At 43.0% G+C, this 133476-nt stretch overlaps 1 protein-coding gene across 17 annotated transcripts; it reads right to left on the reverse strand.

Moving 5' to 3' along the window:
* Positions 1–21478: 21478 nt before the first annotated feature.
* CTBP1 (C-terminal binding protein 1) lies at positions 21479–94631 on the reverse strand. 17 transcript variants are annotated; one of them, XM_084844996.1, is made up of 12 exons: positions 94514–94631; positions 58559–58648; positions 56590–56712; positions 56238–56361; positions 49888–50042; positions 38989–39133; positions 34827–35033; positions 33940–34154; positions 31506–31636; positions 30042–30169; positions 27580–27697; positions 21479–26506 (listed from the first exon to the last, which is right to left on the reverse strand). In XM_084844996.1, exons 4-12 carry the CDS (start codon positions 56242–56244, stop codon positions 26323–26325), a joined length of 1290 nt encoding a protein of 429 aa, XP_084701122.1. In that variant the 5' UTR covers positions 56245–56361; positions 56590–56712; positions 58559–58648; positions 94514–94631; the 3' UTR covers positions 21479–26322. The 17 variants fall into 17 exon arrangements, with proteins under 17 accessions (XP_084701122.1, XP_084701114.1, XP_084701117.1 ...); XM_084844988.1 differs by having other exon boundaries at positions 21479–26509; XM_084844991.1 differs by having other exon boundaries at positions 56145–56361.
* Between the last annotated feature and the right edge of the window lie 38845 nt (positions 94632–133476).

Consider the following 133476-nt stretch of genomic DNA (forward strand, 5'->3'; position numbering starts at 1 on the left):
AAAAGCTCTGTGTGAAGAAGCCCCAGGATTCCAAAGGGGAAGAAAAAATAAAAGCCCTCAGACCACCTGACATGAACTGTAAGTGTGCTAGGCCTCCCCCGTACCTGAACGCCTGTGCCACTCCCATATTGGATCCCCCACCCCCACAGTGACTCCCTCAGATGTGGTGAACTTCAGCCAGTCTGGACGTTTAGCCCAGCCCTACATGACAGTGCTTTTAGGATTTAACACTCCTCAGAGGACTTGATTTCCAGACCCATTACCATCCTGGTTGCCATCATCTGGACACACTCTGGTTAGAATCATAGAATAGTAAGGTTGGAAGGGGCCTACAAGGCCATCGAGTGCAGCCCCCTGCTCAATGCAGGAATCCAAGTCGGAGCACCCCCAACAGATGGCTGTCCGGCCTCATCTTCAATGTCTCCAGTGTGGAAGAGCCCACCACCTCCCTAGGTAATGGGTTCCATTGTCGCATTGCTCTAACAGGACGTTTTTCCTGATGTTCAGCCAGAATCTGGCTTCCTGTAACTTGAGCCCATTATTCCTTGTCCTGCGCTCTGGGATGATGGAGAAGAGATCCTGGCCTTCCTCTCTGTGACCACCTTTCAAGTACTTGAAGAACGCTGTCATATCTCCCTTCAGTCTTCTCTTCTCAAGGCTAAACATGCCCAGTTCTTTCCGTCTCTCCTCATAGGGCTTTGTTTCCAGTCCCCCGATCATCTTCGTTGCCCTCCTCTGACCCTTTAGTTGTCTACAGCCTTCTTAAAATGTGGGGCCCAGAACTCCAGGTCAGCCGGTCCAACACAGAATGGAGAGGAATGATGACTTCTTCTCATCTGAACACAGTGCTTCCGTTAATGCAGCCTAAGATTGCATTGGCTTTTTTAACGGGGGGGGGGGGGGTTGGCAGAGAGACTGGGTCAGCATTTTGAAGCTTCATCCAGTGCAACTTCTCCACCCCACCCCGTGTGGCCTACCTGCCTGCCGCCTCCTGCCTAGCATACACACACGCACGCACACTTGCCCCATCCCACCTCTTTCTTGCAGCAGGCCAGGAAAAGAAGGGAAAAAGCCTAGCCTGATCTCTTTTTTTCTGGTCTAATGTGTCATGCCTGTTCAGGCCATTATCTGGGTTCTTTCTGAGGCTGTGGTGTTTGAGTTTTTGAGGCTGTTGTGGGGATCAGATTCCTAGCTTTGGAACTATACTATTCTCTGGCAAGTCCTGAAGAAACACACCCAGAGAAGCTCCACAGTCTTGGCTGAAAGAACGGAAGACATCCCTTCCCCCTGCTCTTTACCCTTCTTTTCCTTTCTTCTGGACTAGTTAGGGTGAGTGAGGAGGCGAGCACCGCAAGCAACAGCATTTGTATTTTTTGATAAGCAGAGTCAGATTGATGAACATGAGACTGAGCCTGGAGAAGAAATACTTTAACCTGAAGTTTACTTAAAGAACATAACTTATCACAAGCATGGCTTTTACTTGTTACAGAGAGAGAGAGAGAGAGAGAAATGAGGGAGTTCTCCTAGCCCCATCACTCAGGGAAGGAGAAAAAGGAATGACTAGGCAAACGAAGGAACATACCAAAACAAAAAGGCGGGGTGGGGGGAGACCAGTTACTCTTTGGTTACTAGGCAATGCCTAATATCTCCTCCTACCACTGGTGGGTGACTATTAACCCCTGTCCCCCAGAGTTATCCCAGAAGGCTTAAAGTGCAAAGTCTGGTTAACCCTTGCATGTATGTGCATCTCCTCCTCAAAACTCCTCCCTCTAGGGTTATTCTTCTGTTGTCATTCTTCCAACATTTTTAACATTCAGTGGAACATATCACAAGGCTAAAAGATATGACGCCGGAAGATGAGCCCCTCAGGTCGGAAGGTGTCCAATATGCTACTGGGGAAGAGCAGAGGGTATTTCCAAGTAGCGCCAGAAAGAGTGAAGCGGCTGGGCCAAAGCCGAAAGGACACTCAGCTGTGGATGTGTCTGGTGGTGAAAAGAAAATCCGATGCTGTAAAGAACAATATTGTTTAGGAACCTGGAATGTCAGATCAATGAATCAAGGTAAGCTGGAGGTGGTCAAACATGAGATGGCAAGATTGAACATCGACATCTTGGGAATCAGTGAACTAAAATGGACAGGCATGGGCGAATTTAATTCAGGTGACCATCATATCTACTATTGTGGGCAAGAATCCCTTAGAAGAAATGGAGTAGCACTCATAGTCAACAAAAGGGTGGGAAAAGCAGTATTGGGGTACAATCTTAAAAATGATAGAATGATCTCAGTACGAATCCAAGGCAAACCATTCAACATCACAGTAATTCAAGTCTATGCCCCAACCACTGATGCCGAAGAAGCTGAGGTTGATCGGTTCTATGAAGACCTACAACACCTTCTAGAACTAACACCAAAAAAAGATGTCCTCTTCATCATAGGGGATTGGAATGCTAAAGTAGGAAGTCAAGAAATCACCGGGATAACAGGCAAGCATGGCCTTGGTGTACAAAATGAAGCAGGACAAAAGCTAATAGAGTTTTGCCAAGAGAACATGCTGATCATAGCAAACACTCTTTTCCAACAGCACAAGAGGCAACTCTACACATGGACATCACCAGATGGTCAATATCGAAATCAGATTGATTATGTCCTTTGCGGCCAAAGATGGAGAAGCTCCATACAGTCAGTAAAAACAAGACCTGGAGCTGACTGTGGCTCAGATCATGAGCTGCTTCTTGCAAAATTTCGGCTTAAATTGAAGAACGTCGGGAAAACCACTAAACCGTTCAGGTATGACCTAAATCATATCCCTGATGAATATACAGTGGAGGTGAGGAATAGATTTCAGGGATTAGACCTGATAGACAGAGTGCCTGAGGAACTATGGATGGAGGTCCGTAACATTGTTCAGGAGGCAGCAACGAAATCCATCCCAAAGAAAAAGAAATGCAAGAAAGCCAAGTGGCTGTCTGATGAGGCTTTACAAGTAGCTCACGAAAGAAGGGAAGCGAAAAGCAAGGGAGAAAGGGGAAGATATACCCAACTGAATGCAGAGTTCCAGAGAATAGCAAGGAGAGACAAGAAGGCCTTCTTAAATGAACAATGCAAGGAAATCGAGGAAAACAACAGAATGGGAAAGACTAGAGATCTCTTCAAGAAAATTGGAGATCTCAAGGGAACGTTTTGTGCCAAGACGGGCATGATAAAGGACAAAGAAGGCAGGGACCTAACAGAAGCAGATGAGATTAAGAAGAGGTGGCAAGAATACACAGAAGAACTATACAGGAAAGATCTGAATGTCCCTGATAGCCATGATAGTGCGGTCACTGAACTTGAGCCGGACATCCTCGAGAGTGAAGTCAAGTGGGCCTTAGGAAGCATTACTAACAACAAAGCTAGCGGAGATGACAGTATTCCAGCCGAGCTATTTAAAATCCTAAAAGATGATGCTGTTAAAGTGCTGCATTCAATATGCCAACAAATCTGGAACACTCAACAGTGGCCACAAGACTGGAAAAGGTCAGTTTACATTCCAATTCCAAAGAAGGGCAACGCCAAAGAGTGTTCAAACTACCGCACAATTGCGCTCATTTCACATGCCAGCAAGGTGATGCTCAAAATCCTACAAGCTAGGCTTCAGCAGTATGCGAACCGAGAACTACCGGAAGTACAAGCTGGGTTTCGAAGAGGCAGAGGAACTAGAGATCAAATCGCCAACATTCGCTGCATCATGGAGAAAGCAAGAGAATTCCAGAAAAACGTCTATTTCTGCTTCATTGACTACGCTAAAGCCTTTGATTGTGTGGATCACAACAAACTGTGGCAAATTCTTAAAGTGATGGGAGTACCAGACCACCTTACCTGTCTCCTGAGAAACCTGTACGAGGGTCAAGAAGCAACAGTCAGAACCAGACATGGAACAACTGATTGGTTCAAAATTGGGAAAGGAGTACGACAAGGCTGCATATTGTCACCCTGCTTATTTAACTTATATGCAGAGTACATCATGAGAAATGCCGGGTTGGATGAATCAGAGGTCGGAATTAAGATTGCTGGGAGAATTATCAACAACCTCCAATATGCAGACGATACCACCCTAATGGCAGAAAGCGAAGAGGATCTCAAGAGCCTCTTGTTGAGGGTGAAAGAGGAGAGTGCAAAAGGTGGTTTGAAACTCAACATTAAAAAAGCTTAGCTCATGGCATCTAGCCCCATCACTTCCTGGCATATAGAAGGGGAAGAAATGGAAGCAGTGACAGATTTTACTTTCTTGGGCTCCAAGATCACCGCAGACGGTGACTGTAGCCATGAAATTAAAAGACGCTTGCTCCTTGGGAGGAAAGCTATGGCCAACCTAGACAGCATAGTAAGAAGCAGAGACATCACCTTGCCGACAAAGGTTTGTCTAATCAAAGCTATGGTTTTCCCAGTAGTAATGTATGGCTGTGAGAGCTAGACTATAAGGAAGGCTGAGCGCCGAAGAATTGATGCTTTCGAACTGTGGTGCTGGAGAAGACTCTTACGAGTCCCCTGGACTGCAAGGAGGTCAAATCAGTCCATCCTAAAGGAAATCAACCCTGAGTGCTCATTGGAAGGACAGATAATGAAGCTGAAGCTCCAATATTTTGGCCACCTAATGCGAAGAGAAAACTCCCTGGAAAAGACCCTGATGCTGGGAAAGACTGAAGGCAAAAGGTGAAGGGGACGGCAGAGGATGAGATGGCTAAATAGCATCACGGATGCAATGAATATGAACTTGAGCACGCTCCGGGAGAGAGCGCAGGACAGGAAGGCCTGGCGTGCTATGGTCCATGGGGTCACGAAGAGTCGGACACAACTGAACGACTGAACAACAACATTGCCTCTTTGTTTGCAGGGAACAAAACATGGCTAAACTGTTCAGGGTTTTATGCTTGTTTAACTGCCAAGTTAAACTTGGCTTCCCCTGGGAATTATAGTTCGGTGAGTTTTCTGTTAGAGATCCTTAGCACCCTTGCCCTCCAACAGCAGCAGCTCTCTAGGAAAGGAGAAACCATTGTTAAAAGCCAGTTGAAGTCTGTAGTGTAAGTCCAGCTTTCAGAAGGTAGCCATGTCAGTCTGTTGCAAGAAAAGCATACAAGAGTCTAGTAAAAGACTAACACCTTTTTTTATAGGGGTGTTCAAACAAATCCCTCCACGCATTACAGAGCTCTGTAGAGATCTGGGCCTGCTGGCTGGAGATCTCCATACATGGTGTGTGCCTTTTTCACAAGTACTCTGTAATATATGCATACTCATGTAAATGTTTTGTGTTTGGGGTTGTAGGATTTTATCCAGGTCAGTTAGGGTTAATTGAATGTTGGTGTGTGTGATAAGTGGGCGGGGCTTGTGAGTGAGGAGAATTCTAAGGGGTTTAAAATGGATAACGATTAGATAGGGTTTAGGATTCAGCTAATAAACATCTAGTGATAGAAGATTTGGTAGTGGTTTTAGAAGGGGGTAGGGAGATAGGGTAGGACTAAGAATAAGATAATGAATGAATAACCTTTATATACCTTCTTGTATATAATAACATTTTATTTGTTTTATTATTTATATAAATGCCACATGGCAGCTTGGTTTGTTACTATGACCAAATAACAAAATCTGTTTTCCTGTTACTACACCTACATTAGTTGAAGGAAACCAGTTAAACGAATGAGTGTCTCCTTGACATGAGGCTGAAGCTTTGGGATTCAGTATGGACCACTGGCCAAAGCTGAAGCTGATGTCCTGGGAGTTTCAAGCATATGGAAACTGGGGAAAGAATAACCCAGAGATAGGAATGTTGCATACTCTTAGGTCAGGGATGGGGAATCTCGGCCCGAATCCCATTTCGGAGAAGCTCTCGAGGCCTGCATTCCAGTGGTGGGCAGCGCCAGAGGCAAAAGGGGCCAAAATACCAGCATATTGTAGCGTAAACCTCTTACTGCCAGCAACTAAGCCTTAGGAGAGGCAGTTCAGTCTTTTAGAACAAAGGGAGAGGGGACCATCCAAAACCATCAAATGACTGGTGGTCGGGAGAAAGAGAGTGTGCCCATGACTGGGCATACTCAGGAGGTCCTGAAGTTCCCCACCCTGCCTCAGGCCCTAAGACAGAGATGGTCTTGCTGCTGTGGGCTATTATAGTCTTTCAATTTTTTGGCCCTAATCCTGTTCTTCTGTGGTGTCTGCTTTCTCGTTGCTGCTTCTGCTTCTCATTGTTTCTCCTTATGCCCACACAAAACATTTCTGGGTTGCTTTTTTAAAAAAGGGAGAGAATCCTTTCTCCCTGAATAGTCATGATGACACTCAAGAGAGGGAAGCACATGATTCAGATAGACTAGCTAATTTTTATTGCCTGAAAAGCATTATTTTATTATTTATTCATGCAGTCACACATTCAACTTGTGAGTGGCCCTGTAGCTGAAGCTCTCAGGGCAACGTATATACATACAGAATAAAATACAATAAAATCAATAAAATCCAGTTAAATACAATGAAAAAATGAACAGCAGACAGAGACATTACTTTAAATCCATATTTAGAAGCTACACCTTTTTTCATTTTTACTCTAGAGTAGGCGCAGGGCCTCTGATCTGGATCTTCAACCCCCCCCCATTCTAGGGTCCTAAACTGGACCCCTAGAGTAGGCACAGTCTCTTGTGCCTACTCTAGAGTAAAAATTGGAGGGGAGGGAGGATTTAAAGGATTTAGGGCGCAATACTATGGCCACGAGACAATGGCTAGATGGCCATAGGTTTTTTTGGTTTATGGGAACCGACCTCAGAGCCAGCACTCCGAGTTTGGTTCCCAGAAAACTGCCTCCCTGTCCCCACCACCTTGTAAGAGGTGCAGTTTGTCCCCAGCTCCGCACTTGTAAGAGCAGCATGGAGCGGGGGAAAGGAGGGCATTCCTGGGGGTGGGGAGGGGACAGCAGAAGCTCTGTCCAGTCTCCCTCCCCCGCTCCGACGCACCCCAGCTAGACAGCCAAAATTGGCCATCTAGCCACTAATGCAGGGTGGCTGGAACATAGAGGAGAAGATCCCCTCCGCACTGTGCCCACTCCACATTGGATAGTCAGTCACCTCCGAGTTCAGAGGCGGTCAACTACCCCCATTGGATTGCGCCCTCCAAGTAATGTCTGGTTTGGTCCTGAAACTCAGTATGTGGTAGGGATGTATGAAAGTTCCGCCACAGATTTCGGGGAAGCCGAATGCCAGTGCATTCGGCCCTCCGAAATCGGTCGTGGAACGGCCTGCCACCCCCCCCGCAACCCCCCCGGGATGGGACTTACCTGGGGTGGATCTTCCTGGTGGCAGCGGCTCCGGCGGGGGCTCCGGCGGCGGTTCGGCGGCGGTGGCTGCAGCGGCCGGTCTTCTGACCGGCTGCTACCGCTGCCATTTCCAGGTTTTTTAAAAAAAACACGTGATAGGCTACGTGAAGATTTACATAGCCTATCACGGCTAGATTTTAAAAAAGACACCATGATAGGCTACGTAAATCTTTACGTAGCCTATCATGGCTGACTTAAAAAAAACCCAAAAAAAACGCACGTACGCAAGTGGCGGCGCCCATGGGCGCCGCCATTTGCGTTCCTTATTTTGGCACGTCTCAGTCTACGTAAATATTTACGTAGACTAAGACGGCGAAAATAAGGGGAACGCAAATAGCGTAGACGCTACGCTATTTGCGTTCCCCTTATTTTCGCCGTCTTAGTCTACGTAAATGTTTACGTAGACTAAGACGTGCCAAAATAAGGAACGCAAATGGCGGCGCCCATGGGCGCCGCCATTTGCATACGCACGTTTGTTTGTTTTTAATCAGGCGTGATAGGCTATGTAAACATTTACGTAGCCTATCACGGCTGACTGCAGGATGCAAACGGCGGCAGCTATGGCCGCCGCCATTTGTGTCCCTGATAGCTAGTGGCTGGATGTCCGGCTGCTGGTGGAGCTGGCTGGCGGAGCTGGCCGGCGGCTCCGCAGAATTGCTGCGGAGCACAGCCGGCCGGCCAGGATTCCGGGGGGGGGGGAACGGAGCACCTCCCTCCCCGGCGAGGATTCCAGGGGGAGGGACGGAATGCCTCCCCCCGCACCGTCAGCATAATCCCTGAAAGGCAAGTGATTTTCATACACGGGGACATAGTAAGTATGCGGGGACACAGAGCATGATGATCTCAGAGCAGGAGTAGGAATGGGTAGGACTCTTGTCTTCATCCATTTGCTTTTAACTGTAGTTTATACCAATTTGGTTGGCACTAAAGTGAGACTCACTGGCCAGTAGTTTTCAAGTATATAGGAGCCATTATAAAGCTACTTTTGAAGACTGACATTAGCTCCCTTTTCTATAGAGGCAAATGTTATAAATAAGTTACACTTATGCATTTTATTGCTACTGTCATATAAACACAAAGCAAGATGTTACCCCAAGGTAACCCCCTGTTTTTTCTTTAGTGGAAGGGGCCTCTAAGTAGTTTAATATGGTACATGCTGTTCCAGTTACTCTGGAAGCAACATCATCATCATTTATATCCTGCCTTTTTCACAATACTGGGACTTAAGGCGGCTTTACAACATTAAAAATTTATAGAGTTAAAACATATAAACAGAAATATACAAAAGTTAAAAATATAATTAAATTATCAATAATATTAAAATTGTATAAAATATCAAAGTTTAAAAAACAACAACATAAACAATAGTACGAATCCTTCATATTCTCACAGGTCCAGGCTATCTACTGCTGCAACAAAAAAGTTTTTGCCTGCCTGCGGAAACATACCAAGGGGGATGCCACTCTCACTTCCCTGGGAAGGGAGTTCTAGAGCCTTGGGGCAGCCACCGAGAAGGCCCTCTCCTGCATTCCCACCAGGCGAGCCTGTGATGGTGGCAGGACTGCGAGAAGGGCCTCCCCTGAAGATCTCAGGGCACAAGCAGGCTCATAGGGGATGACACTAATGGTGTCATCTTGTCTTCTATAAGAATTTATAGAGGCGTGTGCAAATTGCCTCTGTTATCATTTGATTTGGCTGTGGCACCCAAGGCATGTGGCATATGAAATCACAACAGCTGTGCAATAACTAGTATCCACATTATGGCCAGGAGAATAAACTAATGTTATGGGCACACAATGTGCTCTTAGCCTTGCCAGACCTGGATGCTTCTCTTCCCAAAATGTTTGAAGCCATAGGAACTTAATGGGAGAAAGGGCGAAGCATTATGGATGGGATGGATTATTGAAAGTAAAAGCAGGAGAGAGTGAGGAGCTGCTCAGACACTGCAGCACAGCATGGGTGAGGAGAGCCTCTTCCCCCGCCCCCCGCCCACCTCAGACAAAAGCTTTCAAAAGCAGCCTATCTGGGAGGTGGGGTATTTGCCCCATGCCTGCTGTGGGTGATGGAACAACCCCTGAGACATTGATTAATTAATGCCATTATGTTTGAGAAAACACTGTTTTCAGCTCATTCATTCATTTCTATACCCAATAGCCAAAGCTCTCTGGGTGGTTCACAAAAATTAAAACCACAAAGTGCAGCATAAAACAAAATAAACTATAAAAGCTTAAAACCACAATATAACAGTACAAGCAGAATAAAACTTAACAGCAATGCAGAGATTTAAAATACAGATTTAAAACACCAGAGCTAAAAGATTAAGAAGCTAAAAAGCTAAAATACTAAAATAAAATATAAATAAAATATATATTGCCCATGCATATGTCATAGCACAAAATGTTGCAAGCTCAGGAAATGTGACCTAGTGTAAATCCCACATGCAATTAGTGGCATGCCAGTTGCTTGAAAACTGAACTGCAAGGAGGCTGTACCATGTGATAAGCCCATTCACGTGAAAGTGCTCTGGCAATTTTTGCCATGCCATCACAACTCCTGCACCCACCTCCCTTTCTCATGGTGTGGTGAAAATCAGCCGGCTTCATGGCTAATTACAAGAGCCATTGTAATTATGCTAACAGCTCACCATGTGCAACAGTCTACACGTGGTTACATTTTCAGGTGGCCAACTATCTTGCCATTTATTGCATGTGTGAGTCGAACTTTGGTTGTTTTTTCCCAAGAAAAATCCCCCGCCCAGTAATTTTGATTTTTTTTTCTGCATAGACGTTTAGAATTAATTTGCCTTGCTTCACCAGGTGGCTTTCAAATACTATCCCATGTAAGAACATAAACAAGGACTGCCACATGACGTTCCTTCCTAATACCAAATGTTCTTCTGCAGTATTTTCTCCAGGGTGGGATCTACATGGCAACGGAATCAGAAGCACTTCTTGTTTATATCTGGATTTTCTTGAAGTTGCTTTGGTCCATCAGCGGCATATGGAGCAAGAAAAGCAAAGTATAGAGCACCTAAAAACTCGCTTTTCCGGTCACACAGGACTTGAAACTTCAGGGTTGGGTGGGCAGAGTCAGGGAGGAGGGCTGAACATCATCAAGGCCAGAGATGCCGCTCAGTGAATGGGAGAGGCTTGTTTCCTGCCCCTGTCCAGGCTCCCCCGGCTACTGTGCTCCTATGAATGGGAAATGAAGCTCCGTACTGTGATTGCCGATAGCAGCTACTTTGGGGGCTGGGAAGAGCGTTTTAATGATTTTAAGAATGAAACAGGCAGGCTAGTTACTCTTGGCAACAACTGCACAGTTCTGGAGGCTAGAAAGAGTGCTGTAGTGATCTTTATGAATGACACGGGCAGGGAAATTACTCTCGGCAACAATGGTACAATTCTGGAGGCTAGAAAGAGCACTGTAGCAATTTTTATGAATGAGACAGGTAAGCTAGTTACTCTCACTGGCAAAAGCAGCAACTGTGCAGGCTAGATATTAATGGGGGTAAATGGGGGAGAGGGGAAGGGGCAGCCCCACCCCTTGACGACATCACTGCCAGGTCACAGCGACATGCCCAGGATTTAATGTGGAGGGACAGGGCGCGCTGCAGCAGAACTGCCTGGGAGATGCTTTAAGTGAAAAATACAGAGTAAAAGAACTTTCCAAAAATGCGGCTTTTCAAGAGGGACGCTGCTGGTTGGCTGCGCAATGGCAACAATGTCATGTGTCACAAAGGACCTCATACTGTTCTCCCTCTGCACTAAATTGCTCATGCAGATTGACTCCGGGTTTATACTGAAATGGTGGAATGTGCTCCATTTCCAAAAAGGGGATCCACTCCTTTAAGTGAGTACTTCAGGAAGAGTACCCTTCTTAAAAAAGATTCTAATACTTCTTTGTGGCTTCAACAAATCTATAAGATATTTCAGCATTAGGCTTTCCTGGGAAGTTGTTGAAGCATCTTTCAGTTACATGTTCTTAAGGAGGGTGTTGCACCAAAGGATTAGGGACATCACATGATCTAGTAGGCACTTCATAGTAGACAGTGACATACTTGTCTTCATCTTCCACACTGAAGACTGACACACTAAATCTTATTTCATTATCTAGTCAATACTAGAACTGAAGAACTGCTATAGGTGCAGTGGACGATGCACCCAAGAGCTTATGCATGCCGCTCCCATTTTTTCAAAGGTCTTTTCTTTGTCGTATCACATGTCATGATCACAAACTGCATTTGAAGTGCCAGAGTTTCATGTGATTTCTCATGAAGCAGAAATTATGTTCAAGAAAAGCAATGCCAAATCCTTCTTTGGACAAAGAGATAGGTCCACCATCTATTAAACCAGCTTCCGTAGACTATAGCATAGTCAGGTGATTTTAGAGACTGGACTTAATGGTTTTATGGAGTCCCCCCACCTTAGATGGGAAATGTGTATTAGTTCACTCACTTCAAAATGTGCTAAGCCAGTCCTGCTGTGTTTGGGGACCCTCTGGCTCATTTTGCTTAGTAAGGCCCTGGAGTTCTGCCCCCAAATCCTGCCCTGAAAGCAACACTGCATACAGCTGTGCCTTTGACAGCAAGCTATTCAGTCTGGAAATAATGAGCATGCATGGCACAGGGAGATGCACAGGCTTCATCTAACTCAGGGGTAGACAGCCTTCAGGCTTGTGGAATCTACTTTATTTTTTGTTAGAATGTTGAGGTCAACCAACCACGGCCAAACACAAAATGGTGACTGGTGGTGGGCAGAGTCATTATCTACCACATTCCATGAACCACACATTGGGATATATACACATCTGCATCTGAGTTACCATAGATCAGGGATTCTAACACATCACTCTAAATCTGGCTAGCAGAGCTGAACAAAGACCTGGTCAAAAGTAATCAATTAGTATTCCTATTTTACAGATGAGGAACACTGGGGCTGAAAGAGAAGCAATTAGTACAAGGCCCGCCATGGTAGAGGGTAGTTGTTGGTTATGGTTGTTGTTGTTTTATCCCCTTGCTCTTGTCAAAGTCAGAAATGCTTGGGGATCTACTGGAAATCACCCAGAGATCTACCAGTAGATCCTAATCTACCTTCTGCATGCCCCAATCTAATTCTCTCCTCCACCCACCCCGTTTTACACACATTCATTATAATGTCAGCAGAGAGCCCTTGCACATAAAACTTTATGGAGGCAGGTTTGGGGCAGAAGCTGTTGCAACAATGTATCCCCCCCCCCCCCCACACACACACACACTTTTCTCCTCATGCATGTTCATTATGATGCTGAAGCTGGTTATGAGTTCCCAGTTCTTTATTTGCATGAAATTTCAAAACAGACCTCAGTCAGTAAACTGAATAAGGATCTAAAGTTTATTTGGTCCTGCACCCTTGTCTAAGCTTAGGACTACCCCCATGTCATATATCTCCATGATCAGGATACTGTCCCCTTGAAGATAAACAATAATTCTCTCCAATCACAACTTCAGTTTTTGCACAATGCACATTAATCTGTGATCTCCCCAGAAAACAATTTCTAATAAGGAGCAGAGGCTGGGAACCCAACAAAAGCTTTAGGACACTGCAACTTATAGAACCATACATCCAGGAGAGGGTCCTCTATTGGCTGGCACTGAGTACTGTTCAGCCTAAAGCTTTATATACGTACAAGGCACTGACAAGCCTTTTGTACCATGCCAAACATAGCCAAAAGATAAGAAATGAATAAGGAACTGGAGCTACGAATCCCACAGTAAGATATGGGCCACCCACACAAACAGGAGCCATCCTCTGCATGGCAGCACTGAATCCCATCTGGTCCTATCAGACAGGAGGAACCTCTCCAGTTGCAGCCCCAAGCAAGTGTTTGGGAAACTGTTTTATGTTATATCTGACATATTTTGTCCTTTGAAATCACTAGGACATGATATCCTAGGATATCTGTCAGGTATGTTTGCTTAGGATCTCTTATTAGGGACCCAGGGAAAATGCAGTGTGAGACAAGCCAAAAAGGTGGAAGGAGACCTTGATAGTGCAGTCCCATACATGTCTCCTTAGATGTAAGTTTGTGTTTGTAGTAGGGCTTGCTCCCACCTAAGTGGGTTTAGGATTGCAGCTTATCAGTCAGGTCACCCACAGGTCAGCAGCCATGCATATGTCTTATGTTGTCTCCACAATATAGATGTATATATATTTCTTATATATAAAGAAAAAGAAACCAGAGATGTGTTTAAACAGTGGTGCAAGGGTTATCATGAAAATTCATAATATGACAACTCAGCACTCAATAAGGTTTGTGAGGGAAGCCTGCAATAAAAGATGCATCAGAGAAAGGATTTGAGTGCCCCAGTCAAAGAGCGATGAAGATAACTGTTTCTAGTAGTTGAGGTTTCTAAACCAAACGTTTGTGAATGCCCATCCTCACCTGAACCTTAAATTATGGTCTGGATCTGTGCAGCTCTGTCGCTTTCCATTTCCTTTGATTTCCTGACATATTTCAAGCCATATTTCCTCAGTGGAATGATTCAGACACAAAGATAAAACCTACCCTCTGAGCATGTAAAGAGTGTTCATGTCACAACAGAGGAGTACAGCCACAGCATAGTGTACTGATGCTGAGTTTCTAGTTGGAGAAACACAGGCGGGAACTCTGGCTCCTAACAGGCTTGAGGAGAGGGAAGGGGCTGCGCAGGATTGCTTGGATACAACTGTGACTCTCTGCAGGTGGCCACACAACAAATGCAAGAGGATAAGGCTGGGTTATCTAGGAAAGCCAGTATCGCTGCTGTCACAACACAAACTCAAACAATGAGCTCTGGGATTGTTGTTGTTGTTGTTATTAACATTTCTATACCACCCAATAGCCGGAGCTTTCGGGGTGGTTTACAAATTCTTTCACCCTTGCCGCAGTAGAGTTTTGATATCTAATGGTGTCATTCCACAAACTCCAATAGTGCTAGTGGAGCTCTGCGAAACCTTTCAGTTGTGCAAATGGTTGTGCCTTGTACTAGCAAAGCACACGCTAGCTAGCCGAGTACATAGTCCACTACCAAAAGTCGTTGCAAGCAGTTGTGCAAGCGGAACTTTAGTTGGATTCTCCCCTTGTGCACAGTTTGGAACCTAGTTGCTGCTAGCGCAATATCATTGGACTAGCATAATGATAGTTGGATACTTCCCTTGGTTTAAAACCCTGCAACTAATCTGAAAAACAAAAGCACCTAGTGAGGTAAAAACCCACAAAGTCAGAGTTTCTAATCCTGTGAACTATTCACAAACCTTTAGAATGTCAAGGGACACCATAAAACACTCATTCCAACCTCTATTTAATTAACATAGTTGTTTTATATTATTTACATCTCACCTTTACATTAACATACTCAAGGCAAATTTTTAAAAAATGTAATTATAGCAAATCAACACAAATACTTTAATATAAAAATCATAATAGTTTGAGGGGAACATTGATAGCCAGTGGGAACAGTTGACCATGCCCACCTCCTGTTGTCATCTGATGTTAAGGGTATGCATGAGGGGAAGCAGAATCACACCATTTAGCCAAACCAAACCCGCCTTCTGGCCATGCGTTCAATGTTAGTGGAAAAGGCCTTAACACATAAAGACGTCCATGTGTAGCGGATCTTCCATGCAAGTGAAAACATTGGCCAACTAGAGTTCCTATACACATGAAGGAATGCATGTGCATATATCTACATGTGTACATCTGAATGCTCATAAGGGCCCTTCACGCTAACCAAACATGCAGCCACCAAGGGGTGTGGCCAGTGGGAACATTGAGATTTGGGGACATGGCAAGCAGGTGTGAATGCCTCTTCCAATAGCTAAATGATCTATTTTATGTTATTACTGCAAATGCAAATCTTGTTTGTAGTTGTTCTCAGCTTTATCATACAGTAGTAATTTGCTCTATTGCTTAGTGAGTATAAATCCAACGTTCTCAACTATGACAATGAGATGTGTCATTTTTCTGTGTTGCTTTTGTGATGACGTTTGATTCAATCAAATAAACAAACAAAAATGTAAAAAAAACTGTAATACAGAATGTAGGTATCTGTTTCTCTTACTACATCACATTGTGGCACAATATTAAGGGAAGGTTTCACGTCAGAGGAATTATGGAGACATGACATTCAGGGACAGCTAAAGATGCTCATCTAAAGGGAAAGAATGAATTACTCAGCTCCCAGCCTTAACATGGCCAAGTAAAATGCATAAAGAACCAACTTAGGCCTGTGGCAAGTAGAACCGAACAGGGGGAGCAAGGAGTAAGGACTAGGTCTGCAGAAGGTGAGGAGATCAATTTTAATTTAAAATGCTCATTTCCCCCCTTTCTATTGCCATTTAACTGTTAATTTTTCAGTAAAGCTACAAATTGAACAGTCAGTCTACTATGAGTATTAACCATTTTAGGCAAGCTTTACCCTGTGTAATATTGTCTTCATCAGTGGTATAGCTAGACTGTTTTTCTAATCATGTACTAAGAGGGAGACATTGTAAGGCTCTGAACAATGAAAGGCCAACTGGCACTTATATCTTCTTGAGTAAGTTTCCAGAGCAAGATTCATCTTACAATTATTTCTTTAGTCAAGGCTGATTGCCCCAGAGGCCCCAGAGTGTGCTCTCCAGATGCAAATGACATTGAGAGCACTACCGAGGAGGTTTCACCTCTAAGTGCACTTTTTCATGCCATGAAAAACACAGAGGAAAGCCAAAGTGGATATTTTTCAAAATACTTGAAACAGGAAAATGATTCTATTCCAAGGAGAAAGAAACCCACTGAAATAGTTTCCAAGCCATAGCAGCAAACCTTGGTTAGCAATCCAACCTGCAGGATAGGTGCTTTTCTCCAGGAAATATAACATATTAGACATATATATAATAACATATTAAAATTACACAGTTAAAATTAGGAACAGAAATAACAGAATGCAAAAATACAATTTCTCAATTTTTTCTACTAAAGTCAGTCAGTTGAACTGCTATACACACAAGTAATGTACTATAAATACTGGTTAGTTTTCATTATAGATAAAGATATATATTCAGTGAGAGTGGTGCTAAATAATCAAGGCAATTGTAGCCCTTCTGTAATATGGTTTAACTCTAACTGGAGGGGGGACAGGACCCTCAGGACTGACATGCTGGTTTAAAGGTTCTGCATTTCAGAATTAAATTCATGGAAAACATTAATACTTCACAATGTATTTTATTTGTTTACAAACCTTACTTATTGCCTTTCTGTTCAAGGCTTTTCGCCTTGAACAGATGAAAACACGTAACAAATCTCTGAGTTGCAGGAACGCTTGGATGACTGAATTCTTGTATATACATCAGCCCAGTTTTCAACTTGCTGAACTGAGATTTTGCTTGTGATCTTGATCAGTTAGCCATTTCTTACAAAACATGGGGGAACAACACTTTTGAGCCTATTCAATTGACCCCACAGTGGATTTTGATACCACTGGCCAAAATTATAGGTGATCTGACTGAAGAATCTATCCGATGCTTGTAGAAGTGACATTGAGGTTTGTTTGTAACATGTGGCACTCAGGGTGGCATAAATGAAAGTATCCACAAGTTTCTGACAGAGACATCCCAGGTTCAGGGGCTTTTCTGTGGCATTCAGTAGGATTATATATTTTCTTCCTGAACTGTTTAGCTTAAAAAGCAGCTGTGCCAGTATTTTAAGGTGGAACTATCCCACTGTTGCTTCTATTAAGGAAAAGCATGGGGTGGGTTGGAGCAGAGAAGCAGAGGGAGGGCATGCTCAAGCTTCCCTTTCCCTGCCACTTCTCAGCTAGAACTAGGGATGGCAGAGAATTCCGCCACGGATCTCGGTGAGGCCAAATGCCAGTGCATTCAGCCCCCCGAACTCCGTGGCGGAACGGCCTGCCCCCCCTGCGGATCCCCCCCGGGACGAGACTTACCTGGGGTGGATCTTCCAGGTGGCAGCGGTGGCAGCTGGTCTTCCAACTGGCTGCTGCCGCCATTTGCAGTCTTGTAAAAAAAAACAACAACAACGTGATAGGCTACGTAAAGATGTACGTAGCCTATCATGGCTGGGTTTAAAAAAAAAACACCACATACGCAAATGGCGGCGGCTACAGCCACCACCATTTGCATTCCTTATTTTTGGCCATCTTAGCCTACGTAAATATTTACGTAGACTATGACGGCGAAAATAAAGAGGAACGCAAATAGCATAGCGGGCACTATTTGCGTCCCTTTTTGATTTGCCGTTTTAGCCTATGTAAATATTTACGTAGGCTAAAATGGCAAATCAAAAAGGGACGCAAATAGCGCCCACTACGCTATTTGCGTTCCCTTTTATTTTCGCCGTCATAGTCTACGTAAATATTTACGTAGACTAAGATGGCCAAAAAGAAGGAACGCAAATGGCGGCGGCCGTAGCCACCGCCATTTGTGTACGCAGTTATTTCCCCCCCCCCAAGCCCTCCGTGGCTGGAAATCTGGCTTCAGATGGCTCTGGCCTGGGCTGGGCCTGGCCAGCTGCTCCGCGGAGCTGCTGCAGAGCACAGCCAGCCGTGGAGGATTCCGGGGGGGAGGAACGGATCGCCACCCCCCCCGTCGAGGATTCCGGGGGGAGGGATGGAACGCCTCCCCCCTATCAACATAATCCGCAGAAAGGTAAGTGACTTTCGTACATCCGTAGCTGGAACTCTGCCTTCCTAAGTTGCTTTTCTCTAACAGAAACGGCCATCAGTGTTTTGTCGCAACATCTGTCCATAACACAATAGTTCCTCCATCAGAAAGATGCAGTCTCTTGTTGCTGCTACACTGTATTTTGAAGTGTGTGTATCTCTGTGTAACTCGCATTTCATTCTTCACAATTACCATGTTTGTTTGGTGGTGGTGGTGGTGGTGGTTGAGCACAGCACTCTTCAGTTATTTGGGTTTTCATAAATGAATGGAGAAATTAAACAGAAATTCCACTGGTTACTTGGAACAGTTCCCGATTCTGGTGGGAAAGTATGATATTTCAAAGAATGTGCCAAGAGGAACTTCCCTGCCTTTGAAAAGAGTGTATAAAAGAAAATCTAGGCAATGGGAGCAGTCCACAACCATTCAGATCAATGGGACATTTGCCACTGAATTTAAACAGGATGTGGCTTGCACTCGATATAATCAATTATAACTAAAGTTTATTCCAGCATTTCTGTATAGTGTGGCAGGTTTACACATTAATTTGACTATTACTGTTATTTTTACATCCCGTTCCCCCCATCAAATATTTATTCTTTCCAGGTGAATGGCTTCAATGGCCAGTGGCTTCCAAACACTGAAAAACCCAGAAAATATTGATTTGAAATACTATTAACTGGATTTATATAAAGTGTGAAATAGGTTTTAGGTCAGTGGTTTGCAACCTTGAATCCTCAGATATTGGACTACAACTCCTATCATCCCTGACCATTGGCCATAGTGGCTGAGGATAATGGGAATAGTAATTGACAATTATGGAACTCATTAGCAACTGGAGTATACTAGGCTCTATCTTTGCAGTCCTTCAGAAGAACCCTAAAGATGCATTTATTTTCAGTAGCCTTCTCCTAAGGTTTTTATGGGGCTGCTTGAAGGAATTGTTTTAGTTCATAACTGATCTTCATCTTTGTACTGGATGGGTCTTTTAGTACATACTGTTAATTAGATTTTAATGGAATATTATGAATGTTTTATGAATTTTGTGAGTTGTCTTGAGGGGGCTCTTTTTTCCTTAAATAAACTAAAATGCATATCTGGGATCCAAGATTGGGAACTACTGTTAAGTATTCCAGGTTATACAACATTTCACTTTTGCAGCCGGCTGAATAAAGTCATTTTGTCTTGCTATATATTCACTGGACCTCTTGGTAAGCAAATGCACTCTGCAAAATTGGTCCATGCAGTTTAACCAGGCGCATTTAGCGTTGCCATATAACAAAAGAAGCCATTTCACAAATTCTTCTAGGTAGTTCTGTACGTGGATATGAGCCTGCTGGGAGAAAAGCTTGTGTGAACCAAGTTTTACATGCCAGGAGTCATTCCTGCGATCAAGACTGTGTCTTTTCCAGCAGCTGGAATCAAGGAGGCAACTGCGATTGTGCAGAGAGATTTGGCAACATGAACTGGCTCAATAGTTAAGTGTTCGCCAACAAGAAAGTTTCCACCATATCAATTTTCATAAGGGAAAAAAAATCCATACATTCAATTTTTTTAAAGATCTGTATTCAGTTGGTGCAGTTCATATTTCAATTTCAATTACCCATTGAGCATTTGCTTTGGCATCCATGCACAAGTGTATGCCATAAGTGGGCATTAGTACACCTGTAGATTTGCCATCATTCATCAGGCCCAAGACATTTTGCTACCTGTAGTGGACCTCAAATAGCACCTGCCTCCCTCCAGCTCAGGCCAATACTTTAGAACAAAAATGAAGAAGCAGATTTATCCCAGAGCCTGGTTTGCTGTCAGTGGGTGGGACTTTTCCCCAAAGCCCCTCTCCTCCCCAAGGTCCCACCACCTGACATAATCCGTCCCTAATCTCTGTGCAGAGAGGGGCATGGAGTGGTTACTTTTGGCCTCTCTCTGCACAGAGAAAGGAGACAGCAGCTGGCTTGGCTCGCCTCTTGCCATCCCAAAAGTACTGCTGTACCAGACGTCAATTCCTGCCTTTCCCTATCCCAGTCTCCCATGGCGCCACCTGAAGGACTTCGCCCTGTTGCACAGTGTGATCAGTAATGCTTTTCCATTAATTTACAGATTGCTTTAAGTTCTGCTTTTACTAATGATTAATATGTTTTGGGGCCGCAGTGGCTTAGTGGTTAAGACGCTGAACTGCAGACCGGAAGGTCGGCAGGACAGCAGTTCGAGACCCGAGTACTGTGTGACGGAGTGAGCTCCCATCTTCAGTCCCAGCTCCTGCCAACCTAGCAGTTCGAAAGCAAGAAATTGCAAGTAGATAAATAGGTACCGCTTCGGCGGGAAAGGTAACAGCGTTCCGTGCACCTCGGTGTTCAGTCATGCCGGCCACATGACCACGGAAGCGTCTTCGGACAGCGCTGGCTCTTCGGCTTAGAAATGGAGATGAGCACCACACCCTAGAGTCGGACATGACTGGTTGGGGACACCTTTACCTTTTTTAAAATATGTTTTGTCCATTTAAATAAAATCCAGATGGAACTCAGGGAAAACAGGGGAAAGAGACGGACTCCAGGGCAGCTGAGCTGGAGTGCTGTTACGGTTGTGCTCCTGTTAGGCCTCTGCTTCACCTGCTGGAGTGGTTCTGGACAAATAAGGGTTGACTTGTTCATCTCTCCCTGGACTGGAGTGTAACAAGAGCAGGCCCACCCTGGTGTTCTTGCCCCGTACCCTTCGTATACTACCTATGCCAAGAATAGGTCTTCTTTAACGCAGTTCCATCAGGATTGCTGTGCTTACTATCACAAGTCTTACATAGTACTTTTTGATTGAACAGTGGTTACCATACTGAACTATTTATTACAGCAATGAAAACTATGGAAGGTCTGCTCCTTAATAACTGTTATGTTAAATGTGAAAGAAGCAAAATGTTTCAAGACTGAAAGATGAGAGTGAGAAAAAATAACACAAATGGACAGATACTGTGTCTGTTTCGAATAACGTGACAAGAGTGTTTCTGTAAGTCTACAGTTAGGCCAGACACTAGAAAGTATGTTGCAAGGCTGCCCTGCAGTTCTGGATAAAGCGGAAACATCCATGTGGTTTCCAGGACAAAATCAGGACAAAAGAAAAGCTTGTGAATGTTATGCCTGGTGGCTGATGGTTTGTAACAATAATTCTGCTACTTTGCCCTAATAATTTTGCTATTTTGTCTCAGCATCTAAACATGTAAAATGTTGATCATTAATAAGTGATTCTAATCAGATTGGTGCTGCACCCCCAGATCATATGGTTTTGTAATACAAATCTCAGCACTGATATAATGCATGAATACAGTATTTTTTTGCCACCTAGTGGTAGTTTCAGATAATCACTTTACCAGTCTACCTTTGTGCCTCTGAACAGAAATATAAAAAATATGTGGTACCTTCCAGCAAAAGTTAAGGATTTAAAAAAAAACACACACACATTTATTTCAGTAAGAAACCTGCCACACTATACAGAATACTGGAATAAACTTTGGTTGTAACTGATTACACCGAGTTGTTTCCCTTGCATCTAATTTGAGATGCTCCTCAAGACATGAACCCGTCCCTTTGTACTTTTTAAAGTGCCATGCACACTGATGGACCACCAACACCCTGATGCTGCTTAAGACATCAGTTCCTGCTGTCTCGTTGGCTAGCCCAGCCGGTGGGCATGTGCTTCTTTCACTCTGTGCCCCAGGCCATCTTGCAGCCTTCCAGTTCCTCAGCTTAGACTGGCACATTCCTGGATACAAATCAAATCAAATCAAATCAAAAAAGTCTAATTGGGGAAAACCTCACGTCTCTAATATTAAGTTGTTGATACAATTTATGAATCAGGCCCAGAAACTCCTATAAACAGACTGAAATAAAACCATGATTTTTTTTTAACATGATGAATACATTTCATGCTCCTCTGAAACAATATTAATGACTTCAGATCCTTAACATATACTTGAATAAAATATTTATGTACTTGCATATGGCCAAATATGACTCCTACCAATAACTCATTGCCTTGAGCAGGACATATTACTGTACGTAATGCTTTTGACTTTGGTATGCGAGAAGTCATGCCACAGTGGTGATGATGCAACAGTTCAAACTCCCATTTCAGATTGTCTTTTGCTTTCGGTTTATTATGCTTCTGACAATCTGAAAATGCTTTTTAGCACCCTTCCTTGGCTTTATTTCATCATGATGGAAGCACTAGATGGGAAGAGGCACATAATTTGGGTGGCTGCTATGATCAGCACTTTTACCCTGTGTAACATGAGAATCCAACCACAGAGGAGCAGTGTTTCAGCAGCCACTACACCAGATGTAACACATATGATGGATAATAGCTTGAGATTACTAACAAATTCTCAGGAGCCATTTGATCCTATGAAATGAAACAGACAAGCCATTAAAATGTAGAAAGGAGCAAACCTCAGAGCCTGTACATGCCCCAAAGTTGTCTTGAGAAGTGTGTGGGTATTGTCTACTTGGGGCCCTCCCCTCTGTCAGGTGCCCCATCTGCATCTTTTCCTCAGCTGTCGCCTTTCCATTTTCCCTTCAGTCCTTGTGGCTATGCTAGTGACGTGACTACTAAATGGTGGAAGTATACAGAAACATTGCCTTGGGATAGGTGACTCCTTACTGTAGACCCTACAGGCTGTGAGTAAACTCCATGTATAGGAGTTTGGAGCCTGATATGAAAAATTAAATTGAATTTAGGCAATTTAGGTTTTTTTTTTAAAGCTTCATCTTTATTATAATAATTTATAGCTTTTGAATTCAAGTATTTCCAAACTGAAATTAGATGTTACATCTGTACATTTCAGAAGATAGTGCACTTCGCCCATCAGTGTAAAGTAAGGCTTCCTATGTAAGTTAGAAGAGGGAGGTGCACTTATCCCAACCTTATGTAGGCTGATTTAGGGTTAGCCCAGTGTAAAATAGCCACATTGGATATTTTGTGACACAGGAAGGTGATCTCTACAAACTGGCACCAGTTTCATCAGTGTTTTATTTATTTATGTATTCAACTTATTTTTATTTAAAATTATTTTAGGCTGCCATTAAGGGAAAAACCATATAAGGTAAATATTGGGGCCCATTACAGGTCCAAAATACCCCAGCAGTGGTTCATAACACTGGCAGTTTGGGAGAAGCAAACCATTTTGTAAGATTTCCAAGAAGCCAAGCCTCCTGTTCCCTATATGTTAATATATCGGCATGGTCTCTTGGACAATTTTATTTGCCTCAGACCATGGAATATGTGTGTCTGTTACCCCAAGCTTGGCACGATTACTTGGTTGTGTTTCCAGTGTTTACATTGTCTCAACTCTTTCCTCCTAGGTTTGATAAATAAGGCAGCCTTTGCCCCCTTTCTTTGGTGTGAAGTATGTTCTTTGCTAGATATGCAAATAGATCTAAAATATGTGGGCAGGAGGAGGGCGGGTTGGCAGCAGCATAATGGCTGCTGCTGTCACAAAGGCCCTGAGGGCTCCCCCAAATGTGAAAACAATGTTCTTTCCCTAGGAAAAGAGGCATTTGTGAGGCTCCAGCAGATGAAAGATTGCAGCAAACAGTGTATAATACTTCCTAGCTTTCAGATATCACACCTCCCACCCACACTGGCAAACCAGTTCAGGAAGTGGTAATCAGACAGACTCTCAGATATGTGGAGCATAATTGAAGTTCATTCACAGATGTGGCCCACAGAAACCTGAAGAACAGTTTCACAAGTCTAAATTTAAATGATTAAAAGGAGAATTCCATGCTATGGATAATAAGGAAAGGGACCAAAAATAAAGACTGCCAATATTGTTCGCTACCTAATACAAGTCAGTGGTGCAGCCACACTTGGAATGCTGTAGCCACACTTGGAATACTGTGTACAGTTTTGGTTGCCAAGTCTCGGAAAGGATACTGGAGGGCTGGAACAGGTAAAGGGTGACCAAAATGATTGGGGGGGGGGGGGAAGCAACTCCCCTATGAGGAAAGGCTACAGTGACTGGGGCTTTTTAATTCAGAAAAAAGGCAACAGATTTATAAAATTATGCATGGTGTGGAGAAACCAAGAGGGAAATGTTTTTCTCCTCATATAACACTAAAACTCCTCATCATCCAATGAAGTTGAACGGTGGGTGATTTACAACAGACAAAGGGAACACGTACGTAATTGATGGCATTCATTACCACAAGTTGTGATGTTGGCTACCAGGCTAGCTTGGGTGCCTTTAAAAGGTGGGTAGACAAATTCATGGAGGAAAAATCTTTTAGTATCTGCTAGTCATTATGGCTATATGCAGCCTCTAAGTTTCAGAGGCAATATGCCCTTTAGTACCAGCTGCTGGGGAGTCATAAAAGGCGAGGACTATTACCCTCATATCCTCTTTGTGGGCTTTCTGTTAGGCTACTGTGGGAAACAGAATGCTGAACTAGGTGGAACCTTGATCTGATCCAGCAGGGCTCTTCTCATATTATCATACACTTAAAACAGCTAAAATTTTCAAAAGCAGAAGAAGTTAGTCCAGTTCCAGTCTAAGGGAAGGAACATATATAAAAGGATTGTCTGAGATCCAAATAATTTGGCCGAGGGATGGCAAGCGGTTATGAAAAGGAGTGTCAGAATTACAGAATACAAACAATTGAGGAGGCCATGATTTACTCTCAAGATGGGAAGGTAATAAAAGTCTAAGAATAAGAAGAGAGAAAAATGATGGTTTATAGGCATCAAAAGAATATTTTCCAAACACACACAACAGAAGATTGTGATGTAAACTGCAGACCAAGTCTTTAATCAGGATTATATTTCACCATCATTTGCTTTACTGGCCAAATGAGGCAAGGAAGGGGACAGGAAGGAGATTTTAGATTTTAAAGAAGCATCCACCCTAATCTTTTAAAATGCAGATGTTATACTATTGTCAGTATATCTAAGAAACAGAAGGTTCAATTTTAGAACCAATGAAATCAGCGCAACAGTCCCCACTGGTGCCAGTAAGTTAAGACTGTGTTCCATCTTTATTCCATCTATTCTTAATCAAACTAGTTTTGTAATATTTGCAGAAAGATGTTTATTACCATCTTTCATTATTATCATTATTGTTTTATATGTTTGCAGTGTCCTTGCAATATCTTCAATGGGAAGTATAAAAATGGCAACTATTCTATAACTGGTTGATGTACTTTCAGAAGCAACATTGAATTATCTTCAGGTACAACAGAGAAGAAAATAAAATAAACATTTTTTTCCAATACATTATTTCCAATTATCCACTCTGTAAAATATTGTATTGGAAATAACTGCTTCTGTGTTGTTTTTCTTCTAAGAGAGTATTGCAACAATGGAGAGCAAAAGAAACCTAAACATGGAGTATCTATGAATTCTAATAAAAGCTGAACAGTTACCAGAAATTAAACAATAGGGTGCGCACGATATTTGTTTGGAATTTTTATTTCTTTAAAATAATTCTTACAAATGGATACAGTCACAAACATGATTTTAACCCAAAATATTGCTAGCCTACCACATTACCAGGAAGGAATCCATGTAGGCAATGAAATGCTGCTACTTTTCAGTAGTCTAGTGCCCCTTTCAATCTCTCTCTCTCTGCATCCCACCAATAATATATACTTTAACTGGTGACAAAAAGCATGATGCTTGTTTATACAAAACCTTTATTTGCACCTCAAAATCTCTTTGAAATGTCTTCATTCTGAAATAAGGGAAATTTGTGCCAAAATTAGGATAAACTGTTTTTATTTTATTAAATTATTCTAAAAAATAAGACAAGAAGGTAGAAAAAACAATGCACTGTGTGGCATAGAAAGAAAAATGGGAAAAATCGTTGTCCTGAGAAGTTCACCAACTGCCTCATTTTTGGGCATTTTTAAACATATAAAACAAAGGATCTCAAATCTCAAAACTGGTTTGTCGAATGCCTCCCTTATGTTTTTTGTTCTTGTTGACAACTAAGCAAACAAACCCTTGTTAATGTTCTAAAAACTGTACACAGACAAGTACATTCATGATATAATTAACTACTAACTTCTCTGGCTTAACAAAGAACCCATAGGACACAGAAACAGTGAATCAGTTCACTGGACAGGGACAAACTACATTTTATATGGAGGAATAAAGTTTTCAAATCTTCTTTCCATCTCCCACCGTTTCTCATTATACTGCATATTGGACCAGTTTCTAAAACATATATGGCCTCCTCCGTATGTTCGTGGTTTTGCATCTATTCAAAGTCCAATTGATTTTCCACACACCTTCCAAAGCTGCAACCGCCAATGTTGGGAATGATGTTCTCTTAGGCTACAATTGGTCACTTGGGTGGTCTCTATCAGCTTCTGGTTTGACTGTTTGGCCGGGGGAAGGAGCATGGGGAGGGTGGGCAACGGGGGGGAGCCCATGCGATAACGACATCGCATTGGGGACTATTCCTTCTACCGCTGTGGGAATGCCAGGCGGAGCCACACTCACAACACCGGGAGGATACCTGCTGAGAGAGGGAAAGGAGGACATGCGTCAAATCTTTTGATTCCTCAGTATTTTAATTGAAACGTGTTAACAACAATTTCAACAAATCTTCATCCTGAGATTACACTTCATGATACTAGCTCACTGTCAGTATGTTGATGGATACACGGTGAAGTTGTTTTCAGTGGGCAAAAGAGAACCCCAGAAAGCTGAGAACTGTTTTCAGTGACAGAGGCCCCATCTTAAACGGAGATGCTTTCTGATGCGATTCCATTTAAATCCAGATTTTCATGAAACCGGGTTTGTTCCTCTCATGACAAATGTAGCCAGAAAAGCGGTGTATACCCTTTTTTAAAACCTGCTTTCATGGGGCAAACACCACCTGAAACTGCATTAGTTGGGGGTTGAGTTCGAGTAGAACTGAACGTCATCAACTACGTAGGTGCAGGGGCAGCAAATGAGCAGAGGCCTGCTCCCTGCCCCTCTGCTCACTCCCATGCTCAGTGAAATACAATGGAAGACAATGACTTACTTCTGGGTAGACATGTTTAGTCAACACTTCTCCTCATGTCCACCCTTTCTCGGAGGGAATAAGGGTCATTTGGGGGTGAGCAGCTTTTAAAATCATTGCAGTCCTGCGTACCTTCACTCTTCGGTAAGGGCGGAGGTTTAAAACAACAGGCTTGCTCCCACCCCTCTCCTCACTCATGTGCTCGGTGAAGTGCAATGGAAGAGAATGAGTTACTTCCGAGTAGACATGTTTAGCCAGCACCTCTCCTCGTGTCCACCCTTTCATGACACAACTTTCCCTCCCACCTATCAATGCTGCTTCCCCCACCCACACCAAAGTCAAGTGAGGTCATGCAGACTCCCAAACCGCACCAAGGCCACTGTGACGGGAAAGTCCAGGGCAAAACGACTTTGCAAAGTGGCTTTTTGGACAGAAAAATGCACAATTGATGTGGAGCGGGGGTTATGTCATCTGCCATGATCGCCTGTGAGGCACAGTAGAACCAGAGTAAATTCCCTGTGTAGATGGGGCCAGATTAAATAGCAGGCAATGGAAACTGCTGCTGCTACATTCTCACTTACCTGTACGCAGCACCATTAAGCTCTGGATGGACAACTCCTGGATCCATGCTGGCCCAATGTGTCGCTGCAGTCAAATGTTCTTTGTTGACACAGTTTTTCAGGCTGTCTGGAATACGACCTAGTAGACACATATAGCATAAGTAAACTCAGTATGCGCAACAAATGCTAAATTAAAAAAAGAAGCACATACAGACAGAAATGCATGATATAAACATGGCCAGTGCTCTTTAGCCACAGTTGACACCATCATCACCAACATGTGTCGTCTTCTTCTACACATTTCAGATTTTTTTCTAAAATTTGTCATCTTTTCCTGTCATTCAGAGGTGGGAATGCTCGGTATAACATTTTAAAGGCAATTGCCTCTTACTACCATGAATTTTTTAAAAATCCCAAAGTGATGAACATTTGTTTTGCATCAGAAGTACTGACTGGAATTGTTTTTCTCTTAACTAAACATGTGGCTAAACTGGTAGTGACTGGAAAGGGTTTTTTTCCCCCCTTTAATAAAATTAACACTATAGTGTTATAATGCCACAACACATTCTTTTATTTAAGCAGTATTTTGCTGATATTTTTTAAACAAATTTTTAAAATGTAGCCGGAAAAGCGTTTTACTGCCAATTAAAAGATCAGGTAAACAACCTAACCGGGTTATAAAATGGTGCCCGCCAAAACGTTTTAGTGAATATGTGCTGAGCTGTGACAGGTTCACCCGTCTGATACATCACTGCCCATGTCAAAATCATGCCTCTTTAAAAAGAGGCAAAAGTAGCACATCTATGGAGATTATGCTACTTCTCTGTCCTCAAAAATGCTGGACTTGCTGCATTAAGAAAAAAAGATGGAAGCAGCACTGGAAAAAAACAGGGGCGAATTAAAAATTGATGATTTTTGGAGATTCCCCCTCCCCCTGCAGACTCCTGAAATTCTGCTTCAAATGGCTGGAGGACCCTCTAGAACAAAGTGGGAAGTGGTCCAGGAGGCTTCCATGAGGAGAACATCTGCTGGACTACAATCCCTTTCCTTCACAAGCCAGGATGTGTACACAAGTAAATACCTGAATTATGTTTCGTGCTGAAATTAATAGTAGTTGTTTGATGACAATAATCTTATCTCGCTCCCTATTTCATCCCTTGAAACTGACTGGCAGTTAACCATCAATGACAATCTAAGAAAAACTACAAAAATAGTTTCACCATGAAGAAAGTTATAATCTAACTAGTAAGGGACCAAAGGACCAATGAAAAATCATAAAGAAACTGGACAAATTGACTTTTTCCTTGTTATACAACCACCATTCATATTGCAAACCATGTGTGGAGTGTAGTCCATTAAGAACGTAAGAACCACCATGCTGTATCAGACCAAAGGCTTATCTAGTCCAGCATTCTGTCCCTAACGTGGCCAATCAGATGTCTCTGGGAAGCCCATCAGCAGGGCATGAGATGAGCGCAATAGCATGCTCCCATTCATGTTCCCTAGCAACTGGTATTAAGAAACATACTGCTTCTGACACTGGAGAGCATACATAGCCATCATTGATACCCTTGTCCTCCATGAATTTATCTAAAGCCGTCAAACTTGGTGGCCATTACAACATCTTGTGTTAGTGAATTCCATCGCTTAAATACATGCTGTGTGAAGAAGTGCTTTCTTTTATCTGTCTTGACTCTCCCATCACTCAGCTTCATGGGATGACCCCATTGGGTTGCTAGAGTCCTTGACGTGGGAGCCCTTGATTCCCAAATAGGTTCAGTCATAAAGTCACAGGAGGGCAAAGCCACCTTTTGTCCTCACTTTCCAAGAAAGAACAAACATGATTTGGGAAGAGGAAATGAGATGATAAAAAGGATGCAGATTGAATATCACTTTGCCCATTAGAATTGTACTTCATTGCCAACATTTAGTAGCGCTGTACTTTAGTAGACATTATTCTAAGCTAGTTTAGCGCTCCCTGTACTGCTGACAGTCTAAGAATCAGCATTGTTTATTGAGCCAACAAAACAGTCAGTGGCCAAGTTTGCACGATCAAACAACCCATGGTTAACAAACCTTGGGTTGTTTGTGAGAGTCCCACCCACTTCTGCTTTCTGAAACAACCCTGGAATGCCATTCTTGGGTTGCTGTCATGATATGCAAACTCAGCACCCTGGGTTGTTTAGTGTTTAACAACCCAGAGTTTTAACCCATGGTTTGTTGTTGGGTTAAAACTCTGGGTTGTTAATCCTAAGCAATCCAAAATGCCAGGTTCACATTTCATGCCAGCAACCCAGGAACAGGGCATTCCTCAGTTCTTTTGGGAAGCTGATTCAAAGTGGAAGTGGCGAGCAGGGAGGAGGTAGTGCACGCACTTGCTCATTCCCATGTAGCCACACCAATTCCTGGGTTGCTTAATCTAGTAATTGGTGTTGTGTGCAAAACAGGCCATTGAAAAACATTTAAGACAACGTGGCTGGCACCTGTGATAGCTCTCCGGATCTCCCGTGCTGCTTCCTCCCGCATCTCTATCGAGGCTTGTTCACTGTACCAGGCAGCATGTGGAGTACAGATCAGATTTGGTGCATCCTTCAGAGGACCCTGACTAAAGCTGAGGGAAAAGACAAAGAAGGCATTGCATCTTCCTGAACAGAGGCTTTTGTGCATGTATTAAAAATAAGCGTGTACAATGAAAAGTGAACGGCACTCTTGTTTCCTGAGAATTTAGAGCACTGACTTCTGCCCATGGTGTGCTAATGGACCACTCAAGCTTTACACCAGGGGTGGGAGACTTCAGGAGGTCCAGGGCCCATTCCCCCATGCCATAGGCTACCCCTTGTAAAATTAAAATAATTTTTTTAAATGGCATCCACAGTGGTTGTGGTGTGCCCAAAGAGTCAAAATTAGTTTGTTTGCAAAATTAGCTTGCTTGGTGCTCTATAGCAGCTAATGATAACAAGAACAACAACATTTGAGTTTTTATACTGGGATGAGAGGGCCTGACAGAAATTTTTCCATGCAGAATCTCAAGGGTAGTGAAAGAGGATGAAAGAATCTTTTTCTCACAACCTCTCTGGTGACTGCATCCATGAAAACTGCATTTCAGTCGTCTTCACATGTGTGGGCCTGTTATGTCCCCACACATGACATCCAGATATACTGCTAGTATCTGAATGGCCCACAGCAAACAGAATGTAGATAGAAAAAGTGCTATGCAGACAGCCTGGTGTGGATTCTACCTGGAAATATGCCTGATCCCTTGGTGGGTTTCGTAGGACCACTGATTTCCCAAAGACTAGAAGCGAGACTGACCCGGTCCGGACAACGTGGCTTATTTAGCCCATGATGAGCCTCGGCACCAATGGGTGCCACTTTGCATATCCAGGCCCTGCTCAGGGGTTGTTGTGTCATGCGAACCTGGCAGGCTGTTCTACAGTTACATGAGGGTTGTTTAACTCTCGCATAACCCACGTTCACCGGGTTTGCACAACACGACAACCCCTGAGTGGGGACTGGATATGGAAAAGAGTGGCTGCACACATACATCACTGTGTGTTAAATAGCCCATGATGAACTGTGCCACCATGTCTGAACCAGCCAGTGAGTTGAACATGCTGCTACCCAAACCAGTGGCTGCAAAAGTATACAAAGGCCTTGTCATTAGAAGTGTATATCTGTGCTTGATTTGTTCCATTATTTTTTCTTTTTAATAAACAATGGAGAACACATTTTTCTTTCTTCTCTAAGCCACTGTTTATCCTGACTAATCCAGAAGCTCACAGAGATGTATTGTTCCAATAGGAAGAGCTCAGTGGTTATGCAAGGTACATGGAACACTCTTAGGAAGGACCATATAAGTACATGTTAAGCATTCTTATTAAGCAGGGATCATTTTGTTGTGATGGACCAGGCATTCATTTTTTTTCTTAGTCAAGAAGTACAGTCACCTGAAAGGTTCTGACTCATGTACATCCAAGGCTGCCCCTCGTATCCTGCCTTCCTTCAGGGCTTGTGCAAGTGCTTTTTCATCTACAAGCCCTCCCCGAGCTGTGTTCACAAGGAAGGCCCCTTGTCGCATCTGCAGGAAGTTAAAAGGATGAAGCACAAAGTAATCCATGAAATAAAATTCTTGTGACAGACTTCTATGCTGGAAGGAACCATCTATGATTAGAGAAGTCCACAGAAAATGTCAACCTTGTTTCAAAATAAAGTAAAATTTTCATTAAGAAAGTGGAACACCTCCAAAACACTGTAAAATATGACAAAATGTATTTTATAAGTGAGTTTCTCACCACTGAATCTTTCAAAAATATAAATGTCTAGGTCAAACAGACAAAACTGCACTTTTATTATGAGTAAACTGAACTAAGCTGAAGGAAACACTGAGTATTAAATGGAATCATTTTTGTATTTGAAACATGTAGGTGCTGGGGAAACCTTTTAGAAAATGACTTTAAAAACTGTCCATCTAGTTAACATGATTTTAAATTTACGTTCTATGTATTGCATTGAAGTCTGCCTACAACTTCAAGGATTAATCATTGAAGAACTGCCATGGCCCTGTCTAGGAAAAACTTCGAGAAAATGCATATACTGTTTTCTCTAACTTTCACAAGCAATTGCACTATTTTAAAAAGTAAATTTGCAGAAATTACTAAAAATGAATAGTGTGAAATTATAAGCACCAGTTAGAATGTGTTTGCTTACTGATACAAGTCCGTAACTTTCTGCTTGCCATAACATATCAATATGAGAATAATAGAAACATTCTCAGTTTACAACATATTACAGCAAAGCAGTCAATGTAAAAATAATAAGTAACATATTAATAACTTATGAAAACACCTTTACATTCCACCTTTAGTGAAGTGAAAATTTTTCAGGACATAGACAATTGTAACTTTCAGTAACAGGCTAAACAGATTTCCTGTTTCACCAAGAACTTCTTAGGATTTTATAAATTTGCAAGACAATGTATCCTTTTACCTTTATATCTCTTTTGATTCTCTGCATAATATAAATACACATTTGAGTGTACTTTCTAGATGTACTCACCTCATACATTATGTTAACATTATTCCACAAATGGGCAGATTTTAATGCCGAGATTCATTGCTTGTTGAAACTAGTGAAGGGTGATCTTACCCTGAATGAACTCATTATTTACTCGGAAAGTAACAAATTCATCCATGTGAACTCAGATGACAATTCTCCTGTAATACGAACTCTCATTCCATGCATACGAGTTTTTGCACATGCACAATAGGGTGCATAAGGTGCATCGTGGGAGCTGTCGTTTGGAATCGCATAGTGCGGCATGACATCGTGCATCACCACGTTATGCCCCCTTTCAGTTTCCCTGAATATTAGTAGTTCTGTTCCCTAGGGGTTCACAGTCCCATTTAAAAATCAACATGTCCTGAAAATGCCTGCCAAAATACCTTGTCTAAAAATGGGCAATGAGGAGCCTAGAAACTACTCCATATTCTGGGCTCCACATCCAAAAAACCCCTCTTGCTTCCACCCAGCACCACACATGTTCTGGCATGGCAGGGGGCAGAAAACAGGACCTCAGCAATGGAACGGAATTCTCAGAGAGGACCAAACAGGAAGAGGAGATCCTTAAGGTCTTGTGGCAGAAGTTTCCAGACTGGAGCCCGCTTTATCAGATGAATAGTCAGATAATTAGACCTCAGAGGAGTTACTGCATAATCCAGCTATTAGAATATGACAGTCCTCCATCTGCAGGACAAAGATGGAAAATTGTTATTTTCATTGGTCAGGATTTGCTTCCGATTCTCTGAGATCGTAAAGTTATGGCTCTAAATACTCTGGGCAATTTGCAAATATTTCTGGGCAAATTTGCAAATATTTCAGTCAAAGCCAACCTTCTTTTGTGTACTATCCTTCACAAGTGGTCTCCCCCCAAAATGAGTGTGGGGGTGAGTGGGTTGAGTTTGTGAGTGCTACCACTGAACACAAGGGGGCACTAGCCACTCATTACACAAAAATATTCTCTGAATTACGAAGTGCAGAAATTTTCGCACCATGCAATTTTTGATCTTTAGGTACACAGGTAACTAAAGATCACTGCTGTAAGTCACAAGAGCAGGATATATTGTTTACTCACCAAGCAGAACCTATTAACAAACAAAACAGGCAAAATTGATCTTAGTATGAATATACATATTTGAAGGGCAAAATTTTCACCTGTGAGACAGATAGTAAAACTATATCTGCAACATGCGGATAATGTTACTGCCCTGCCTTGTGGGGCTGTTATAAGGATTTCTAAGATAATATCCATGAAGTGCTTCAAACACACAAAAATTGCTATATAAGTGCTGCTTATTATTCTCATTTAATCTGATAGATACTTACCTGTTTAATGGTGAAGTCATTGATAAGATGATGATTGTGTTCATTTAGGCTGCAGTGGAGAGTGACGCAGTCGCTGTGAAACAGCAGATCCTGCAGAGTGCTCACCCGCTGAAGTCCAAGAGCACGTTCAATGCCATCGGAGAGGTACGGGTCATAGAAAATGACATTGAAGCCAAAGGCCTTTGCACGTAGTGCAACTGCTTGCCCAACTCGTCCTGAAAAAGAGGTATTTCACAGAAATGTAATCAGGCAGATGTAAAGCAACCTACTGTCCACAAATAGATCGGCTTTGGATGCAATGCTAAACAATGGTTTAGCTTAACGTGTAAGAACTTTGGGGTTGCACGTTCCTCCTCTTCTCTCTGACCCTGATCTGGCTACAAGGAGATCAGAAGCTTTCACTTTTCTTTTCAGTTGACTGTGATTTATCATTATGTCCAAGCTTGAAATTGTGGTAAATCTTAAAAATGGTTTAGAGAAACAAACTGGGATCATAAAGCATGGTTTGAAGATGGTTTCCTCTAAACCATATTTAAGACTGATCACGATTTCTCCAGGCTGCCTAAAGCTGTGCATGCAATGGTAATTAATCTCTTGGATGAGAGAAGACTGGAAAAAATAAACAGAAATGCTGACCAGATGGAACTTCATATTGATCAATTTTATTCTAATCAAAATGGGAGTACAATTTTAAGTGTTGGAAATACAATTGCTACAGATCATGCATTTCCACTGATTTTATTAGGGATCTTGACAAAATGCCAGTGAATATGCTTAACTTAAAAACAAACTTGTTCTGTGAAGAAGAGCCAACAAGACAATATCTAGCACCCATAATTCAGTCCTAGAAGGAAACAAAATCTGATAATTCTTCTAAATTGGCATACCTAACCCGATAATGCCCAGGGTCTCCCCTCTGATTCTTGCAGCTCCAGAAGCAACTTCCCGGATCTGCTCCACACTCTGCACTCGTGTGCCTTCTCGCAAGGCCTGATGAAGCCAGGTGGTTCGTCTGTACAGGTTCAAGATGTGGCACATTGTGGAGTCTGCTGTCTCTTCTACTGATGCAGCTGGAACATTACATACTGCAATCCCTTAAATAATAAAGGGCCATGAGTGAGATTTCATACAATCTCATTATAAACTCTCCTACAACCCTCCCTCAAAAGCAACTCTAGGAAGTAAATAGTTTTAAAGCCAAGGACATTCAACTACAGTTGAAACACTAGATAGATTGGGCTGGATCCAGAGCAAGTTAATTACACTAAGATCATACCAATTAAGGGGATGATTAACTTTTCACACTTATTTCAATGGGACCCAGGTGCAATTAACTTGTTCTGGATCTAACCTTCTGTTGCCCTCTCCAACTCAGCATACAATTATCTATGCATGAGGTTCTTCATCAAGATAGAAGGACTCCATTTTACTTTAAAGTAACACTTCATGGTTAAACTAAAAAACACATTTAAGGAGTGCTCAAGATGTACTTTAAAAGCGTTACCTAACCAAAACAACTTTATACTTTAAACATTTAAAATGAGTACATGGAGCTAGCTTCAAAATGGACATCCTCTAACTTCACAGTAATGCAAACTGTCTGCTTGGTGCCTAACTTTCCAATTTTTACTTTGCTTCACAACATTTTCACTCTCAGAAAAAGCCATCTCAATAATTAAAACGTGCCTTTTCAAACAGTCACAGAGCCCAGACTGGCATTCTGGAACACTGAATACATAGAAACTGCAATGGTATACAAAGCTTCGATATCCCTTTTAAAGGGAATATAGACTATAAGGGCTGCTTTTGATTTCTACCCAGTATGTTCAGTTGTGCACTGTATTTCTATGCACAACACAGAAATTGTATGGCTAGAACAGCAGAAGTTTCAGAGTTAAATCAAAAATAGATGTTGCACAAATTTAACATCACTTACTGTACAATCCTGTACATGTCTACGCAGAAGGAAATACCACTGGGTTCAATAGGGCTTTCTCCCAGGTACACAGGTATAGGATTGGAGCCTAAGGGCGCAATTCTATGCATGTTTAGACAGAAAAAAGTTCTACAATTGCCAGCATGCCCAATGTTTCTGTCTAAACATGCATAGGATTGCACCCTAAATGGCTTAAATCCAGTGTACCGCTAGTGGATGAAATTGCTGTGCTAGCAGAGCTCCACTGCCTTTTTCTGTTGTGCAAGTGGTTGTGCAGGTGCTAGCAGACCACTTTGCAAACCTAAGATCTGCAAGCGGTTGCGCAAGCGGAATTCTAGTTAGATTCTCCCCTTGCATATAGTTTGGTTTATGCTCAGTTTAAAAGATCTTTCCATTACCGGAAGTCAATTTGGTTGGTTGGTTGGTGTAGGACAAATACAACTCTCTAGTCTCTATTTGTAGCTTTTCCTCTGGAATGATTGGTGTCATTATAAGAGTGTGCATGCACACAGATAATAAATCCCAGGAACAGATCTCTCCAGTGGAGTTAACTCAAATCCTTGTAGAACTAGGATTTCAAAGTATTTTCTGCACTGTCGTTGCAATAAATTAAATTCTAAATAACCCTGCACATATAAAACTATTATTTTGTGCTTCTTGTATTGACCTGGTTGCCCCAGGCAAACCAGGTATGGCTATTGGAATGTGTGATTTTCCAACTAGACTTTTGGCATGTCTTAAACCTCTTTCTGGGTGTCTCCAGAGTGTCACTGAAAAAGAAGTGCCTGAGAAATCTTTTTCAGGTGCCTGAAAAATCTTTTATTATGCCCAACACATTTCGGAAAGGACTTTCCATCTTCAGGGGCTGCTTATCTTTCTCTAAATGCGTCACAAAGAATCCTTCCAGTGCTTCTTCTGTTTTAAAATGCTTATGATGAGCATTTTAAGACAGAAGGAGCATTGGAAAGATTCTTGGCAACACGTTTAGAAAAAGATAAGTGGCCCCTGAGGAACTAATGTCCTTTCCAAAATAGGTTGGGCATAATGAAATTTGTTTCAGGCACCTGAGAATATTTCTTTTTTGTTTTGGGACACATCAGTGCATTCCCCTCTTGCTGTTTCCAGAGTGTCACTGAACAACTCCTGGGGGCCACCTCGAACCATCACCTTTCCCTCTTCTTCAGTATCTTTATGAATTAAGCTATGTTCTGGCCCACACAGCTATTGGTGATAGATAATTAAAAGGTCTAGCCTCCCTGTTAATTCTGTTCAATCTCTCATTGGCTTTTGATACCATCGACCATGGTATCCTCCTGGATCGACTCCGTGGGATGGGCACTAGAGGCACTGCATTACAGTGGTTCCGGTCCTACCTGTGGGGTCGATTTCGGAGAGTAACCTTGGGTGACCATTCTTCAGCCCCTTGGCAATCGAGCTACGGGGTTCCACAGGGCACCATCTTGTTCCCAGTGTTGTTCAACATCTATATGAAGCCGCTGGGAGCGGTCATTCAGGGATTTGGAGCCAAGGGCCATCAATATGCTGATAATACACAGCTCTATCTCCCTGCGGCATCCGAATCAGGTGAGGCTGTGCACGTCCTGAATCAGTGCCTAGACTCAGTGATGGACTGGATGAGGGCCATTAAACTGAAGCTGAATCCTAGCTAGACAGAAGCTCTGTGGGTGAGTGGTTCCCGGGTCCAGGAGACAGGCTCACTGCCTGTTCTGGATGGGGTTGCGCTCCCTCTGGAAGATCAGGTCCACAGCCTGGGGGTACTCCAGATCCATCACTGCCCAAGTGGCCATGGCAGCTCGGAGTGCCTTTTACCAGCTTTGCCTGGTTTGCCAGCTAACGGCCTCTCCTGGATAGGGATAGCTTGGCCATAGTGGTACAGGCACTAGTAACCTCAAAACTGGATTACTGCAATGCGCTCTATGTGGGGCTGCCCTTAAGGCTGCCCCAGAAGCTGGAGCTAGTGCAGAATGCAGCAGCTCGGCTGTTGTCAGAACCTGCCCCTTTTCAGCATGCAGCTCCTTTGATGAGAAACTGCACTGGCTGCCTATTCGCTACCAAGCTAGGTTTGTTTTAGTAGTAGTGTATAAAGCCCTAAACAACTTTAGCCCAGGATACATTCTCCCTTATCAACAGCACCTTCTCCCTTATCAACCTGTCACTGAGGTCATCAGATGGGATGCCCCTGGTGGCTCCATATGTCCCTATGGCCCTATCTGAGTCCACCCAGAGAAGAGCCTTCAGTGTGGTGGCCCCCTTTCTGTGGAACTCCCTGCCTCTGGAGGTCAGGCAGGCACCAACACTGTGTTGTGTTAGACACCTCCTGAAAACATCTTTATTTCAATGAGCTTTTCTTGATTGACCAGCCATGGTTTTTATTGGTATTGTTTTTAAAAAACAAATTTAACATGGTGCTTTATTCTTATTTTTAAAATCTTTTATTGTTCACTGCTCCAGAATCTGTTTAGATGTGGATCGGTACATAAATGTTGTAAGTAAGTGTGTGTCTGTGTGTGTGTGTGTGTATGTGTGTGTATATATATATATATATATATATATATATATGCAGCCCCTACCTGCACATAATCTAAAATGAGAATGGGTCAGGGGAATGAAGGGGCCATGGAAGCAAATCTGGAGGGGAGAGTGGAACTGGATGTGAGCAGTTGCTCTAGGGGCCAGAGCCTTCTTCGTTCATCTGCCTGAGCTTTCTAGAATGCTCCAAGGCTGTAATTTGAGCAGACACAATCCTGGCCTGTGGCACTGCAAAGACGACACAATAAATTTTCAATGCATCTGTGCTACACTTACTGGCAATTTTGTCATAAGAAAGGTGCTTTTAACTTACAAAGTGTTTTATAGTCTTTAATTCAGGCCTGTAGCCAGATGCTTTGTTGTGTGTGAGGAACAAAGGTTACAGTGGAGAGGGCTGCAAGTAGCTTAACATATTTACATGGAACTTATTGAATTAACTTCAATAAAATAACATTTCAATGTTACGTGTGAGGTTAATGCAAGATTTGCCTGCAATCTGTAATGCCAAGTCTTGGTTACCAGATTTTGACATAAAATTTCAAATATGTGAATGAATGCAGTACCTAAATCCCCAGCAGATTTAATATCAATGTTATCAAAACCACTTCCAATTCGAACAATTATTCGAAGTGCTTTAAACTTCTCCAGATCTTCACGAGTTAAAGTGATGGTGTGATACATCAGGGCACCCACTGCTTCATTTAGTACCTGGAAAACAAGACATGTGCAATTCAATTGACTTTCTTTCCAAAAATCAGACAAACCAAAACTTAGGACTGCTTGGTATAAGTGACAGAGTCCAGCAAATACTAGCCAAATGGCCAAACGATCAGCGCTGGTGATAGTTCGGTCACCTGCCAAGTGATAAGGAGGAATTTAACACATAAGGTGGAGATGTGGTAGCATGGTGGTAAATTAGTGCCTGAACGCACTTTCTGTTACGCCTAAGTCCATGAGACCTAAGCACATACCTGTGTGCTTGTTTCCAAAGGGAGCTGTGTACGAATACTACATTTTGCTGGTTCTGCCTGAGCTAACCAAACAGTGTACAGAGGCCCCTCTACTCCCACCAACTTTAACAAACAGAAGAGCATCAGAAACAACTAAGCCCATGTTACCCAAACCAGAGGAACCATTGTTATGGTAATGTCTGTATCTGCAACCTCCAAGAACATCATTAAGTGATTCGGTGTTATCAATACGCACTCAGGACTCCCACTGGCATGCAGCTTGAATTTGTTACCAAGAGCAGTAGTACACCACTGGCTCTGACTGTGTTGTACAAATCCACTAGCGCTCCAACCCTCACTTCAAGGATCAGACGTCCACCTCATGAGTGACCCCCACATGAGAGAACAAGAGGGCAGAAAACAGGCTTGCAGCACCTATGTTGTGCCTAGTGCAATTCAAATGGTGGCACAGCCTGTTTGTTTGAAATGACTTATTGCAAAAAACCTGTCATCTCTTACGTATCCATCATTATTAGTCACAAATAACATCTGTGTTTTCTTCTCAGGAAAGGCAGTTCCTCCTGCTGATCGCTAACCTATCTCTCACCTAACAATCTACTGTTCTCAAAAAACAAACAAACCCCATTTCAACTTCAGGGTCGTTTTAATTTCAGACACTTGATCTAATGGCTTTATGGGCTGTTTAAGATACACATAATATGAGGTCAACCTTGAAGAAGTAGCAAGTTCACGTCATATTCGGGGTTCTGCAATATTCATTTTTATTTGCATGCCTACCTTTTTGCTAGAAAAGTAATTAATAATTACACAGATTTCATGTTAGGCACTCTAACTCAAGGGTAGGCAGAACATCAACTACAATCTGCAGGTCAACTAGTAGATTATTTGCAGTGGACTGCTGGGTTTTGCAATACCTTCCTTCCCCCATGGGGAAGACTGCACATTCTCAGGTCCATTTTACTTGCCGGTATCAGCAGAATGTCTCTGTGTAGCATGAACATTCATTCACCCTTTACAGAACATCCTCATTGATCGGGGAGGTGAGAAGAGTGCTATAAAGCAGGAACAGGAACCTCTAAGGTAGTCTCCAGTTCTTTCCAGATATCCTCCCCAACTCAATCTTCTGAACACAGAGGTTGTCTTGCTCTGTAATCTGTCTTTTCTCGCCACTACTCACCAATCCCACCTCCCAACTTTTGGGGTTAGTTTTGTATTGCGTTTCTGGAGGGGATGCCCAGCAAAGCTTTCTTTAAGCATCACAAATCATTTCTACTTTTGTGCTTTCATATAAATTCCCCCTTATCCTCATTTCTGCCTCTGGTTCTAATCTTGTTTTTTGTTCCCTCTCAAAGTGACTAAATGCTATTTGACTGTAAGGCAGAGATTATAGGTTTTGCCGTTTCTGTCCAACCTTCTAAAAGGGTTAGACATACACACGAAAATCCCAGGGTGGTTTTTTGTTGTTGTTGTTTTTAATGAAAGATAATTGTGCTGTGCAAACAACACTAAGTCCTTGAAAGTAAGCTTGAAGTTCTAAGAACCCAGTCTTAGGCATGGATTGGTTTCTTCAGATGGAGGCCCCACTGCATTCCATGGGCTTTAACCCCAAGCACGTGCTCACAGAATGGCAGCCTGGTCTTCTCATTTAAGCAGCAGTGTTGAGAAAGTGTTCGGTCATGGGCTGATCTCCTATGTGCATTTACTTGGGGACTCATTATAGTGATCCTAAATCTACACACACTTTACACCCATTTTCTTTATGTTGTTTAAGGTGGCAAAAATGCATCATGTCAGTTCCTCCTGTATACATTTGGCAATTTAAGTGAACAGGGGGCTCTGGACCAGGTGCCCACCGCAAAAGCTAAGTTGGTTCATTCTGTGATGCAAGGTTCATTTGCTGTAACTTCCTGATAAATCTCAGACTTAAAATTTCAGCCTCATCAATGGTAAAATTATCTGTCTCTGAGATGCATTGTTCCCTACTTGCAAAACAGAACTTTGTTCTTAACAAAAATGACAGAAATGGTACATTAAAAACAAGAAATAAATCTCTGCTATGGATTCAGTGCTGGCCTTGGGTTAATTACTTATCTCTCAGCCTCAGTGTTCCTTCCCTGTAAAATGGGAACATGAACTGATTGCCTTTGACTACATCTTTATGCTGCTCACATGGTGCATTTTGGGATTTGATATGTGAATTCCTCATTTGTAGCAACTCAGATGTGGAGTATAAGCAGGTCACAACAGTGTATGGCTCATGGGTGGAGGAGATTATTGTGACTGGCTCTGCCCCCTGAGCCATTGTTTTGTGACCAGTTCATGTTGATGGACCAGGGAATCCCAGTAAAAAAATAAAGTAGGTAACACGAGCCTAAAGTCTGTTCACCCCTGCTTTAACTAGCTCAGTAAAAAAGGAACACTCCTTCCCCAGTCAGATCTTGATGCTCCTGGGCCAAGCGCCCATTCCTCAGCCACCCCACCCAACCTTATAGTTTCTCAAATGCAGATGGATTCTCCTTTACTACTCATTCTCACTGCCAAGTCAGGTATCCCTCACTGGGGTCCCAGCTAAACCCTCTTTTGCCACTTCTCTTAACAAGCCCTGCCCTCTGGGCCCCAGTGAATAGTCGATAATAATCCCCAGTCATGTCAGAAACTCAACCCCAGATCCCATCTTCCTCCTCCAACTCCACCACCATCATGGCCTGTTAATAAGTGGAGTCCTGACGGATCAGACCAAGGATCCACCTAGACCACAAGATTTCAGAATTAAGTATGCTAGGCAGTGGATATCATGATCAGCCCTAAAGAAGCAAGTTCCTTGATGCATTACTTCTGCATCTCACCAATTCAGGAAGTAGAAAAAGGTAGAGCTGATTTAAATACGGGAAGAATAAAATCACTTTTTTCAAGGAAGTACAGCTGGAATTATTGCCTGCCCCCCCGACGCAGATCAAGGACAGCAATAATTGCGGACAACCTGCCAATTTGCTCTGTCATCCTGAAATTGTCACCAAGTTAACTCACCAAAGAGCAAAGGGTTTTCAGAGTGAATGCTCAATTCATTCCCTCCAATCCACTTAACAGCAAGATAAAACAAAGCACTAAGTATTTCTTTCTTTGTAAGACTCTTAGAAGACCATTACAAAGACCATTATTCAGTTTCACTGAAACTTGCATTTTGCAGAAAGAACAACCTATCTTTTCACCCACGTGTGCATGCATAATCTATTCCTAGAATTGAACCAAAATGCTTCCCCGCCCTTAATTTTGCCACCTGTAGACTGCAAACAGGACTCTCAGTAACTTTTCATGGGGGCCCTGCAAAAAAAAAAAAAAAAAGTGAAGTATTTCTGCAGTTTACTGTCAGTGATGCCTACATTCCCAATTGTTTCTTGGCAATAATTTTTCCTTCCACTAGTTCCCACATGATGCCACAGTGAGTGCAGAAAACATTGCCCTCACTCCAATTTAGCTTCATAATGACTCCACACTGCAAGCTTGGTCTATGCAATAACATCTTAAAGACAATTCAGAGTGAAGACAATGGTTTCTGTCTTCTGGTGTCATGTTTTTAGGGTGGGGGGGAATCAACTAGGGAGAAATGGTGTAGAGCAGAAGTAGAGAACACAGTCACTGCTGCCATCAGAAACATGAACAGGCAGCAAAGGTGAGCAAGATAAATTTTGTTAAACCTTCCCAAACGATAGTCCTCCTTTCAAGCTGAAAAAGTTAGCTGTAGAACATTTGGCTGAGCCTTAGTGCCCCTTTCAAGTGTCAAGCCAGGCAGGGGAAGCCTTAGATGGATAGCAGGGAGTGGGGAGAGCAGTAGTTGGGACTACTGTAATTATGCAGCATATTTTTCATTGTACTGCAAAGTTTCAAAAGTGACATTTTGGTTAAAGACATTGTCAACCAAAATGCAAAAGAAGACATAACCAGCAATATGATCTGTGCGTGTGTAACACACACACACACACACAGAGGAAAGCAAGCACCTTAAAAATTGACGTATTCATGCAAGGTTTAACACAGGAATAGTCTTCAGAAAATAGAGTAATGAATATCCTTTATGCAACCCTTTTCCTATGTAATTAAATGTTTTCTTGGGGTACTGTTAGTACTATTGACTTTTCAATTTTACCCCCACAAAAGCATTACCATCTAATTCTCTCAATTATTTCACCAATTACATTAGGAAATACTATAGCAAACTACAAAAATCCATGGATTCCATATGCATTCCTGCATATCCCACCAATCCTTGGAGGAAACTATCTATGCAAACAGCATCAAGACAAGACAAGTTTTTATGTTCCAAAAATATATTCTGGTGTCAATTTATATCAAAGATATCTAAGATCAGTGCAGAATTTCCCATCAGTTCCAATAAGTGATAGTCTGACAAGAGCTTCTCTTGCTGACAAGAACTTCTTTACTTCTAGAAAAGAGTAAAAAAAAAAGCATCTCTATAAGGATCAAAGATGTCACAGAAATATGAAGAGAGACAAATGGGATCAATTATGGTTTTTGCCATGTTACCTTGGTTCCATCAAACTATTTATATCTAACCCTATAGAGAGAAGAATAATCGCTCTAGCTGTTATAGATTTAATTAAAAAATTATTTTAAAGTTAGCTGAAAACTGCAGCCCAACTACAGGGTGACTTAATATGATGTCATGATTCAGCTTCCCCAGCAACTACAGATACATTTGTAGCTTATTGGCCACACCCTTACCAAATGTAACTTGGGGATAGTAATGGTGGTCTACCTTCAAAGGTTGTTGTAATCATTACAGAGATAATGTTTGAGAAGCAATTGAGCACTTGAGAGGAAAGGTATACAGTTGCTAACCGCACAGAAGCTGTATGTAGTGTTCATCCTGCTCACATGAAGGCTAAAAGAGTCATGGGGGTGATGGCATATACACAAGGTCTGGCCCCGACATCCCCATCTCCACTAGCTCAGTCCGCTGGAGCTGATGGGGAAGGTCTGGTAAGGCAGGGTTCTTGAGCATGTGGAGGGTTCTACCTGAGTTCACATGAACCCGAGTTGGAGGGCCCTTCTGACCTGCCCCTCTTTTAGCCCTGACATGAGCAGGCTGAACACATACACAGGGCTACAGTGGCAGGGAAGTCACCTTTAAATTAATTCTTATAACTGGTGTATTTCTTATTTACGACACCGATGTTTCCAGGCGCGTCCCTTGGTTTAGAATGGAGATAGCTGTAGCACTGCAATGGTCTCCAATGGAAGCCCCAGACAGAACACATCACAGGAGTTGGTCCTTGAGGTTCCCACTGCATGCGGAACTGTGGCAAACTTCCTGTTCTCCAGAAAGGGGCACAAACTGATTAAGCTGATAAGTAACCCTGGACAGAGCTGTGCCAGGGTTGCCTCTGAGCACAGGGAGTGGCAGAGTGGCTCAGATTCTGAAAAGGAATAGCAGGAGGTGGGGGAGGAAATTTCCCAGGCTTGTCCAGAGATAGAGACACAGACTCTGTGGGCTTCAAAGGCCCAGCTGGACAGAGAGGGCCTCTCTTCACACACCCCTGTGAGAGATAGTGAACAGGGAGAGGTGGGGTTTGGAGAGCCTGAATTCTTAAGACGCCAGGAGCAGACGCAGAGCCAAGAGAGAGATGGCGGGGCGGAGCTTAGACCGTCTGCCCGATTGGCCCAGCGGGAACAGCTGCGCTTAGAGTCTTCATGAGAGAGGGGGAGATCCCCCCACCGCTTAAATTAGAATAGCAGCTTTTTCTTCAAACAGTGGGCAACTTTCTTTCGTAGCTTTCCTTTGAACTCCCTGAAGGTGTTTCTTTTGGAGACTGTGAGTCACTGACCATTTGCATCTGTATGACCCATTGAAGTAGTGGAGTAGAAGCCGAGAATTGAAGCCTCTTGTCTGTGTTTTGATTTGGGTTCTGAAGTTTACAGCAGGGGCAAAGGGGAATCCTGACAAGCTGGTACCTGAGTGTCTTAACAATACCAGAAGTGCTCCCAGGCTTTGAAACTGCTCTGCAAGGACAGTCGATTCCACTGCCTAAAGATCAAGTGGACCATCCCACCACCACCACCTTCTCTGTCTTAACTGGATGCAGGCTTAGTTTGTTCACCCCAAGCTGTCCCATTGTAAGGCTCAAAGCCTAATTCACAACTGAGACTGCTACTACCAAGTTGGCAGAGAATGAAACACAGAGCTGGTTGTCAAAAGCATACCAAAGGTCTTGCACTCTGTAGCACTGCATGATCTTACCCAGCAGTTTCATACGTATATTCATCTTGGGGACAAGGTCAAACTCTGCAGTACTTAACAGGGTCCCATAGGGCAGAGTGTGAGTCACCCAAGGGCTCAGAGTGTGAGTCAGGAATACTACTTTTCAAGGATCTAATAAGCCAGGTACATTTCTGCCTGTGGCCATTGCTCTTACAATTCTACCACCCTCGGCCATACCCAAGTCTCTTGCTTCTTTAAACGAATGGATGATACTTCATAAACTGAGAAGAAAAATGACTTATTTGCCACCATCACCATTATTTCATAGGTTCTGACATTAATTCTTCTGTATATTCAACCAAATCTGATCCAAGTTTTTCACCGTTTGCATTCCAGGTGTTGTCCCTGCTGCTTCACTGAACACAGCTCCTCTGTAGACCAGAGACCTACCTGATTCCACACATGTTGGAAACAACTGTGTTGGTGCCCCTGAAGTTGAGCAAAACATCATGTTCATCTAGAAGGGATGTCTTTGAGTAGCCCTGCCCCTAAGCAAGATGGGAGAAATGACACATTCCATAATACCCTCCCCTCCACTGAATGAGATCATGGCACATCATTAAATGTCTTCCAAATATCATAGCTCAACTCTGGCAACCTCCGATTCAAAGGTCAGTCACCCATATTGGACAGGAAACATCTGGAAATATTTGAGTGCTTTTGACAAGGTACAGTCTAAAGCAAATGATCCTGTGAGATGCTGTCAACATCTTGGGAGCACACTTCCACTTATTAGAGGAAATAAATTTGACATTTCTCTGGAAAGGTCACCCATTAACAATGTATAGAAATTATACTAATTCCTTCAGTGAGAAAGTAATGTTTCTTATGACATCCCACATCAGACAGACTGGCAATTATATGGATAGCTCAGGACTGTTTCCCATTGTACAGTCCCCTAACTTATTGGTGTTGGGGGACTTCAACGTACATTCGGAGGCCATCCTCACAGGAGCACTTCGGGACTTCATGGAGACCATGGCCTCCTGGGAGCTGCACCATATTCTAACTGGGCCCACCCATGTAGCCGGTCATGCACTAGACCTTGTGTTTGTTTCTGGAGAAGCGGGGAGTGATCTGGAAGTCGGGGGTATATCCACCACCCCCTTGTCATGGTCAGATCACTATCTGGTAATGTTGGACTTCTCGGTTCCACAACCCCTCCACAGGGGTGGAGGACCCATTAAAATGGTCCGCCCCAGGCGTCTTATGGATCCAAATGGATTCCTGAACGCGCTTGGGGATTCTCTGGGGCACGCCAATGGCCACTCGGTCGAGACCCTGGTGGGTGTCTGGAATGCCACAATCACTGGGGCATTAGATCAGGTGGCTCCGAAACGCCCTCTCCCCCTGAACAGGGCTCGGACTGCACCATGGTTCAATCCGCGGTTACGAGCTCTGAAACAGGAGTTGAGACAGCTAGAGCGCCGGTGGCGGAAGTCTCGCTCCAAAGACGATCAGACACAGGCTAGAGCTGTATCTTCAGCCTATCACGTGGTGGTGAAGGCAGCAAAAAAGGAATATTATGCTGCCTCTATCGCGTCTGCAGAGTGCTGTCCCAGGAGGCTGTTCCAAGTGGTCCGGAGCCTGGTCGGTCCTGTGGCTCCAGAACCACTGGAGCATTCTAAGGCCTCCTGTGAGGCCTTGGCAAGGCACTTTGCAGATAAAATTGATCAGATTAGGTGTGTTACTCTGCACGATGTGGATACAGTTAGTGAGCAAGAGGCGGCCTGTGGCAAACCGGTTTTGTGGGATCGGTTCCACCTTCTTCCTCCTGATGAAGTGGACAAGGAGCTTTCATCTGTAAGGCCGACCACCTGCTTACTTGATCCTTGCCCATCTTGGCTCATTATGGGCTGCAGAGAGAGACTGGGTGAGGAGATCAGGGCGGTGGTGAATGCCTCCCTTGAGGAAGGAGTGATGCCATCAGCCCTCAAGGAGGCAGTGATAAGACCGCTCTTAAAGAAGCCCTCCTTGGATCCCCAAGTTCTGAACAACTTTCGCCCAGTCTCAAATCTGCCATTTTGGGGCAAGATGATTGAGAGGGTGGTGGCGATGCAGTTGAAGGCACACTTGGAAGAAACTGATTATCTTGACCCATTTCAGTCAGGCTTCAGGCTTGGGCATGGGACAGAACGGCCTTGGTCACCTTGGTAGATGATATGAGGAGGGCTCTGGATAGGGGTGAATGCTCCTTCTTTGTTCTCCTTGACCTCTCAGTGGCTTTTGATACCGTTGACCACGGTATCCTCCTGGACCACTGGAGGGGTTGGGCATTGGAGACACCATATTGCGGTGGTTCTGGTCCTTCCTCTCTGGCAGGTACCAGAGGGTAGCACTGGGAGAGGAGGTTTCAGACCCATGGCCACTCACTTGTGGGGTGCCACAGGGTTCCATCCTCTCCCCGATGTTATTTAATATCTATGTGAAGCCGCTGGGGGCTATCATCAGGAGGTTTGGGGTGCAGTGTCATCAATATGCAGATGACACGCAGCTCTACCTCTCATTCAAATCTTCACCATGTTTGGCCGTAGAATCCCTGTCCAAATGTCTGGAGACGGTGAGTGGCTGGATGGGGAGGAATAAGCTGAAGCTGAACCCTGACAAGACCGAGGTACTGTTAGTGGGAGACAAGAGGAGGCTGAGGGATGTTGACCTGGTGTTGAATGGGGTACGGCTACCCTTGAAAGACCAGGTCCGCAGCCTGGGGGTCATTTTGGACTCCCAGCTGTCCATGGAGGCTCAGGTGTCAGCTGTGAGCCGGACAGCACTGTATCAAATCCATCTGATATGGCAGCTGCACCCCTTCCTTCCCGACCATCTGCTCCCATCGGTAGTACATGCCCTGGTCTCCTCTCGTTTAGACTACTGTAATGCGCTCTACGTTGGGTTACCCTTGAAGACAGTTCGGAAGCTGCAGCTGGTACAGAAGGTGGCGGCTCGCCTGATTAAAGGCAGCCGCCGGCGAGATCACATCACTCCAGTGCTGAAGGAGTTGCACTGGTTACCAGTTGTTTTCCGGGCCAAATTCAAGGTGTTGGTTTTGACCTTTAAAACCCTACATGGTTCCGGCCCAGCCTATCTTAAGGAGCGCCTCCAACAGCACTAGACAGGCCGCTTAACAAGATCAGCCTCGGATGGCCTTCTCTCTGTCCCATCAGCCAGGACAGCTAGACTGGAGGGGACGAGGGAGAGGGCCTTTTCTGTGGTGGCCCCACTCTGTGGAACTCCCTCCCTAGGGAAATCTGTCATGCCCCCTCTTTAATGAGCTTCCGTCGTGCATTAAAAACCCGTCGTGGTTGTTCAGGCAGGCATTTGGGGTGGGTTAGGGTATTTCAGAAAATGTTTTTATTGTAGATTTTTATTGTTTTAAACTGTTTTATTGTATGCTGTACATCGCCCAGAGTGGCTGGGTGACCAGCCAGATGGGCAATTAATAAATTTAATAATAATAATAATAATTTATTTTCTTCATGCAGACATGCATGTGGGTATAGGGCCGAGCAGAGACACTTTAGTCTAAACTGGCTATGTTACAAGGGTCAGCTGTAGCCCCTTTTCAAGCCACTGCAACTATGGAAAGATCCACAGCTGCCTGGTGTACAGTTTTTTCATATGGCTACTATGGGGCTGCTCAAAAACAGAAATATTTAGCATTTACAGAGGATATTTCAAGGGTTCAAAACACTTCTTGTACACTATCTCAACATTTTCTGCAAGAAAGAGCACTGTAAGTTAGGCCAGTGCGATGATAAATGATAAAAAAGAACCTCTGAAGATCTGCATGTATTAAACCAGAATTTCTGGTTTCATAGTCATAATTACTAAATCAGCTTGAAATCCTCACTTAACCTAGGCTGCTTACGCTTCTCTCTCTACTGTTGCAATTAACTGGAGTAGTCATAAAGTACCCAACTAGAGAGGAGAGCACCTGGGACCTGCATCTCATAGCCAGGGGCTATCTTTCCCAACCAGAAAGAGCTTGTCCAGGGCCAGGCCATTGGTGGGTCCCAAATATGGCTGGCGTTTGCCAGGGCTGACATTGCAGCTCTGTCATACTTGTACTCCTCAGTTCAGGTACTGACTTACACATATGAGGAAGTGTAATGCAACTATGCAAAAGTGACAGGGCCACATGATCTTCTGTTGCATTAGTAAGAATACATTTTCTGTGTATTACAGATATAGGTATTTAAAGACATTTTCAGCATTACCTTTTCGTGGATTTCTTGTGTAGACTGTGCATCACAAAATGCAACGGTAGCTACATCCTTCAGGATTGGCATTTCTACTGTACAGTCCCGGCCATCCAGCAGTGCTACCAAAGGGCGTGGGTGCATGGGCCCATTCATGATTGGTGGTCGAATGCCTAAAATAAAAAGGGAAACAATGCTTTATAAATACACTAACATCCATGTTAATGTGAGATAATGCAAACAAAATATTTGGGTATTTTTCTAGTCTGATAAAGACCATGGAAGGGAAACAGAAATGGAATTCTGATCAGTAGAAGCAAAGAAAAGGATGCTTAAAAAGTCAGTAATTGGCTGAATTTATGCCACTGCATCAGTTGGTGTATTCAGCCAAATCTGACCCGAGTTTTTCTATTAGAAAACAGAATACTGGAACTGTCCCCAACTGCAGCCCATGTACAGCAGAAAAAACAGAACACCGCAAAGCCACAATACAAGGAGTCACTGAGGATATTTTCTCATTGCACTGATTATAAAGTTGGCATGTCAAGAGCCCCTCACCTGGACACCTGTGGCAAGTAAAAATCCAGGTGATCAGGCAGAGAAGCTGTACCCACAACCTCTCCACTTAGCCCACAGACAACTAACAGAGGCACATGGGGTCAAGCAGGTTAGTAATTTTTGTAGTCTTATTTGCAAAGCTTCAATAAAGGGATACTTCCATTTTTCAGTAGAGTTCATGTCATGAGAGAAACTCAAGACATTATTGAACACCCCAAAAACACACTACATTGCACAGATAAGCAACCCTAGAAGTAGTGAATAGGTACACATGACAGAACGAGAAAAACGAATAATCAAAAAAGGCAGGGTACTGGTGACATTCCAATGCAGGGGGTGGGAAAACTCTTTTGGCTTGAGGGCCCAATTCAATTTCGGAGAAGCTCTTGGGGGCAGCATCCCAGTGATGGGTGGGGCCAAAGGGAAACAGGGTGGGGCCAAAAATACAAAAAATGCCAGCATGTTGTAGCTCAAAGCACTTACTGAGGCATTTCAATGTTTTAGAATGGGGGGGGGGACTGCACAGAAGCCAGGAAGCCACCAAACCATCAGCTGTTGGGGGGAAAGGGGGTGGCCTTCTGGGGAACCATGGAGGACTGGATTTGGCCTCTGGGCCTGAGGCTTTCCGGGTAATAATAAATGGTCATGAGTCAATGAACACCATGGAATGCTTTCAAAGCTTCATTTTGAATTTCTGCATATTGAAAAGGGATTTGTGTCTGGGGGGGTTCTATGATTTAGAACCATCCCCATTTTTTCTTTTAAAAAATGATGCTTATTTTGCTAGGTTAAAAAAAGGAATACAGCTTTTCTCCATGTTAATACACACTAGAAAGAGGAACATGCTTTGAATCACTTAGATGGGGTGGGGGGAATGGGGATGGTTTAGCAAGCCAATGGTACAAGAGGCCACAGCTGGTCAGCATCAGTACTACCTCTAACCAAGTTCAGCTTCCACAATGTTCCTCCTGAAAGGTGGAGGAATGCAGGCAAGTACCTATTAAGAAACTAGGCTAAACATGAAACCAGTGTCTTCAGGATTATCGTGAACAGCCCTATCTGCTCTGTCTCTGGGCCTTTCACATTAACAAGCTAGCTTTTTTGTTTTAAAATAAAGTTTAATGCAGTCTGGACAGGCAGTCCATGGTTTAGTACATAGCTAATACTAACCATGATTTCTTAAGCAGCTTCTTACCACAGTTTCATAGTCTATTTAGTAGCCAAAATATGACTGCGGTTATTCGGACATAATACTTAATTTTTTAAACAGTGGTTCATGTTCTGCTATGTACCAGAGTATCATGCCCCCACTGAAGGAATCCTCTTCAGAAGACGAGCTAGAGCTCCCAGATACAAAGAGCAGCCCATGGGAGGAACTTGGGCCCTTAGGGGAGATGGCTGCAGGTACATCCCCCAAGAGGAGGGAAACTCCACCTGTGAGTCAGAGGTCAAGTCCCTTAGTCACCTAAGCCCCCAAAGTGGTGGCATCTCAAGAGGCAGAGCAGAACCCCTGATCTGGAAGGAAGGCTCCTCATGAGTAAAGGACTCCTTGTGAGTAGGGCCCTACTTGTGAGTAGGGCCCTACTGAGGAGGAATTCCAGACGCCTCCAATGTGCTGGAGCGGAGTCCTGGGTGGGGACCTGGAAGTTCCAGCTTATAAGCTTCACAGTCCTCAGCACGGAGGGCTGCTGGAAAAACACCTTATTTCAGCTCTCAGTACTTTGCTTTTCCTTGAACTGATCCTGCATGCTGCTGATCCCTGGATTCCTGATAAGACCCTGACTCTTGGATTGTGCTTCCATCGGACTGTTTGCCTGTGCGTCTGACTTTTGATCTTTGAGATGGATTTGCCCCATATACTGCCTCAGGACTGAGCCTGAACCAGCCACAGCAGGACACAGTTAAGATGTGCAGTGTTCCATGTTCTTCTTACCCATCCGCAACTCACTTCTGAGGTTCCTGAGGCCTAGACTTGTTCCTCAGCAGCAGTGTCTATGAGCAGTGTAAGTTCCCGTTGGCCACAAAAGCAGCTGCCATCATGCCTTCCAGGCTGTGCTAGAGACTGGGACAGCCATACAGGATCCAGGATTAACTGGGAGAGGGGGTATTTTTGCACTGCCAGACCACTGGATGGCTTGGTGTAACACAACATTGTTCTCCCTGTTCAGCTTTGCTGAAATACCATCAGAAGCCACTGTCCGCACTATGGACAGATTACTGCAGCTGGTCTAGGCCTGATCCCCCATTCTATTCCACCTATGACAGTAGTAGTGACAGTGACTCAAATTATGGAAAAGAATTCTTCCCACCTTTTCACTATCCCATCAGTCATTCAGATCTGTCATTGCTGTGGGATGGAAAAGGGGCAGGACAAACCTAGCTCCTTCAGACCCAACATGGTTAGCCAGCAACAATCTCCAGACTTGCCAATGTTGTTTTATTCTTTTATCATGTTGTTCACCGCTCCAAAATCTTCTGATGTGGAGTGGTACATAAATATTGTAAATAAATACATACATACATATTTATTTATTTATTATTAAATTTATTAATCGCCCATCTGGCTTGTCACCCAGCCACTCTAGGCGATGTACAGCGTACAATAAAACAGTTTAAAACAATAAAATTCTACAATAAAAACATTTTCTAAAATACCCTAACCCACCCCAAATGCCTGCCTGAACAACCACGTTTTTAATGCACGACGGAAATTCATTAAAGAGGGGGCATGGCGGAGTTCCCTAGGGAGGGAGTTCCACAGAGTGGGGGCCACCACAGAAAAGGCCCTCCACATACATACATTATGTATATACATACATAAATGTCCTAGCTTGCGGAGTTGCAAGTGGCTGCTTGATGGAGGTAGGGGGGATGCTTTCTCTGCCAAGCCTTGGACTAGCTTTGACGCTTTGCCTCCCTCCTCCTCCTCGGAAACTTTTAATACCTGTCTTTTATATCTAGCCATCATTGTTTGCACAGATGGCAGTCACAACACACAAATGCGCCCAAAGATCCCCTCTATTTACTTGATCTTTGCTATTACTTCTGAGTTTTGGTCATGAGTTTTGGTTATAAGCAGCATCCCAGAAGAGAGCACATTCACAAGCTCTGGCCTAGGATTATCTAAATACATGAAACTTATGAAAAACATGATACTTTTTGCATCACACACTCAGATATACTACAACTAAACTCAAATAAACTATTCCAGACAACTACTGATCAAGAATGGGCAGAGTTGGAAATCATAATGGATACACAGATTTGTATTACTTGCTTAGGGTCCAAGGGACTAGCAATAATACATACATTTAGAATTAAAGCCCAGTGCGACAACCAACAACATCTAAAATACAAAACATAGCTATAATTACACTCAGTTAAAAATTAACTTGCCACAGCCTTTGCTTCCTACAGTATTTAGAAGCTGCAAAAAGCAAAGGAAGCTTCCTCTAGCTAGCAAAAACTCCACTTCCTTCGTCACAGAGAGGTTTTAATGGTACAAAACATTTCTGGGTTTACTATGCAACTATAAACTATAAATATAAATTGTGAGTATGTTTACAATCTGTCAACCAAGATCAGAACTGAGATGGCCGGAAAACAGCCATCTCAGAGTCAGCATGGAGTAGCCGAACAGTACAGCGGCCTTCAATATTTTCAGATTTAAAGCCCACTTTTAAACCCAACTGGAAACAGGGGCCCCACTTTTATCTTATACATTATTTTCAGCTTGAATATATCTGTCCTCTAGTACATTATGTATTACATCATCATATAGTCAGTCCTTCACCACTTCTGTCTTCGCTCTCCCTTCCTCATCTGTTTTTCTGCTCTCCCCTGGTTCTTCCCTCCCCTGGTTGGACTTGTATAATGGGAAAGTACAGGTCCAAATCGCCACATAGATATGATGCTCAGTCAGTGGCCCTGGATATCACAACATCTCTTAACACATCTTGTCCCTTTCTCCATACATGTCTATGGAGATTCATTCTGACATAGTAGTGGGCAAGGCAGCAAAAATCCAGGTTTGCAGTCACCATTGGCAATTTAAAACATCACTGGAGTTGCTGAAGAGAAAGCATTAAGCGTGTTTCCACTCTCCATGGGCATGCTGTATGTAGGATTCAGCTGCCACTTCCTCCTGTGTCAGGCTTGTGAATAGACACTTGCCTAGGGTAACAAGAATCACCTCACAGAGACCAGACAAGGAAGCTTTTGCAAACTGGAAGAAAGTTAGTTTTTTTACTTCTCAGGTGATCAGTGTGCCATAAATTACTAATGTAGTTATACATGGTGAAACGCCTAGTAGATTTTTGTGGGCTACTTCTTTTTCCACAAAATTCTCCACTGTGTAATCCTCTCTTCCCATAGTATCACTCAGTATTTCTCCACAACCTTTGTTCTCTTTTAAAAACGTCTTTCTGGAATCCAAATCCCTCTTTCCCCCTCAACTCCACTCAGTGTTTCTTTCTCAGTTCCTTTCTCCCTCATTTTTCCACTTTCTCCTCAGCTGTTTTTTTCTAGTATCTTCCCTAGAAGAGGACCTAATTGGACCCAAGCCTTCCCAGGACACTACTACAGAATGAAGCTGTAATTGGTAGACTGGCTGCAAGCATCGCAGAATGCCTTCCCCACCACTTTCTCAATGACTCACTGGAGGAAGGGGCCGCAAATCAGAGGCTATGATTCCGAGGTAGGTTTAAGCCCTGGCACCTCTCAATTAAGCCCTGCTTGGAAGGCAGCAGAAGAGAGCAAGCAAGGAGAACATCTCAGAGATAACAGGTTCCCTCCGCTCACTGGTGCATTCCGGTCTCTATGCCTCTGTCTCTCCCTCCCACCGATCAGTATCCTAGAATACCCGACTGACTTTTGTTTTGCAAAAAAATGTTTTGCAGCCTAGATCAAGTGGATGACTAGTTAGACCCTGGAAGCGAAACTGGTAACATTTTATCAGCTGGAAAGCTACAGCCTGGGTAGTGTGTTTTGCAATTTTATGCAAATACAGACAAGATGCAGAATAAAAATTCAGCATCATGAGAATCTCAAATATTTGTTTCTTTCTTCCCCCCACATTGTTTTTAAAGGCAGTGTTTCTGGAGGGAAATTAAGGCATTTAGAAACACCATGTTCACTTTTTCTTTATCTAGAAAAGTCCATTTATAGGGCTAATTCAGATGCAATGCTAAATGGTTTAGCTCATCATTACATGAATAAGCCTACACAATCCTTGAGGTCACATGCTCCCTACTCTCTTCTGGTGCAGCTGTGAGGAAATCTGAAGCATCTTCTTCCAGGTTTAAACTAAGTCCAGCTCCCCATTACATTTGAACTGTGGGAATAATGGTTTGTTTAAACTATGGTCGGTGAACAACCCACGATCGTAAGCCACAGTTTGATCCCAGCTTGTTTGAACAAACCACAATTTAAACTAACCACATTTCTCCCACATTCAAATGTAACAGGAAGCTTGTGTTAGTTTAGTGTTGCATCTGAAAAGGTCCATAAACTACGACAACCAAACATCTGATCTTAAAAGTCAAACCCTCACAACAACATAATATGCAAAAACACCAGAATAAAACATAAATGTTTACCCGCAAACACAAATTAGTGTTTAGGTTCAATGTTTTGACAAGCATTTCCTTGAATACAAAGTCAATGTTGATTAAAAACAGTTGTAAACTAATTCCAGAGTTCCAGGAACCCCTACCAACCTGACATTTCTTAAACTGGGTTTCAGTTTCAGAGTCATTAATTCCACTTCTCAGCTATTTACAATCTTCAGTACTGGAAGGCAATATAGCAACCTGTCATTTGATCCTCCTTCTCATGTCTTTAACTGTTTGTTCAGCCTCCTGCAATCTTGAACCAAAGCTTTTAAACTTCTTATTCACTGCAACCTCTGTATCTTGGATCGAGTTCAAATTTTTACTAAAAATTAAAAAACACAAAAAATACAGTAAGACAACATTAAGGGTCTGACAACTGCAAAGCCAGGAAGTTCAAACTTAAAAGCTCTCACTGAATCTTTCCAACTGCAGGTTGTCATCATCCATTAACATTCCACTGACATCAGTAGAACAAGACCACAAATAAATACTGATGCATCAAACATGTCACCATTTCCCCCCTACTGCCTAGGGGTAAGTTAACACCTACCCATAGATATGCTGTGCAAGAGGTAAGCAGGGCTGAACACAAGGGTTGGAGGAACAATTACTCTCCCCCACAACCTCTTTATTTTTGCTTGAAGACCTTTGCCAGTGCATTTGAATGCCTCTTCTAGAAGGAAAGCAGAAAGGGAGGCAAGGCAAGGCAAGACTTGTTGAAAGGTTAGTCAAAAACAAGCTTACTAAGAGGAGCGGGCTGTGATCATACATTTATTTATTTATTTATTACATTTCTATACTCCCCAATAGCCAAAGCTCTCCGGATGGTTCACAACAATTAGGGATGACAGCAGAGAGCAATATTAGTTACCTGGAAAGTACTTTCTCTGTAAAGACTGTGCAACATGTTTTGGAGGTAATTGTACGATTCTTCAGTAATGAAAGAGTGTGCATTTTTTAAAGTCAGTAGTACATGGTGCAGTTCAGTACCTCTAGCATAAGTGCCCTGACATGCATCATAGGAATAGGGAGGCCTGCCTTTTCCCTACTTGTAATAAGCACCTGAGCATAGTCCATGGTCTCAGAAAGCTCACTGCAGCATTATGAACTAAAGATCCACTGAGAAACCTTAATTTTGAATTTGCAGGATTTAGGGAGTTTAAGTTAAGCCCTTAATGTTTTCCAAGTGTATTTTTAATTATTTATCTAACAATTCAATAATTTAACAGCTTTACTCTACAGACCACCACTGATGAAGCAGATCACTAACACATGCTACCATGCAAGCACATGACCCAAGGGCAACATTTAACCGATACCGCATTCCTCTGCATTGGTAAGTGCTGGTAATTTAAGGTGCTGTGAACCCATTTAAGAGATTTCGCAAACTATGCTATCATTAACCATTTAACAGATTAAAATTTAAACATATTTAGTGACAGGCTATATTTTCAAGGTATTAAGGAAAAGCAGCAATACTTCACCAATATAGGCAAGCAAATTGTTCCAAAAGTTATTTTAGACATTTTTTGAATCAAGATATGGACAAAGATTTTTACCACTGACATCAGCAGTGAACACTTTTTCTACAGGAAACACTTCTGATTAAAAAAAAAAAAATCTAATCAAAAACTCAAAATGTTAACAAGTGATAAATACTAAAAATGAATGCCTATAGTCATTTTTATACAATGAACATGTAAGAGAACCTTTCAGAACAGCTTAATAGCATTCATGACATATTTTGTAAATCCTGTCTCCATATCTAAAAATGTGTTATCCTGCCTACATACAAGTGCAAGCAACTGATCTAGGTGTTAGAAATGTGAAAGTGATTAGATTACTTCGTAATTTAGCACAAAGATTGGAGTACGAGGTAGGACATGTCCTACTCTCCTCGTTCTCCTGACTAGCTATGGCACTACAGACTATCAATACAGGGTGTGAACTCATAATAATGATCTTATCATCTAGGAAGTTACAGAACAAATAAGTCATCAAATTTCAGAAGCAAAAGCTCCATTCACAAGCAAATTCCCATCACACCTTGATCTGACTACAGCACCCCACGTGCACTGAGCTTCTGATGAATGCAACAGATGATGGCAAGAACTTTCCAGGGATCTTTAGCAAATTTAGAAATGTTTTAGGCATTTAATTATACACACACACACACATAATTAAAAGGTTAAAAATTGCATCAGTTACATATGTCTTAAAAAGTAACATTTTCTAAACAATGGTCCAAATGCAAAGGCACTCAGTCTCTAGTGCCATTGAAATTAATGGGGCATAAATTAGTCAAAACTAACATTCTATTTATTTCAGTAGGATTTAAGCACAACTAACTTTCTCTAGATTTGACCAATATCATGTCAACCCTCGCCCAAACTGACTGAAATACACCATTTAGAACTAAAATTAAAAGTCATTTGTATGCCACTTCTCTGCTGATTAATTAAATTTCTTAATACATCTCTCTGCAAGTCTAAGATTTGTAGGCCCAACATTTGACCTACCTTTCATTTTCTAACATCTGTTTGCAAAGTCCATGAAATTCTTTATTTTTTCTTTTTTTCCTCAAAACAAATGCTTGAATTCTCCTTTTTCTGAAAAATATATGAATGCCAAAAAAAAAAAAAAAAAGCACAACACTCATGAGTAACCCTATAAATTACAGACCAGCAAGTGTGTGAAATGGAGGGGGAACAAGGTAGAAGGGAGTTTCATTTCTAAAAAGTTACTGTGCACAAGTATTTAAGACAATCACTCTTAATAGGGTTCCCTATGGGCATGTCCCCTTTAAAAAGGCTTCATTTTAAGATGCAATAAATCAAAGGGGTTTTTAATTTTGACATAAGCTATTAAAACATTTTAAAACACTTTTTAAAAAAAGGTATCAATGGCACCGGATGTAAGCAGAAGACTCCGGTAAGTCTTGCATTTGTACTTCTAATATGTCCCCTGTGGTCTTTGGATTTCGTCCCAGTCATAATAACCTCCATCACAAATGCTTCTTCTATGCAGGTAAAGTTTGTAATCCATTTATCATCTACTGTTTAGCATATCTGGGTGCAACGAGAAGCAAATGAATCTCTTATTTTAAATTGTCCTTTTAAAATGCTCCAGATGTCAGCATCTCCAGCAAATCTCAACACAAAATAGGAAATAGCTCATAGAAAGGTTGAGAAATTCTTTGGTTTCATATTTTAAGACAAACTTATCAAATTCACACTTATCAAACCTATGCACTAACCAGAATGCAGAGATACAGCGATATTTTCTGAGATTTCTGTTACAGTTCAGAAATAAAAAATGTACCCCCCAAATGTCTATGATAGGCTAAAATATGCACAAAAATGCATACAATGGGAAAGTGCACACAAAACCACATTATATTAGGGAAATTGCTTTAAAATGTATATTTAGAAAAGTGTGCATGAAAATTCATACAATTAGATAAATGTGTAAACAAATACATATAGATTTTCATATGTACTTCAAAAACAAGTTTGTAAATTGATGCGGAAATGGAACAGAACAAACTTAATGAGAAACTGAGCAGAATCAAACTTGGCAGATTTGTCCCTCCCTCCTTGTTACAGAGGTTTGGAACTACTGTTACTGATTTTGCCAAATGCTGATCTTGTTATATTTGAAGTAAAAGCAATCAGCATGGTGACAGGCACAGCTGACATCTGTTTTCCAAGTGTCTGTCGTGTCTGTCACCTGCAAAGGCACTTCAATCACTGGACAAAGCAGACATGTGGGTACACTCTTGGGTATTAAGTGGATGTGCAAATGAGTTTTAAGTCCAACCCCAATATCAGGAAAATAAGTTTTTGTGTTCAAAGGTGCGTGCGTGGGGGGGTCTACACCGCCAATTTTTTTGGTCAAGCATCTGTTTTCGGGACCAAATCCAAACAAATAAGAGAGTAGCATAAAGTAACACAAACACAGTGCAATGCAGAAGAATATATTAACATTCTCACTTAGCACACATCATGAATTTATCTCACTCAACTATGGTAAACATTAGACAGTTCACTGTAATTAAGAAAAAAAAAACACTCTCAGGTGTTGATCGTACAAATTTGAACTTGGGTCTCTATTCTACTTGCACAGATTTTGGATAAAGACATGACAGCTGTAAAACATATGCATAAATTTACTTATATTTATGTTTCAGCTAAAATACAGTGACACTGTAGTTGGGTCTGCTCAGGGATATTCCAGGCTCCTTCCCCAAATGTTCAGCCAAACACCACAAAGGACCTGATAAAGCACAAGAAAAGTAATGTTTTTCCTGTGTTGTCAATGAAAAGAGGAGGGCAAGATTTCCATACTCCTCTACCTTGTCAATTAAAGCAGGCATTTTGTTTTAGTCAACTTTCCCTGCATGGTCTTTTGGGCTAGCAGAATGGGCACTGGTTTTTAGAACCAACTGGAAGGCACTTCAATTATTTTTTAAAAAATATATCATTAAGATTAACAAATGATGGGTGCAATCTTATGCAAATTTAGCCCAAAAAAAGTCCTACAACTCCAGCTATGCTGGCTGGGGAATGCTGGGGCTTGTAGGACATTTTTCTGTCCAAACATGAATAAGATTGCACCCTAAATAACATAAAATTAGACATGCTATACGCTATTTGTATTTACTGTGAACAATAATTGTGCCTATCAGCTGCTCAGGCGGGCAGGGGTGGGAGAGAGAATCTTCCTGCCAAGCAGCTGATTGGTGTGCTTACAGTCTTTTGAAAAGGGTTCCACCCATGCAGACCCACTAGCTGCACAGCTGGATGGAGCAAAAATGCAAGGGGCTGGAATGGGACCTAGAAGCTAAAAACAGCCTCTGCTTTGGACCTTGCATTTGGACCAGCAGCATTACTCTTACCCAGCCCAATCCAAGTTTGCTCTACTGAAAACAAGCTGAGCACTCCATTGGTGTTCTCTGGAAATGAAACACCATCTGATTCTGCATGGCATATTCAGAACTCTGCTCAGAGGTGATTTATCCAATTAGAAAGAGATGCATTTTTCTTTTCTTGAGACATTACGTTCTGGAGCTTTTCTTTTTAGTAAAGCTTTCACTGTGATTCATCTCCCCCTTGGCTAAACTTGCTATTTGTGGCAGCAATGTTTCCAGTGGAATAACACCACAGCACAGTTGGTTACAATGGTAAAAAGAAAAAGAAAAAAAAAGTTACATTTAAAATTACTCCTTAAAACAACTCCCCTCCCGCCGCACTAGCTAGTCCCCAATTCCATCTGAGCATATCAAAATCCTATACAAGCAGTCACAGTATGAAGCTTTCCATGACTAAAAGCTGGAGGCATTCTTGTATGCAATGCAATGCACGTTCTTGCATAACAAAGAAACTGTTGTGGATTCAGACGACCATTTATGACAATGTACCAAGTAACCACTAGGTCCACTGACTGCAGGTACATAGGGAACATAGCAAGCTGACTTGAACTGTCAAGCCATGGGTCCATCTAGCTCAGCATCGTTGACATTGACTGGCAGCGGCTATCCAGGGTGACGGACAGGGTCTTTCCCAGCCCTACCTGGGCATGCCAGAGACTGAACCCGGACCCTTCTGCATACAAAGTATGTACTCTACCGCTGAGCCAGGGCCCTTCCTCACATACAAACAGCTTCAGAAAAACTGCTCTTCTGGCAATATTGTACCTGAAATGTCCCCGGGACCAGGGGGAGGCAACACAGAACCTGTGGGCACCAGTGTGCCCTCAGACACCTTTCTTGGCGCCTGCTGAGGTGTCCTACCCCTCCCACTTTTTATTTTTATTATTTAAAATAACCGTGTTTCTTACTAGCAGCTGGGACTGCTTCAAAGCAAAGCAAGGGCCTCTAGCTGCTCCCGTTTTCATTTCCTATGAATGCCTCCAGGCCACATGTGGGGTGCAGAGACATTCTCAGGAAAGTAAGATGGCGGGTGGCTGCAGGCCAATGCTTTCATGTGTAGTGCACCCATTTTGTGGTGATGCCCATGACAGTTTCTCAAATTGCCAAATGTGCCCATGAGCCCAAAAGGGTTGCCTACCCTTGCCCTAGACAGAAAAACAGAAAAAATGCTGAACAAAGAAGAGCAAAGCATAATGAGGGGGCAGCAGGGGGAGAGATAAAACGGTAAAGCAAGCTAAATCATGTTACTTTAGCGAGGACTTCATAGAAATACATTGCATCATACATTATATCCATATTCATTCCAAATGTTATTCCTTCATTTAGGGATTTATATCCCACCCTCCAACAAGATCCCAAGGTGGCTTAAAAAAAATCAAAATGACAACAAAAGCAATTAAAAACATTCTAAGTGACATAAAAAGAAGCGGCATAAAAAAAACCCACATTAGCCTTGTATTTAAGCACTCACCTGGTAGCCACAGGTGACTAGGAAGTGCACACAAGCAAGGAATTCCACACAGCTGAGTGAGCCGACAGGTGGAGGAGGGATGGAGCATTCTGTCTCTCCTCTGCACCCAGCATAGGAGCCAAGTGGGTAGCCCCCTCCTGTGCCCAGTACAGAAATGCAGTGGGCTGCTGGAGGAGGGTCAGAGCTCCTGTCCCTCCTCTGCTTGGCCCCAGCAGGCTAGTAAACTGTTCTGCAGGCTACTTACTTTAGTGGGCTTATTTACAAAGCTGAAACAAATGCAAGGCAGCACAAAAGTGATCAGCAGAGATAAAACAGATTGAATTTAAAAGCCTGGGATTGCTTTTTTAAAGGTATTTGTTTGGTACTGAAATGACATCAAGAGAGGTGCCAGATGTGTCTTCCTAGGGAAATCACTCCACGGTTGAGAGCTACCACTGAGAAAGCTCTTTCTCTGGTAGCCACCTGACATGCAGTGAAGGGTCTGTGTAGAAGATCTTAGTGTATGGGCAGCCATGCATGGAAAGAAGCAGCCTCTGCCCGGATGCATAAAAATCAGTATTTCACAAGGAGTGGGCCAAAATCAGAACAACTACCAAATAAAGCAGGCAGTTTACAGCAAACCCTGACTCTGATTAGGCAATATTAATCAGATGGCAAATGCATATCATATTCCAGTTAAAATTCCTCTCAAATACATGAGAAATGTTTCAGTTATGTGGGCGCTATGTCCATTTTGGGGTCCAGCTCAGAAATGGAGATTAATTTATGTCTTATTTGCTTGGTAGGATGAAAAAAGCAAACATTTCCTTCCCACACACATACCAGTGACTAATATGGGCTACAATTTAGATTTAATTGTTTTGACTGTTTGACTGTCTGATATAAAAGCTTAGAGGGAGCATTCTCAGGTGGCCTCATGGTTTAATTCCTGCAAGGAAGAGGATTGCCCATTTCTTGTGCCTTCCCTATCAGCAGCTCATCCTGCGCGTGCAAAAGCTGGCTGAAGTTTCCTGAGTGGGGGAGGCCTGCCTTGCTGCCCAGCTCAGTGGTGTGTTTTTGCAGAGAGAGAAGAGCTGTGTGGTCCTCTGAGCTTGCCTGCCCTCTCCAGTGCTGGCTCTGAGCCACATGGGACCCCCCACAAGGAGCTTCCCCAAACTCAGAGTCCTGGGGAAGGCACACTGGTGAAAAGGCAACAACAACTTCTTAGCAAGCAACTTGTACAGTTGAGACGCAGGCACATGCCATGGGGTCAGCCTGTTTGTTGAGATCTTTTGACTTTCTGCCTCAATGTTATACACAGCAGGAAATGTTAAATCCCCTTTTATTTAAATACATAATTACTGAGGGCAAAATCATTCCACACAAGATAAAAATCCTTAGAAACAAAAGAACTTCAAAAGATATGGAACTTACGTGAATTAAATTATTTTGATAGTGATAGCAAGCATTTCAGGGCTGGAAATTGTTTAAGTTATTTGAGGTTCTGAAGAAATTAAATCACCACCTTTTTTTTTTTACTCAGGAACATTTCTGAACAAAGAATAAATTATTATAGTCCCAAGATTACTGTAGGTATGCTATTTTTCCATAGAATTGTTTTGCTTTTCCTACTATTATTTAATGTTAAAATTGTGTTTTAGTCTCTGCATTTCCCAGTCAAACACACTTAGAAAATCTGCCCACAGCTTCTCTGTGTGCTTAGAGAGTTGGGCTAGAACTGAGGACATCTGGGTTCAAATCCCCACTTAGCCATGGATCTCACTGGGTGACCTTGAGTGGCCAGTCACTATCGCTCAGCCTAAGCTACCTCACAGGGTTGTTGTGAGGTTAAAATGAGGGGAGGAAGGTGCATGTACACTACCTTGAGCTCCTTGCAGGAAAAGCGAGATATAAATGTAATAATAAATAAATATATCACATATCCCTCTCTAATGGACTGAAACTTTCCAAGCAAGCATTAGGAAAAATGAAGAGCAAACAAAACTGACCACAGAAACATCTGTTCTCCCCCCAAAAAAATAATATAGCACCTTATACAGGTGATGGTTTAGATTCAATAAAAGCATTTTCCAATTGTTCTTGTGCTATCAGTGCACATTCTATTGATCCAAAGCTAATGAAAAGCCCTGTCCTGGATCCTGTTTCTTGATCATGTTACAGTGACCTAGGTCGCACATAATGCTAACCCATGGTTTATTTAACCCATGGGTTGTTGAATTCTGGGTTGTTGTGATATGCGAACCCAGCCACACTAACAAACCATGGTTTGTTAACCATGAACAACCCAGAAAAGGAACCCATGGATTGTTTTTGGATTGTAAACTCTGGGATGTTTAAACCATGTGTTGTCATTACATATGAATCCAGAACTGTGGGTTGTTCATGGATTGTTTTGCCAGGCTACAGAGGCAGCAGCGGCAAGAGTGGTAAAAAAGAAAACCCAGCTGCTCTACCAGTGCCAGTATTACAGTGCTGCAAAGATATCTGGGTTACAGGGAGGGAGCAGGCAAAGGAGGAGGGAAACAATTACCCCAGGGATTGAGAAAACAAACTGTGGTTTGTTCGCTCATCTGCCAGGCAAACTGTGGGTAAGACAACAGACCATGAGTTAAATAAACCATGGGTTAGCATTATGTGTGAACCAGGTCAGTGTGTCAGAAAGTTGGCTTAGCCCAAGTCACACAAATAAAATTACGGGGCAGGGAGCAGTACCTTTTCATTGCCACGAGTCCAGCGTTTTCCACAAATTGCCAAATAAAAAGGGTGTACAAGTGAAGACCTGAGCAAAACTACCAGATCTGCCTGGTAGGCTCTGAACATAAACCATCTGCTGTGTGGAGAAGCCTCCACACAGCTGCACTTAAAAACAATGGTCATTCAGCGGTCAACTTGTGCGAATCACAAGTTCTGAAGTGATACTCCTGCAAAACACAGTGACACTAAGTGGCCAAGAATGCTGGATCCCAATTATTATTCCCCAAAGAAATTTGAAAGTCTCCCAATAGGGTAAAACAGCAAGCATTGAGATATCCCCATTTTCCTGAATTCATGTAACCATTTCAGGAAATATTGAAATAAAGATAAATAACTTTTGGTGGCCAGTTCAAGTATCACCACTAGGAGATTCTGAGAAACCAAGAAAACACATGTAGTCACAAGCAAGAGTGTTTTCATCTTGTTCTTTCTTACTGGACAATTTTTCTTTTCACATGCTTCTGAAAGTTACTCCTAATATTTAACTTTCAGAAAATGAGTCAGAAGTAAAGTGAAACACAGTTTAGCATGCAGACTAGCATGATCAAATAATGTAGGATGCTTTTTGGCATCCTGCTTTACCCCACAGACAGCTGCCTCTCCAATTTGTATATTCAACTAAAACAGCATTTGCCCTGAGTCAATCAGTATTCCACCACCAACTTACCCCTGTCAATTGCTTCAGCCATGGTCTTCTGAACACTTAGACTGATTTTAAGTAATTTATGCATGAAATTATGTCGATCAGTATGAAGAAACTGTACTTATATGAGTGTTTCTTCACATGAGAGCTACATCCCATTTGTCAGTTACCTAGAAAAAAACAAGGAATTCTGAGAATTCCAACAGATATTGCAACTTCTCTCTTGGTATTATTCATTTGTTATCTTGCTGTAAAATAACCCTATTCAACAGCAATCATAGCAACAAGGTGGATGCTGCATATGTTCCATTAATATTCTTGATCAATAATGTGCAACTATTGTGTTTTCTGGCTTACATATATATATTATATCTCATAACACCTTGGGGATCACTAGCATTTTTTATTTTTAGGCGATAAAGCACTGCAAACACTCAGCCTATTTCAATATCTCCTTGCGGAAGCATCCTTTTTAAAGCTGATTGACAAGATATCTGAGGTTGATAGAATATCTGAGACAACTACTGTTTATTAAACAATGGCAGTTTAATCTGTCTAAAACCCTTCAAAGTAGCCTTGTGTTTAACAACTCGCCTGGTAGCCATAGGCAACGGGGAATTCCATGCAGGCAAGTACACAGAATTCCACCCAGGCAAATCAGTCAGCTGGCGGAGGGGAAGATCTCACCATGCCTCCACTGCCTGTCCACCTGGAAGCCCCCTCAGCTCTGCCTCTCCACCACCAACCTGCTTGGTGGAAGATAATTTTTTTAAACTAGGCTGCTAAGAGACTAATACGCTGCATTTCCATGCTGGGCGTAGGGTGGGTGGACCGGGGTTCCCTTCCCCCACAGCCAGCATGGAAGTACAGGCTACTAGACTCTTAGAAGCCTCGTTTTAAAAAAATGCAGACTAGTAACATTTGTGGCTTATGAAAGTTTGTGGCTTGGAAAGTTAGTTTCCCTCTTTATTTTCTTCTCACCAATTTTGCCATCTGAAGAGTAATTAAGTTTGGCAAGTGGGGGCATTACCATCAACCCTTGTAACATAGAAACGCAGAGTTATCTTCATGTAAGCAATCATTTGATATCTAGAAACAAGCTTCTTATAATCCACTATTAATTACAGTAATGTTTTCAAAAGTGACACATGCTGAAGACACCTTTTGGGCAATCATGAATTATATAGCTATGTCAGGTAAGTAATGCATTTTGCTGTCCAAAAGGAATTATCATCAGAACATTAACATTTTAACTAAACTGACTCCCCAGGTTTTCTTAGCGGTTCCACTGAAGACTGGACAAGAAGCAAAAGGCTTAAATTAAAAGGGTGGGAAATTCACATAAAAATCAGGAGACTTCACAGCTTGTTCAAGGAAAGACCAGACAGGCACCTGTTCGGGGGCAGGGGGGCTCTAAGACAGCCTTCCCCCATCTGATGCCCTACAGATGTGTTGAAACACAACTCCCATCATCCCCAGCCAGCAAGTTGGGGAAGTCTGCTCTAAGACCTTGCATCAATGGATGGGACTAGATGTTCCATTAAGAACTATTCAAGCCTTCTAGGTTTACTCTATGGAGGATTTTGAGTACCAGAAATATTAAACAGCGCCCTTCAGTATATTAGTAGGTTACTTAGCTGGAAAAGGAAAGCAGTGTTTAGTGCCACCAATTCTTGAGTTTTTCAGGGAAGAAGAAGGGTTATAATAGGCTCCCTATTTAGGCCACTGAACTTTCACTGTATTTGGGATTCTCCCCCACTCCCCACCCAATTTGCTTTATTGCCTTCTTAATTAGAGTAACTAGGAATCAATCTGAGACCTGGCTATGGCATGCACTTTAGAATATGCATGGAGTGGGCATACTGCAGGATGTTAGGTAATGCTTTGATGATCTCTGTTAAGTTACTTTGTTCTAACACAGAAATGATGGTTCTGTGACAACACTTGTTCCAGAGATCAACTACTAAGTAAAGACTATTCCCATGAAATACTTTACAGCAGGGGCAGACAGAAGATAGAGCAGGATCCAGTATAGATCTCTGAATAGTTCTCAGCTGATCAGCAACAGTTTTTGACACACACCCTTTTTAACACAAACGTGAAAAGGATTCACCCTTTCTAAATTAAATTATTATAATATCTTATCTGTAGTAATTGAAATATAGATTTGTATTTATATATGCAGATCATGGCAGTATAGGGCTCATGAAATGCAGTAAGTAATTGGCTCTGTCCCCTAACCCACCTTTTCCATCTGACTTCATGGTGGATCTCAGGGTTCTAGCAAGAAGAAGAAAAAGATTTTGCAAGCCTGACATCTGCCCACAGCTCCTTTAAAAACAAGATCATCCTCAAGATGACAATATAAACCGATAACACCTCTTCACTCACACAAGATGCCATAACTGAATACAGATCATACTACCACTGAGAATGTAAGCAGCATGTATGTATATGATATGCTGCTGAATTCAACTGAAAAAGGCTGTGCTGAGGCATGGATGTGACACAGCATGACCAAAACATTCCCTCTAGAGTCCTGATGTTTTGCTCTGATATACCATCCACAAAACAAGGGTCTTCTTCTATGATGAATCAAATTTCTGAACCAAACACCATAGGCTCAAGGATAAGTAATGCACCTACCAGCTCAGTATGGTAAATAATTTCCTCACATTTGCAGAAGCATTGCACTGTCAGCACAAAAGCAACCACCACACACAAAACACACACAGAGGGAGAGAGAACTTGTCTCCACTGTCATTTTCCATCTGATGCTTATAAAATCACTCCTAACAAAATCTTTAACATTCACACAACCAGCTTACCAAACACTACAAAAATAGCGTTCTCTTGCTCCCCATTCAGAATTCAGCTAACATTAAAGAGCTTGCGACAAACATTGACATTCTGGTCCCAGCATATCAAAAGTATTCGGAGCTGGCATACCTGCTGAAGTTCCAACACATAGCAATACAAGCTGCTGTCTATTAACTTCAACAGTAGCCAATCAGCTTCCTTGCAGGCTGCCATTCTCGGCCAATGGTGTACTTCCTGGATCTAAAGCCATAATGCTGTAACTGTAAACACACATTTCCGCACATTTTTCTCCATCTTTCTTGCATGGGAGAACTAAATTTGGCAGATTGCAATCTGTATTCTACTTCCACAGAAAGTCATGTTGCATTCAAAATTACGAAATATAATAAAACTTATTTTATTTATAAACTGTATGGCACCCCATGACGTGGACTCCACCTGGAGGCCATTAAAGAAGCCTCTCACACAGTTGTAGTAATGGTAGTGTCTTGGCTAACACAGTTTTCCAAGATTTGGAGCAGAAAGAAATCTAGCTGCATCTAGCTACCATGGGGTGAGGAGTGTCCACATTCCATTCCCTCCACACATTCATTTTGTTGTTGCAGTATACTGTGCAGCTGCAACAGAGCAGAAGGGCCTGAGTTTAACACATTTTTTCCAGGCACCCTCCCACGTGGTATTAAGAAAATCTGGTGTAAAGAATAGAGAAGTCAGAAAAATGCTCCTCAATGTAATAAAGCTTAAGAGTAGTTTAACTGATACCAATTTTTTGTTATCAGACATGGAATCAAAAAATCATAGAATTATAGGGTTGGAAGGGGCTTACAAGACCATCCACTCCAACCCCCTGCTCAGTGCAGGAAGCCTGATTCTCAGACAGTCTCCCATCCAAGTACTAACCAGAGCTGATCCTGCTTAGCTGCTGAGATCAGATGAGATCAGGAGCATCCAGCCCTTTGTTCGTATTATTATATGAAACTTAAAATTTCCACAACTGTCCATGGAGCTTGATTCTATGCCTATTTACTTGGAAGAAAGTCCAACTGTAGCCATGAACTTTACAGAGAACCTTGCAGAAGACTGCAGCCTGAGATAAACAAATCCACATTGGTGACTATTTTACTACATACTCTGCCACACACCTGCCCCTGAGGGGCCATCGTTCAGTGATAGAGCACATGCTCTTCATTCAGAAAATTCCAGGTTCAACTCCTTGCATCTCCAGTTTAAAAGAATATCCAGCAGCAAGCCTGGGGAAAGGCCTATGTCAGCCTTTCCCAACTTGGTGCCCTCCAGAAATTTTGAACTAACTCCCACCAGGCCAAGCCTGCATGGCCAATACTTAGGAATGCTGGGAGTTGTAGTCCAAAACATCTGGAGGGCACCAGGTTGGGAAAGGATGGCCTATGTCTTGGATGGCTGTTGCCAGTCAGAATAGACACCACTGGGCTAGATAATACTTTGATTCTGTCTAAGGCAGCTTCATAGGCTCATAAAACTCTCCTTACCACTTGGTAAGGTGGTCAGCCCCTTCATGGATCACTGCCTTGTTGTGGCGAAGGGGCTTGCGTAACTCAGTGAAGCCATAAGCTGTGCCGTGAAGAGCCACCCAAGACGGAGAGCTCATGGCGGAGAGTTCTGACAAAATGTGGTCCACTGGAGAAGGAAATGGCAACCCACTCTAGTATTCTTGCCAAGAAAACCCCATGGAACGTATCACAAGGCTAAAAGAGATGACGCCGGAAGATGAGCCCCTCAGGTCGGAAGGTGTCCAATATGCTACTGGGGAAGAGCAGAGGGTATTTCCAAGTAGCGCCAGAAAGAGTGAAGCGGCTGGGCCAAACCCGAAAGGACACTCAGCTGTGGATGTGCTTGGTGGTGAAAAGAAAATCCGACGCTATAAAGAACAATATTGTTTAGGAACCTGGAATGTCAGATCAATGAATCAAGGTAAGCTGGAGGTGGTCAAACATGAGATGGCAAGATTGAACATCGACATCTTGGGAATCAGCGAACTAAAATGGACAGGCATGGGCGAATTTAATTCAGGTGACCATCATATCTACTACTGTGGGCAAGAATCCCTTAGAAGAAATGGAGTAGCACTCATAGTCAACAAAAGGGTGGGAAAAGCAGTACTGGGGTACAATCTTAAAAATGATACAATGATCTCAGTACGAATCCAAGGCAAACCATTCAACATCACAGTAATTCAAGTCTATGCCCCAAACACTGAGGCCGAAGAAGCTGAGGTTGATCGGTTCTATGAAGACCTACAAAACCTTCTAGAACTAACACCAAAAAAAGATGTCCTCTTCATCATAGGCGATTGGAATGCTAAAGTAGGAAGTCAAGAAATCACCGGGATAACAGGCAGGCATGGCCTTGGTGTACAAAATGAAGCAGGACAAAAGCTAATAGAGTTTTGCCAAGAGAACATGCTGATCATAGCAAACACTCTTTTCCAACAGCACAAGAGGCGACTCTACACATGGACATCACCAGATGGTCAATATCGAAATCAGATTGATTATGTCCTTTGCAGCCAAAGATGGAGAAGCTCCATACAGTCAGTAAAAACAAGACCTGGAGCTGACTGTGGCTCAGATCATGAGCTGCTTCTTGCAAAATTTCAGCTTAAATTGAAGAACGTCAGGAAAACCACTAAACCGTTCAGTTATGTCCTAAATCATATCCCTTATGAATATACAGTGGAGGTGAGGAATAGATTTCAGGGATTAGACCTGATAGACAGAGTGCCTGAGGAACTATGGACGGAGGTCCGTAACATTGTTCAGGAGGCAGCAACGAAATCCATCCCAAAGAAAAAGAAATGCAAGAAAGCAAAGTGGCTGTCTGATGAGGCTTTACAAGTAGCTCACGAAAGAAGGGAAGCGAAAAGCAAGGGAGAAAGGGGAAGATATACCCAACTGAATGCAGAGTTCCAGAGAATAGCAAGGAGAGACAAGAAGGCCTTCTTAAATGAACAATGCAAAGAAATCGAGGAAAAAAACAGAATGGGAAAGACTAGAGATCTTTTCAAGAAAATTGGAGATCTCAAGGGAACGTTTTGTGCAAAGACGGGCATGATAAAGGACAAAGAAGGCAGGGACCTAACAGAAGCAGATGAGATTAAGAAGAGGTGGCAAGAATACACAGAAGAACTATACAGGAAAGATCTGAATGTCCCTGATAGCCATGATAGTGCGGTCACTGAACTTGAGCCGGACATCCTCGAGAGTGAAGTCAAGTGGGCCTTAGGAAGCATTACTAACAACAAAGCTAGCGGAGATGACAGTATTCCAGCTGAGCTATTTAAAATCCTAAAAGATGATGCTGTTAAAGTGCTGCACTCAATATGCCAACAAATCTGGAACACTCAACAGTGGCCACAAGACTGGAAAAGGTCAGTTTACATTCTAATTCCAAAGAAGGGCAACGCCAAAGAGCGTTCAAACTACCGCACAATTGCGCTCATTTCACATGCCAGCAAGGTGATGCTCAAAATCCTACAAGCTAGGCTTCAGCAGTATGCGAACCGAGAACTACCGGAAGTACAAGCTGGGTTTCGAAGAGGCAGAGGAACTAGAGATCAAATCGCCAACATTCGCTGCATCATGGAGAAAGCAAGAGAATTCCAGAAAAACGTCTATTTCTGCTTCATTGACTACGCTAAAGCCTTTGATTGTGTGGATCACAACAAACTGTGGCAAATTCTTAAAGTGATGGGAGTACCAGACCACCTTACCTGTCTCCTGAGAAACCTGTACGAGGGTCAAGAAGCAACAGTAAGAACCAGACATGGAACAACCGAGTGGTTCAAAATTGGGAAAGGAGTACGACAAGGCTGCATATTGTCACCCTGCTTATTTAACTTATATGCAGAGTACATCATGAGAAAAGCCAGGTTGGATGAATCACAGGTCAGAATTAAGATTGCTGGGAGAATTATCAACAACCTCCGATATGCAGACGATACCACCCTAATGGCAGAAAGCGAAGAGGATCTAAAGAGCCTCTTGTTGAGGGTGAAAGAGGAGAGTGCAAAAGCTGGTTTGAAACTCAACATTAAAAAAATGAAGATCATGGCATCTGGCCCTATCACTTCCTGGCATATAGAAGGGGAAGAAATGGAAGCAGTGACAGATTTTACTTTCTTGGGCTCCAAGATCACCGCAGACGGTGACTGTAGCCATGAAATTAAAAGACGCTTGCTCCTTGGGAGGAAAGCTATGGCAAACCTAGACAGCATAGTAAGAAGCAGAGACATCACCTTGCCGACAAAGGTCCGTCTAATCAAAGCTATGGTTTTCCCAGTAGTAATGTATGGCTGTGAGAGCTGGACTATAAGGAAGGCTGAGCGCCGAAGAATTGATGCTTTCGAACTGTGGTGCTGGAGAAGACACTTACGAGTCCCCTGGACTGCAAGGAGGTCAAATCAGTCCATCCTCAAGGAAATCAACCCTGACTGCTCATTGGAATGACAGATACTGAAGCTGAAGCTCCAATATTTTGGCCACCTAATGCGAAGAGAAAACTCCCTGGAAAAGACCCTGATGCTGGGAAAGACTGAAGGCAAAAGGAGAAGGGGACGGCAGAAGATGAGATGGCTAGATAGCATCACGGATGCAATGAATATGAACTTGAGCACGCTCCGGGAGAGAGCGCAGGACAGGAAGGCCTGGCGTACTATGGTCCATGGGGTCACGAAGAGTCGGACACGACTGAACGACTGAACAACAACAACAAGGTGGTCATACAGGCAGCTACATATATGGTTATATTGATATCACAGAATCATAGAATCATTGAGTCCAACCCCCTGCTCAGTGCAGGAATCCAAGTCAAAGCATCCCTGACAGATGCTGGCTGTCCAGCCTCATCCTGAATGCCTCCAGTGTGGGAGAGCCCACTACCTCCCTAGTTAAGTGGTTCCATTGTCGTACTGCCCTAACAGTCAGGAAGGTTTTCCTGATGTTCAGCCACAATCTGGCTTTCTCTAACTTGAGCCCATTATTCTATGTCCTGCACTCTGGGATGATTGAGAAGAGATCCTGGCCTTCTTCTCTGTGACAACCTTTCAAGTACTTGAAGAGTGCTACCATATCTCCCCTCAATCTTCTCTTCTCAAGGCTAAACATGCCCAGTTCTTTCAGTCTCTCTTCATAGGGCTTTGTTTCCAGTCCCTGATCATCTTCATTGCCCTTCTCTAAACCCTCTCCAGTTTGTCTGCATCCTTCTTAAAGGCTGGTGCCCAGAACTGGACAAAGTACTCCAGATGAGGCCTAACCAGTGCTGAGTAGAGGGGAACTAGTACTTCACGTGACTGGAAGCTATACTTCTATTAATGCAGCCCAATATAGCATTTGCCTTTTTTGCAGCCACATCGCATTGTTGGCTCATCTTCAGCTTGAAATCTACAACAATTCCAAGATCCTTCTCGCCTGAAGTGCTGTTGAGTCACGTGTCCCCCCTCTTGTAACTGTGGATTTGGTTTCTTTTTCCTAGGTGCAGAACTTGGCATTTATCTCTGTTAAATTTCATTCTGTTGTTTTCTGCCTAGTGCTCCAGCCTATCAAGATCACTTTGAATTTTGTTTCTGTCTTCCAAGGTATTAGCTATCCCGCCCAATTTTGTGTCATCTGCACATCTGATAAGCATTCCCTGCACCTCCTCCTCCAAGTCATTAATAAAAATATTGAAGAGCACTTGGCCCAGGAATGAGCCCTGCAGTACCCCGCTCGTTACCTCTCCCCAGTTTGAGAAGAACCCACTGATAAGCACTCCTTGAGTCCGATTCTGTAGCCAGCTGTGAATCCACCTGATAGTTGTTTCATATAGCCCACTTTGGGCTACTTTGCTCATCATGGGGAGCTTTGTCGAAAGCTTTGCTAAAGTCAAGGTATATGATGTCCACAGCATTCCCACAGTCCACAAAGGAAGTTACCTGATCAAAAAATGAGATCAGATTAGTCTGGCAGGATTTGTTCTTGACAAATCCACGTTGGCTTTGAGTAATCACTGCATTGTTTCCAAGGTGCTTACAGATGGATTGCTTTATCAACTGCTCTACATTTTCCCAGGGATTGATATCAAACTGACTGGTCTGTAGTTCCCAGGTTCCTCCTTTTTGCCCTTTTTGAAGATAGGGACAACATTAGCCCTCCTCCAGTCATCTGGCACTTCACCCGTCCTCCATGATTTCTCAAAGAGAATAGACAGCGGTTCTGAGAGTTCTTCTGCCAGTTCCTTTATCACTCTAGGATGCAGTTCATCTGGCACTGGAGATTTGAACTAATTCAAGTAATTAGGTGTTCCTTGACCATATGCCTATTAATCTCAAGCTGCAATCCTGCCAAAAGATATGCCCTTTTCACTTTCATCAGAGAGGAGATTCTCCTTCATGCCCACCAAGAGATGAAACAGTTGTTTGAAAGAATAACTTGCTTCACCTTGGCCAGCTCAGATAAAATAGCAAGATTGAAAGGATCCTTAGAAAATGCTGAAATGAACCTTATCCCATTGGGAAGGTTTCAGAAACTTTACAGTACAGTGGGGAGTCAAGAAAAATATCTGCTCCATTCCCAAGCCTTCCTCATATGTAATTAGTTATTTCCTGCACAAACAGTACAAAAGAGCCACTATTATCAAGCTCTTCCCTCTGGCACTTGTAAATGCAATTGTCTCTTTATATGAGCAGTTGAGTCTAAAATACATACTATTCTAGCCCAAATAAAAGGTTATTTTCTTAGATATTGTGGATGCTTATAACAGAATCTGTTGTCTAGCTGTATCAAGTTAAAGGCTGCACAGGCCATGAAGAAATGGATGTTCTGATGGCTGAGCTACTAACCAGGAACCTCAACAGGCAAAGACTTAAACAGATTTGTATGCATAATTAAGGAAAAGGCAGGAACAGCCTCCAAATGAAGCTGTATCCCACAACTGAGTAGACTCTAATGAGTTACAAACCCCCAAAGGGGATGGCAGATAAGCAAGCATCCTTTGTTGATTACAGTGCCATCTATTATGTATGTTCTCAGAGGGCAAAATTAGGTAACTATATTATGTGTGTGTGTGTATCACTTAAATATTCGCAACAGTTTAGTTTTGAAAAATCATAATAAAAATTTCTGTTTGTACAGCACTGAAAAGTCAAGCTCTGAACATGAAGTTAATATGAAAGATTAATATACAATAGCTCTGTCCTGGGCTCCATCTCTTTGTTACACTCTAACATGACCAAGAAACAGAACCCAGGATGGGATTTTGCAGTTGGGAGGCATCATGGCTCTAAGTCAGTCACATAAAACAACATAAATGGGCAGAAAACAGTGCAACGATGGGAAGAAAATGTGAATTCCTCCGTCTGCAGTAAACCGACATCACTTGCACATTTAGCTACCATCACAACGATGTTTCAGAGTGTACCTTTACTTTCCTCATATAATACAGAAGTGAGGGAAAACACTGCTTTTGGGAGCACTGCAGCCGTAGAAGCAACAGATAAACACTGGCCTTGCTTCCACTGGGTGGGGGCACATTGTCACAGAATAAAAAAACATATACTGAGCCCACCACCACCAGAGGTTCCAGCAATGTGTGGTTAGGGTTTTCCCATCCCACATTGGCAGGCTTTTTAGTAGTATAAAACTAATTGTTTAAAAAAATAAAGTTGGGCCCACCGTTTTTGCTTCATTCAGACAGAGTGAAACCTTTGGATCCAACCCATAGTTTTCAAAATAATTTTATGATCAGTACATTCCAAAGGAAACAAACTATCTTGGGCCAACTACCAGACTCACAAACAAAACCACATGAAACTATCAGGATCACTGCTGATCCAGGGCCAGATCTACACTTCCATGTTACAGTCAGGGCCAGAAATACTGGAACAAGGATAACTGTTTTGGCAGTTGGCTTCTGTACACCACCACACTGAAGTTGAAAGGAAACACATCTAGATGGGAGCAAAGTCAGGACTTGCAGCTGTAATTCAAGGGGTTTGACAAAAGTGGGGCACTAACCATCTAGGAAGCACAGCCAGTGGCATACACACACACCCTTCGTTGGTGGCGCATAAGTAATGGAACGAATGGCACACAAGCAGCTGCATGGCCAGGTGTGGCCTGTTTCCTGGGTACCCCATGACCAATCAAGCAGATAAAAGGCCTAGAGGTGGTTCTGAGTGTTACATTTGCATTTGGTAGCTGTTCAATGGAACTCCCAACACGAGGTCCAAAGAGGTGTCCATGCAAGTGAAGGAGGCCATCGTTAGGTTGAGGAAACAAAATAAACCCATCAGAGAGATAGCAAAAACAGTGGGAGTGGCCAACACAACAGTTTGGAACATCCTGAAAAAGAAGGAATTAACTGGCAAGCTCAGCAACAGCAAAAGGCCTGGAAGACCACAGAACACAACTAAAGTGGATGACCGCAGAATGCTGCTCATGGTGAAGAGGAACCCTTTCACAACATCTAGTCAGGTCAAGAACGCTCTTGTGGAGGTAGGCATGTCACTGTCAACATCTACAGTCAAGAGACGGCTTTATGAATGCAAATACAGGGGCTTCACAACAAGGTGCAAACCACTGGTAATGCTCAAGAACAGACAGGCCAGATTAGCCTTTGCCAGCAAACACCTAAAAAAGTCTGCCCAGTTCTGGAATAAGATTATTTGGACTGATGAAACCAAGATTAATTTGTACCAGAATGATGGGAACAGAAAAGTATGGAGAAGGAAAGGAACAGCTCATGATCCAAAGCATACCACATCATCTGTCAAACATGGTGGAGGCAGTGTTATGGCATGGGCATGTATGGCTGCCAATGGAACTGGGTCACTGGTGTTTACTGATGACCTGACTGCTGATAAAAGCAGCAGGACGAATTCTGAAGTGTATAGGGCTATACTTTCTGCTCACATTCAGCTGAATGCTGCCAAACTGATAGGACGCCGCATCATATTGCAGATGGATAATGACCCAAAACATACAGCAAAAGCCACCCAAGAGTTTCTCCAGGCAAAGAAGTGGGATGTTCTTCAATGGCCAAGTCAGTCACCTGATCTCAGCCCAATAGAGCATGCTTGTCACTTACTGAAGACAAGACTGAAGGCAGAAACAAACAAGCACAAACAAACAAGCAGCAGCTGAAGGCAGCTGCAGTAAAGGCCTGGCAAAGCATCTCGAGGGAGGAAACTCAGCATTTGGTCATGTCCATGGGTTCCAGACTTCAGGCAGTCACTGACTGCAAAGGATTTTCATCCAGGTATTAAAGGCAACCCTTAAGTTTGAAATGATGTTGGTTTGCTCCACTACTTATGAGCCACCAACGATGGGTGTGTGTGTATGCCTCTGGCTGTGCTTCCTGAATGGTTAGTGCCCCACTTTTGTCCAACCCCTTGAATTACAGCGGAAAGTCCTGACTTCGCTCCCATCTGGGTGTGTTTCTTTTCAACTTCAATGTGGTGGTGTACAGAGGCCAACTGCCAAAACAGTTGTCCTTGTTCCAATATTTCTGGCCCTGACTGTATATCGATATGGTCCGATCAATGTGATACTACATCCCTCTTGAACATTTATACCTCTTAGTGCACACAATGATGTGTCTTGTGGTATTTTGGATAACGCAGAATAAAACGTGTGAAATAACGCAAGAAAAGCAGTATGCTGAATGTGTAATGTGCCTGAGAGATAGTGCTGTTTAAAACATTTTATAGGCCGCATTTTCTCAAGCTGAAAGTAGCTTACAGCGGAAACAAAACAAAGGCCTAGAAACCAAAACCCACAAACAAAAGAGCAACTAGCACCACCACCACCATGAAGCAGGAGCATTCAGTGAGTCCAGCTCAATTTACAGTCTTTAGCTGTGGACCTTATAATTTCTTTTGTGGCATTGTATAAACTGTTGTTTATCTGTTACTGTTCTCCCGTTTCATTATGTTTTTATTTATGTTGTATTACTAACTGTGTTTTATTGCTTGAACCCTGCTTTGGGATTATTTCCTAACGAAAAGCAGATAAGACATTTTAAAAATATAAATAAATAAAATTTGCCAGAAATTTTACCAGAACAGAAACGTCTTGTAACATTTCTTAAAAGCAACCAAACAGTTGCAGTGTCACACCTCAAGGGGAAGACGGTTCCCCCTGCAGCCATCGTTATAATGGACTGGCTTCCAGCAGCCAATATTTCAGGCTTTAGGCCTGAAAGAGCAGTTCATTAAACAGAGCAAGTTTATGAGTTCAGCATATCATTTAAGCTTAAAAAACAAAAAACAAACAAACATGCACACACAGAAGAAGAATCCAGACCTTGCAAGCCAAAGCTTTCCCAAAACACCTACCCTTTGTCTGTCCCCTCCAGTGACCCACTGAATAGAGGATCTCCCCTCAATAGGTCTCCCATTCACTACTGTTAACAGTCCACCTTCCTAAATAGTAATCCCCATTCCCTGGGAGGCCAACTGACCTACATTCCCAGCCACTGAAAGCTAGTGCTGATCAGGAGTTCACACGCAGCCTCCCTTGCTTTTCAAACGAGGCCCGCCACTCAGACTCACTGCAGCAGCAGTTGGGCCTACCTATATAAGGAGGCACGCTTGCGAGAGAGCCAGCTCTCCGAGCGTGAGGAGCCCCAGTGACAACGCGTGTCAGCCCCAGTGACAACGCATCAGCAAACTAGTGAGTTAAGCAACTGTGAAAGTTTAGCAACAGGCGAGGAAGCCAGGGTAGTTGACTCTTTCCTCCCTGTTCTGTACTCATGGTAAGTAACTGTAAATAAATAAGTATAAATAATTTCCCCCACCTTCTCGTAGTAAACAACTAAGCTCTCCAGCTTAAACACACCCAAATAAAAAACCACTTATGAAAGTAAAAAGCCAGCAGGGGGGTGGGAGGTATCCAGGATATTGCACCGAGTGCCACATATATGGACTATGTGCCTGCTGGACAGAAGTCATGGGTGTGTGTTCGGTGTAATGAGCTCCTGGCTCTCAGGGAAGAGGTGCGTTCCCTTGAGGCCAAGGGTTGCTGACCTGGAGAAGCTAAGAGAGGCAAAGAGGGTGGTGGATAATAGGCTAACAGGGACCTATTAGCTGTGTCCCACTCCCAAGGTGACAGCTCCTCTGCTGTCATGAAGGATGCGGGTCTTGGAGAAGGAGGGCGTCATTCTGAGGAAGAGGGAAATGATACCTTACAAGGGACCCACTCCTTGGACAATGAACAAATATCCTCTCATGCTGAAGATGTGCCTCCAGGGGGAGGGAGACTTGTGGTAGTGGGAGGTTCAATCATTAGACACATAGACAGCTGGGTTTGTGATGGGCGTGTAGACCGCATGGTGAATTACCTGCCTGGTGCAAAGGTTGAGGATATCACGTGCCGTCTAGATAGCATAGTAGATAGTGCCGGGCTGGAGTCTGTGATCGAGGTCCATGTTGGTACCAACGATGTGGGGAAATGTAGTCGTGAGGTCCTGGAAGCCAAATTTAGGTTGCTAGGTAGGAGGCTGAAATCCAGGAACACCAAAGTGGTTTTCTCTGAAATGCTACCTGTACCATGCGCAGAGCCAGCTAGACAGGCGAAGCTGAGGAGTCTCAATGCATGGATGAGACAGTGGTGCAGGGAGGAGGGGTTCAGATTTGTTAGGCACTGGGGAATGTTGTGGGACAAGCCAGGCCTGTACAAGAGGGGCAGACTCCACTTGTACCAAAATAGAACCAGACTGCGGGCACTAAACATAAAAAGGGTGGCAGAGCAGCATTTAAACTAAACCCTGGGGGAAAGCTGACAGGAGCTGGGTAACATCCGGTTCAGGTTAAATCATCCCAAAGGGATGAAGATGAAAATGTTTTTGATTGCCCTAATGTAGAAGGGGAGGAAATTGGCCTGGAGTATATGGTAAAACATAATAGCCGAACAAAGGGGCCAAAGTCCCATAGCAAAAGATGCACACACCAGAGGCATCTGGGGAGGGACACTGTGTATAGGTGTTCCTTTGCAAATGCTAGAAGCCTCCATGCCAAAATGGGAGAGTTGGAGTGCTTGATTTTAAAGGAAAACCTGGATATAGTGGGCATTACAGAAACCTGGTGGAGCAGAGAGAACCAGTGGGATGAGGTCATCTCTGGATATAAACTCTATTGGAAGGACAGGGAAGGGTGTACTGGGGGAGATATTGCCCTGTAAATCAAAGAGGGCATACTGTCAAGTGGACTAGAACATCTAAAAGGGGCAGGTTCTTCCACAGAAGCGTTGTGGGTGACGATACCAGGCTCCAAAACTAATTTAGTGCTAGGAACATGCTATCTTCCCCCAGTCTGGAATGCTCAGAGTGACCTTGAGATGGAATATGAAATCAGGGAGGCCTCCAAACAAGGAAATGTTGTAATAACGGGCGACTTCAATTACCTCCACATTGACTAGACAAATGCATGTTCCAGTCATGACAAAGAGGTTAAATTTCTCAATGCCCTAAACAATTGTGCCCTAGAACAGTTGGTCATGGAACCGACCAGAGGGGAGGCAACCTTGGACTTAATCCTAAGTGGTGTCTCCCAGGACCTAGTACGAGATGTAAACATCGTTGAACCAATTGGGAACAGTGATCACAGTGCTATCAGATTTAATATATATTTAAGTGGAAAAGTGCCCAGGAAGTCCAACACAGTCACATTTGACTTCAAAAGAGGAAACGTCTCTAAAATGAGGGAACTGGTGAAACAGAAGCTAAAAGGGGGAGTCAAGAGGATTAAATCCCTTCAGAATGCTTGGCGATTACTCAAAACCACAATAATAGAAACCCAGCTAAAATGTATACCACAGGTTAGGAAAGGCAGCACCAAGTCCAAGAGGTCGCCGGCATGGTTAATGAGCAGTGTTAAGGGAGCTCTTAGAGAAAAGAGAGTTTCTTTCAGAAAATGGAAGTCTTGCCCAAGTGAGGAAAACAAAAGGGACCACAAGCTTGCACAAAGATGATGCAAGCCGACAATAAGAGACGCAAAAAAGCATTTTGAAGAGCATACCACTAACAACATCAAGGCCAACAATAAAGAATTCTTTAAATATATCAGAAGCAGAAAACCAGCTAGGGAGGCAGTTGGACCACTGGATGACAATGGAGTTAAAGGAGTACTGAAGGAGGACAAGGAGATTGCAGAGTAGCTGAATGAATTCTTTCATCCGTCTTCACTGCAGAAGATATAGGATGGATACCTGTGTTTGAACTGATGTTTTCAGGAATGGAGTCTAAGGAACTGAGGAAAATAGTGGTGACAAAAGATGATGTTCTCAACCTTATTGATAAATTGAAAGCAAATAAATCACCAGGCTCAGATGGTATCCATCCTAGAGGTCTCAAAGAACTCAAATATGAAATTGCTGATCTTCTAACCAAAATATACAACATGTCCCTAATATCAGCCTCTATTCCACAGGATGGGAAGATGGCCAATGTAACACCAATTTTCAAAAAGGGATCCAGGGGGGATCTGGGAAATTACAGGCTGGTTAGCTTAACATCTGTTCCAGGTACATTGGTTGAAGGCATAATTAAATAAAAAGTTAGTAAGCACATAGAAGGACAAGCCCTGCTGAAAATGAATCAACACGGCTTCCACAAAGGTAAGTCCTGTCTCACTAACTTTTTAGAGTTCCTTGACAGTGTCAATAAACATGTAGACAAGGGTGATCTGGCAGACGTTGTTTACTTGGACTTCCTTTTGACAAAGTCCCTCATCAAAGACTCCTGAGCAAACCTAGCAGTAATGGAATCAGAGGACCGGTCCTTTTATGGATCAGTAACTGGTTAAAGAACAGAAAGCAAAGAGTAGGGATAAATGGTAAATTCTCCCAATGGAGGGAAGTAAATAGTGGCATCCCACAGGGATCTGTATTAGGACCAATGCTTTTCAACCTGTTCATCAATGATCTGGAATTAGGAGTGAGCAGTGAAGTTGCCAAGTTTGTGGATGACACCAAATTATTTAGGGCGGTTAAAACAAAAAGGGATTGTGAAGAGCTCCAAAAGGATCTCTCCAGACTGGGAGAAGGGGCACCTAAATGGCAAATGCGGTTCAGTGTAAGCAAGTGTAAAGTGATGCACGTTAGGGCAAAAAATCCTGACTTCAAGTATAATCTGATGGTATCTGAGCTAGCAGTGACTGAGCAGGAAAGAGATCTTGGGGTTGTGGTGGACAGCTCAATGATGATGTGGCTGCTGTAAAAAAGGAAAATTCCATGTCAGGCATAATTAGAAAAGGAACTGAGAATAAAACTGCCAATATCATACTGCCCCTATACAAACCTATTGTGTGACCACACTTGGAATACTGTGTACGGTTCTGGTCACACCTAGAAAAATATATTGTAGACCTGGAAAAAGTGCAGAAAAGGGCAACTAAAAGGATTAAGGAACTGGAGCATCTCCCGTATGAGAGAAGGTTACAACAGCTGGGATTGTTTAGCTTGGAAAAAAGGAGGGTGAGGGGAGACATGATAGAGGTCTATAAAATTATGCATGGTGTGAAGAATGTGGAGAGGCAACCATTTTTCTCCCTTTCTCAAAATACTAGAACCCGGGGTCATCCTATGAAGCTGATAGGTGGGAGAGTCAGGACAGATAAAAGGAAGTACTTCTTTACACAGTGCATAGGTAAACCATGGAACTTGCTACCACAGCACGTGGTGATAGCCAGCAATTTGGATGGCTTTAAAAGGGGGTTGGACAAATTCCTGGAGGAAAAGTCTATCAATGGCTACTGATGGCTACGTGCTACCTCCAGTAACAGAGCCAATGAGCCTACGTACACCAGTTGCTGGGAACCTGGGTGGGAGGCTGCTGTTGTGCTCATATCCTGCTTGTGGGTTCCTGGTTGACAGCTGGTTGGCCACTGTGTGAACAGCATGCTGGATAAGACGGGCCCTTGGTCTGATCCAGCATGGCTCTTCTTATGTTCTTATTATTTTCCCCTCTTGTATTGATGGGGGCATGAAGTAGGGCCTGATTGGAGGAGCATAGCAGCTGATATAGGGAGAGGTGCCCTCCAAGGTATATCGGTCCTAGGCCATGAAAAGCTTTGAAGATTAGACTAAGCACTTGGAAAGGGCCTGGAAGCACGCTGGGAGGTAGTACAAATGATGTAATAGAGGTGACATATGCTCACGGCTCCCAATATTCATAAGGAGTCAGGAAGCTGAATTTTGCCCTAGCTGAAGCTTCTAAGAGATTACTCAAGGGCAACCCCACAAGGAGCATATTATAGTATGGTCAAGCATGGATATTTCAAAAGCATTCATCAGCATAGTAACAGCCCCTCTATCCAAGAAGGGACAGGGTCTATTCAATAATAGCAGGGCTGGGTGCTAAGGCACTCCCAGGCTCTGCACCTGTTCACATAGGGAGATTACCACCACATCTGTCACAGGGAAGCCAGCCCTCTCCAGAGCTTGCTAGTGACTGGCTAGCAACCCACTAACTTAACTTCCAGCTTCTCTGGATTCAGCTTTCAACCTCTTTGTGGTTGTAACACATTTTAAGCATTCCTTTAAGCACAAAAAGCCATACAAGTCCACATAAAGTTGATACTAGCAAATCCAATTGTTTATCTGTTTTATCTTATGAACAGGAAAAGCAAGCATAAGAGAATCATAGAATAGTAGGGTTGGAAGGGGCCTATAACACCATCGAGTCCAAGCCCCTGCGCAATGCAGGAATCTAAGTCAAAGCATCCCTGACAGATGACGGCTGCCCAGCTTCATCTTGAATGCCTCCAGTGTGGGAGAGCCCACTACCTCCCTAGAGAATTGGTTCCATTGTTGTATTGCTCTAACAGTCAGGAAGGTTTTCCTGATGTTCAGCCACAATCTGGCTTCCTGGAACTTGAGCCCATTATTTCGTATCCTGCACTCTGGGATGATCAAGATCCTGGCCTTCCTCTCTGTGACAACCTTTCAAGTACTTGAAGAGCGCTATCATATCTCCCCTCAGTCTTCTCTTCTCAAGGCTAAACATGCCCAGTTCTTTCAGTCTCTCCTCATAGGGCTTGGTTTCCAGTCCCCTGATCATCTTTGTTGCCCTCTTCTAAACCCTCTCCAGCTTGTCTGCATCCTTCTTAAAGTGCAGTGCCCAGAACTGGACACAGTACTCCAGATGAGGCCTAACCAGTGCTGAGTAGAGGGGAACTAGTACTTCCCAGGATTTGGAAGCTATGCTTCTATTAATGCAGCCCAAAAGTGCATTTGCCTTTTTTGCAGCCACATCACATTGTTGGCTCATCTTCAGCTTGTGATCGACAATTCCAAGATCCTTATCGCTTGTAGTATTGTTGAGCCAAGTATCCCCCATCTTGTAACTGTGAATTTGGTTTCTTTTTCCTAAGTGCAAAACTTGGCATTTATCCATATTAAATGTCATTCTGTTGTCTTCTGCCCAGCACCCCAGCCTATGAAGGTAACTTTGAATTCTGTTTCTGTCTTCCAAGGTATTAGCTATCCCGCCCAATTTTGTGTCATCTGCACATTTGATAAGCATTCCCTGCACCTCCTCCTCCACGTCATTAATAAAAATGTTGAAGAGCACTGGGCCCAGGACTGAGCCCTGCAGTACCCCAGTTACCTCTCCCCAGTTTGAGAAGATCCCATTGATAAGAACTCTTTGAGTCCAATCCTGTAGCCTGTTCTTCTGTTCTTCTTACAGAAGAATTATGTAACCTCAGACATCGAAGTTATTTGCAAAGTAGGCGAAATACATGAAGACAATTAGTATGGCACAAATATAATGGATGCTTATTATTGGACTGAAAATAACTGAAGCATTTAACCTATGTGACACAGAACATTAAAAATAAAACGTTAAAGTCAGAATAATCTCATGATGGGCTTGTTATCTGTGTCAAACCATGTCTCCCACTGTTCAGGTTACAGCCTTGGCAAAAATGTCTGCCACCAAGGAGGAAACTTGTCTCATCTTGGGACTCTGTGTAAGAATTGATATCATAACTCATGCAAGACAATATGTTGTATTCTTCAGTCCAGTACTGGTGCTCTATGAACAGGCAGGACAGATGCGCGGCTCTGGCATTCCTTCTGTCCCAACTGCTGAATTGGATACAGACCCGCAGCAACACTGCTGCTGGCTGCTGGCCCTCAGCTGCTGCAAAAATGAGTCACGGTACACACAGCAGAAGTTGATGCTGCACTAGGCAACATTTTTCCTGCAGATTTTGGCCAAACTGAGTGGACAGCCAACATATACTGTGGCAGCTTTTAATCCCAGTGTTGTAAAATCTGGCTTCTTTATGGATCTCTCTATCTTAAAAAGAGAGGAAAACTGATGATAATAAAAGACTATTCTGCAAAGATGTTTTCTTGGACACAGCTCCACCTGAACCATCTCTCACACAATGGGTGAGTTCGTACGTCACGTTAAGCCACCCTGAGAATAAGCCATGGTGGGTGGGTGGCTTGCCTGTCACTCCCGACAGATGATCAGCCCCTTGGCAGCTCACCGTAGCTTGTTTCTCCCTCAGTCCCTCTCAGTCCTCCTGACAGCTGCTGGCACGTATCCCACGGGCCTTTACAGCAAAAATCCTCATTTCCTTGTTCCCTACATCAGCACCCTTTCTGCAATTGGTCCGCTGGGGTTGCCAGCTCATATGGAACACTCCTCAGCCCCTCCTGCATCAGATCACAAAAAGGAAATCATTTTCTGAGCCCTTATGAATGCGGGAATGTGTTCACGACTTGGGGGGGGGGGTCTTGTGGAAGTGAACAAGACCACCTGCCTGCTATTTAGCCAAGCATACCAATAACCTCCTCCTGTCATCCTTGTCAATTTCCTCCTCCACTTCCATGCTACCCTTGCTAGCAAACAACTTTTAAAAAAAGGCTGTTTCATATTCTACTGAAATAATGACACCCACCCCTAAAGCTTCTTCTGTCCCACAGCCGCCAGCCACTTTCAGCTCCCTGCCCACCTTTGTGCTTGTTGCTTCCCTCCACTGGTCTCCATTGTTAGCTGTCAGATGTATGTGAGGGTTAGAGAACAGTGAGCAGGACTGCTAAACATATGCAAATTTCATGGCATAGCAGTAAAACAGAGGGGGAAATTATGCAAAATTCAAAGGAGCGGACATTCACTCTTGCGCACTTGTGCAGGACTGGAAAAAAATTGCAAATGCACTTGGGACACTCTCCAATGTCCTTTCTTCAAGATTTCTATATAAAAAAATTAAAAATCCATCCTGAGGTGGAGAGAACTGAGAAGGGCAGCAACACTAGCAACATTGTGAAGGAATGGCAGCAACACTAGCGAGATTGCGAGGAGTGGCAGGGGTTTCCACTGCTCTTGCCAGGTGGCTCTCTAGCTGTTCCTGACAACCCACAATAAAATTGCCCTGTTGGGTTAGGATGTCACAACAAGCCACCCTAAACAACCCTACTAAAAGCCTTGGGTTTGTGCCTTGTTTGCGAAAAACAGACTACAACAGAAAAACTGCTCCAGGTTCAGACAGCACGCTAAGCCACCCTGCAACCACCCACGATAACAACCCACCATGGCTTAGTGTGACGTGCAAACCAGATCAGTGGCTAAATTACTGAGAAAAGAAAGGTAGCATAGCAGTCATGCTACCTGAGAAGCTGTTGCGGTTCAAACGTTCTTGGACTCTGAATTTAGAGAAAAGCATGGCATGTAGATCAATAAACAAAGCACTCCACCATCCCATTTCCCAGAGGGGCCCAGCCAGATGCCTCCAGGAAGGCATAAGCAGGGTTGATGCAAATGCTCATTCTCACTGCCACTTCCCAGCAACTAGTATTCAATGTCCTACTGCCTCAGAATATGAAGGCTCCATTTAGCCTTTATGACCAACAGCCATCAATAGTCTTCTCCTCCTCCATCAATTGGTCTAATTCCCATTTAAAACAGTCTAAGCTAGTGACCATCACTACATCCTATGGCAACAAATTCCACAATTTAATTACGTATTGTATGAAGAAGTACTTTCTTTTGTCTGACTCTATTGCCAATCAATTTATTTGGATGACCCTGGGAACTAATATTATGTGGGGGGAAACAAATATTCCTCACTATGCACACAATGCATAATTTTACAAACCTCTATAATTTCCCACTTAGTTGTCTTTTTTCTAAACTAAAAGCCCCAAATATTCTAACGTCTCCTCATAGAGGAGCTGTTCCAGCCCCCTGAACATTTTGGTTGCCGCTGTTCAAGTTCTACAATATCCTGTTGAGATGGAATGACCAGAATTGTAAACAATATTCTGAATGCAGCCAAACCATCTTTTTGCATGAATGAAGGTCGATGCGTATGAAACTCCTCTCAGTTCAAAAAACGTTTTCCATGTAGTGCAAAGCCTGGCAAGAAACACAAATCCAACCCCTCCCTCCCTAACACCACCACCACCCTGGCACAAAGAGAAGTGTATGAATGGAATAATTCTTTTACTGCATTCTGTCAGACAAACTAGAAAGACAAGCTTTAATCCTTTAAAATATTTATTTTTTTGTGAACTGGCCAGAGAGCTTTGGCTATTGGGTGGTACAGAAATATAATAAATAAAATAATAAATGTGTCAATCAAGACTACTGCATCTTAATAGTACGATGCAGAAAGTGGGGTTCTGCATCCAGCCATAGTTGGTTCAATGCAAGCAATGCTGAAGTCACAATGCTTGAAAAGCCCTGTGACCTAGTTGGGTGGCTTCCCCTAGTTCAGCCTTCCCTAACCTGCTGCTCTCCAGATATTATTGGACTACAACTCCCATCAGCCCCAGCCAGCATGGCCAATGGTCAGCACACTGGGACCATTGTGTTTTGTTGACCAAAACATCTGGAGGGCACCAGGTTGAGGAAGGCTGTCCTAGTTCATCAGGGGCATTTCCTGAACTGACAGTTGAGTCTGGAATGCCAGGCTGTAATAGGAAAGCTTTTCACTTATATTTCATACAGGATTTTCAGTCTTAAGTGCGTGAGCATGTGTGTGTGTGTTTTAAAAGATTTCCATCTACCCTGAGATTTAAAAATGTGACAGATTTTAAATTAAAAATGAGTAATTCACACTTGACCTATATGTTCTCCAACAACAAATGAGACTCAACGCAGGCCTGATCACGATGCTAAAAAACACAGCCGGAGAAAAAAAGGGCAAGCCTTCTTATGTCACAAAAAAGCATGTGTGCGGACAGAGGGCTATATCCAATGTTAATCCTACTTAGAGTAGACTCATCAAAATGACTGCGACTTAAGCTAGACTAGCATTGGATACAACCCAGAGATCCCACAATCTGAACTGCTGCCCACAGTTGTCCTGGGCCACACTCAAACTGAAAGTGATATTTAAAAGTTTCCTTTATTAGCCCCAATAGTCTTCACAACAAACGTTAACCTGTGGTTGTTCTTTTTAAAGTTATGGCAGGATGAACAGCCTGTGACTGTGTGGAGGAGGGGCCAACCTGGACATCTAGGAGGCCATTTGTAAAAACAACTGCCAAGCAGCCTCTTAACTCCGAAAGACCCCCCCCCCGCTCCCCCTTCACTAGATTTCCCACACCCCAGCCTGCATTGCTTTTTTACAGGTTTCTGCTTTTATAACCACATTTTAGAATTCAGTTAAAAAGATAGCTTTTCAGTATTGCTTGAAAAGAACAACAAGCAGACAGCCCTTAGTTGTGTTAGTGTAGAAACAGGCAAATAATATTACTTTTATGATGTCAACCGTGTATTACTTTTTCCCATCAGAATTATGAAGATTTGTCAGATCCCCCGTTTTCCTTTTTCAGCTTGAGGGCATCATGCACATTCACGGAATTGCCTCCTAATTCCCTATTATGTTCTCAAAAGGGAACTTTTTTCCACAGTACAGCATCAACTGACCCTGTTTATTGTCCCAACTTTGTGTCTGTGAATTTCATGCTCTTCCTCTTCTCTCGACTCGGCCGCATCCTGTGTGTAATGCTTTACTACATTTTCATTAAATAAATATTGGCAGAGCTCAGAAGCTTTAAGAGGCTTCAGATTTTGACTGCAGTGCTCCTTCCACTGCCAAGTGCTGCAGGATTTTACAGTCTGGAAATGCTGTAAACTCAGAGGCTGAGTGTGTCACCATATCAGTGTTCCTGCCCTCGAAGTAAAAGCCCAACACTGTCCTTGATCTGAGGCCCCGAATAAAAAAACTGGCCAAGTACATGAAGACTATTAGAAATGTGGCTAGTATGAAATCTTAATCCTATTCAACACCTCCTGCTTATTTTTGGAACTTCCTCACTATAGCCACAGCCAAGTGTAACTGGTAAGGAGTGAACTACAAAACTGGGGGTTGATCCACATATGCATCTACTAGAGATGTGCAAGACCAGGTCCATAAAGTTCTGAGAAGCAATAGCCTCCACTCCAGATTTCTAGAGCACATTTCTACTCTGTATGACAGCTCCAAGGGAACTGTCAGATTCCAAAACAATCCACTATTCTAGGAAGCTGCACAGTCTCCCAGGGCTCTCTTGGTACATTCATTTTCCATAGAAATTAACAAATTCTGCTGGGTTGGCCAGCTGATTGGAACTCTGGTCCAACCCGTGGGACACCCACATTTCCGAAAATATTTTCATATTGATTTTACTGAGTTGGCCCTGTACACCGCCACAGAACCTCTGCATGGTGTGTAGATTCTGGGGTGTTTCCTAAGGGTCCCTTGGGGCCTAGCCATGGCTCCAAACAAACAGAGAGGGTGCTCTAACCCAACATTCCCCTGGGAAAGCACGTTACAGAGAATAATGGAAATGGCGGATTAGACATTTTTGAGCACCTTGACTGCCGTTACCAGTTTGGAACCCTTGCTAAGCCTCTGAAGAGAGGTGTTTGAAAACCACTATCTACTTAATAAGTGGTCAAATAATTGTCTATGTTGACAGAAACATGAACTTAAACCAAAGCAAGAATGGCAATATTTGCAAATACAACTTTTAATTAACATTTTTGCTTGCCAGAGCTGCTTAATTTCTACTCCACCCCAATGTGGTTTGTTTTAGAAATTCTACCTGCCTTTCTAGATTCGCAGTCAGGCAATATAGAGTTTTAAAAGGCAACACAATCTCTGAAAACATACACCCTAGCCCCAGCATTTGGGCTGATTTAGGCTGCAATTCCATATCCACTTACCTGAACGTAAGCCTTACTGAGCTCAGTGGGATTTACTTCTCGGTAGACATGTATAGGATTATGCTGTAATAGTACAATGATATCAATGGGGCTTACTCCCAGGAAAGTGGGTACAGGATTTTAGCCTTACAGTACAATCCTATACATGTCTACTCAGAAGTGTTCTATTGAGATCAATGGGGCTTATGCCTAGGGAATTGAGTACAGGATTGTAGTCTGGGTCTTCTTTTTTTGATATCCTACCCCTGTTGTTGCTAATTCAACAACAAAAGGAATTAGTTTCAATCAATGGCAGAGGTGTCAAAGCTTCTAAAACCATTCTGATTCTCTTTAACAATTTGTTTAGGGCAGTGGATATTCAGATATGACAGTCTGGTTTTAGGGACAGGTTGCCTTCTACCACCGCCACCCTTTATTCACATGAGTCTGGCTACTTTCCTTCAATCCGGGCACTATCCCATCATGCTTGGCCACACAGATGACTGAACATGTCATCTTGCAGAAATCAAGACCTCCCCATCCCATGGATCACCCACATATTTACAAATGACCAGATGAATTGGTCTTAGTTATATAAGAAAATGTGGATCTGCTTTGGGGGGTTTTTTAATAGTGGAAAACTGAAGCCTCTAAGGATGTTTTCCCTTGTGAGAACTTAACAAGCATTTCCTTTGTGACATCTAGGAGTCTTTCTTTCCGCTCTTCATGTTCCCCATCCATTTTACTATTACTTTTCCCTATACAAGATGCTTTGGCATTCTTTACTATCTTGACCATTCTAGAGTGATTCATCCAGGACTGCATTGGCAAGTATAAGTGATGGCCTAGGGCATGGAGAGGTGCCAGCATTCGTATCTTATATTTCAAAGCCATTTCACTGTAATGCGTATTTCCCTTTTTATCTATTGGGATTTAAAATGCCAACAAAATATTAATAGAAATGTGAAACTATGTTAATTAAGGTTCCATTATAAATCACAAAAATGAAGGTTTGGGTTTATACATAACACCTACTAGCGGCTGGGGAATGCTGGGAGTTGTAGGACTTATTTCTGTTTCTGTCTAAAGATGCATAGGATTGCACCCTAAGAATGCAATCCTATATATGTTCACTTGAAAGTAAGTACCATTAAGTTCAATGGGTCCTACTCCCAGGTAAATGTGTATAGGATTGCCACCTAAAATAAATAAGAATATCTAAGAAATTAGATTCTTAAGAAATTCCCAGAATCTTGTGATGCATTGATTAAATATAAACGCAGCCAGATTTAGACTGGTCACATATTCAAAATACAAAAAAACCCACCCTTCACCCCCAGATTAATAGCAATTTAGACAGATTTTCTCCTTTGAATGTGAAGGTAACCTTAGCCATTAGTTGTGTACCCATACCATCCGCATATTAATAGTTTTAGGACTAGACACCATACTACATATAAGAATAGTCATACATCTTCTTAAAGCTGCAATCCTATATACACGTATGAGGGAATAAGCCACAGAGAACTCAGTGGGACTTACTTCTGAGTATAGGATTGCACTGTGAAACAAATAAAACAAAAATTTGCATCTAAACTTTAATGTACTAATCTTATCTGTGTGTTGAGAGGATAATCTTTTTAAAATATCTCAGAGCAAGAATTTATACAAGGCTTCAGTAACTATAATTTTTTGCATTAGGTATTCATTGCTAGGGTCATGTAATTAAAACACACAAACAACCCACTTCCTTGAGCTTTCATTAAAAATGGATTTCATCAGTCTGAACAGAAAGTGCATATGGTGGGGCAGGTACAGGTCTGTGTTTCATCAATAAAACATTACAACCTAACAGTAATTGCTAACATCAAAAAAAAAGTTTTAAAAACTAGGGTAACATGTGCAAGTTAATAACTGAATAAAGATTTTGCTGATTAGAACCAAAATTAATCAAAAGTATATTTTAATGATATAGTGAGTTGCTAATGTACAAGAGATTTTAATAGCTCAGATACATCTATCCAGTTTCGCTAATAAAGTATTTAGATAAAAATCATAAAAGCTGGTTATTACATCTATTGACTATGATATTTTATAGATACAGTTTTTTTCTAAAGTAGCTACATTAACAGTTTGTGATGCTAATTCTAACCTTGAGCTGAAAGCACACATACGCCACTTCATCAAATCAGAATTAGGCGAGCTCCCTCTCTACTGATATAGCTTCAACTGTTATTTACTGAACAAGTTGAAGTATGCTCTATTACTCTATTACTAGATACTTCCGAAGTACTGTGAATTTCATGTTTAAATGGGCACATTTCTTGCTGTTCATTTACTTCACGAACAGGCCAAGCTCAATACTATCATAAAACAGAGGCCCTATTGATTACAAGGTCTATAAACCATTTCATAAATAAAATATGCACCCACCCTGCTAAGCACCAAAACTGCAAACTGCGATCACCCATTCAAGTTTCGCTTACGTCAATGCGAAAACGTCAATGCAAAAGAAAAGACAATGACAACAAAACCCACCATCAAATTCATAATGGACTGAAGGCCACATAATTTTTTAAATGACTAAATGGGAGATTTACTTGTGGTTTCCCCATCTCGGAACAGAGGTGAATGTCTTTCTGGTAATTATTAAAGTGTATGGTGGGATCATATTACATTTATACCACAATTTGTTTCACTCTTCAAAAGGCATACTAAGCAGGAGTAGGCGAAATGCTGCTGTCTTATTCCCTACCAAAACTATAGTGCCAGCCATTTACTGTCTTATGCTACATGCATATGAATGTGATGCAGAGTTTAAACTAGAGCTTCTTCTTTTTTTATCACTTTCTACTCTACATCCTTCTCTAGCCCATATGGTGTCAACGTTTCATTGTAACTGCAGGTTTATGAGCAACGTACATGCCAGGCCACATCGACTCAAACACTGTACGTATATTTTTGGGACACAGGGTTGTATCATAACCTCACGCTTCATCGCAAAAGAAGAGCTATTCGCCAGGTAGAATGCGAAAATAAAAGTGCATCAAACCATACGAGGGGCATTAACAAAAAATACGGCAAAGAAACCCACCCCTTCCTTTCCACTACATAATCTGCCCGGAGGCGCCCAAGCCCTTGCAACCGGCAGGCCTGAAAGCGTTTCCCATGAATGAGCTGTCCCCATTCGACGTCCTTCTTCTTTAGCCAATAATGCTTTCCTGTTTTGCTGCAACTGGAAGCTCTCCTCGCGCAGCGAAGACTACCACGGAAGGGGCACGTTCGAGGGATGAGGGCTGAACTCCGAGGCTCGCTAGCTGGCGGTAGAGCCGCCCCTCCCCCTCCCCTCCCCCTCCGGTGGCAGCCAAGTTCGCGTCCCTGCTGCCTCCCCGAGCCCTCCCCTCACGACGGGGATAAAGCCCTCCAGCTAGGGCCCCTCCAGCACATCGGCCTGATTTTACCCCTCCACCGGGCGGCGGGGGGGCTCGTGCTACGCGAATGCACCGGAGACGCACAAAGCAAGGCAAGGCAATACAAAGCGGGCGGGAGGGGGGAGGGGAGCGATGCCGGCCTTTCTGCGCGCAGAGCCCGGGCTAAGGCAACAATGTATCCCGCACAGGAAGGAAGGAAGGAAGGAAGGAAGGAAGGGGGAGGAGGAGGAGGAAGGCGGGCAGGCGAGCGGGCAGGCGATCCCTTACCGAGCGGCAAGCCCTTGTTGAGCAAGTGGGAGCTGCCCATTGAAATGCGCTTCAGGGGCAGAACTCCAGCGGGGTCTTGGGTACACTCCGAAGCATATGGCGGCCCCGTCGACTCCCCCCGCCCCCCCTTAAAGTAGCACAGACACTTCGCGCGGAGAGGGAGAGACGCACACACGGCGAGCGGCAGGGAGGGGCGAGGCGGGCGAGGCGAGGCGAGGCGAGGCGGGCGGAGCTCAAGGCAGCAGGCGACGTTAGTCTCCAGGTTCCTGCCAGCCCGCTCGCAGAAAAGCAGAGCAGGCGGGAGGGAGGAAGGGAGAAGGAGCGCGCGCGCGCGCGCGAGGAGCGGCCTGCCTCCGTCGCTGCTGCGCTCCGTCGCTCGGGAGAGCGCGCGGCGCCTGGCGGCCCCTTCCCGCCCACCGCGGGAGCCGCTCCGCGAGCCCTTCGCAGGCGTCAAGATCCCTCGCACGCTATGCTGTTTCCCAGCACGCAGATCGCGGCCCACACGCTGGCAATATCACACCGCCGCGACGCTGGCGGCGCCAGCTCGGGGCGCCATGCGCAGGGAAGTTGGCCCGCACGCTCCCGCAGGCGGCGGGCAAAGCAGGGGTGGAAAGAGCTCAAAGGGGGGCCAGGCGCCGGTGGTGCTCCCGGGCCGCCGGGCACGTTCCAGGCTCCCTGGCAGGGAAGGTCCGATCCGTCCAAGAGAGGATGTCCGGCCTTCCGACCCGTGTGCCTTCGGCGTCCATGCCAGGTTTTTACGCAAGTCGCAACAGCAGACCCAAGTTTGCTACTGAACGCGCCCTGCGCCCTCAACCAAGCGCTGAGGCCAAGGCCGCCGACCTCTCTTGTGTACCTGTATGATGCACGCATTTGGAAACACGTGTTGGCGGCATGCGCGTTACATTTTAGGTGTACGCTTATTTTCCTCACTCATTTAAAAAAAGCAACCAAAGCCCTGGGAAACATTGAGTCAACTGATTAAGCAATCCGTTTTAAAACTTGATCAATTAAAAAGGTGCTCCGGATTAATTGGGAAGCATTTTTAAAATGTTATTTCTAAACCTACCACAAAAAAAACCCTTACCAAAAACTTAAAAAAAACACACGTATCAGCAGATAAATGTGTATGCCTCCCCTAAGATGCATACTACTGCAACACTGTGCATAACCTAAAACAGAGATCATGCTTTCTTCTTCGGAACTGTTTGTTTATTCTTACGCAAATTTAATTGGTAAATTTATTGGCTAACCCTCATGATTAATTTACCAAGGGTGCAATCCTATACATGTTTAGACAAAAAAAAAATCCTACAACTCCCAGCATGATGAGGAATAAGGATGCAACCCTATCCTTATAGGCAGCAGCCTTCGAAGTCAGGCTGCCAAGCATCCAATGCAGGGCAGCCAGAGCTGGGAGGCAATCCTCACTTCTGCCTCTGGTGCCCTCCTAGATCCACAATTTCACCCATCTAGGTTCCCTGGACTGCAAGGAGGTCAAATCAGTCCATCCTCAAGGAAATCAACCCTGAGTGCTCATTGGAAGGACAGATACTGAAGCTGAAGCTCAAATATTTTGGCCACCAAATGCGAAAACTCTCTGGAAAAGACCCTGATGCTGGGAAAGACTGAAGGCAAAGGGAGAAGGGGACGGCAGAGGATGAGATGGCTAGATAGCATCACTGATGCAATGAATATGAACTTGAGCACGCTCCGGGAGAGAGCGCAGGACAGGAAGGCCTGGCGTGCTATGGTCCATGGGGTCACGAAGAGTCGGACACGACTGAACAACAACAAGGTACAGCTTCAAGGAGGGGGAGGGAAGGAGGATGGGATGTCCATAGGAAGCTGCATAATGCAGCCTCCAAGGTCCCCATCCCTGGACCACCCACTTTTTGCTGTCTCCACACTCCATTTCCAAGCACAGAGACATAGCTGGCATGGAAAGAACTGCGCTGGCTACAAGGGGGCAGGGGAGCCCTTTTTCTGACCTCCAAGGTTGGAGCTCTGGTTCTGACCTCAGATCCCAGAAACTGAATTATCCTCTGTCCCCCCAGACAGAGATAAGAGACATAGGATTGCGTGCTAACACAATAAAATTCCAACTAACACTAGAATTAACAGAACCAGCACTGAACTATCATTATCATAAAGTGGGGGGAAGAGAGAGAGATGCCCTCCAGTTCTTTCTAGGGTGGCCTACTTTACAGAGGACAGTCCTCTTTTGGAGAGCTGATAGAGGACAGTCCTCTGTTTGAAGAGGTATCCAGTCCAAGTCTGGTTTAAAGTAAAAGAACCGCAAGGAGGAAGAGCAGCAAAAGCCTTGATGTTTCCCATCAACAGCTAGCCCTTGGACAAGGGACTGAGCAGACAGACAGACAATCTAGTCAGTCTTCTCCACAACAGTGAGATATATTGTATTTCTATTTAAATTGCAGTTATTATTTTTAAATGTTCACCTGTACATATACGTTTTCATATGCAAATGCTATGTAAATTGGTGCCCTTTTGTCATCTTTTTGGGTGATGCATGTCTTCTTTTTTGGCGATGCATAAGTGGCCACCCCAAAGTCCCATCAACCCTAGCCAGCATAAGCAATGGAGAAGGATGATGAGATTCGCAGTACAACATTTGGAGAGCTTCACATCCCCCCTGCCCAGTCCTTGATCACCACAGAGCATCCAAGAAGTCCTCCAGAAGGGGGCCACCTTGGAGTGATGTCTGAAGACCAGCATTATCTCTGTCTTATCTGTATTGATTCACGCTGCTGTCATCCCTGGAATAGCAGGATCCTCCGAAGATGATGCTGTGTATAAATAGCAGCAATCGATCGCTCAAGCTACTGTTTGAGGAAGTACCTTTTCCCACTGCTATTGCTCCTGGAATCGACCTAGGCAGATGTGTTCTAGCTGTGCAAGAAAGCAAAAAAATAATAATTATTATATCCCCTTTATTTGAGGTCTCAAGAAATGATGCTATGCAGAGCATCTTCTTCACACATTTTTTGCTGTTGTTGGCACTTATGCCCTAATACCAAAATCTTTTATCTTTGTTCCATTACAAAATGAGTTGTGCAACCTACCACCGAAAAACACTAATTTTAATATCAGTTATCTAGGTTTCTTCCTTTCTAAACAGATAAAATCTTACAGTGCAATCCTCTACATATCTACTCAGATATGTAGAGGATTGCTTACTTACTCAGAAGTAAGCCCCATTGAGTTCAAGGAGACTTATTCCCTGGTAAGTGCATACAGGGTCTTTCTTTCCCTGTAGGGCTGGTGAAACAAGGACAGTCACAAGTCATTTGCCTCTCAACCCTGCTGATCAATATAGACAAAGAAACAAAAATCACGGCTAAAGACAGGGAGCTCCTTTGGAAGGAACTATAGGCCTGAAATTTTCAGCTGAAATCCAGTGTGGTGTAGTGGTTAGTGTTGGACTGGGACTTGGGAGATCTGGGTTCAAGTCCCCACTCGGCCATGAAGCTCACTGAGTGACTTTGGCCCAGTCACCCTCAGCTTAACCTACCTCACAGGGTTGTTGTGAGGATAAAACAAAGAGGAAGAGGATCATGTATACTGTCTTGAGCTCCTTGCAAGAGGAAAAAAGGTGGGATATAAATATAACAACAACATCAAACATTATTTTAATTTCCATCTGTTAACACCTCACTCAGGACCTTTCCAAGTCAACACCACCTAAGGTTATAGGAGCAGTGACGGGCAGTCTTTATGTCAATCCTGTGCCCTCATTGGCTGTGTCCCCCAAAAGGCAGAATTTGATTGGTTCAGATTGCTGCTACTCAAAACCTAAATTTAAAAAACCCTTTACTTTAAAAATGGCCCTTGAGGCTCACCCAGCTGGCTGCTGGGGCCCTTCTTTTTGCTAGCGCTGGGGCCAGGCCAGGCTAGGCTAAAAGGAGAGGGAGTGCCAGGCCCTGCACACTGCAGTCCAACCCTGGCTGTGCCACTGCGTTGGATAGCTGCCAGCGATCTCACACATCCACATTCCACATAGCAGAGATTGGGGTATGGAGGGAGCATGTTGCGTTTACATGACAAAATCAAATTAGGGTCAGCCAGTTCTCTTGATGCATATATGATATGTTCAAGAAACTCCTTAATAATAGTATGTGCATAGGGCTTTAGAGTATTCAAAGTGCTTCACATTCATTATCTTCGGAACCTTACAATGATGATATGCATGGCTGATGAGACTTGTCATCCCCATATTGCAGATGGAGGGACTGAGAGAAAGTGGCTTGCCACCTCATGAGGTCATGGTAGATACAGGAGTCCAACCAGAGACTTCCATATTCACAGCTCAGTTTCTCAGGAGGCACTCTCTTAAGGAGGCACACTTAACAACAGTTACTGACATCAGCTCAATAATCGTCAACAATGCACAGTTAAACTCATGGCACTCACCATCACAAGACGCGAAAGTGGTCTCTAGCTTAGATAGCTTTAGAAAAAAAATTAAGTGGGTTATTCATTCATTTTTTATCCTACCCTACCCCAAAGGAGACTATGTTGATACACAACATAATATACATCATTTATTCATAATTAAAAACAGCCATAAAACTAAACTAAACTCATGAAGGGTAGCAAAATGGAACCTGTATTCAGAGGCACACTGAATTCTGTACATATTTTTGTTGTTGTCGTTCAGTCGTGTCCAACTCTTCGTGACCCCATGGACCATAGCACGCCAGGCCTTCCTGTCCTGCGCTCTCTCCCGGAGCGTGCTCAAGTTCATATTCATTGCATCAGTGATGCTATCTAGCCATCTCATCCTCTGCCGTCCCCTTCTCCTTTTGCCTTCGGTCTTACCCAGCATCAGGGTCTTTTCCAGGGAGTTTTCTCTTCGCATTAGGTAGCCAAAATATTTGAGCTTCAGCTTCAGTATCTGTCCTTCCAATGAGCACTCAGGGTTGATTTCCTTTAGGATGGACTGATTTGACCTCCTTGCACTCCAGGGGACTCGTAAGAGTCTTCTCCAGCACCACAGTTCGAAAGCATCAATTCTTTGGCGCTCAGCCTTCCTTATAGTCCAGCTCTCACAGCCATACATTACTACTGGGAAAACCATAGCTTTGATTAGACGGACCTTTGTCGGCAAGGTGATGTCTGTACATATACCAAATTCTGAATGTACGGAAGACCTTACTTTTTAAACACTGTTAAAAGTCCAGTATTGGGCAAGTGCAGGAGGAAATGAAGCTGATTTTTAAATAACCTTACAGACATGGCTGAATAAACAGGATGTACAAATACAACCCTAGGCATGCTTACTCAGGAGTAAGTTCTACTGTATTTGATGGGGCTCATTCCCAGGAAAGCCTGCATAGTTAGGGAGCCCTACTTACCAGAGAATCCTGTAAAATTCTTAGTAAATAACTGCACACACTCTGAGTCACAATAAAGTTCATTAAGAACTGCATCACCCATCTTTTACTACTTGAAAAAAAATACAATTGTTAAGAAATTGTGGAAGAGGCACACTCCTACAGTTATTGATACTGAAAAAGGTCAGGAGTTTACCAGTGGAAAATCTGTACCATCATGATTATTTTCTAGAGGGAAGTGTTTTTAAAAAGCATCTACTTACTGTAGATGTCTGGAGTGTGTGTGGGTGGGGGGAGGACTTGAATTCTTAACACCTTGTGACAAACTGGAAATATTTAAGAATTCTACTTTTTGTCCCAAAAACTTTGGAGGGAACTGTATACGTATACATATTGGATAGATTTATAAATGTTAGGTGTATATATCAAGTTGATCAGAAATATATATGAGTTACAGAAACGATAGGCAAAATGTTTCCACTGACTTTCTTTAAAACAAGTATCTGTCACTCTAGCTAAACACACACATACAGCACACTTCAGGAAAGGTTTTTGCCAAACAATCAAGATGCTGGGATGGGTCTGATACAAACATAATTCAGCTGAATTTCATACCTTTGATAAATCAAGATAAATAAAGAGCCTTTGATTACAGTGGAATGAATTAGAACTGGCGGAAAGGTCTGGCACATTAGGGAAGAGTAAACCCTGCAGCTGTAAAAGCTCCCATACTTTCAACAGGACTTCCGCCAATAGCAGACAAGGCTGGGCAAGTGCCCTGGAACAATTACGCGCGCGCACGCAGAGTTGCCCACTGAAGAGAACTCCAGGTGGGTTTGGCAAGCGGCCGCAGGCTGGACGTAGGGATGCAGGAAAGTCACTTACCTGGTCTCGCAGCTTGCTTCGCGGTGGGGGGGAGGCGCTTCGCTGCTCCCCCCGAAGTTCAGGCCGGGGGGCGAGGCTTCCCTCCTCGCCCGGCCAAAATTCAGGCCGGAGGGGAGGCTTCCCACCTCGCCCGGCCGAAATTCAGGCCGGGGAGAAGCGCCCCGTCTCCCCGGCCGCGAACTTCAAAAGGAAAAAAAACAACAACAACGCCCCTGTGATAGGCTACGTAACGATTAACATAGCCTATCACGGGTGACTTTGAAAAAAAAAAAACACGTACGCAAATGGCGGCCCCCATAGGGAGCCGCCATTCGCGTCCCTTATTTGGTCCCTGTAGTCTACGTAAAGATTTACGTAGACTACAGCGAAAATAAGGGCAACGCTATTTGCGTTGTCCTTATTTTCACCGTAGTCTACGTAAATCTTTACGTAGACTACAGGGACCAAATAAGGAACGCGAATGGCGGCTCCCTATGGGGGCCGCCATTAGCCGTATGCGCTTTTTTTTTTTTTTAAGTCACCCATGATAGGCTAAGTGACGATTAACGTAGCCTATCACAGCTGACTTTGCATATCTAGCCATGATAGGCTACGTTAATTGTTACGTAGCCTATCACGGGCGTTTTTGTTTTTTTTACTTGTAATGGCGGCGGCAGCAGCCGGTCAAAAGACTGGCTGCCGCCCCCACCCCTGACGAAGACCTGCCGAACCACTGCCGGGACCCGCCACCGGGAGGGACATTCGTGAAAGGTAAGTCCCATCCCGGGGGGGGGGGGGAGAATTTCTTTGGCACTCGGCCCCCTGAAGTTTCGGGGAGAAATTCTCCCCCATCCCTAGCTGGAGTTGCAACTGCTGAATGACCAAGTAAGCGAGCTGCATTTCTTCCCTAAAATCCCATGCATGGAGAACCAGGCCTTTCTCCCCGCTGCCTTGTGTTTTTCCTAATACCCTGGCTGAAGTGGATTAAAACTGTGTGAGTGCAATAAATACAAACAGCACAAATACTGGACAATACCATAAAGTAAGAAAGCAATGCAACTATTAATACTTCCGAAAAGTTCTAAAGAAGAACCACATTTCTTTGCACATTTTGGATGATTAATTGGCCATTGCAGAGAGAGATACACATTTTAGAAATAAAATAGAAATAAATATGGATACTAATGTGAGCTAATAAAGCAACAACTCTGATAGGAGGAACTGTGTACAAGCTCCACTCATAAGAATAGACCATACTTAGCTTCTCTAAATGAAAAAGAGCAGGGAACCCACCTGTTTCAACTATCCTACTAATCTTTTATTAATGTCTCTGTTAAAAATGGGCATTTTCATTTATTCTTAATAAGGTGACTATGGTATTTCAACTGAAAGTAAGAGATCTTAGAAAATGTGTAGGATATCTCTGATCATTTGTATAGTTTAGAGCATTAATTGCGTCTTTAAAAGGTTCATGAAAGATTCATAACAGAATGTATCTGAAAAGGCAAAACTGTCACCAATTAAGTTTTATAGGCATTATGAGAAAAGCTCAGGAGTCAGATGTCAAACTAAATATTTTGTACAGCTCTACAGCCTGGTTGGGTCAGCTGACTTGCATAATGCAGTACACACTATACTATATGTGGAAGGGATCTATGAAGAATACAATTAACTCTCATAATGGCCGTGCACTTCAGGGCCTAATAATTTACCTGACTGGAGATGTAGCCACTGATCTTTAATCCGATAAATTACAACTGTTTTCAGGAAGCTTCTTGCATTTGCTGGATGAATATCAAAGCATGATCAGTTATTCCAATAATTTTAAAATAGGTTTGTTATAGTATTAGTTACTAGTTCAAATGTTTCAACAAGGAGATGGTAATGAAGGAGACGGAACCTTTTTTTTTAACTATTCATAAATAAAATCTGACACCATACGCTTCCCCCTCCCCCCCATATGATTCTCATTTGCTGTTATTATTATAGAAAACAAAGGCTTGAGAAAGCATTTGTTCATTTGATAAGCAGGGGGCGGAGATGATATTAATAACATCAACACTAGAACAGAACACGTTTCAGCTACCTACAGAACAATATAATAATATGATTTCACATGACGCTTCAGACCATGTTACATATTTTGTGGATAATGAATTGCAAATATAAAATTGTTTTTCATTCCTGTGGTGTGTGTTTTTCCAGCTGACTAAGGATTCAGGTTTCCTTCTTTGCACTACCACCAAACAGGCCATTTCAAATACAAATAGGTTCTTGTTCTTGTTATGGAGACAGGCTTTAAAGGGTTTGTTGTATATGCTATAGGTTAGGACACAATTCTCGCATTAACTTACATCATTTCTGCAAACTAAGGACATGGACCCAATGCTACAATTTCAGTATCCTCAAACCTTCCTTTGCCTGACACCAGATGTCTTGCTTCTTATAATTCTTCATTTTGGAGTGAACCAATGTGACATTCATTTCAGTCTTCAGTCATCAAAATGAGTATTCGATGTATTCAGTACACTATGTCCTTAAATATATTGGGATGACAAGAAATGTCTGTGATCTGAAAGGGGAGATAGAATAAAATGGTATATATTTAAACCTATCTATGAACATAACCAAAATAAATTGTAATAGCCGTTATGCTATATAATTTACTGGACACACAATTTGTACCAAATTCTGAAGTTAGTTGTTGTAACACATACAAGCCTGCCCAAGTTTTAAGATCTTTGGGAAGGTCCAACCAGAGGCACACAGGGACGCCGGAGAGGGCCTTCGCCGTGGCTGCTCCCAGGCTCCAGAACTCCCTGCTGCAGGAGGCAAGGCTGGCTACCTTTCTCCTGTCCTTCCACCAGCAGGCAACAACATTTTTATTCAAGCAGGCCTTTGGCATATAAGCTGGTTGGTTGATGAATGGGACTTTAATTGGTTGGGTGCTATTTATTTCTTTTATTGTTGTGTTTTTAATTGTTGTGTTTTTATGTTATGTTTTAAGAGTTCATTTTTAATCTGGATTTTATTGTTAGCCCCCATGAGTGCTATTTTTTGGCAGAAAGGTGGGATATTAAATAAATAAATAAATAAATACTCTTGTCAGCCACAGATCATTGGTCTCTTGTGCAAACCACACACCCCAGCTGAAATAAGGTTTTTCAGCAGACTAGTCAATGTGCAAAAGGTTCCCTGAAGTCTGAGAACTACTGCCCTAAATAATTTCTAGAGGAGTAGCTGTGTTCATTTCATTTTATTTCTTACATTTCCGTACTGCCCAATAGCCAGAGCTCTCAGTTTGCAAAGGTTAAAAACCTTAAAAATACAATATTATACACAAAACCATTTACATACGAACATATGAACAGACACACACACACACACACACACACACACTTATCAACAATAAGAAATCCCAGGATTAAAGGATTAAACCCTTATCATACGCTGTCAAATGCCTGAGAGTAGAGAAAGGTCTTAACCTGTCACCAAAAAGATTATGGTGCCAGGCAGGCCTCAGGGAGACAGTTCCATAATTGATGGGGCCACCACTGAGAAGGCTCCCTCCTTTGTTGCCACCTTCTGAGTCTCCCTTGGAGGAGGCACTCAGAGGAGGGCCTCAGATGATGAGCATAGTATACAGATACGTTCATGCTGGGAGAAGCACTGTCAGGTATTGCATTCCTGAGCCACGCAAAGCTTTATAGGTCAAAATCAGCACCTTGAATCAGGCTCAGAAATGTACAGGCGGGCAGTGCAAGCAGGACAAAATTGATGCTATACGTTCAAACCTCCTGGTCCCTGTTACCATTCGGCCACGACATTTTGCACAAGCTGCAGCTTCTGAACCATATTCAAAGGCAGCCCCACACAGAATGCATTGCAGTAATCTAACTTGAAGTTTACCAGCGCATAGACCGTTGAGGCCAGGTTATCTCAGTCCAGATAGGGACATAGCTGGGCCACCAACAGGAGTTGGTGGAAGGCACTCTGTGCCACTGAGGCCACCTGAGTCTCAAGTTACAAAGAGGGCTTCAGGAGAACCCCCACGCTACAAAACTGCTCCTGGGCTAGATGAAACAACGATCCAGTGGATCCACAGTTGGCTACAGAATCGGACTCAAAGAGTGCTTATCAATGGGACCTTCTCAAGCTGGGGAGAGGTAACGAGTGGGGTACCGCAGGGCTCAGTCCTGGGCCCAGTGCTCTTCAACATTTTTATTAATGACTTGGAGGAGGAGGTGCAGGGAATGCTGATCAAATTTGCAGATGACACAAAATTGGGAGGGATAGCTAATACTTTGGAAGACAGAAACAAAATTCAAAGTGATCTGGATAGACTGGAGTGCTGGGCAGAAAACAACAGAATGGCATTTAATAGGGACAAATGCCAAGTTCTGCACCTAGGAAAAAGAAACCAAATGCACAGTTACAAGATAGGGGATACGTGGCTCAACCACACTACGAGCGAGAAGGATCTTGGAATTGTCGTCGATCACAAGCTGAATATGAGCCAACAATGTGATGTGGCTGCAAAAAAGGCAAATGCTATTTTGGGCTGCATTAATAGAAGCATCGCTTCCAAATCCCGGGAAGTACTAGTTCCCCTCTACTCAGCACTGGTTAGGCCTCATCTGGAGTACTGTGTCCAGTTCTGGGCACCACACTTTAAGAAGGATGCAGACAAGCTGGAGAGGGTTCAAAGGAGGGCAACAAAGATGATCAGGGGACTGGAAACAAAGCCCTATGAAGAGAGACTGAAAGAACTGGGCATGTTTAGCCTTGAGAAGAGAAGACTGAGGGGAGATATGATAGCACTCTTCAAGTACTTGAAAGGTTGTCACAGAGAAGAAGGCCAGGATCTCTTCTTGATCATCCCAGAGTGCAGGACACGGAATAATGGGCTCAAGTTACAGGAAGCCAGATTCCGGCTGAACATCAGGAAAAACTTCCTGAGTGTCAGAGCAATACGGCAATGGAACCAATTACCTGGGGAGGTGGTGGGCTCTCCCACACTGGAGGCCTTCAAGACGAGGCTGGACAGCCATTTGTCAGGGATGCTCTGACTTGGATTCCTGCATTGAGCAGGGGGTTGGACTCGATGGCCTTGTAGGCCCCTTCCAACCCTACTATTCTATGATTCTATGATTCAGTGGGGTGCAAGCCCATCCCGAACAGGCTGAGCACCTTCCATCTGGTCAGAAGAACTACCCACTAGCAGCATCTCCGTTTTATCTGGATTGAGCTTAAATTATTAGCTAGCATTCAGTCCACAGCCAGGAACCAATCTAGCACATCCACAGCCTCACCTGATGAAGATGAAAAGGAGAAATAGAGCTGCATGTCATCAGCATAATGATGACAAAAACCTTAGAAACCCCATTCAGCGGGCTCATGTAGGTGTTAAATAGCATGGGAGACGAAGCCGATCCCTGTGGAACCTCATACTGGAGAACCCATGGGGCTGAGCAATATCCTCCAAGCCCCACCTTCTGGAGCCGACCATCCAAGTCGGAGCAAAACCACTACAATGAAGAACCTCCCACTCCCAACTCAGACAATCGCACCAGAAGGATACCATGGTCGATAGTATTGACAGCCACTGAGAGACCAAGGAGAATCAACAAGGCCACGTTCCCCCTGTCTCTCCCAGCATAGGTCATCATACAGGGCAAATGTATGATGTTGTTTCTATGCCAAAACCCAACCTGAACCCCAACTGAAATGGATCCAGATACTTGGTGTCATCCAAGGGTGTCTGGGGCTGGTTGGCAACCACCCACTCAAGGACCTTGCCCAGGAAAGGAACATTTGCCACCAGCCTAAAGTTGTTGAGATCTTCCAGGTCTACGGAGGATTTCTTCAGGAGTGGTTTCACTACTGCATCTTTCAGGCAGCCCGGGACCACTGCAAGGAGGCATTGATCACCTCCCTGCCCAGCTGGCTGTTCCCTCCCTGCTAGTTTATATAACCCAAGAGGGGCAAGGATCCAGCACAGGAGTGGTTGCATGAAGCTATCCAAGCGCCTTGTCAACATCCTCAAACTGCACCAACTGAAAAAGAAAACTGAACAAGGCTTTGCTCTAGATAACTTACTTGATTCACCTCCTGTAACAATAGAGCCTAAGTCTCGGCAGATGCAAGAGATTTTATCGTGGAAGTGCCTTGGAAGCATATTACAGCAGGCCTCTGATGGATCTACAGCATCCTTAGTGCCAGCATGTGATAAACCCCGGACAACCCTGAATAGCTCTTCTAGGTGGCACATAGAGGATTCAGTAGAGGAAGAGAGATATTAGCTGCCTTTACACTAAAGAAAACCCTCGCAGTCCTCCCATTGTGGAGCCTTTCCACATTTATCGCAGGCTCCCAGACAGCGACCACGTGATTGCTGAGAGGGGAAGCTTTTCATTTTTGAGGTTCCATAGAACTCAATGAAACAGCGCCATCTAGTGGCTGTTTTAATCATGTAACTTTTCATGTTAAAAATATGGTTCATTAGTTCGAGATCTTTTTGAGACAAGATAACCAGGAAATACCTCTGGATGTGCTCTGGAGGTTAACGATGTCATGAAAAGGACCCACAAACATCCATGAGTTAGCAATCTCAATAGCAGGATAAAAGCTGCGTGTGAAGGAGCCCATCTTTGCCACCCTCACTGCCCCTGAATATATCTTATGGGCACACACCAGTGTACAATTGCATCCACTAGGATTATTTCTCCATCTGTACTTAAGCTGTCTCCTATTTGTTTCATCACTCTCAACTCTGGAGTATATCATGGAGCTGTATGAGGTCTACCCCAGAGAGGGCGCTCAGGAGCAATTGTGTCAACCACTGAGTCATTTCTGCCATAGGTAGACTAGGGTTTCGACAGGAGGGCCAGCCATATCATCCAGAATCCCTCACCTCCCAGAGCCCTCTGGAAGCCATCCAGATCCATTAGCCTCTAGAGGTGGACCATCTTAATAGGTCCCCCGCCTTTGCAGAGGGGAAAAGCTGCCATAAGTCTACATCTCAGCAGGCAATGATCTGACCAGGACAAAGGGACTGATTCAGCATCCCTCACCTTCAGATCACCATCTCCATGGTCAGCTGAAAAATAGAGTCTGGAGTATGCCCTGCTCCATGTGTTGGACCGATGACATGTTGGGAAAGTCCCATGGTTGTCATGGAAGCCGTGAAATCCTGGACAAGGTGCCCTAGGCATGAATGCTGATGTCCCCCAGAACCAATGTTGAGGTCTGGGGGACCTCAACAACACATCTGAGACCACCTCCATCAGCTCAGGTAGGGGAACCATTACGCAATGTGGTGGGCATTACAGCAACGGAATCCCCAATCTATCCTACTGTCCCAACACAAGCCGCAAACGCTTCTGACCAGTAGTCAGATGGACAGAGAGCCGAGAGAGAGAGAGAGATTCCTATAGACCACAGCAAACCCACCCACCAACCCCGGCCCTCAAGTCTACATTAATGCTGAACTAAGTACCCCAGTGGGTACAGCTAAGGGAGATTAACTCTTCTCTGCTCACCCACCCCGGTCTTGGTTATACATGCCAGATCAGCCACCTCATCCACTATTAAATCATGAATGAGGGAGATCATATTTTGAACCAATCTGGCACTTACAAGAAGCATCTGGAGACCTAAAGGCAGGCTGATAGGGCAAGCACCAAACCTGCAGGTGGGGGGAGGTGCGGAACACAGCATAGCCCTTAGTTGTCTGGGCCATGTTCCCCTAACCTGGCTAGCCCTCCTCCTAAAACCATACCTCCCTCTACCCATAACCCCACTAATTGGGGGGAGCCCTCAGGTCCCCACACACACTTGGCCCCATATTCTCTCTCCCAGGCACATCAGGGAGACTCAGTCCTCCCCCAAAACCATAAAATGCCAATTGACTCTATGTTAGAGGGGCAGTCCTTGCATCCCTCCCAAAGCTGCTTCCCCCAAAGGGGCAACCCCCTTTGTTGTCTACTCCTTCAGGGTCACCAAAGATGGAACAGCTGGAAAAGTACAAGTGTTGTGATCAACTGGTTTATTTCAACCTACATTTTCTTCATAGGTATCTAATGCACACATGTGTAATTCTGGGTTAGTCCACAGTAAAACAGCTATCACCCATGAATTGATCATTGATGAGGGTGCAAGTCTAGCTTACAATACTGGGATGAGGTGAGTAGACAAGGTGAGTACACAAGCTGATCTCTCCCTGCTGTATCCACCTGATTTATTGGTGCAGCCGCAAAGGCGGCTCAATGTTTGGGGGGCAGGTGGGGTGTTATTGTTTCCCTCTGCAGAGTTGCTAACTGGCTGAGTCCCAGTTTGAAGTGTTTGAAATTGGTTTAGGGCAACTGGTCCATTTCCAAGCATAAATTGCAGTGTTAACCTTTAAAGCCCTTTATGGCTTGGGACCAGGATATCTGAAGGAATGCCTTCCTCAGCACGAAACAGCCCAAATCATCTGAGGCTTTTCTTTGGTGGCTCCTACCATCAGAGATTAGGAAGGCTGCAGCTGGGGAATGAACCTTTTGTTGTGGCACACTGTTTATAGAATATTTGCCCCAGATAGGCTCTCCGGACACCAGACTTGTTGCTTTTTATCTCCATCTTTGTTAATATAAAAACGGCCTAGTTTCTCGCTACTGTTTCCTGCACTCCCAAGAAATCTGTGTTGTTCCTAAAGATGGAGACAGTTCTGAATGACAGCCCCATGTTATATTCTAAAAACTGGGGGCTCAACCATTGTTTGCATGTTTCTTCATCCCACCAGTCCTAAGAATGGTCCTAGGTGCATCCTGAAACCATCACAATTGTTGTTCAATTGCCCTGTCTCATTCACAGCATTTTTAAGGGGAGCTCAGTTGATGGCGTCTTCAGTTTGGTAACCCTCCCATGTTTTCCCACCACTTCTTCCATCTGCTTTCTTTCCACATAAAATCCATTAAGGAGGAAAAGATGGAATAGATGCCCAATGATGGGTAGCTCTGGGAGCCTTCCATTGGGAAACACCCCCGGCAGAGCCTACTTTGAAAGTCTGCAACCTCCTCCCACATTCTATCTTAAGACTCTGACCCTGCAAACTTCATGACTTCAGCATCAAGTCAGCCTTTTTTCCTCTCTCCTCACCTCCCCCACTGGCCTTTGCCACATCTTGCCTGATGAAGAAACCTGGAAATCTCAAAAACTTGCACATTTGGGGGGTGGGGGGTGACCTTTCAGTTAGCCTAAGAAAGGTATCAGCTAATATGAATTTTGGAATAATTAGCCCTAGGTTGCACATTTTAAAAAAATAAATAGCCAGTGTTAGCAGGGGCTAAGCTGGATTGGGATCTTGTGTGTGTGTGTGGGGGGGGGGGGAGGAGGTTCCACCCTTTGCCCCAGCCATGTTTCGAATGCAAATCAGGAGCCCCCATGCCACCTATTTGCAGTGGGAAGAGAGCATTGCAGATAGCCAGTCTAGGAGCCTCCAATTTATATCAGGAACACAGTGGTGGAACAGTGGTTAAAGACCCCCTCCCCCATGCTATGGTCCCAATCTGGCTCCCCCCCGCCCCCCACCATTCATGCCCCAGCTAAAGAAGTCACCAGATTTTTTTTATTTACCCAAGGCTTTTCCTATTGCTGTTTTTTTTTTAATTGCTGTCTTGTGCAGTTTATAGGAATTGCTGCTTATTTTTATAGATCTCTTGCTGTCAAATTATTTTAGATTGTTTTATTTTAATATTATGTGTAATCCAGTTTGAAAATGTTTAATTGAAAAGCAGGACAAAGGTGTTTTAAATAAGCAAACAAATAAGGGAAATGAGATTGCTGTACCTTTAAACATAAAACTACAGAATAATTTAAGACTCTACAGGCATCTTAAATGCTTTGCATGATTGCACTTTATTCACATGCTATGGCAACTGATGCATTATTGGGAGAACCTATTAAATAATTTCATTTGTAGTCCACTATAATGCAAAAAAGACTGAAACAAATTTGATAGAAACCTCTGGGTTACCATATCAACCCACTATTCCTTTGCATCTTTATGTAGAAGGTCATTTCCCTGAAAAAGAAAAGGGCTACTCCATCAACGTCACTGGATACTATTCACTTTCCAAAAGCAAAAACAAGCTTTTGACAGCACTGCTATGCTCACCAGTCTTTGACCTGATTCACACAATCACCACAGCCCACTGTGTCTTATTTAAGCCATAGTACGTTGCAGTGCATGCTGGCAGCCATTTTGAATATTCAGCATCTGATGGGGGGTTGCCATGGTTTGCCATGTCTTGTGAGCCTGGGTTAAATAACCCTCAAATAACCCATGATCTGTTGTAAATAAACCACGTGGGCTAGGGTGATCATGTAAACTGGCCCAATATGCTTCATCAGGTGAGAGCTTGCTCATGCTCTCTCTCTTTTTATAGCGATAACACTAGTGATGGGAGCCATAAGCTTTCTGTCCAGGCTGTCTAACTGTGTTTGTGAAATCTTTGAACAAGGAAGCTAGTTGGCATGGTAGGATGGTTCTATTACATGTATCAGAACAGAGCAAATAGTGCAGAGAATTGAACAGTGTTTTTGCACTCTTGGTAAGGGATTACTTCAGACACCCCCATGGAATTCCTTGACTTCTGAATTGCTCCCTGAATGCAGCTTGTTCAAGTGGCAACTCATTACTATGACAAGAGTTTATACAGTGTTGAAAGGGACTGTCACAATGATGCATGTATAAATTAAGTAGAAGATCCAGGCACAAGAATTTGCTTTGCAAAAAGTTATCTGCATGAATTCACCGAACCACTGTATATTCGGCAGATCCCACCCCCTGAAGGATTCTCAAGGAGAACATCATCGATATACCTCTTGTTAGGTGCGCAGCGTACTGCAATCCTAATACAGTCCAGCAAAATCCAGAAACTAGCAAGGTACCAAAGGAAGGTAAAGAGTGGGGGCTCCTTGTGCCCAAGCACTAGGGGCTGAGAGGAGCAGCTGGGTGCATTTATTGCAGTTCATCTCCTAAAGAGATTAGCGCAGTGCCTGGGCATCCCACAGCCTGGCCTCTCATGCACATGTCATTTCTAAGCATCTGAACGGGAGACTGCCCTGTGAGCCCCATGCAAGCTACGCTGAGCTGCTCAAATGAACAGCGGGATAGAATGGAAATTAATGAAATAATTAAGCAAATGTTCTGTACTGAACTGGGCAAAAGGTCCAGACAGAGAAAGGGTGCAGGGAGCTGGGTAAGGGAAAGCTCTGCTGCGGGGTGGGGAGGCTGTGCTGGATAGCATGGCATGGAATCCCGCTGCCCCTCCCAGACATTCTGTGACTTACCAGGCAACATCTGAGGAGGCTGGGCGGGGGGGGGGGGGCAGAGTAGGAAGGTGCCAGTGATGTCAGATATCTCCAACCAGCCCTAAGCACTTATTGGCTCCTTTCTGCTTCCCCCCAACCCATAGCATGTAGCCTGATAGGCTGGGGCCTCTGGTAATGCCCGTGGGACTTCCCACAGCATGGGATGCTCCCTCTCCATGCCAACACAGGGGTGGGCATGCACCTGCACACTGATGGGCTGGATCATGCCCAATGTGACAGCAGAGATTATAGTTGGGGAATGGTTGTAGCTTTCACAATAACAGTGTTCACTTCAAATGCTTCTAGGCTACCTTTTGCAGAGGTGGACAGGCTTCAAGTTTGTGGGATCGCTTTTCTTTTTTCCTAGAACTCCAAGGTCCATTAACCATAGCCAGGTGCAAAATGCTAGTTGAGGGGGTGGAGCCAATTATCCACTGCAACTCATGAGCCACAGAATGGGATCATCTGCATATAAAAATCTCTAGCACAGCTCTAAAGTTGGCTAGTAGAGGTGCACAAAGACCTAGTCAAAGGCAACTACTTTATAGATGAGGAATGCTGAGGCTGGGAGACAAGTGACTGACACAGAGCCAACCATGAAAGCAAATTATTTTTAGATTTTACTGGCATTTTTGCTTGCTATTTTTAAACTATTGGGAGTCAGAAATCCTTTCTGGTCTACTGCAAATCACCCAGAGTTCAACCAATATATCCTGATCTATCTTCTGCCCACTTCTGATCTATGCAACTTTAAACATTCTGGGGAAGTACTCTCAGGAATTGCTGAGTACTGCCTCACGTGGTGAGGTACATAAGTGTAGCCTCTCAGCAAAGAACCTTCCAGATCTGGATGGTCTCCACCCACCCAGACTGGCCATTAGATCCTTCTGGGCAAGAAGGAGTCAAATGAGCTTCCTGTCCCTGCTGAGCCTTATTCAAGTAACAACATTTACCTGAGCTCTGGTCTTGCTCTCTGGTTTGTCCTCTGACGCTGATTGCTCTTTGGCCCTCCTGACTTGCTCTGGACTGCTGCCCATGGCCCAATGCATTCCACAGCCCACAAATGTTCTTAGCTTAAAAGAAGCTACAGCCTACTGAACAATCTTCTGAATTCCCCATAAGTTGCATCATTACCGCTCCTTTGAAGAAACCTCCATTCTCATTAGCAGTCCTCCTTAGAAGCATGTATGACTGTAATAACTCCCACTAGATTTCAAGCCTAAGGATATAGGGATACCAAGTTATAAAGCTCAAGTATAGAAGCACTTGGCATAGTGAGGAGCAGTTTACATTATTTAAAATGACAAGAACAGGACAGAACACATTCAGAGGCAATCATTTTGAGTACACAGTGGGTGACATAGAAATGATGAATAGAGATGCAGGCAACATAAGCAAGTTTTAGTATCTTCAGTCTTCCTGAATAATTTGTCAAGTTACTTATTCATAAGCTCTCACTGCATTAGACAAATCATAATTGCCTGTTTTTTTCTGTTTTTGTTGCTTTTGCAGCTACTCACCACTTTCTTTCATTTCTTTCATTGCTCCCACTCTATCACTATTTTACTCCCAAATCTAATGGAGAAAAATAGGGAGATGGTTCCACAGTGCACTATCACACTTACTCTCAAATTTTAATCCACTTTCAAATTAACTTCAGTGTCATACTTCACCCCACCCCTAGGAAGTACTTATGAGACTGGTGAGAATTATTTACTAGAGATCCCCAAAACCTTTAGAGAAATAGTTATCAGTATTCTTTAGACAGGGTCCATGAAAGGGGAATAATTTTGAAACAGGATTAAATTAGTAGTGCAGCCCTATCCTTACAATCACAAAGTTCAAATGGACTCACCTAGAACAACGTGGCCCCTCCTCCCTGATTGAAATGGAAGAAATCCCTTTAATCCATAACACAAAATAATTATCTTATTCCATTTCCCAATTTCCTAGAGGAATGGTTCTCCAATATTTAGTTTGACTCTGCTCAAGTGTTATTTCCAGCCATTTTATGTTTCTACCACTTCTTTAGGTCGGAAGATATGAAAATATTAGAAGTGTTGTCATGCCATTCTTTCTCATTTTCTTTCTTTTTTTAGCATATTATGCTGTAGTATCTATCATGTATCATTGCAAAAATGCTATGAGTACTCCAGGTATACAAATACGGCATAGAAACTGGGAGTTGCAATCTCAAGCACGCTATCTAGGAAGCAAGCTCTAATGAGCTCAGTAAACCACATTATCAGTTAGAACCAGATTATCGAAAATGATGACTCCACTGATTCTAATCCTCCCAGGCCAGAATCCAATGTTGGACCCCAAAGTCCTTTCTCTAAACAGAATGCATCAAGTTCCTTCCGCTCTGTCACCATCATCTGATCCACAGTTTTTATTATCTGTATTGCTGTTCTTAGAATCTACCTCTTCACCATGTATCTGTTCTTTATGAACAGCAGTTTCGTGTCCAAAAGTTGAAACAGGGAACTCTGGATGATGTCTAGCCTCTCTTCATAGCATGGAGAAATGCAAACATCCACTGTCCTATGCAGGTAATGGGTCTGTTAATATATATTTTTTAAAAAAACACGTTTATTCTTAGAAAACAGTAACACACTGCTGACTTATTACTAATTGATTTTGGGGTTGGAGTGGTGAAATAAAATAAAAAGCATTTTTTATGGGCAATACCTCCACTGGTTCTGTTCTGTTGCACTTGCAGGAGTGGTTTTTGCCTTTCTAAAAAGAACCCCAGAAATGAGTGGAAACGCTTATTTCTGCATCAGGACAAATCAGTGGAGTTCCTTCTGCAAGCTCCACTGACCTGCCCTGTTCCAGAAACAAGCATTTCTGCTTCTTTCAGATTATTTTTAGACATGCAAAAGCCCCGTTGCACAGGTGGTCACTTTTGTGAGCTCATGGGCATAATACTACCCATAGTCATAGTTGGTGATTGGTAGTTTTACATATGGGGAAGCTCTAAAACTCCTTTCTATACTTGGGTTTTTTTAAACACAATTCACAAAGAAACTAATTGTTTAGTCGTTGCATTTGTATTTCCTCTTTCTCCAAGGAACTCAAGGCAGCCTACTTTATCCTCCCAGCAACCCTGGGAAGTAGATTGAGCCCAGACAGAGTGACCTGGCCCAGCAAGCTTTGTGAATGAGGGTGAACTTGTATTTTTCTATTCAGAAGTCCACCACTCTATCCACTATAAAACATTGGTTCTGATTATACAATGTTAAGAAAACTGAGCTAATATTGAACTGTCAAGTGTATTTTTTATCTTCTGTTTGATCTTGATTGAGTGATTGATTGATTGCATTTATACCCCGCCTTTTTTCCTCTTGCAAGGAACCCAAGGCGGCTTACATTATCCGCCTCCTCTCCATTTTATCCTCACAACAACAACCCTGTGAGGTGGGTTGGGCTGAGAGTCTGTGACTGGCCCAAAGTCACCCAGTGAGCTTCCATGGCCGAGTGGGGACTAGAACCCGGATCTCCCAGCTGCTAGTCCAACACTCTTGCCACTACACCACACTGGCTCTCAGGGAGCTTCCCTCACCCCCATATTACTTGGCTGTAAAATTATGAAAGAATACATGGCATTTACCTTTTCATATCCTCAGAGTTTTTATATGGGAAGCTCTGGAAACTCTGCATTTGAAAAGTACTACTCTGAAAGAGTTTGAATGCTTCCAAACTAGGAGCCTTTTAATGTGTGCTTGTGATTGCTCACTCATGTTAGTTTGCGGGTCCTTTACATGACATCATCCTCCAGGGTCTCTCCCATGCTTTGTGATCATTATTGCATTTTTTGTTCTTATCGGGGAAAGTGTGGAATTATTTTCTGAATGGCCTCTATAATGCCATAGGAATCCAGTGTAATTGCACAATTCCGCTATATCACAGCACTACCTAGTTGCTTTAAAATGGAACATATAGAAAGGCAAAGAAAGAAAAACCACAGGGGAAAAATGTTGAAAGGAGCAGATCTTAATCCCTCAAAGAAACTGGAAGTAGAAGCCTAGGTAAAGGTGTGGGTTAAAAGCTTCATACAGAAAAGCCCAGGTATATACTTCCAAATAGCCACGCTTTGTTTAGTCACTTTTTATGGAGCATTTACAGATGTAGTCATCTAGAAGTTCTCCTGTGTTTTCCTAGTGAGTATTCCAGCTTTTCTCAAACTGTTGAATATCTCACTTTAAAGAAAAAGAAAGAATGGAACAGTAGCACAATCTCCACAAGTGTAGCTCACATCAGTGCTACAGCACCCAGGACTGTGGATTGCTGTCAGCCTGGGACCAAAGTGCTTTATTGCTATATAGCTGGGGTGGGGGGTTATAGTGTGGAGAGGTTCTTGTTGTTTTATTTCATGGTGCACATCCCTTTGACCCTGATGCTCACCTCTAGGGTCCTATAAACTGTTAGAGGTCCATGCAAGCCAATTCCCCCCGCCCTTTCCTTTATTTTTCAACAGGCACCTTCAACATTTCATAGCCCAACTGTCCTCAACCATATCCTTGTTAGTCTGCCAGGCTTCTGATTCTTTTCCAGCATTTTTTTTAATTATTATTACTATTCCACAGGGTGGGTGGATTTGAGAGCTGCCCATAATACACACTGGAGAAATCCAGGATTTCAGCAAAGCTATGACTGGGCAGCAGTAGCTACCCACCACACACAAACACACACAAAAGACAGAAGCAAAGACTGGATTTCCTTTCTTTGGTGAACATAGTGAACCCAGACATTCCCTCTCCATATAATGAGATGTACACTCTAATGTTTTCATATTTCCCTGCCTTCAACATTTCATGGGTCCTGGAAGCTCACAGAACTGCTTTTTTTTTTTTTAAGAGCATTATATTTTAATTTTTTTATTATATTTTTAATCTGCCCAGTAACAAAAATTCTCTGAATGGATTACATAAATCTAAATTTACAAACGACTTCCGGTCAGAGCCAATGTCACCCTTGCAGCATTCAGCGGAGCTTCCACGGGACGTTATCTCAAACAGCTTTTTAAAAGGTTGAAAAACCTTTTCATCTCCCCCCTGGAATGAAAAGGGGGAGCAGGAGCAGCTTTGGATGAAGTTTCGGAAGATTAGTGATCTCTGCGTATTAGCAGGGAGGCTGGACTCCAGAGCCAGTCTGCCAGAGCTTAATCATTGCTCAAAGTTGTTTTGAACCTCCTATTTAAATAGGAGTAAATAGGGCTGATGTGCTCCATTGTAGTTTATGGATTAAGAAACACCAACCACATTTGAGGAATGGGTTAAGATATATTAACAATAATTGAGGACCTGCAAGATTTGTTTGAAGTGAAGGATGACTACATTAAGGCGAAAAAAAGGTTCTCTGCTTACCCCCCTCCTCCACACACCTCCCTTGGCAAAGGCTCCGAGAAGCGAAAATACAGAGGAGTTACTTGCTTTAATAAAAACTTTGTCCTTGCAATTTGCCGAACAGGCTAAGAGACTGGATACTATTCAAAATTCCATCACCGCCCTGCAAAGGGGTGTGGATTTAATCAACATTTCTTGGCAAAAAATGGAGGCGAAGATTAACGAGCTGCAAGATCGGGTGGCAGGGAATGAGACAACATCACAAGCTTTTTTCAACAATTTCTCTGTCAGAATTTCTCAACTGGAAGCTTCTGTACGCAGGGCAAATATACGTATCATTGGTATTAAAAATTTACCCACTGATGTAAATTTGTCTACTTTTGTAGATAAGCTCCTGCATGAGATACTCCCTGTGCCATCTGATTACTCATTTGATATTGAGCAGGCATTCTGTGTGTCAAATGCCAAAGGGACTGGTTATACGATTATAGTCCAATTTGCAAGAATCACCACAACAATTATATCCTGCGTTTGGCAAGAGAGGGTGGAAACCTTTTTTGGAAACAAGATAAAGTTATGCTATTTCTGGATTACACCAAAGAGGTTGCTGATAAAAGAAGGCAATATAGCAAGGCGAAAAATCTGGCAAAACAAATGAACTTACAATATCACTTAAAATATCCTGCTACATTTTGTATTTTTTTCTGAAGGCCAGATGAAGAAGTTTCTAAATCATGAAATGGCGGAGGCATGGCTAAAAGGAAAATTGCGTGAGATTTCTGCTCCACCACTATGAACTGGAATCTACAAACATGTTGTGCTAATTGGTTATGTTCAGTCTGGAAGATAGGCCAGAGATAATTGCTCATATATATATCCATTCTTTTTATTTATCTCTTCTCATTTTTTTCTCTTTCTGTCTTTTCTTTAAATCCTTTCTTTTTAAAACAGATATGATATACTGTACTTAAATTTACTGTCTGAGGGTGTATAGAAATGTGCACACTCATTTTTATATCTAGTACAAAATACAGTATATTAGTGATTGTTGTAAGGTTGATTTTAAGATTTATTATCATATAATATTATAAAATGTATTAGTGATTTTTTAGTATTATTATTAATCCTTTTAAATCTTCTTTCTTTTTTATTATTATTACTATCATTATTGGTTGGTAAGATTTCTGGCTGGTTAAATGGTTAAGCTTTAATATTATATGTTAGCTGAAGGGCAATATATGGTTACTGGAAATGAATTGTAGGCCTGCTTCCTTGCTATAAGACTGATGATATGATATTGAAATGTAAGATTGATTATTTATACTGTATTGAATTGTAATATTGCCAATGTTATAGGTATAATTTTTAAGTGGAATGGGATTTGAAGTTTCTGTATAATAGAATTTAAATTTAATCCTTTTAAATATATGTGTGTGTATGTATGTATATGTATATGTGTGTGTGTATATATATATATATATATTCATGCTTTTTTCCCCCTGCTTCTTTCTCTGTTTTCTTTTTCTTTTTCTTTCTCTTTTTTTTCTTTCCTCTTTTCCTCTTTCGTTATTGCTGTCTCCTCCTAAGAATATTGTTGGGAAATTGTAGTTATTGATTAGGTTGTTGGTATTGTTTATTTCATTTATAAAGATTAAAAAATAGAATAAAAAGTATTTTTAAAAAGTACAAACATATAGGGCTTCTGCACACCTAGGGAGTTCCCTGGGTTGGCAGAAACTGTTACTTATTTTTAGGCAGCCCCATTTCACTACCAGTCAGATAGGCACTATACTGTCCTGTTCAATTTGAGATGGAATTATATTGCAAACAGTGCAAATTATAGTACAAATGCAATAACTGGGTTTTTAATGAAGTGCCTGTTACTTGCTATTATTGAGAACTGAATATAGTTATAATGAAGCACAAACATCTAAATTGTAGTGAGGCTAGCAGCTCCAATAATAATAAGGACATTCTAGAAGGAACTGGTCTGTGCTGAGAGCATGTGCTGATCTCAAGCGCAGCAGCAACTAAGACCAATGACCCAGAAAGGTTAAAGTTTATGCCTTTCCCAGAGGCTGTGCCTACATGATTAACATTACTGAGTCGCCTTCATCAGAAATGGGGACTGAGCAATAATTCATGTTGATAATCAAGTGTTTCCAAATGGGAAAAGACCACCAGATCTACTTCAAACACAAACAATTGGGTCATCGATTAATTTTAATATAATCATTCCACAGCTCCGTTACCTGTTTGGATACCTGAAAAAAACCATTTAGATACTTGCAAAATGTTAGCATCTCTTAACCAGTCATTTTCAATTATCCTGAAATCTATGGAGGGTTTTTCATGTGAACAGATGTCTACCAGGGCCTAGGATGAGGTCACCGTACTCATGTATGGCCTAACTGTGAATGAAATGTAGTCTTGTCTACACAGTTACCCTCTGTATCACCTATGTCCTCTGTCTTCTTTTTTTTTATCCCACTGAAGGAAAAATACAATATGGGATAATTTGTTTCACATAAAACTAAGACATTCCTTAGATTTTGGCATGAATTAGAGATCGTGCTGGTACAATTATGCTTTGACATTTAAATCATTCTAGCAGCGAGGGAAGTGTGACCTGTATCAGAATCGCTGGGATGTGTGTGTTTCTGCATGTGTGTGTGTGCGCGCGCGCGTGTGCAAGCATGTGCAGTGGAGGCTGGTGGCTCTGCTCTCTGTGGGGCTGTGATTCCATTCTGGGTTTTAGTCAGAACCAGCAAGAACTCTAATGGAGCTATCAGAGGTGCTGAACCCTATCCCCCAAATGGTTTCAGCACCTTGGACACCTCCTTTAGAGTTCTGGCTGGTTCTAACGGAAACCTAGAATGGAATCACAGCCCCACAGAAAGCAGAGCCACTAGACTTCACTGGGGGTGTGTGTGTATATCTGTGTGTGTATGGCCCCCAAGCCTGCATCACATGTGGTCCTTGGGGCCAGAAAGGTTGTGCACCTTTGATTTAAATGAACCACTCAAACAACACAAATATACAAACATTACCAAAACACATTTCAGATTATTCTAGTTGAGTTCTCTTCCGTGAAGTTGCATGTCTTCTGGACACAATTTTATTTTCCTCTGAACACAGGAAGCTAATGTGTATTGGCCAAGTCAGGCAGGGAGAGGAATCCCCAATGGAGGGCACATAGCATGCAGGGGAATCCCCTTGGTATTTCCAATCACAAAGCTTTAATTTTTTGTTCCAGAATGAATGAATGATTTAAAAGATTTATATGCTGCCATTTAGGGAAAATCCTCCCAAGGCACAAAAAAAATTAAAAGCACAAAACATAATGGAACACAAATTTATGAAAGGATAGAGGTTGCATACACTACTGAACTCTACAGCTCAGGGCCACAAAAGTGAAAGTTGGCCGAAACCTGCAATCCAGAGAAAAACTGCACACCCCATGACATCACTGGTCTGCTCCTTCAGTACTGTTTGTGAGGCTACAGCTATTCAGCATGAGCACAGTTTTCACTCTCCTCTTGATAGGTAGGTCTTCTATCATCTTGCAGGCCCCCCAAATCTTGCCAGGCCTGTAAGGTGAGAACATTGTAATATTTAGGTGGCTAAGGATGGGGCTCTGTTCCTCCAGCTACTCTTACTGAGCTGGACTCTCACTGCCACTTCTGACTTTCTTGATAGATCTGCTGTTACTTTGCAGGCTGAAAAGCCTTGCCCTCAAAGTACAAATGTCTAAGGATGCAATATTTATGTGGGTGGAAGCTGAGGTGTGGGCAAGTAGAATTCATTCTCACCCTCCTCCCCTTGCATTCCTAGGGACCCTTGCATTGAGTAGAAGGTTTGTGGAACAGCAGAGGGCCAGGGTTTAGGGCAGGGGAGGATTTCTAGGTGTGAATAAAAGGAGAGGCCATGGAAGGTGCACGGTGTGTATCTGGATTCTTTCTAGTTTGACTTATTGCAGCAGATTCCCCCTGGGTTGGGGAGTCAGAATCAGTGCAGGAGGGTTGCCTCCAAACTGTGGGGAGAGGGGCAGGGAGTAGACTGAAGCGCCTTTCACTTGCTTGCTCAGCTCCAGGGGGGTGTTTCTATGAAAACAGAAGGAGAAGTGAATGGAGGAGTACCGGATTTTTTTTTTTAAAGAATCAGTTTTGCTGTGCTTTGGTCCATGCAGGGCTCCACGAGCCAGTGTTCCAGACCAGTAAAAATCGCTTCACAAAACATACTTCTGGGTGGGGGTGGGGGTTGGAGTGAATGTCATCTGACTGGCAGGGGCTGCTCAACCAATAAGAGAGGCTTCCTCCCTCTCCTCCCCTTTCTCCTTTCCCCTGAAAGTCCAGATGCACCTGCATTTCAGGAGCAAGCCTCATTGACGACAATGGGAGTTACTTCCGAGTAGACACACATATGCTTGTGCCAGGAAAGAGGGAGGGGGTAGAACACAGGGGTGGGAAAACAGCCCCCTTTCTAACCAAATTGATACTACACAGGATCTCTATAATGAAGGTGTAGTTACTTCCTAAGGCAATAAACCAAACAACAGAGAATTGGAGCCTCGAGATCGCGCTTTACAGCGCTTAGGGAATTTGTGCTTTAAACTGTGCCATTTCAATTGAGGGGGATCTCTGTAAACTCTGATGTGGGCATACAGGGGACAAGCCTCATTGAGCACAATGGGAGTTACTTCTGAGTAGACACTAATTGGTTTGTGCAGGGATGGGAAACACACAGGAAACACCCCTTGACCGGGTCACGGTGAAAGGTACACCCCTGGGCAGGGCTAGCATACCCGAGGTCAATGCAGGGGTTGGGGCACACAGCAACTATACCAGGGAGAACCCGACTTAAGGAAAAGAATTGGACTTTAAGCAGTCTCAGGAAATCTGGTTTTTCCCTGATGAGGTCTGGGATGGCTTCTGGATGGCCACAACGTCATGTATCCCTCACAACCTCAAATCCAAACTCATTTGAATCTGTTGAGGATTTCTCCAACATCCCTACATGTAGGCACATGATTCTGGGTTCTTGCTGGCTGTGTCACAGCAGTTCACATTGTAGAAGGTCTCTGTATCTGGAAGACCATGCCTTGTATGCGTATGGTGGTGTAGGCTGAGGGGGTGTTTCCCTGTCACTGTATCTTGATTGGCTCTCTCCATGCTGGGCTGATGGGGGCATAATTAGAAGCTGCTCCATGACTATGGGTAGTCAGTACTGTTGCTATGGGCACTGGGAATGTGGATGTTGGGGTTCCTCCTTTCTGTGTTTTTGTTGCTGTTGTGCTTTTGTTGTCCAGCTCTTCTGCACTTTTGTGCTGGGAATACATAGGATCCTGACTAAGTTGTGCCGACATGGTAGGACCATAGGACTGCCCATTAATTGCTTGATATTTCAATATTAGCTGGCCTCAGTCTATTTCTAAGAGTTAATGTTGACTAGAACAAATCCATGTTAGATCAAAGGGTCCCTTACAAAACAGGAGGATTTGTGAAGATTTGGTGAGGATTATTAAACCTAATATTACCAGTACCACCCAAGATTACAAGTACTTGTGGCATGCACCCATTTTGCTAATTGTTTCCACACCCCTAAGTTTCACTGTAAACATTCAGGATTCCAGAAAACAGAACAAAAATACAAGAGAAGCTGTAGATCTCTGACCAGGCTACAGTTAAACAACTTGACTAGTCTTTTGATTGACTTGAAGGCAGCAAAAATGAGATGCCAGTAAGTCAACATTATGGCCTATAAGAGGGCTTGAGGTGTCTATGGAGTATCTTGTTCTGGTCAGTTTGCAGACTAGCACAAATCTTGCTGTTGCCCTGTAAGTGGTCTGACTTCTAGATAAGATCTTGTAAATAGTTTTCTTTAAAAGTTGTCCTGAAGTTCCTTTCTGAAATATGTCTAATTAGATGTGAGAATTATGTGTTAACAAACTTTCTCTCCAATATAACCTTCTTCATTATTTGCTACACCATGTAGTTTCAGGAAAACAGTTACTTTTTGCTTTTAAAAAATATCTCTATGGAACATGGTATGGATACATTAAACCTTGAAATTAACAAAAGAGCACAACATGAACCATTATCTTTTCCAAGTTGGAGTATTTGTTAAATTTTAGAGTCACTTTTCTGTTTGCAACACTCAAAGAAATCTTAATCATATTCTTCCATATAAAGTACAACAAAATCTGTTTGTCTGATTATTTAAAAGGTAGCTGTTTAACTACACACAGATGTTGAGTTGTACTCCCCTACCTATTTTACAAAACACATAATGTTCCTATTTGGAAACTTTCACACTCATGTGTCTGGTACAGCTGCACCTATTTACATATGCACATAAATTTTGTTTTCCCCTTTCTGATCGTTATTCAAATACTGATAAAGGGAAATTACAGCAGACAACAATGTCTTTCTCCATTAGAAGCTCTAACAGTAGATGACTGGGTTGCATTTCATACTATTAGGATACCAAAGTAGATGTTATCTTTGTTTGTAGGAATATAAATGTTCTTTAGACATATGCACAATTCATGCAGTCCAGATAATCTCATTGAAATCAGTGGGGCTGAACTAACTGTTAAGTACTTAAAAAAAAAAGAAAGAAAGAAGAAGAACACAGGGTGAAAAGTGTGTGCATTGTGTCAAAGGACTGGGTTCAAAGTCTTCCAGATAACACTGACCCAGTCTCTATCTTACAGCCTGACCTAGAGCGCTAGCTTGTTGGGAAGATAAAATGAGGAAGGGGAGAAACCCCGCCTGCACTGCCCTGAGCACATTGGAGAAAGGCATTGAACAGCTATCTTATACACCTAAAACACTGTGTACACTTAAGGGTGCCGTGTAATTCTCTGGAATTCTCAGCACAGTGTTTTATGTGTGTACCGTAAGATGGCTGTGCAATTTAAGTAACATATAAGTGCCTCTAGTATGTAGAGGAGGAGCCTCATTCTTCCATTGCCCACAGAACTCGCAGCCCCAGGGCCATCCCTACCATGAGCCATGATGAGCTCAGGTGGCAGATCGAGCCGCCATCCGCCATCCACAGGGCTGCCCGTTGCGGCTTTTGCCACCTGCTGTAGAGCACCACCACTGCTTTGCTGCTCTGGAAAATACTGTTTATCCGTAAACAGTATTTACTGTTGCATCAAAGCAGCCAGCCATACATCCACAGAGGTACTCATACCTCTCTAGGAGGGAGGGGCCCTTCCTTAGAGTAAGGCATTGTGGGCAAGGTGTCTCCGGCAAATACCTGTGCCACTGCTTTGCCATGATGGCAGTCAATACGGTTAAACTTTAAACAGCAGTAGACCTTAAACTAGTAGTAATGCTTAAACCTTAAATTATTTGCCCTCAAAGAAGTGACAGTGCAGAGGACCTCGCTCACATTGCCAGCAGGGTGCAGTGAGAGTGGTGGTGGTTGTGGTGCCTGCCTCAGGAGGCACAATGTCTTGCTCAGCCCGCTTTGATTTGTGTAACAAAATATAGATATATCACGATCGCATTTAAACAATGATAACATCAGTTTTAACACCTGCAGGTACAGTGCATCATTTTACCTGCATTAATAAAAATAAGGCTATAATACCTTTTGCATGACCTTCTCCAACGTGTTGTATATTCTTAAGGTGCTGCGGAATGTATGGTTACGTTAAGGACCAGTAAAACAGTTATCTGCTACATAAATAATACAGCCTCATTGGCATTTTCAGCACTTTCAAATGTCAGTTCGCACTTCTCTCTCTTAATACCTCTCATGCTTATATAAAGGTGAAGTATTCTCCTAGGCTTTTGTCATTCTTTAAAAATGTTTTCTCCCATTACACAGAAGTACAGATACTTAATATTTTCTTAAATTTAGGTGAGCGCTCAGTCTCAGTGGAAAGATCTGATGCCTCTCTATAAATAAAGTTTACAAAATTGAGAAACATGCTCTCATTTTTAATAAGACTGCTTTATTGTCTTTGTGTGATTATATTTCAGTCTAGAACCCCAGTCTTGAGTAGATGCTTGCAAGCTGTCACTCTGATGTCAATGGGATCCTTGTGTCCATTTGAATTTGGAAAAGACTCAATGCACACTTGCAAAGATATGTCCACAAGAGAACTTCCTGCACTTCTGATTTGGTTTAGCTCAAACACAGAGCCCTCAAAAGGGAGAAAAGACAGCAGTGCCCTCAAATATATTATAAATGGTTTTGCACATCTTTCCCCATAATAAGGGCTGCATCATCCATACTCCCTGCAAGATGCCCTTGATCTGCCTTGCTCACTGCATAGGAGATGCTATACTTGTGTATCGGAAGTCTTGCGGGGGAAATACATCTTTGTGAATATGCCCTTGACAATAATTTAAGCAGGCTTTCTGATAAGCAAAATATTGTTATTTATTTATTTATTAAAACATTTCTAGCCCACCCTATCTCATTAAGATCTCAGGGTGGTGTACAGATAAAATGAATTTAAACAGTATAAAACAATAAATAATTTAAACACCCATAAACATATTAAAATATTAAACAAGCTAATACCAGTTAAAATCTAAAACAAAATTGCAATTGTGCGATAGTTTGAACACTCTTTGGCGTTGCCCTTCTTTGGAACTGGAATGTAAACTGACCTTTTCCAGTCTTGTGGCCACTGTTGAGTGTTCCAAATTTGCTGGCATATTGAGTGCAGCACTTTAACAGCATCATCTTTTAGGATTTTAAATAGCTCAGCTGGAATACCGTCATCTCCGCTAGCTTTGTTGTTAGTAATGCTTCCTAAGGCCCACTTGACGTCACTCTCTAGGATGTCCGGCTCAAGTTCAGTGACCACACTATCATGACTATCAGGGACATAAAGATCTTTCCTGTATAGTTCTTCTGTGTATTCTTTCCACCTCTTCTTAATCTTATCTGTTTCTCTTAGGTCCCTGCCTTCTTTGTCCTTTATCATGCCAGTCTTTGCACAAAACGTTCCCTTGAGATCTCTGATTTTCTTGAAGAGATCTCTAGTCTTTCCCATTCTGTTTTTTTCCTCGATTTCTTTGCATTGTTCATTTAAGAAGGCCTTCTTGTCTCTCCTTGCTATTCTCTGGAACTCTGCATTCAGTTGGCTATATCTTCCCCTTTCTCCCTTGCTTTTCGCTTCCCTTCTTTCCTCAGCTACTTGTAAAGCCTCATCAGACAGCCACTTGGCTTTCTTGCATTTCTTTTTCTTTGGGATGGATTGAGTTGCTGCCTCCTGAACAATGTTACGGACCTCCGTCCATAGTTCCTCAGGCACTCTGTCTATCAGGTCTAATCCCTGAAATCTATTCCTCACCTCCACTGTATATTCATCAGGGATATGATTTAGGTCATACCTGAATGGTTTAGTGTCTTTCCCTATGTTCTTCAATTTCAGCCAAAATTTTGCAAGAAGCAGCTCATGATCTGAGCCACAGTCAGCTCCAGGTCTTTTACTGACTGTATATAGCTTCTGCATCTTTGGCTGCAAAGGACATAATCAATCTGATTTCGATATTGACCATCTGGTGATGTCCGTGTGTAGAGTCGCCTCTTGTGCTGTTGGAAAAGAGTGTTTGCTATGATCAGTGTGTTCTCTTGGCAAAACTCTATTAGCTTTTGTCCTGCTTCATTTTGTACACCAACGCCATGCCTGCCTGTTATCCCGGTGATTTCTTGACTTCCTACTTTAGGATTCCAATCCCCTATGATGAAGAGGACATCTTTTTTTGGTGTTAGTTCTAGAAGGTGTTGTATGTCTTCATAGAACCAATCAACCTCAGCTTCTTCGGCCTCAGTGGTTGGGGCACAGACTTGAATTACTGTGATGTTGAATGGTTTGCCTTGGATTCATACTGAGATCATTCTATCGTTTTTAATATTGTACCCCAGTACTGCTTTTCCCACCCTTTTGTTGACTATAAGTGCTACTCCATTTCTTCTAAGGGATTCTTGCCCACAGTAGTAGATATGATGGTCACCTGAATTAAATTCACCCATCCCTGTCCATTTTAGTTCACTGATTCCCAAGATGTCGATGTTCAGTCTTGCCATTTGGTGGCAACTCTAATGGCCAATGTAGACAACCAAGTCCCAGTGGGCTGGCTTTTGCAGGAACTACCAAAGGAAATCCACTCTGACAAGTGCACAAGCCTTGAAGAGAGAACTTGGTTTTATATTGCCCATGATAGAAGATAATGTTGAATAGATGTGCAGAAGACTATTCCACATGTGATAGGTTGAGTGGCAGTCATTAAATTCATTACATCCTGGGGAAAAAAGCTATTGGACTTTCTAATCCTGGTGAACTTTCTGTTTCTAATCCTGGTGAACTTTCTGTTGGGTATTCACACGTCTAAGAACATCTTTGGGCTCTGGTGGTAAAATTGACAAAAGGGCAAAAATATCTTTTGAGTGAAAACTTTGAGCACATGGTTAGGACAATATAAATGCCTTCAATGTGCAAGATGGTTAACACAGACCTCTAAAGCCAGCTTGCTACTTCGTCTGGAAGTCCAGAGTTACACATCTGGCCCCTGAAAACAGGAGACAAATTTGATCATCTTTGCTTTTTTATTTTTAAATTATCCTGTGTACTCTTGATGGAAACTTCTTGCAGTCTTCTTCATAAGTGGCATGCCTGACCCAGACCCAGTCAGAGTGACTCATCAGATGAAGACACTGATGCCATAGTCTAAAGAACCTGTGGGTCCCCCTGACACTAGTGATACCCCAGGTGCCTTCAATATCTGTGAAACTAGATCAGGTCCTCCAGCAATGGTGGACTCTGAGAAACCCTTGGATGGGGCCCCTGAGGGCTGTACCTCCCCTGTACAATCAGAGGAGGAGAGCGAACATCAACCCAGCTCTAGAGTGCACTGGTACTAGAAGTTGGAGGCATAGGCCTCCACTCAAAGGTGAAGCATACACCTTAAAGCCCACAGCAACCAAGCTACTTGGGAGTAAAGATCTAGTCAAGAGCAAAGGACTCCTTGGAAGTAGGGAGATTGAAGCCAGGTCTAATGGCTTGTAGCTGTACCTCAGTGTGGGCTGGGAGACTTGACTATATAAGCTTTCAGTTGAGACCTACTAGTTGCTGGAACAACACCTTTATTTAAGGTCCCAGTATCTTGCCACCTAGTTTTCTTAAGCCTCATATCAGCAGCATCTCTCATGCTGCTGACCCCTCATAAGACCCTCTTCCCTTGGATTGTGCTTGATTCAGACTGCTGGCCTGTGTTTGACTTAAGGTCCTTCTCAGACTATCTTTTTGGACTGCCCTTCTTGACCAGCAATACTATGCTTCTGATCTTTGCCTGCCTTCTGACTTTGCTGAATGGATTTGCCCCATAATTTGCCTTAGGACTGAGCTTGTCCCAGCCATAGCAGGACAGCAAGATTCATTTTGGCAGCCGGACAAAATAGTTTGTTGTGTACACTTTCAATATAGGTTCTTGTAGGGTTCTAGTTAGAATGTAGAAAGGGCCTTGTCTGTCTACTGCATGCTGTTCATCATTATACTTTCTTAACCATCACCTGAATAAGAGACAAAAAAGAGGCCTTGTAAGCCCCTTCCAACCCTACTATTCTATGATTCTATGAAGTGAACTAATAAATGATTACTACAGACCACACAGGAACTATTATAAAAGGGACCGCACATTGTATGAAACAGCCACAATCAGAATATCATGAGCAACTTGCTTTGCAGAAAGGATATTGGAGACCTGGAGAAGATATCAAAAATGCAGCCATAATTGTGTGTAGAGTAAACCACCTTGAACAGTTAGAATTTTTTGGTTGAGAAAAAAAGGGTGATGGGAAATGTATGGACTGATAAGAGGAATGGAGAGCATGAGTAACCCTAAAAAAGAAAGAAATAGGAGTCTATCATAATGAGGGTCATCTATGAATGCAAAGGGGCAGCAAGTTTAAAGCCAAGCAAAAGGAAGCACATGCATTCAGTCCCTGCACTGGTACAGGATGCCCATCCGGATAAATGACTTTAAAAAAATTTACCTAGAATAATTCTGTTGCTAGTCATGACAGCCAACACATAACTGCTATTTTCAGATCATGTGGCCCTCTGGCTGTGGGACTAATAAGACAAAAGCATATTCCAGTTTGCTTGATGATCAACTCTTCCCCAGCATTAGGCAGCTGCTGGAAAGCAGAGGGTTTAGCACAACTGATCAGTAGTATTTCTTATGTTCTTAAACAAGAAAAATCATGATGGATTACAGCAAATGGGATGTATCCAATGTTAGTCCAACTTAAGTCCCATTCTTTTCAGTAGGTCTACTCTAAGTAGAACCAACACTGGATACAACCCAATGTTATACAATGAAAGCTTCCTTGGAATGTTGTTGAAATTGTAACCCTCTCCTCAGTTAAAACTTCTTTGGGACACAATATAACTAGAGATAGGGCTGCAGGGTTGAGCATTAATTTAAATACATACTTCTTCCTTCACAAGAGTATTGCAGACATAAATTGTAAGCACAGGATTGTGAAATGTTTTCACATATTAATTTTCAGCCTGAAATGGAATTTTATTTCACAGCCATAAACTGGTTTTATATTAGCAAAGTTGTGAAAACCTTAGAGCAATGGGGAAAGTGACAGTGAGAAATATTGCAACATATTTAGCCAATACTCATTCTGCTTAAATTTACAGTACATCATAATAGAGCTTAACTCAGTATTCACTAGCTTGCCACTTACACTGTATCGTGTTCAATTTAGTCTTTATAACTAGTGTATTTAAAGGGTAAATTTGATCAATATATTGGCATGTTTTACAATCTAAGAACTCTAGGCAGGATATATAGCCCAATAAAGAGAAAGGGGAAAGTGTCTTAAAACAAGTGTACCATAAGGGAGACAACTATCTGCGTCATACAGCTAAGGGGCATTTTAATGCCTCTACTATAAGTCAGACTATAAGAATACTAGTGTATATATTTTAATGTTCCCCTAGACATTACAGAAAATGAATTTTAGTGATGCCAGCAGCTAGATGTATAGATTTCTTTCCTAGACCATTTTCTTCTGGTCTGGGGACTGGTTATAATCTAAAAATAGCACAACCCATAATAAAATCATAGTAAAACATACAATAAATTGCCAGGCCAATAAAAAAAAAAGGCCACTGAAACTACCAGAGAGAAGTGTAGTCTCTTTTCTGGATAAGGCTGAGTGCCTGAGGGCATCAAATGTGCAGTCAATCAGCAGCTACTCCAGAAAACTAAACAAGATCTGTGTTCTGCAGTATTGCCCTGTCTGTCTCCAATTTCCCTTTTCTGGGGAAGGTTGGTGGGATTGGCCTCTTCAGCACACCTGGATCTTTGGCTCCTGGACTCTCCCTGTGTGACTTGAGACCTGAGCCTTGCACTAAGACCGTGTTTGTAGCCTTGGCTGCTTGATGATCCCAGCTTCAAGATCATAACAGCAGCAATGAAACCAGTAGATGCATTTTAGATCTTTTCTGCACTTCTGATATAGTTCATTGTAGGCACTGGTGATACCTTTGCATGTTCAAGAGACTGCTTGAGTGGTTCCACTTCTTCCTGTTTGGAAGGGCACCCCTTTGGAAAGGGCGATGGATGGTTCAGTTTCTCTAGAACGTTTATGGTGATGGTGGCAGCAATTACTTGTTTGTAAAGTGCCTACAAATTGTTAAGTGTTGCACATAACAATATAAAGACAGGCCCTGCCTTTACTCTCACAGTCATATAACGGATGGAAGGAAGGGCAGGAGGGGGAGGAGGGAATAGCAAGAGTAAGAAAAGACCAAGAGCAAATAGCTACAGTTTAAACAGGAGTTAAAAACAGGGCAATAGCGATAGCAAGCTCAGATGAGATGGCCAGATGGATTTCAGGTGGTTAGAAGCTCTACTGGTATAGAGCAACACAGGAAAAAAGATATGACTGAGATATTGAAGATATAATTCTAGGCTTGACAAGAAGAAAATTGCCAGAAGAGTTCAGAGAAAAGTGGGGAACATGGATTGCTTCCACACTAGAGCCCTTTAGCTCTTCTGGGGCACTGTGTTTCCACACAAACAGTTACTATAGCATGCCCTTCCCCATGGCAATGACCCTCCTATAATGTTTATTCCCAAGTATGACCCATTCAGCAAAGGTTCCTAGCAACATTAATTAAAAGTTCCTCCTTGTTGGCTCAGCCTATTTTATTGTTTCTTGATGAGCATGGGTAGAGGATTAGTAATGATCAGTTATGAGAACAGAAAGGGGGACAATTAAGACTGTCCACTAAACTCCCGCAGGCTCATCAAGAAACAATAAAACATGCTTGAACCTGTGAACAGGAAGTGTTTAATTAAAGGCACAGGAGCCCTTGAAAGCCTCAATATCACTTTTCCTATCCACAGTAGTCAGGGTGGTGATGCAATTGCATTTCATTACAAAAAATTGTCAGAAATCAAGTCTGGAAAAACATGGGAGGAAAATAGAGAACACAGGATGTCATATTGATGCTCTATAAGACAATAATTAACAAAGGATACTACTTCTGGAGAAGAAGAAAAACTGGTGTGAAAGCAACTATGGAGATTAAAACAAGATGAAAGGTTAGGAGAAGCAAGAGTGTTTTGCAAATGATTCTATTAAATAAGCTCTGCTTTACAGAGGAAATAAATAGCAAATACAGTATGTCAAGGAATAAAGCTGGTAACCTTAATGAATCTGAAATGCTTCAGAAATCTGATAGGATCCCTTAGCATCTATTCTGATCAAAACACAAATCCATTTCAGAGAAGGAGACATCTCGTCTCAAACCAGGAGGAAATGTGGGAATTATTCTTTATTTCTCAGTTAAAGCTGAAAATATTCTCCGAAACCCTCCCCCCTTTATGTTTTGTTAACCTGTCAAGGGTGCATACCTATCGACTGTGCCCTCATTGACTGGAAGCCCCCAGTCTCGGAGGCATCCAGTCATCCAATGCAGGGTAGGAGGGGTGGTGGAGGTGATCTTTGCCACCCCATCCTCCTGGCCTGCAGTTTTCGCTGCATGGGCTTTTTAGCCCATCTAGCAAGGGTGCTTTGGGGGGGATAACTCATATCTGGCCTCTCCAATCTCCTCCCCTCCCACTGGGACAGCCCCTTTTCCCCCCTCTCCAAGGGCAAGGTTCCAGCCTCAGAGAGGCAGCTGGCGCAGTTCTCTCCACACAAGCTGTGAGGGGGCAGGGGGCAGATTTCTGACCCCCCCCTTCTGAGGTCAAGTGCTGTCTCCGACCTCGGAAGGATTTTACGAGCAATCCTATGGTCCCTGAGATGCTCTTCCAGGGACCATAGGATTGCTCTCTAAATTTACTAATTCCACTGTATCAGATTAGATTCAAACCACCAAAGCATTGAAAATGTTAGATGGGCAATTAAATTTAATGACTGTACAAACTGTCAGCACAATCCTTTCTTTTCACATCCACAGTTGCGGTATGACAAGGGGCACATATGAGGCACTATTTACCCCTTTCATCCTCCCACTCAGGCTCTTAGCCAGGTGTATGCAAAGACAGACTCACTGCAACAGTCCTGACTCTTACCTTTAACATGAGGTCTATCCGCATCTAGAGAGGTCCACTGGACCCACTGCTCCTTAGAGAGCAGGTCACCTTACGTTACATAATGTGTTTGCAATTGCAACCCTGAAATGTTAGGTTTATTTAACCCCTTTTATTCCTACATATAGCTTCCCCTTTGATCATGATTCCAGTTTTTCTGCAGATAACCCTGGAGGTTTTGCTAAATGTACTATTTCAAACAACCTCCTTTAGTCCTGCCTTTCTCCTTCTGTGTGCCAAGCGCAAGTTCAGTAGATGAGAAATTCAAAGACTTGTATCTAGTTCTGTCCCATGTGGAATTTTTGATGTCACACCAGAACAAAGACCCCCTTCCTTTCAAAAAGGAAATACTTTCCCTCATTTTGTGTTCAGTATGTATGTTTGATGAGGCAAAACTGCATATGATGCAGAAGATACAAGATTAGGATCTCCCATGATTTAACACACACACACAC

Source organism: Heloderma suspectum, chromosome 3, assembly GCF_057233095.1.
Source record: "Heloderma suspectum isolate Gila_16-S chromosome 3, 16-S_ref, whole genome shotgun sequence".
Taxonomy (NCBI): domain Eukaryota; kingdom Metazoa; phylum Chordata; class Lepidosauria; order Squamata; family Helodermatidae; genus Heloderma; species Heloderma suspectum.

What these genes read in the sequence shown, in the direction of transcription:
- CTBP1 (XM_084844979.1), bottom strand. Translation starts at nt 94,553, where the DNA reads ATGGGCAGCTCCCACTTGCTCAACAAGGGCTTGCCGCTCG. An exon ending in CCTGGGCATTATCGGGTTAG is followed by an intron (nt 34,155 to 34,826) that starts GTATGCCAATTT and finishes CCTCTTTTTCAG; the next exon opens with GACGAGTTGGGCAAGCAGTT. An exon ending in CTTAATGGTGCTGCGTACAG is followed by an intron (nt 26,510 to 27,579) that starts GTAAGTGAGAAT and finishes TCCCTCTCTCAG; the next exon opens with CAGGTATCCTCCCGGTGTTG.